Source organism: Fringilla coelebs (assembly GCF_963513975.1).
Source record: "Fringilla coelebs genome assembly, chromosome: 19".
Taxonomy (NCBI): domain Eukaryota; kingdom Metazoa; phylum Chordata; class Aves; order Passeriformes; family Fringillidae; genus Fringilla; species Fringilla coelebs.
Window position 1 is genome coordinate 14,266,535 of NC_140045.1, and position 124,425 is coordinate 14,390,959.

The 124,425-nt window shown below is 41.9% G+C and overlaps 1 protein-coding gene across 2 annotated transcripts; it reads right to left on the minus strand.

Moving 5' to 3' along the window:
• Window positions 1-7,148: 7,148 nt before the first annotated feature.
• COX10 (cytochrome c oxidase assembly factor heme A:farnesyltransferase COX10) lies at window positions 7,149-93,766 on the minus strand. Of its 2 annotated transcripts, XM_084218359.1 has the most exons (8): window positions 93,654-93,766; window positions 92,383-92,507; window positions 90,607-90,931; window positions 86,030-86,154; window positions 36,631-36,701; window positions 22,712-22,944; window positions 22,492-22,612; window positions 9,008-9,436 (listed from the first exon to the last, which is right to left on the minus strand). In XM_084218359.1, the coding sequence occupies exons 1-8, from the start codon at window positions 93,694-93,696 to the stop codon at window positions 9,154-9,156; spliced, it is 1,326 nt and encodes a 441-aa protein (XP_084074485.1). In that variant the 5' UTR covers window positions 93,697-93,766; the 3' UTR covers window positions 9,008-9,153. The 2 variants fall into 2 exon arrangements, with proteins under 2 accessions (XP_084074484.1, XP_084074485.1); XM_084218358.1 differs by lacking the exon at window positions 22,492-22,612 and having other exon boundaries at window positions 7,149-9,436.
• Window positions 93,767-124,425: the final 30,659 nt, after the last annotated feature.

Genomic DNA, 124,425 nt, shown 5'->3' on the forward strand with positions numbered 1-124,425 from the left:
TATTTCCATCACTATATATTTTCATCACTCTGTATTTTCATCATAAAGGAATGATTTTCATCAAGGCACAGAGGGGAAATGCTGCTTTCCCTGGTGACCTCTGGCTCTGGTAGCCCCTGCTTGCCTAATTTGGGCTCTGTGGATAAAACCAGGGCTGCAGATGCAGTGGCCGTGCCCTGCTACCACCCAGTGGCTCTGGCAACCTCTTGCCCACAGAACTTCCTGATGTATTTATGAATGACAACATTTGCTCACTGTCTCAGCAAAGCTCTAGTGCAAGCAACCTCCTACCTCACACAGTTCCCAGATAATTACAGATTAGAACCGGCTAATTTTTATTTTTGTAAAGCTGTCAGAGATCTATGTTTGTTATTATGGTCTCCTGGGTTGCCAGTTGCATAAATACATATGTAAAACCCCCTTTGATCTCTAAGTATAATGACACAGATTTATCAAATGTTTGCCTTTTTCTGTCTCTTTGAAAAGGCTGATTTATGGAGTGGAGTCCCTACCTCCCTTCCTCTCTTGAAATATGAAGTGTTTGTGATCAGCCAAGGTAATATTTAATATCCTGCTAACAATCCTTTGCACTTCCTAACAAATGAACTACAACCTAACCAAATGGTTCACATCTGTTTAGCCTCTTCTTTTTAACTAAACAAATTAGCATTAGAATGCCTGGGAGGAACACAAGGTCCCTTTCTAGATGACAGAACACAGACAATTATTAGCAAGGGGAGTAACTGTACTGAAAGGAGCAGGCATGGACCTAGCAGATGTTTTCACATCTCCTGTAGTGTCCATGAATGACCTGCACCACAGTGGACGCACTGCCACAGCCTTTTGAAGTGGGTGAAGAATCCATTCACAGTCGCCTTCTGAATGAAATTAAAGTCCCAGTGAGTTAAGTGTTCCATTTAAACCACTTCCAGCAAATACAAGTTTTTCTGGAGGGGTGATTTCCCCCATAAATGGCTAAAATAAAGAGCATCACCCCACTCCTCCCCACCCACAGACTCAGGATACTCAGGAGGCAACAGCAACAGTTTTACTTCTGTTTTCATTAGTGCTTTCTCATCTCAAGAGCATCAAACCACCCAGCCTCATCACCCTTCCTCTCTGGGAAATAAAGTGTGATGGGTTACCTGGGGTTTAGGAGAACACAAGACACAAATGAACATCTGCAAAGTACAGCCGGGATTATTACAGCCTCCTACAGTCTGCACATGGGCAATTACAAGTTCACGCTCCTCCACCCAAACCGTGCTCTTCAAGCACCCTTATTCCTACTGGGGTCCCAAACACCTTTTAAACAGAGGTTCAGGAGAGGCTCTGGGGATGAGGCAGGACAGGACGGGGTGAGACAGGCTCTCCACTGAGCACACAGTTAATGGGATTCATTGCTGGAGGAGGTAGCCAAAGGAAACACATGTGCTATTAGGGCTAACACTTAGCTTTTATTGTAAATGTTTTGGAAAAGAAAACACTCTAAAAGCTTCACAGAGATACTGCTATTAATATATCATCCAAATAACAAGCGATTAAAACCAACAACAGCTACTATGAAAATGTGGCTTTGCAGCAGTGGACCGCATGGGATGCAGCCGGGAAAATCATTATGAGCAGACCAGCAGGGTGCAATTATAAATAAAAACGGCTCTGCAAAGGCTACAAAAGCAGCAATAATCAGTCTGGTCTGTGGTTTAGCGAGGGCTACAGACACTACGGAAGGTGCTATTTATTACCAGAGCCAGGGACACTGCTGGATGAAAGGATGCAACTTCGAGAGAAGTCAACAGAGGGAGTGCCTGCCACCTCGAGACTCGGCCGCACATCCCGGCAGTCGCGCGGAGCAATCCCTGTCCCTCTGTCCGTCTGCCCAGCGCGGCCCTCCTGCAGTCCCCACTGTGAGAAAGGCACGCAAGCGGCGGGCGGCTCTCGACCGTCTCCAGAGCTCTGAGCTCTGTACTGCGACAGCGGCTCTGGCATTGTCACGGCTCCAGAGAGAGACGCCACCAAGGCTCAGGTCTGCAGGTACCTCGTTCAGCTCACTTCTCCCTGATGGTTCCTCACCTCGCCACGGGCACCTTCCAGACACCCCACGGAGCGATCCCTGCAGGAAGCCCAGAAATGCTGCTCCCGGCAGGAGCGTGGGACGCAGTGCCGGGTGACTCCAGGGGACCAGACCCGCCGGGCAGCACTTACACCGCAGGGAACAGACTCCCTCCCACCCCAAAACAGAAGCGTTTGTCAGTCGGCAGCCCTGGAGACTCTGCCTGGCCCGGCCAAGGTCCATGGGGTCCCACAGGGTGGGGGCCGACCTACACCCTGTGCAGAGCTCTGAGCAGCATAGGATGGAATGGGAACATCTGCCTGCAGGTGCTTCCACTACACTCTTCCTAATCCTCATTTTTGAAGTGAGGAGGGTTAATCAGCCCCACTCCCAACATATTGACAGCTCCTGCCAGTCCTTGCCCCTGCTGAAAGCCAAGTGCAATGCAACAACCAGGCCAAAGCAATCAGACAAGGGACAAGAGACTTAAATAATATTGTTCTATGTTGCTGGGTGACTGTGTGATCCCAGTCATACCGCTTACCCCTGGCATGCCTGAATTTCCCTTTAGTGCTGCTGGGTGTGGTTCAGTGCAGGGATGGCCTTGGAAACTTTGCAGCAGGAATATCCATCTAAACCTTGGAATTCAGCTGATAAACTCAGGCTGTTCCTTTTCCCAGTCTGGATGCCATCCACCAGCTTCCCTGGAAGCACTGCGGAAATGCCTTAATTACTACCAAAAGATGGATCTCTGGGCCAGACACTTCTTTGCAAATGAGGTTTGAGTGCCGTGCCGATCCTGCACCTGAAGAAGTTTAGTGCTGGAGCCTGTCCTGCCATGCTGGGAGATCCCCTGGCAGCATAGTCTGGTCTCTGTGCACCTTACTCGCAGATACAACTCTTTCCCTCTTCTTCCTACTTGCTTTATGAGCGAGGAAGATAGGCAAGATGTTGCCAGTCATCCCAGTTAGGGACAGTTTGGTCAGTGTGGGAGATCAGATCCCTGCTGTTTCCAATCACCCAGGGCAATTCCCCAAAGTCTGCGTTTCTCTTGAAGAACAGAGTCTGGCTCTGACTATAACTAGTTTTGAGGGGCACAGACAATGTGCATTACAGCACACATTCCATGAAAAAAATGTATGAAAAGGAATCTGTAATTACAATAGAAAGTGTAAAAAAGGGGAGCAGGGGGCAGAAAGGACCATGGGATGCATCTGGGACAGCAAAACCAGGGGAAAAACCTCAGCTGCCAAATAGCCCCAGTCCTGAGGGCTGGGCACCACACTTTGGAGACACTTGGAAACCTCTCTTTGGGTACCCCACTCAGTGGGCAAGGCTGAGTCACGTGTCCTACAAAAATGAGAATACAGGCATGAATTTAGAGTTGTTCCAGCACTAGTGGTGAGGGTCAGGCACCCTCCTTTCTAGCACCTTTTTCTGAGTCCTTGTGCTGTCCCAAAGCACATGCACCATGGCTGCAGCTCCTCATCAGCTCCCCAGTACAGTCCATGCCCACCATATGCAAAGCATCTCTTAGGAAGAGTCAGCAATGCTCAAACAAGCATTTGGGAGCCACAGCCTTTCACGCACTGGGAAAAACACCCAGCACCTTCCCAGAATGGTTTAATGCGCCAACCTAAGCCTGCTGCCAAATCGTCAGTTCTCGCTCCAAGACCTGGGGGTGCCAGAACTGGTTAGGAACGGCAGGAAAACATCTCCACATTGTGGGAAAACAGCTTGTTTTGCCAACTCTGTTCTGTGAAACAGATGAACTGTACTTTTTTGAAATGCTGGAAAGTAGCCCAAAGTGCTGACCCAGGCTGGAAAATCTTCAGCACAAACAGGTAAAGTCTGGAAGCAGAAAAAACAGAGGTGACGGATGATGGTGTCAGACTCTTCAGCAGAGCCTGGTGACAGCACAAGGAGCACTGGCCATAAACTAAAACACAAGAAGTTCCACTTCAATATGGGAAAGAACTTCCACTGAGGGTGGCAGAGCAGTGGAACTCCCAGGGAAGGTGTGGAGTCTCCTTATCTGGAGACATTCCAATCCCACCTGGTCACATTTCTGTGTCACCTGCTCTGAGTGACCCTGCCTTGGCAGGGCATTGGATGAGGTGATCTCCAGAGGTCTCTTCCAAGCTCAGCTATTCTGGGATTCTGTGAACAAAAGGGTTCGGAAGGCAGCTCTGAAGCTCACTAGGCCTCCTGTTGGAGCCACAGAATCCTGTAGTACTTTTATTTCAGAGGGGACTAAAAAACATTGACAGAACCATCCAAAAGGGCACAGTCTGAGGGATCTCAGGGAGGAGGGTCATCACTGATGACACTTCTGAACTCCCAGCACAGTTGTGGCCTTTGACTCCAAACTAACCCCATGTTAACCCTCCCAAGCCTTATTTGGGAGATGATGAACATTAGAAGCAGACTCTGACTTATCTTGGGCTAGACCAAGTACTGGACACGTTCCCCTGGGGGACAAGCCCTGCCCTCCAGCACTGACCTTGCCATGATGGGAAGAAGGAATTGCACCACCAAGAGGCAAATAATTGACTCAAGGACCCATGGACAGCACAAGTGGCATCCTGCATGCCATAAACCCTCACTGGAACTGGCTCTTTGCCTGGTTAAGAAATTCCATGACTCGAAATGCCATTGGGGACAGACTGCAATGGACCATATAGAATTACAACCTCCAGCAGAGCTACTTGGAGGAAAACAGCACTGATATCTCTGTTTTAATAGCAAAGTGTTCTGTAGACACCCTGCATTTCCAAGGAAGAGGGAATATCTAATCAACTTTGGATGCTTTCTATCTGTAATTATAATGATTTCTAACAGTATCACTGTTTCCATTCCTACTCTTCTGGGACTGTCAAAACTGAAAAGGACATGTGTTTTGTGTAAGCCTTGAAATGCCATGGCCTGGCTGAGTGGGAAATGCTGCTGGAGCCAGGAGAGTGTGAATGTGTGACTCTGCTGGGGCAGATTATATCGGAGATTGATACAGGAAGTGAGAAAAAAAAAGCCCAGTGGGGGAAATGAGAAGGAAAAGTGCTGTGAGCACAGGGATTGGGTTTCTTCATTCATGCTGGAACAAAGAGCAGAGCATTTTGTACCAGCAACAGCCTACTGTGCTGGGATGCCTTCCTGGCACAGGTACCAGGATACCTGCTCTGCTGGGGTACCACACACATCTCACACAAGGCCTGGGGCTCCTTGTGAACCTGAGAGCACAGGGCAACTCCCACTCATGTAACTCAGCTCCCCACACCACCCTGCCAGGCCACTGCTGTGCTCCATGATCTGCTAATGTCAGGGCAAAGGAGAGAGGAAGGGACTCAGTCTCCCTGCAACTCCTCAAAGCCTTACCCAGCACTCACCTTGCAGGGCTGTTCAGAACAATGGGTGTGGGCTGACAAACAAGAAGCATCTCCGTCCCTATTTTACAGCTGGAGTGCATTTATTCTACAGAGGTCTGGAGAGAATGAAGATCTCCTGAGCCTGAGGGCTACTGTTTTATCTACAAAACCACACAAAAGATTTAAAGTCCAAATAGACAAAACCCAGCTTCATCCTCTTGAGTCACTGGTTCAGATTCCTCCATGAGCTTCAGTACAGGCTTCTGGTGCACAGTTGCCTCCTGTGACAGCAACAGCAAGATGGGACCCTCTCAGCTACCAGCAGACCAAGGGACAGGAGGGATACAGCACACCACTGCTATTTTTTTCACTACCACATAAAGAACAGGTATTCCATGGCTGGGGGTTGGAACAAGATGGTCTTTAAGGCTCCTTTCAACCCAAACCATCCTGTGATTCTGCAGGACCAGTTCATAGGGAGTCCCTGAGTAACCAGGATAAAGAGTGACAAACAACCGTATTCAAATTATCCAAATGGGATAAGGGAAAAACAACATTGCATTTCCGCTGCTGTTCCAGGTTCAAGGAGTCTTCAAAGCCTGATGTTTGCACAGCCCAGCAGAGAAATGCAGAAAGTCCTGGTTTATCTCCTGTGCAAAGCCATCCCAGCAAGGCACCTCATGCACCTCACCTGCTTCCTTCCCTGCAGAATTTGGGCAGCAATATCAGCAGTGCTGGATGGGGAATGGCTGGCATTACTCCGTCCTGGGAGATCACAGGGACCACAAACACCCTTGAAGTATCTGATGGCAGACACTTCAGACAGTTCAGTGGCACCAGCAACACTGAAAAAGAGACCTGAGAGCACCAACTGCAATATCTGTCTCTTGTTAAAGTCTTCACTTTGGCAAGGTGTCTGTTTGCAAAGCACATGCAACAGCAAAATTTCCTAAAGGCAGTAAAATGGCAGCATATGGACACCTGACAGATGGCCAGTGTGCAACAGGGGTGAGAACACTTTCTAGGTAAAGAAAACATTTCTTTTTAAATAAGAAATTTAAATAAGATATTATCTTACATTTAAATCCCAGATACACTGATTCTGAAGCCATGCTTTCCCTCAAGTCCACACCCACTGGGTGTGGACATCTTGGTGCAACCCAGTGACCTGCATTTTACAGACATTCAGTGATTATTACAAAGCTCCTAAACAGTCATTATTACACAGCCCCAAACCCTGTGAATGTTACACATTTTGGCCCAAGAAATGAAGATGACTCTCTTCAGAACACAACCACAGGCATGTCCTTGAGACCTTTAATCAGAATGGAATTCCTCAGCAGCACCCAGGAATTGCAGGCCAATCTGAAGCCTGGCTCTATAATGACTTAGGAGAAACCCACAACCCTCCTGCCTCAGCACCACTTTCTGCCTCTCGGAGGAAAATGTGTGGTTTTTTGTGAGCCATCTGCTCTTTTTAGGTTCATCTCCCACCTAAAGGTTTTGCACAAACCCCTTCCACTCACATGTGATTTATTTTCAGTGTGCTGCTTGGACAATAAATCAGTATTTCACAAGCTGTCCTTACTCTTGCAGTGGTCAAGAACATTGCTGCTGTGAGAAGTGCCCCAAAACTACCAAATACCTTTGCAATTAACTGAACTCGACCAGAGTTTCAACAAGAAGTGAATAGTTTGTAACAGACTTGGAGCACTCATCTCTTTTTAGACAGTATGCACTTTTATTGCAGAGAAGACCGGATGACTTTTTAAAACAAATCCAGGAGTTGCACAGTTTCCATACAGTTCCACAGTGTCCCCCACAGTAAGAAGAGCACAACGGAGTCTGTCAGACAGTGAGGGAGCTCCATCTTGTCACCTGCAATCACTCAAGTCACCAAATTTTGCAGGCAATTGTTTAAGAGCCATGGAAACAGGTGGCCCTGGTCCTGCAAGCACCTCTGCCAGAAAACAGAGGTTAAACGGTGTCACTCCTGAGTTACACCAGCATAACTGAGACCAAGAGCCAGGCTTGGTCCATGAGAGCAGCCAGGGAAGGTTTTACCACAGTGGTAAAAGGTTTCACCACACCTGTGGTGAAAGATTTGTGATGTTTCCTGAGGGGCTTTATTTGAGAACAAGCTTGGGACAGTGTCTTCCTTTTCAGGCATTGCTGTATCTTTGGATCAGTGCTCATCCTGCTGCCCAGTCCCTCTCCACACGGGAAAGAAATCTTGGCATGAAAACACATCAAGTCATAACAGGCACTACCACAATAAACTATCACCACTGTCTCTGTCTGCCCCAGATGTTGCTGTGTTTGGGAGCACACCAGGAGGTCACAGTCAGCTCCAGGCAAGATGAGGGTGATCCACAGCTGAGCAGCAGGATCAAAAGCATGTTAAACTGTTACCAGAAATGTTCTTCAGTATATCATTTAACAGGGATAATGCACTCTTCTCAGGAGACCATCCACAATAATTACGTTGGAGAGGCACTGGCTGCATCAGCAAGTGAGCATTCTGTTAGATTAAAATCCCCAGCCGTTTTTCTGTAAAATGTGTTTCTTTACCTATTAATCACCCCCAAAGTGAAGCCCTTCCTAGCCACCACCCACACTGTGACATTAAACACAGCTCAAGCTCTTGGTGACAGTTCAGAATCTGTCTAAAGATGCTGAGACTCAATGGGCTGGCATAAGACACATTAACACGGAAAAGCCTTACAACCACCCAGCTCTGGGATATGCTTCTCACCTCCTCCACAACTCACAGCCTCTCTGCCATAAACAGTGATGGTGGTTTTCACCAGCTGAAGATCTGGCACACAGGGCTCAAACAGTAATGACATAAAACCACACGGGAGTCAGAAGTTCCCTGTGATGGAAATACAGTAGAATGGCTCAGTGTGTCCAAGGGATATGCTACAGGACAGCTGTTTAAATGGTTGTGTGTGTTGTGCTGAAAGACAGTTTTCTTCACTCCTTAAGCACTGTGCCAGGTGTATGAGAGCTAAAAATCTACTGAGGTGAATGGGAACCTTGGGAAGAGCAGCTGATTGAAAAAAGCCCCCAAAAGTGAGGGCTTTGGTGTAATACCAGTGCAGGGATGGCACAGATTCAGAGAAGAAGAGTTCACCCTCGCACGTCCTTCAAAGCTTAAATTAAAGAAAAGGGTGCTTGGGGAGAATGGTGAGAAATCATTCATTGGTCACTTCCTGATGGCTTCACCAAGGCTGCCAGTGCTGATGACAGCACATATGCACGTGTGACTTCCTAACTTAACTACCTCAACTACCCATGAGGACAGAGACCATGACTCACAGGGACTCAGGAAAGCCATCCCAAAGTGATGTGCTTCTGGCATAGGCTAAATCATAACCTGTGATGAATTAAGGGGCCTAAGACCCTGAATGCTTTAAGCTCTCCTGACTATTCCCTTTCAAAAAACCCCCAGAAATTATCACATTAAGTGGTCGCTAGGCACAATGATTCTTCTTCAAACAGATTCCCACAGGATTCCTCCTTGCAATCACTAAAATATACTACTTATATGTCACAAGAATGACAGGTATTGACATTTAAGGCAATCTAATTTCCATAGCCATCTCATGACTTCCCCCACGTAGATCACCTTTGTCTTCCTTCTCCAGGACTGATTTCTTGCAGGTGAACATGACAAGCAGTAGCATTGGCAAGTGCCACAAACTGCAGAAGAAGAGCTTCCTGGAGCTGCTGCGGTCAGCATCCCTGTAGAACCGAAAGCCGAGGTAGGAGATGTAGAGGTTGATAGGGAGCGAAATGACGGGGAAAGTCCATGTGGTGATGTTGAGGACAGGAGCCACCGTTGAGAGTCCAATTAAGGCCAAGCAGTGCCGCAGAGCCACGCGCCTGCACATCCCTGGGTGAGTGACAGACATCATACAGTATCCTCCTCGGGAGTAATCTTCCCGCAGACCCCAGCTGAGGGCATTGAAGTGAGGGAACTGCCAGGAATAGAGGATCCCTCCTAACAGCAATGCACCTGCAGTGGGAGAGAGAGTGTTAGATGGTCCCTGCAGAAAGTGCCACACACAGACCTCAGATGTCACACCCTGTTTGCAGGAGGGCAGTGATACTCATCTGTGACACCAGTGACACTGCACATTGGTGGCACTGCTCTGTACAGCGAGAGGGAAGCCCCATGAGATAAGGAACCTCTGGTTTTCATGGCATTCACACAGGGTGGGAGCATGGTGGTTTATCTGGTTTTGGAGCACTTAATTTGAAAAGCATTTCAGTAAGTCACTTCCTTCTAAAGAACTACTGCTAATTGGTTTCTGCACCATCTCTACCTGAGGGAAGATTGGTGGGAATGAAGTGAAATTCGGCAAGGGACTGTATTTCTGGGAGCCTCTGGATTCTACTCTCAGGTTCCTGAATTGGTGTGTCCAGAGAAGAAAAAACTTAGTGGGCAGAGCAGTGGTTGCATCAACCAGACACAGGGAGCCCAGCTCAGTGACAGAGAACAGGGAGGACAAACTGCTGCTCCTGAGACCTGGGGAACACCACACCCTGGTAGGCTGGAGCTAGGCCAAGCCCTCTGTGTGCCCACTGCACGGGGGAGGGAACTGCTCCTGGCACAGCACAAGCTCCATCATGGACCTGGGCAAGGGGCAGAACTGGCAGAAGCTGTTAATGAACCAACAGGAGATGGAGAACTTAATCCTTCAAACCAATTGCAGAAACTTCTAATCAGTTTGATCAAGTAACTCTATTCACACCAATTAACTACTTTCACATTTTAAAAAGGAGCTACGGAAGCACCACATTTCCACAGCTCTTCCTGGGACACAGTACAGGGTTTATTGATGTAGAAGCAGCTCATGTGCTAATTTTAGTCAGCCTCCAGGAGGCCCTCAGACCAAGCTCCTTTCACTAATTTTATCAGAAAACACAAAAAAAAAAAAAAAAAAAAAAATCCCCCAAGGCTGTTGCAATGTTATGGGCATTCCTGGGTTTTCCTTTTGCTTCCCCAGCTCCCAAAGCCTCTGATCTCACATTAAAATGCTTTCTTAGTATCTGCCTGCCTCCATGAACTCATTCTCTATGGAAACTTCTCCAAATGGAGCCATGTATCCAGCATTATCTTAATGACCTGAGAGAAGCAGCAAATTCTTCTCCAGCAATTCTGACAAAGCCCAAGTCACTGTGTCCTCTGAACAGCTTCATGGTTCAGATTTCCTCTCCATCATTTCTTGGAGCTGTGCGTGCCTAGTTCTTGTCTCTAACAGCACAACTCGCACTGGTGCTGTCATACAAATAGTAATAATCTCGGTTTGCAAAATTACCTTTTTTTTCCCCCCACCTTATCACCAGTGAAGGAACTCTCCATTAGACTTCATGCAGGTTACTAGTAGGTAGCTTATAAATGCAGAAGTGGTGCAAAAGACACATCTCACTGCTTTTTTGAACGAGTAACAAACACTCCTTGAAGTGAGTACGTACATCTAGAAATTGATTACAGGAAGCACAGAGATAGACACACATCCCTTGGGTGTGCAGTTTTCACAACAACATTGTCTGCCACAAATTCCAGGTGATTTCATGGGAATCACAGGATGGTTTGGAAGAGAACTTAAAGATCATCTCCTTCCACTCCCTGCCATGAGAAGGGATACCTTCCACTAGACCAGGTGCTTCAAGCCCTTTCCATCCTGGCTTTGGATATTTCCAGGGATGGGGCAGCCACAGCTTCTCTGGGCACCCTGTGCCAGGGCCTGCCCACCCTCACAGGGAAGAATTTCTTCCTCACATCTAATCTAAACCTACTCTCTGTCAGTGTGAAGCCATTTCCCCTTGTGACTCCAGACCCGTGTAAATAGTCTCTTTCCACGTTTCTTTTAGGCCCCGTCTGGTACTGGAAGGCCACAAATAGGTTACTCCATTTCCTGGTCTATGGCCCAAAATGCTTCAAATCCAGCCACACAATCCTTCTAAAGCAGATTTTTTTTTTTTTTTGGATGTGGATGTTAGCACCTTTTCTCAATTTGAACCTTTTAAGACAGCTGAAAATTATGTACCCCAAAATTACCAATAATTTCAGAATATCATAGCCAGAAAAGTCAATTTAGCCCTAAGAGAACAGTATTTGATTCAGTTCTGCTGAAACCTGAGGGAGCAGCTCTGCTGAAATAAACCAAAATTAAACTTACTGAAGGAGCAGTTCTCCCTACATCCAGAGACACAACAGGGAAAATGTTCTTGTCATAAGTCACTCTGTAGCTTTTTCCTATTCTTGTAAAACACATTAATGGAGGCAAGATCCTGAATGTGCTACACCTAAGAGAGCAGTGTTTTTCAAATATCACATCTGAAGCGCTTTAGAAACACTAGCTTGTCATTGTTCAGAACATGGGTAAAGGTAAGCTACAATTATCCATCAGCTAACAACTCTTAGGCAGATGAAGCCAGGGCCTAAGACACGGAGCAGAGGCTGTCCCTGCTTCCCAGGCTCCAGACCTGTGCCTGTGTCCCTGTCTTTTGGCTCTAACGCAGGTTTTGCTTATTCAGTTGTTCAAATGTTGTGTGCAGCCAAGCTCAAAACACACCCTAAACCTCAAACACACAAAGCCCTTTAACAGTTCCCTAACTATGACACCATTAAAAAAAGTCATCTGGAGAAACTTTTAAACACAAACAGACCAACTAAAATACTTGAGGCTGGATTCCCATTTACAAAGCTCTGGTTTTTACATGCAAGCCTTTGGAATTTAATTACTTTGATTACATTACAACCATTGAGATAATTGATATTTTACAGAGAAGCTGAACAGTGAAACAATTTAATACCCCTTTATGAGGACTTTAACTTACCCAGTCTTTTTGTTTGGTTCCCATGTGCTGGGACATCCTGTAATTTCCTTGACCTAGGTGGAGATTGTCGGGTTGTCAGAGATTTTTAAGTGTCATGTAAGACTGATGACTTACAAAGCATGACACATGGTACAGTACAACTCAGCATCAAATGAGCTCACAGTAGGAATGCTGTCAAGCCCAGAGCAGACACTGTAATACTCCTTAATTACTAGATGAATGTTAACTATGTCATAATTAAGTCAGCAGCGTTTTTAAGCAATATTACAGTGAGACAAACTCCGGAGACTAATCTGGTTCTAAACAGAGCTGATCTACTCTATGGCTTCTGTGATGTTCCCAACAGTTTGGGAACTCAGCTTAATCATTGCAAATCTCCCTTTTCTCTACACACTTTATAATTAAATGAACATCAGACAAGGTTGCTCCCAACCGGAACACATGGACCTGGCACAGGGTTCACAAAAGCAAAGCTGGTTGTCGGAGCAGAGTCATTGCTTGGGCAGTGGGAGACAGCCAGCACCCAGGGACACCCAGTGACACCCAGCACCTTGGGGTCTCTTGGTTCCTCCACAGCTTGTGGGAATCTGAGAACAGGCAGACTAACAAGAACTCAGATCTGTGTGCTTTTCTGCAACGGTTCATAAATTTCAAGACCACAAGTACCTGGCTGGCTTGTGTGTATCTCAAACTCTCTAGTCTTTTTGGCCAAATTTTTAATTGCTGCAATTGAGCCCATTTATGACCAATTCTTCTCTCCAAGTGTGAGAACCTGGGACAGATGCAGCAGACACTTAGAAATCCCCATAAGTTGTCAGATCAGTCTTGTTTGATTTTGGGAAAAAAATGGTCACCTAAAGAAAAAAAAGGCCCAGGTCTCTAGAACTCTTTCACTCTTGTGTGCAAAATAGGAATAAAATATCTTATTCCTGAGTTCCTATTCTTTCATCTCTTTTCACTGTCTTAAATCATCTCAAAAGTTCCAGGATCACAGAGAACCAGGTAGGTCCTAAAGCACACAAAGAGCTAAAGATAAATAACAGGTTTTATTATTCCTCATGAATTTTAAGGTTAAGCTATTATTTCTTTTCTTAAATTCTTCTTTGTGATTTATTTAAATAGCAATAGACCTCCTTTATAATAAACAAGAACAAGCTGAGATTTGTATTTTATTTTAATATGTAAGATAAAGGAAAAATGTCAGCTGGCATTGAAGAAGGTAGAAAATGGTTCTTTCTCTCTGTAAATATATTTTCATCTAGTGAAATGCTGAAGTTTTATAAATTGCACTTTTTCTAAAACAAACAGGACACTAAATTCCACAGTCATTCAGCAACCACTTGGATGCTTTACAGTTTGATAAATTTGGGTAAGATTTCGAAATAATTGTGAGATGAGACTTCCAAAAGCAACTAGTCACTTTGGTTTGCAAACTGCAGCAGCTGACAGTTTAATTTTCAGAATTACAAGAGCAAGAAGCAGACACTTCTGAAGTTCTGCTCTTTAAGGTGTTAAGAAGGCCATGTGGCTCTTCATAAATCTTGATTCAAACTTCATGGTTTGTTCCTTCTAGAGCAGTTTATGGTGATCTCATTTGCTGGATGGTTGAAATCTCAGATGAGAGAGAAATGTCAGTGCAGGAGCCAGACTAAGTCCCTGGGCAGCAAGAGCCCCTAAGAGGAGGAGGCTGGAAAATGTTTTTTTGGGTGTAAGTCCCTGCAGGCTATGGGCTCTGACCACTGGTTAACATCTGGAGAGTAGAGTAGAGCATTCAGGCATCAACAGCTCCTTGTCCTGCCCACCCTGGGCTCACACCAACATCAGTGACACAGTGATTAAAATCTCCAGATCAAATGCCAGTTGCCCAACTTCTCATGTCCCATAAAGGATAGTGTTCAAGTCCATACAACATCTACTCAAGAAAGAATAAATACATATAGCTGCTGAGTTATCAGTGATAACATAACTCTGAGCAAATTGAGCAACCTGAGGACTGCAAACCTGCCTTCTTAAAATTCTTTAAGGGCAGAAATAATGTTTGAATTCTGCCTGTCTCATGTTGAGGATGCCACTCTCTTAAGTAATGATTTGAAATATGCCTCCTTCATGCTGGCAATACCTTTCATCACCAAAGAGCTTTATACCTGTCCAGTTGGCACATGGAGCCACACTGATGGTTTCACCCAGAGATGGATTATTTCAGCTTAAATGAGGCACAACACTTTGTGATGGTCCAGCTGAAACTCTCAAAAAATTTCTGAAGACAGGTTTTTCCAGCAAAGAAAAGTCCTTGAACTACAGGAGGGCACAGGCTGGAGCACAGTGTGTGTTGGTGGAAGCTCCAGACTCAGGAGCAGGATCAGCTAGAGTCTGGCCAGCCTGGGAAAGCAGGTGAACATGGGCCTGTCCACACAAGTCAGGACAAACGTCCCAGATTATCTGCAGGGACTGCTGTATCAACACCATGTTCCTGAAAACACACTGCAGAGGAACAACATGTGCTCTCTTCTTGCCCTTCTCACTGTACTGTAAAGAACACACAGTGCTTTCCCACTGCACAGGGTTCTGCAAACCTCTCAGATCATGTTCAGGCTGCAGACAGGACAAACACCTATTCACTTAATCAATAAAACAAAAAAATAAGGAATGGGAGCTACCTGTACCATTAGTTCAAGAACAGACTTGCTCCTTCTGTCTTTGCTCTGGTGCTGCATATGTATAACAGGAAAGTGGCCAACCAGGCATTAAAATAAACATGGAATAGTTAAATATCAGCTCCAAAACAGATGTTGAAATCTTAACTGCATTTCCCAAAGCTGGTGTTTACTGCCTTGGCAACCTAAGAATGCTGTTTTGCTTAAAGCACAATTTTAGTAATTCTTCTGCCTTGAATAATGTGAAGGAATTTTAAAATTATTTCCAGACATTGGTAGCTGTGACTTAAGAGAGGAAAGCACTGGCCTTTTGTCTCTAGGAAACGGGTATGGGTTTGGCTGCTGTAGGGAGGGGAAGGCTTTGGCAGTGTAAGCTCAGCCTCTTAATGGATCATAGTCAGGAAACAACCACACACCGTTTTACTTGATAGCACACAACTGGCTCTCTTCCCTTAAAAGATGTTGAACAAATTACTCCTCTTTAACCCAGACAAGGTAGATTAGAGCTCAGAGATTTGACTTGGTCCAGCTGTATCCACCTGCTTGCGAGCACCCGTGCTGTCTCAGGCGGCCTTTTCCACCTTTTCTACAAGAAATTTTAACATAACCAGTCCCAAACTCTTTACTATGGTCCTATATAAGTTTCACAGGATGTTACATTCACAAGAAATGCAGAGAATACATGTCCAAACCCTTTATTTTCTGTCTTTTATTTTGTGCTCATTCAGAAATTTACCACAGTAGTCTTCCCTGGAGATTTGCAACTGTGAGGAATTCTGGGGGTAAAGAAAGATTTTAAAATCTTGTCAAAGCCTAGTTGCCCACTTCAGGTTCAACGCGAACTTACAGGATTATTTGGGAGTATTGGTACAAAGATGCACAGTGGTTTGGAGAGTCACGCCCAGAACACACTGTGATGTCGTGATCCAGAAGGACTGGTTTGTTCAGTTCTTGATGCATTTTCTGTTTGTGAAGGAGAGCTGGAAGGTACAATCATTACTGCCTGTGCTTCAGCTTGTTTTGGTGATGGAAAATAATGGTTAAATCAACTGACTTCCAGTTACAAGTGTTCAAGATACTGTCCTGATAGCATCCCTTCTGAAGAGAAATGTTACCAGCCACTTAATTCTTCCCACTGTCTTTAGAATTAGGAACAGGATTAGCTTGTCAAAATTTACATCCTAATTTGCAATTATGCAGCCTTCTCAAACATAAAGACATTTGGGAATTACCTAGACACTAACCCTAACCAAACTGATGCAATTTCCCTCTACTTTACCCACATCAGCGCCACAGCAAGACAACAATCAGCACTTTTGCTTCCACTGGAAAACAAAAGTAGATGCTACTGCTTGTGCTGGATGGCACTAGAGTGGAGAAGCAGCCTTGAGAGGAGAAAGAGAAAAGTATCACTTCTAAAGCTGCACAGAAGGTCCCTGGGCTGGGACAATGGTCCCGGCTGTCACTGTGGGATGCATGGCCCAGCCCGCATTGTGCCCCTCCAAGGTTACACCCTCGTGGAAACCAAGGGCGACGAGGAAAACACTGGAAAACTCAAAAGCTTCATGGTCAGGGGTTTCAATAGCTGTTTATTTTGAAGGATGGCACAAAAGGCCTGTGGAGCAGGAGCATCTAGAGGCTGCAATAGACTGCTCTGCAGCAGCACTGAAAGAGAAGGGGGTGTTGGCCATGTGTTTGGCTTGTCTGCAAAACAAAAGGATCCTCAGCATCCACCAGGAATAGGAAATGAAGTTGGCTGTGGGATTTTTCACCTTGAGAGAGTGTTCCTGGCTTCTGCCTTTAACAGAAGGAAGCCAGATGTCCTCAGGTATGCTCGCCACATAGAAAAAAGCTGTGTGTGTATGGATACACACAGGCATGTGCACTTCTTGTGTGACACTCAACAGGTTATTGCAGCCAAAAGCCTCACAGGGAAACATCTTTCATTACACAGGCAAGGCTGAGAAAACAACGCCATATATAACCTGCCCCAGCAATAGATGCCATAAAAGAAGAGCCTGTTGGGTAAGATGAAAACACAGTCTTTTGCAAATATGTTTAGGAAGCATTTACCAAAGGACCAGACTCAGCAGAGGATTGCAAATCTGCAGAGCCATGCAGGGGCTCTTCATCAGCCACCTCTTTCAGGCTCTGGCAGGGCTGCCACTAGCCCAAGGGTGGGAGTCCCTCCTGCAGATCCCCCATCCTGATTTCTCTGAGGGTGTTGTATTTCACACGCAGGGGCTCAGGGCTACCCCGTCAGCCACACACAGGGTAGAGAACCAGGCAAAGGGCACACTGACCGTGAACTTGTGGGGTCGGTCCCCAGGTGCCCCAGCAGTGGACCTGCCATTTCTTTTGTGCCTTATGAAGATGGAAAGGAAGAAAAAAATAGCCCACTGGCTTTTGTCCTAAATTCAGACCAGCTGCTCACTAATATTGTCCCTCTGCCTCATTTTTACAGTTTTTACCCCCACAAAGCATACTCCTGGGCCCCCAGCTCTAAGTCTCATATGTCAGTGACATGAATATCTCTGTTTCCTCTGGAACAGACCACAAATTCTGCTCTTTCATCTGGGAAGTGAAACCCTGAAAAGCTGAGTTTACCAGTGGGAGTTTATAGCCGGAGCCTCCTCTCCTCCGGCAGTGGGATGCTGGAGCTGCCCTGCTCTGGTGGCTGGCTCCCAGACCTGCTCCCACATCAAGAGGCTTTGAAAGCTCCAAGCGCTTAACTGGAAGGGACACAAAGATCTTCAAGCTAATTTTGCATGCAATTAGGCTGTTGTTTTGCTCTCCTTCCTACTGGCAGACAAGTGCTACACTAGGGAAAGTATGAGAGACTCCAGCCTTTGGCAGGTTAGGCACAGGCCCCCCTCTTTCCTATTCTCCTTTTTTTGTTACTGAAACCATCCATCTGCCAAATGTCACTAGCTGATAAGAACTGCCCATTTTTAAATCCCCTTTTGTAAATAGATGCTGGCTGACATAATTAATGTCTACCATACAACACAATTTGAATTACAAAGTAAAGGCAATTTAAAAATCAGCCTCCACATGATTACAATTGATACCGAGTCTATAAATTCCATACCCTGAGGAATTATTTAAATTTCCGAAAATGAATGAAAATCAGTACAAGATGTCTTTCAGGGGAACGAGACCAGGAGTGGAGCATCTGATAAACTAAACAGTCTCTTTAGATAAACATTCTTTGGTGCAGTAATACCTATGGCTCCTGGGCCACTGCGGCTCTGCAATGTCTGCTGCACTGTCAGGGCCCTTATCTGCTCTGCCACCACCTACTCAGAATAAATCTCTTTAGCTGATAAGCACATTAGGTAGAGGAGCCCTGCTTGTCACTTCCATCTCACTGGGTGGTTTGTATGAACTCCCTGGCACCAAACTGCTCTGCTCCGCGACACCGATCCTGCTCGCCGGCGGGGTCCAGCCTGAGCAGAGCACGGTCAGTGGAAGTAGTACAAAAGTTCCTGGGCCCCCAGCGTAACAAGGACATGGGACCATGTCCTTTGGAGCAAGGTCAAAGGAGCCCACAAAGTTGATAAGGAGACTGAAGCATCTTCCCTATGGGGACAGGCTGAGAGGATTGGGGTTGTCCACCCTGGAGAAGAGAAGGCTGTGTGGTGACATCACAGCAGCTTCCAGGATCTGAAGGGGCTACAAGGAAGCCTGAGAACAACTTTGCATCAGGAAATGTAGTGACAGGACAGTGGGAATGGATTCAAACTGAGAGAGGGGAAATTTAGATTTGATATTAGGAAGAAATTCCTGGCTGTGGCATTTGATTCTACTCCAGATTTGGTGTTCTGTTAACTAAAAATAACAAGTTTAAATGGACATTAGTCAAGGGAGAAAGAACAGCAGCGTGAGGATAATTTAAAGCATGTATGCACTCTTACACACCAAAATAAACAGCTCTGTTTCTTTCTTTCTGTGCACAAGCTCAGCAGCATTGCGGCACAGCCAGGAGCTCTTCAGCTTGTGGATCCCATGCAGCAGGGGGATCTGGCACAGAACAGGGGACACTGCCAAGTTTGACTTATCTTCCTGTCTCTCTGCTATCACTGAAAGCTTTAAGTGAATGTCATTATTTTCCTGCTAGTCCTTCCCTTGCAAAATAATTTCAAGGTATCTTGATTTACTAGAAAAACAAATCTCTTCAGAAACAAATAGTCCCAAGAAGGAGCAATGAAATCTGCTTTCAAGGAAGCAGACGTGTTACTGCAGCTCACAGGCTGGCAGTTAAGTTCTGCATAAATACCCCAGATATGTGGCAGTGATATTCTTGTGATAAATTACATTTGTCATGCACTTCTGACCGTCTCACCTGCACTCACTCCCCCAGTGAGGAAATGTTAACATTCCCCATCTTTCATCAGTTTCAAACAGCTGCCAGTAAAAAAACATAGCCCCCCTCAAACCCACAACAAAGAATTCCACATCTTCCCAGAGATAATCTTATCTTTTGCTTTTGAAATGGGAGGTTTTCCCTAAATTACTTTGGCACAAAATCCAGGGATGGGGGCGGGATGTTCAATCAAGCTTAGGAGCATACAGTTGAAGTTACCTGTTGGGGCAGAAATGGAACCAAACATTCCTGGGAATTACCAGGAGATCTGCAAAGATGTATAGTGTAAGAAATTGCTCAGAGGGCAGTGAGGCTCAGGCACAGGCTGCCCAGAGCAGCTGTGGCTACCCCATCACTGTAAGTGTCCAAGGCCAGGTTGGATGAGTCTTGGAGCACCCTGGTCTAGTGGAAGGTGTCTCTGCCCATGGCAGGGGGTTGGAACATGATGGTCCTTAAGGTTCCCTATGGACCAAAGTCCTTCTATGATTCCATGATGATTCTATGAATTATAGCAAGTATTTGCATCACTGGAAATATCAGGGTCCCAGATTTTTATCTGTAAATACACAGTATTTTTTTCTGGTGCAAGAAACTGCTAAGGTATTCATCTTTAAAAGCCATAAACAAAATGAGGACAAATTAAAACAAGGCTGCTCCACCCTGAGATACTTTGTTATTAGCTCTGGAATTGGAAACGAGGAACCATCTTCAGCTCTCTAAGGCACCATCTCCAACTCTCCCAAAGATATCTCACACCATCCATGTCATTGAACTCCTGAAGGAAGCAGATATGGCTGTCCTAACTGTTACAAACAACACTTTAACACTTAGCTTCCCCCACAAATGGTAATGAAAGGGCTACACTTAAATATTGTTTTCCCTATAATCAGCAACATGTACAACAATGTGGCTGCTGTGAGAAGATTACAAGGAGAGAAAATCCACAGGAAAACGTAAACTCAAAAACCCACCACTTTAGTGGTGAGAACTTTCCTTCTCATTAGTTTCCTGCCTCCCTTCCTTCAAATTCCTCTTTGTTATCGAGTAGAATGATTTTTTTAAAATGAGGTGCAAAGGCATTTTCACACCTCTACCTAGAACTAGGTTAAGTCTCCACACTAATTACACATTAATAATGAGTTCAACAACTGAGACCAGGGTGGTTAGGGAAGGGACACAGGTCTGCACATTGTGTATGGATGCATGCCTGTATTCCGCATGGATATGATGCTGCCAGGGGCTGAACTCAGTTATTGCAAAAGTAGAATGTTTAACACTGAAAATCATAATCTACAATGCCATCATTTTCTTCTACTTATTTCTTTTCTCTGTAAAAGTGTTTGTAGGGTTTGTGTTGTGGTTTTTTTTTTTGTTTTCATTTGATACAAGTGCACTAAAATACTACATTCCAGTCCCTGTTTTCAGGACTCTATCCCAGTGTGCTTCATTACAAACACCAGTATCAGCTCAATAACATTTCTTTCTCTATTAAATAAGCTGCCTGGCCTCCCTGACACAGACTGGAAGGTGATTTTAAAAGTTTTAGCTATACATAACACACTATGCACCAGATTATCGTGTTCTGACAAATTCTGCTTGGGTGGCTTAAAGTTAGCATCTTCCACTAGTGGCATCATTGCCTTCACAGCAGAGCTGTCACAGGGACACATAACCACACTTTAGCTGCAAGTTAGAGAGGAAGAGCTTGCTTGGCCACCAGCGGGGTTCCCTGCTGCCCTCTCAGCTGCTGTACAGGGACAGCTTTGCTCTTTGCGAAATAGGTCTCACAGAGCAAGTTGACAAATTAAAGATAATGACAATCAGTGCCAGTTTAACCTGCTGGGCTTTCACTGGCCTCTACAGCAAGGGCTTTTGAAGACATGCAGCTCTGCACTCCAGCTCCTCCAGGCTGAACTGTGCAGGTGAAGCACAGGCACACGCGAGTCATCTTCGGACACCAACTCTGCAATAAAGTGGTAAAACCATCACAGAAATCCCCCAAAAATGTCAAGGTCTAAGTATCTTCAGCCAGAATGATATGAAATTATTTCCTCTCATCATGTTCCTTGTTTCCTGGGGGCAGAGCCTGACCCCCACCTGGATGCCCCCTCCTGTCAGGGAGTTGTGCAGAGCCAGAAGGTCCCTCCTGAGCCTCCTTTTCTCCAGACTGAGTCCCCCCACCTAGCTCCCTCAGCTGCTCCAGCCACTTCCCCATCTCATTCCCCTCCCTGGACATGCTCCAGCCCCTCAACGCCGTTCTTGTCATGTTCCCTCTCCTCTTCTAAAGCACAGAGCTGCTAACAATGTCTGTTATGCAGTCCTTAACACAAGACACTATACATACTCTTACATAAAATTTCTAGGTCTAAGTAACTTTCAGAGAAGCAAATATTTGTATAGAAGCAGCACACAATGAAAAAAAACCAAAACACAACACCTTCCATCCTTGCTGTGGTTTAGATCTGTGTGGGAACATACGGACACAAAGCCAACTCAGACTGACTTTTATTAGAAGTGCATAAAGAACAGATTTTGCACAAATTCTGATAATTTCTGGTTAAAAGCCTTGTTGTTGAAAGCATTATTCAAGCCTTAAATATGCCCCCCTGTGGGATGAGTGTGCGCTAAAACAACTCTTAACAGACCTATTAATTGCACTTCATTAGTTGCTTCAGACTATAAGTTTGTGGAGCCACTTTGATTCTTAAGTTTCTAGCTGGCAGGAAAAACAAGGCCTGATTGTGTCAGAGTTGAGCTGCTGAAGAGATCAGTGTTTTACAAGGGATGTAAAAATGGTTCACAGCTACTAAAATAGAAATCTTAGTTTGCTTTTCAAGGAGGGGGGAAGGAGCATTTGTAACTCAGAGTTTAGCAATGGGTAATTAAGAAATACACCAAAAAATTAATCTTCCCAGGATATTTTCTGGCTAGTGGAAGACAGTAAAACACATCTAGGAATTTTCCAACTGCAAGTCCCTTGCAAGTTGGATCTTACTGGATATGGTTTTAATCATGAACATGGTTTGAAATTATGTAACATTTTCTCCTATGTGAACACCAAATATGCTATTTGCCTTCTGGATTATTTTTTAAGATGGTCAGAACACATATTAAATAGGTCATGCTGCTTTATCAGCTCAGTTTTGCCCTGAAATACCTGTGTAAGGAGAGTGTTACCAAAATTAGCTGCCTTTAAAGCCTTACCACAGGATTACAGAATGGTTTAGGTTGGAAGGGACCTTGAAGATCATCTCTTTCCACCTTCTGCCATGGGCAGGGACAACTTCAACTAAACCAGGCTGCTGCAAGCTGTGTCCAACCTGGCCTGGTCAGGTCAAGAACATAAAGAACAAAGTTTACTGCCTTTTGAGTAGGTTCGTTACCCTCACAACCATTCACCCCAATGAAAGGGTTTTATACTCACCAGCATCCAGACTCCCAGTAGCTGCAGTCCAGCCCATGATGGGGGGAATGGCCCCGACAACAGCTCCCACCCACGTGTTGGCAATGCTCATTCTCTTCAGGGGTGTGTAACAGCACGTGTAGAGGAAGATGTTGAAGGCTCCCAGGGCCCCGGTGAGAGGGTTCACTCCCAGTGTGAGCAGGGCAATTCCTGGGATTCCACAGGAGGCAGCAAAGCAGACAGCGAGCAGGGGGCTGTTGGGAGACATGTGGCACATGCTGAGCAGGAGATGGCCTTAGAGAATGGCTGTTGTTCCCTCCCTTTGGTCTCCCTCCCAAAATTAAGATTGAATTTTTGTTATTGTTTTACTCTGCCATCCTAAATTTTCCTGTTTGAGCCCCCAACCTAACAAAAACCTTTCCAAAATGTGAAGACAATCTTGCTACAGCTCTGCAATGGAGGTAATTCTTAATCTTGTGATTACTGTGTCTACCAAATAAACTCAAGCTCTGCAAGTAATGGAGAACTGTTCTCTCTTATGGAGAACTGCTGTTTTCAGCAGATCTTCCTCCTTCATTTTAATTTTAGTGAATTTAAACCACTGGAAAAAGCACTCGGAGTTTAGAGTAAATTAAAATGGTTGCAGTTTGTCAGATTTTTAACTGATTGCAGTTATGCAACAGATCCTTACGAACTCAACAGGGCTAGACACAAAATTAATAAGCATTTATGAGAAAAGGAGTACATTCAATCATTATGAAATAACATCAATAGGTATAAAGTATTCTTTGACTTTACTGAAAAATCTGAACATTCTACACCCCCATTTATCTGATGCACTGTACTAAGCAGAGGGAGCACAACAAAACAATGCTGACAGAAGAATCAAAAGTGACTATCTCGTAAGCATGACTGAAATTAACTGAAGATATTTTAGGTTTGGTCAAAAGCAGCAAACAACAGTGGAGCAAATTAACTCAGTGCATTTCTACTGTGCATCAGCTGAGAGATCAGAGAAGGCTGGAAACTCATATTAAAACCTGTCAGAAAGTGGCTAGAGCTATGTAAACTTTTGCTAATAAATTCCACAACAAACATTCAAATAGGATGAATAAAGATTTTTTTGTCTGGCTACCAGAACCACACCTGACAGGCAGCACGATGCCACAACCCTAAGGAAGCTTTAGCTGTGGTTCCTTGCACCAGATGAACATTTTTGCTGCTGGTGGGGATCTCCTCTCGAGTGCTTGTTTGGGTGTTTGGTATAATAGGAAGACACAACTAAAAGCCCCTAAGAAATAATGTGGTGTGGGTAACCTCTGGAAAGGAGGCAAATGCCATTACATTAAATGCCATTACATTAGTTGTATTTAATAACCCATGTGGCTAAATACACACTCACAGTCATCCATGTAAAACCAGAAAATATGTGTGCTTGCAACGAAGGTCTCTGCATTGAGTTTAGCTTTACACCTCTTGTCTAACTGAAAACCATGCAGCCTTTGTGTTCTACAATCCACTCTGCCCTCAGGTCAAATCCTTAACCCTAAAATAGGTGTGGCAAGCTCCGACCCTCATAAGAAAAATTTGCTGGTGGGGATGAATTTTATGGGGCCCAAATTCTATCTGCATATAGTGTCAAAACAATTTGTTGTAATATGAAAAGGGACAGCCTGAACCAGGTTCCTCCACAGATGGGCTGAAAATAGCAGGAGCTCAAGAGAAGGTATTTTGGCAGACAAAGAACACAAGTGTGATCCTCATCTGCAACTACATTTCACCATCACAAGCTGAGATACGAGTCCAGTGCTGTTCCAAAACCATAATTAAAATCAGATTTCAGGAGGAAGCATCATAAGTTGCTTATTATTTCTGGAATCTCTAGGTACTAAAAATGTCCCCAGACTACTCGTCAGTACAAAGCTGCCGGAGAAAGCCCCCTCCTCTTTTCCCTAATTTTTTCCAGGTCAGTGATAAGTTCTTAAGGCTTCTGAAGCCACTTACAAATTCAGACAAAAGCATCAGTCTGAAGGTTTCACCCTTTTCCAACAGCAATGAGAGGTTAAGCAAACAGAAGTTCGAGTGCCACCCCTTTGATGGTTTCTGTGGCTGCAGAAGCCCACAGTCATGAAAGGGAAAGGATGTCAATGGAGATTCCTACCTACATCCATGCAGAAAACCATACTTCTCCTTAGCTGCTGATTTAGTTTTGCTCATCTCCTGGCATCTTTTCAATTCCTGCAGCTAGGCAACACTAAGAGTTGCTGAAAACAAGTCCCAGGACAGGAGCCTGTAGTCAGCATAACTGTCCTACAGTATTGGGCTATGGCTTGGTCACCTCCCTCAGTGGGAGGAGCATCAGCCAAAAGTATTTTTTTCAACTTATATTTATTTTCTTTAAGATCACCACCCAAGAACTGCTGAACTCTGCTTGGCAACTTTTAGAGATCCACAAGAAAAGGCCATCAACAACAGGAGTTAGAGCAGGCAACCCCATCCCATCTGGAGAAGACAGAAAAGAGCCGACGGTGTTACAAAGACTGTCAGAACCCTTCCTGGTCCCACAGCTGAGGTAAGGGGCATGCTGGCCCATCTCCTTCAAGCACACATCTGGACTGCATTTGTGTCATTTCCAGTCCTGCCTCCCCTGATGGACAGATGCCTGGAACTGGGTCGTCTGCCGGCGTGAGTGCCGACAACTCAGCTGACTGCAAGAAAGGAGCCAGAAGGATGGAAAAGGACATTTTGCCCCAGATAGCAATGGCAGCATCCCTGAAAATAGTTTTGATGGAAAGTTAAAAAAATCGCCTCACACAGTCTCTATGTTCAAGGTAAGGCCCACAGCATCCAAAAGAAATCAGTAATCATGGCAGAATGCTGAATGATGGCAATCTACCAACTCTGAAATTAAATTTTAACTTTCCACACAAATACTTTCAGGCTGTGTATTCATGTATTTAGTAATAAAATGTATTCATGTATTTAGTAATAAAAAACATATCCATGACCACTGTCAGCTGTAGAAGTTCTATCATAGTAACAACACTACTAACTTACATGGATCAGTAGCTTCATTGCTGATGACTTTACTAAAATGATTATAAATTTTTTTTTACAAAAAAAATTAGATAAAACTCTTAAAGAGCTCTACAGACTGAGGATGTACCTGATAGAAAAAACATCCACATTCAGATGTAAGATTTTGAATCAAAGTGGTTACATGATGACCTGATCTAGTGGGTGGCATCCCTGTCCATGGCAGAGGGGTTGGAAATAGAAAGTCTTTAAGGTCCCTCCCCACAGAAACCTTTCTGGGATTCTGTAATACATCATGACCCCTAATTAGAATAGTTTTGAGGCTGTGGTGTTTTTAAGGACTCAAAGTAAAATATTTTTAGATTCAACTAGAACTTTCAATTACAGATTGGATTAGTCTCTTTCCAATTAAAACAAACAAACAAAAAAAAAAGACTGTAACACTGGCAGAATGGACATACTGCCAGACCTGTATTTCTTTCATGTAGTTCTGATTCAGCACCACTCAAAAGCTTTACTTAACACAGGCAATTCATGCTCTCACTTTTGATATTCTCTTTTACAGGTATGTTGTGGCTGAATATTATGAAAAGCCCAAGAACCTGCTGATTGAAGCTTAAACTAGCAAAGTACCAGAGTTATATTAAACAGAACAATCAGAGTTATATTAAACAGAGCAATATATATCAATTAGCTAAAATGGTACTATTGTAAGGGAGAAAATGTTGAGGAAGATCTTAATAGATATTCATTTATTCTCTTTCGGTCATGCAAGAAAGCTTATGAGTCATGACAAGGGATGAAGGATGATGCAGATTAAAACTAAAGCGTGAGAGTAAACTGCACTTTTAATCGGGAATTCAATTTTCTCCATCAACTGCGAATATCAGAATACAGCTTGCTATCATTTAACACTGAAGACAGACAAACAAATGGGGAGCTTTGTAAAATTCTTTTTTTTTTCTTAGTTAATTATTTAATTTTGTCTTCACAGGTTAAGAAGTAGTATCTGTCAGTGTCTGGTATTTCATCCCCATAAACATGTTGCTGTGGTCAACAAGTGCTATGAGTATTGAATTTTATACCAAATTTATATCAAATCCCCTTTTAACTGGGTGTACCATGATTTTTAAGACTGCCCAAAAAGACTTGTTGCAATTCTGCCCACCTGTGTTTTTGTAAGTGTCTTTTTTGTGATCTGATTTCTGGTAATGACTATGATAAAGATGTTGCTAATCTCAGACTGGACAGTACTTTTCCCCAAAGGGGGAAAAAAAAAGCGAGGAAAATAATGGAAAATTTCTAAACCTAACTTGTAGTATAAAATCTGAGCTAAGGAAGAATTCAGTGTTAAGAGGAAGTATGAGAGTGGCAGATGCTCCCCAAAAACCTAAGGAGCTAGGTTAACCAGTAGCATTTAAGCACACTTAAACACCACAACAATTATGTCTGCACAAAAAGAGTTTACAGATGCAATCCTCAAGTAAACCTCTTTAAAATTCAAATCGCTCTGAAAGGAATCACCCCTAATACCTTTCCTTTGTGCACAGGGCCCAGCTGGGCCCATCAGTATGACAGCTGGACCATCCACAGGGAAACAGGGAAGGATTCCGTGAGTGATGTCTAAGTCTCCCAAGGAATGTCATACAGAGAGAACGTGGCATAAACGGAGTTCAGTGATGGATAAATATGTATTGCTGGCTAAGTCTCATCATGGAGTTGCCTTTTTGAGTTTTGCCTCTCAAAGCTCTGGCTTTGCCATCAAATATACTTACTCAAAAGTGCATGTAGTGTAAATAAACACAGAATAACACACTGCCCATCTGCATCAATTCATTCCTCTCCCAAAGAAGAAACGGATCAAGCATGTAGCCCAGGCCACCCTGCCACAGGTGTGTATCATTGTACAAAAGCATGATCAACACTGTAATTTACAGAAAGTGGGGGCAATTTGTTCCCCTCACTCCTCAAGAATCCATGCTGCAGATGTTCTGTCTCCCCTGCTAGATTGAGGTGCTTTAAAACTATCATAAACATGGCTGATTTAAAAGAATCATTTCATTCTGAAAGGGACACATCTCTCTTTTTTATGCTTGAGTAAATCAAAATTGGCTTGATTGATTTTGCTGAAGGTTTCGCTAAGGTGATGCAAGAATTTTAACACAGCCGAAGAAGGAGATCAAGAATTCCACCCTCAGCATCGAGCTTTCTTCTATACATCTCCTGCTCTCAGTTTAACCAGTTTAACTCTCTGCAAATGATACCAGGATCTGTTTTTTCATGCTTTCATGAGCCTGCCCTGAGGTCTGAGCCCAGGTCTGGGATGAGATAGCTCAGTGCACCACAGGGAGACTTGTAGTTCAGACAAAAGTATGCTTCCCTTTGTTATTAAGCAGACACTCCAATTGGGCCTCATCACTTCACTTGGAAATAAAGAGTTAGAAATGAAAAGGACCTATACTTAGAAAATGTTTATGCTCTTATTACACTTGATACCCACACCAGAATGTTAATCATAACAACCCTGAGCAACCCTGCGGAGCGTCAACACACTTTTGGTATATGGCTTTGTTAGGTAGGAGTGAAAGGGTGACTAATAATATTCACAGCTTCCCCGCAGTCATGAAAATGTAAATATTTTTTTAAGTGCTTACAAGACAAACCTACAGTAAATCTGAAAAATGTCCCCCATAATATTTAAACTAAATCCTCCTCTTTGATCTAACCTTAGAGTGTGGCAGTTAAGTGACATATGTATTCTACTTCAAAATCTCAGTTCTCTCTTTAAGAGCCAGACACCACCTAACAGGATGGATAATTTGGTTTCTCCAGAAATATTTTTCTGATTTAGAATGATTAAATGTAACATGTGCTTCTGCTGAGCCCTCAGCCAAGACTTAGAAAGCAGTGGTAAAGAAGCCTCAGGCCAGATCTCAATCCCATTCAGACGGAGAAAACTGATGTTCTAGGGTATTTATCAACCTGCTCTCCAAAAAACAGAAGAGAGAAGATAGTCCAGTTATCTCAGCAGAGGTTCTAAACACTGCTTCTAAATACATTTCCATAAGCAATGAAAATTAAGGAATTAAGTTATTCCCTACAGCAAAACAGAGCAGGACAAGAAGCAAAGGTCTGCCATAGGAAGAGGATCAGTCTCTAGACACCAGCCAGTGGAAGAGCAATGAAGCAGACTGAGCCTGACAAATTTCAAAATTTCAAGTTCAGCCAGATCCTTTCTGCCCATCTGCAGATTCCCCTGCACCACTGCAACCATGCCTTTGACACCCACAGCATGGGAACACTCTATAGAGAAGTCTTAGCTGCCAAGTCTCATCTGAAAGGTGAAGAGGATAGGATGGCTGTATTTTGGGATTCCTGTATTACTATCTAGGTAGATTATCTACAGTTACCTCCTGGAGTTATGGCATTTTTTACTGGAAAAACAAAATTAAAACCCCTTCATATACTATCAAAGTGCATGAATAGAACATATTTATTGTCACACAGGCAACAATAGGAGTCCCTGTGGCTCCTTTCCAGCATGATGTATAATTTTATATTCCTTGTGATTTTACATCCCTAGCAAAAAAATAACTAAATAAAACATATCAAAGCAGTTGTCCACATATCTCAACCTCAGGAATGCAGCTTTTCTAGTCATAGAGACCAGAGAGCAAGCATCTGTGTTCACACAGCTAATTAAAGTGCAAGAAAAACTTCTTTTATATCTGACTTGTGAAGCTGATAACATGTAAGTTATAACTTGTATGAGACATGATAAACTCTGTCCTTCACAGAGGGAAATGCACTTCCAACATGACTCGCTGTACACAGATCTCAGGGCATAGCAGCTTCTAATCAGAGGCAGCTCCATAATGGACTTGCTGAGCAGTGACATTTCCTATACCACTTGGCACAGGGTGAATGATAATGCTGTTGTGGTTAAATCAGACAAGGTTCAATAGTAATACAAGGAACAAAGTGTTGGGGTTTTGACTACATTAAGCCATAATTTACAAACATGAACCTGAAATGTTTCACAGATATTGGAAGAAAAGCCATCAGGAGAACATTTCCCCCAAGATGGGGAAAGGATCTTGGGCTTCAATCTTAAATATTGTTTGTTTGTAAAAACTCACTTTAACATCACCTTTGGAGAAAATGACACATTGCTAGTCAATTAAAGAAAAGTGGCAATGGCTGCAATCAATGTCCAAGAGGCCCATTCATATCAGACACAGAGATGGCAGGGTTAGTGCACAATGGCTCGGCTCCCTCCAGCTCCTGTGGCTCTAGCCCCCCGGCGAGAAGCTGACATGAGGGGATAAGACAACTCCATTAGGAGCCCGTATCACTTCTCTGCAGTGTCCTCCACAAGCAGATGGAGCAGTTATTTAGCCAAATGCACCGTGACTCCAGCTTTATACATGAGCATGTGGGATGTTTCCTAATGTGGGGCAAGGCACAATGTACTCCGATTTATCAACTGTCCCGCATGCAATTAAAGATTCAGATAAATAATTTGGGGGTAAAGACCCATCAACTGAGCTGAAAAGCAGCAAGGCATGAGGGGTCAACTCTTTCTGCAGGATTTATCTTTACCAAACAGAGCTGCATGCAAAGGAATGTCTGGGTTGAGCTGTGGCAGAATGAGGCCTGGGCAGGAGTTAGCTGGAGAACCAGTGATTGCTTCATTTCAACTGAAACAAATTTAAATGTGGAGTTAATAAAACAACCCTCTTTATTGCCCTAAGAAACAAAATCTATATGCAGTTAGAGCCATATAATTTCCTCCTAATACACATTTTGATCTGAGGAGAATGTGCAGTATCACCATTTTTCTGTGTGTTCTATAAAAGGCCTCTAATACTTTAGAACCATTTAATCAACGTCCCATGCAGGCAGTGAACAGATAATTGAAATATAAGTACTGCCATCCATATCCCCTTTGGGAAAGAGACACAGTAAGCATTATATCATTGCATTAGACCATCCTTTGATGTGGGTTTTATTCTCATTAAACTATGTTTTAGCCCCAAGGTTTCTCCCCCCAAACCTCTCTGTGACATGACCATGACAGAAAAAAAAAATTAAAATACCCCACTGTTCAAAAGGCAAGAAGTACATTTTTACAAGCAATTGTACATGTCAAATATATAAAGCTGCCTTTTTAATTTCTTGTTTACCAAACACAGTCAATGACAGCTCCTGGAAAACACAGGGTGGGAAAAAATGAAGGCAGGAGGGTGGTGGTGGGGAAGGAATGCATTTACTTGTTTTTAAATAATTAAGCCTGAATACAAGCAGGATAAGAAATTCTTGAAAAGGCTGCTGTGATGGTGTCTGCTTTGAATTGTGCCCTGTTTAAACAAGGGGAAAGCCTCCCACTGAAAAAAGAAACATTTTTATCATTCAAAAAGATCTCAGGGCAGTCCCTTTAAAATGAGGTATTTTCTAAACAAAGCATCAGAATGTTCCCCTGCAGGGAATAAGCATCTGATCTCTTAAAAATTATTATTCTTGAAGAACTGTAGATTTATGGAGTTTTTGTTTTATTTGTTTTAACTTAAGTAGAATGAAAACTGTCTGAAATGACCACCCAAGGGAGCAGAGCCACCAGCTAAGCAGGGGCTGAGCTCTAAAGGGGACCCAAAGTTGTACCAAGACCCCTGGGGAGGTTTTAAATCTCTGGCTTAACCACAGCCAGCAAAACCCTTAATGCAGGTCTCAGCGTAAGCCTAGGACATTGATTTACCTTCACTTTACATCCATGCAGCTCCACTAACATCAGTAGGAACATTCTTGATTTACATTAATGTTAAGCAAAGAAACAAGCTAATTACCCTGAGTTATCCACAGTGATTACAGAAGAAATTTTGTTTAAAAATGCACACTTTTTTTCAGTGTGAACTGGTTTTGTTACACTTGTAATAGTAGGTCTGCTACATGCAGCAGAGTGGAAAACTCAGCGTTACATAGAAATAGTCTAGAGTCACAATGTGCTTAAATAAAATTTCACATGTTGCAGTTTTCTACTAGTTCAAGAACATCCAACTTCCATATCTGCAATTGTGACTATGATTCACAAATAAAAGCCACTGGTGAGAAACAGTACTAGCGCAGGAGCCCTTTTTGGTCTGATTCTTCAAGAGTTTGGCTTATAGTTCAAACTGAGCCAAGTCAACACTTCACTCAGAAATATCAATAAGTAGAAGTGTTACTATCTCCATTAACTGCAGTAAACATCAACTGTGAACATGAGAAGTGGAAACCTCACAAACAGAACACAGCTCATTGGGCATTGCTAAGGGAAAATGTTAATGGGATTCTTGGGAAAAATATTCATCAAACAACACAAAGATTTATTTCTATTGAAGCATTCAAGGCATTACCTGTGTTGTGCCACCTTCTGCCATTTTAATAGACTTAAACCTCTTACATGTGTATAGAAAAGTAGCCTGAGTACAAATAATCTGCATAAGAATAGCAATAAATTCCACAGCATGTTAGTTTTATCATAGAATCCCAAAATAGTTTGGATAGGAAGGGACCATAAAGCTCATCTCTTTCCATCCCCCATGGGCAGGGACACCTTCCACTATCCCAGGGTGCTCCAAGCCCTGTCCAATCTGGCCTTGGACATTGCCAGGGTTGGGGTAGCCACAGCCTCTCTAAGCAACCTGGACCTGGGCCTCACCACCCCCACAGGGACGAATTTCTTCCTAAAATCTAATCTAAATCTACTCTTTTGCAGTTTGAAGCCATTATATTGAAGGGTTTTGAGACAAGACCTGCTGGAACCAGGTCTGACCTCAGAGCCAAGACTGTTGTGAGCAAGAGATGGGTCTTCATCTCTCCTGAGGCCTCTTTCAGCCTGGACCACCCTCTAAAGCTACCTGTATAATGCTTCATGATCCAGGTAAGCAAAGGAGAAGCCCCAGGCCCACTTTCAGGCAGGCACTGCTGAGTCCAAAGCCAAAGGACTGGGTACAGCACTCAGCTGTAAGTTGCAAAGTAGCACAGGAGCAGAATTGAACAATGTCTACACAGCCATGAATTGGTTATTTAAAACATACTGTTCAAGGTCTTTTTTTCTTTTAACATGAGAAACTATCCTTGTACAACTATGAAGCCTTTACGAGTGATTAACACAGAGGATCCAGCAGCTCTCTAAGTTCGTATAACTGCCAATATTCAGGAGTGTGTGCAGGTAAAGGGTGATCAAACCTGTCACTTTGCACAACATAACAGAGCAGGACACTTGTCACCCTTGAGGTTGATCTCACTCAGCTACTGCAGCTCATACCAGAGATTTGTTAAAATTAATCTGCAGGAAAATTAAATCCATTACCTTAAAAAGCAAGGGAATAAATCACACCCGACAGGAAATCATGAAAAGCTGCTGCCACTTCAGACAAATCTAAGATTGTCTGAGCGTGCAAAATTTTTCCTCGTCAATGACACAAATTCATAGAAGGAAACAGTATCAGCTGTTATTATAATGCAGAACACAAATATGCTCAATGAGTTTAACACTGCAGTCCAAGTATAAACAACATTTCAAGCTGTTTGCATTTCCAAACAAGACTTGAAGGGTCAGAGGAGGGAGGAAGATGTGGGCTGGCAGGATGATGGATGGCACTCACTGGCACGCTGTGTTTGGGTCTACTCTTGTTGTTTTTGCAATAGGATGTCTCTGATTACTCTCTGAATAGAGAATAAAGATGGTTACATCTCATGGCTCAAAGGGAACATCTTTTTCAGAGTCTAACAAATTAAACAGAACATTGTAAAGCAAGCAGTCAATGAATTATCTCGTATTGTTTGTCACAGATCTCCCAACAGTGTCAGAAGATTCCCTGGGGTACCAGAGGTGGGTTTGGGGGCTGGCAAATAAGGTAAATGTGCTCTTGTCCCTACATTCAGCAGCCCCAGCTCTGCAGAAACCATCTGTGCCATTGCCTTTATGGATTGTCCAGCCCAAACATATAAAATATAAAGCAGGGGCACACTGAGCCCCTAAGCAATTCTCAGCCATCACGACGACGCAATACAGAGACTTCACAAAGGATGGAGGAAAATTACTTTTCCAAGCCTCATCCTTCCAGAGATCTTTGCAAAATTAGCTCCTGGCTCACAGGGAATGATGGACAGGCCAAAGCTGCCCAACTGAGAGACTTCCTGAATGCCACTGGTAAGAGAGCAATACTGTCTCCAGCCAGATGTCCACACCTCAAAGTGCAGCCTGGGCCACAGAGCCTTTCTCTGAAAGCTACTGATGTTCCTCATCGATGCCAAAGGAAACTTCCAGTCCCCAGCAACTCACAGAAAAGGGTGATGCCGGGGTTTAGGAACCACATGAATGTGTATGCAGAGAAATTAACCCCTGGGATGGACTTGTGTTTTCTCAAAGTGAAGGCTTCAGGCACAAAGGAAGGGGAGAAATGTAGATGGAAGCAAGATCACTTAGAATAATCAGCTGGTCTAAACCCTGAACAAACTGGGGGCTGAAGCTGCAAGCGGAGGCCACAAAGCAGAACACATGGGAATAGTTTCTCTACAAAAGCTTAACACTTCCTAACGAGCCACCTCTGTGAACTGTCTTACTTAAAAAGGAGACACCAGCTCATCCAGGGACTGGATGACTCAGTAACTCCGCGAACCTCACTGGGGCTGCCAGTTTGATTCTAGTACATTCAAAGCATGTAAGAATTCTCTTTGTGGTGACACAAACTCTAGAAAAATTCTCACTGCCTCAGTGCAGTCTTCAGTGGGCAGGAGTCACATCAAAGCCACCACTGAAAGCCTTTCCAAGGAGGTGCAGAGCCAACATGATGGAGAGTTAACAGCCTTCTCTCTTAAAAAAGGATCTTAAGCTCAGGGCAAAAACTTCTACCCATTTTGTCCAGTTCTGTAACAACAACTATGCCAAATAAATAAAAATCAAGGAAAGCAAGAAAAAAGGAAAATATATTTACAAAGAGTGCAAATGAAGATGGATTAGAAAATGATGTCTCGTTTGCACTGGATAGCACAGATGTTTTAACACAGCAGAATTTAAAAAGCAGCAAATGTTTCATTAAATGAAGCAGCTAAAGAGAAGAAAATGTCAGCACTCAAATGTCAGACAAATTTTGGGCAAGAACTTCCCAAACTCTCTCAATTGTTTCCCAGAGCCAAGACACCAATCTCTTATGTACTATATGTCCATCCCTCTCTTGTCTGGTTTTGACTGGTTTTAGCGTAACCATTTACAGGTTTTATATTATCAGCCAGGAAGGAAAGAGTTCAAGGAACACCAAGAAATATGTGGCAAAATACAACAAGGTTAGATTACTTGCACTGGTTTATTCTCCACACTACAGAAGAAATAACCCCAGTCAAGGTCTGCATACTCCACAGTCTGCAGGGAGCAAGAACAGCATTATTCAAGGGAAGTGACACTAAAGAACTTTAAATTAGCTGTTGACAGGCAGGTAGATAGATTGATGAGTGATTGCCCAATGTCCCCAGCATTACCATTTTGTGGTGAAAGCAATTATGAAAGGGGGGGAAGTAAAAAAATCCATGAAATACGGTTTTGCCAGTTTGTGGTGCATTCAGATGACAGTGAAGTTTACTTAAGGACACTGGAAACATAAAATAAATTGCTTTCCCTGAATCAGAAGTTGACAGAAAGTTTCCGAGTTATATTTTTGACTCCAGAAGCACTTCAAGCCATGCTAGCAGACTATGATAAAAATAAAATAATAATAATAAAAAGAAAAACCCCCATAATTTTTCTTCCTAATAAGTGTTCCTTCTCCCAGGGCATAAGGACCACATGCAAGGGAGGCAGAAGTGCATGTTCCCTGAACCACACAATTAAGCCTGACTTACTGTATATCCAAAAGATGACCTCACTGCAGTGGTCCCTAAAACATCTTTTTAACTAAAATTAACTTGGAAATCTGCAATTAGCACCACCTTTGAGAACAAATCAGAACAAGTTTATTGAAGCATTCTTAACTATTTACCACAAGAGTGAATTTACCCCCAAGGTTCACTTGAGTATTATGTCTCAATTTTCTTGTAGTTTCATCTATCATGTTTTTATTCAGTCCTCCGAAGGTGATGGATAAAACACAGAAATAAATAGGACCAACTGTTCACAGAAGCCTAAGGGAAAACATAATTTTGTTATAAATACTCTTTGGCACAAATCATGGAAATGCAATACTAAAATTGTTTGTTGAATCATTTATGAATTGGGCCTTCAGTTTCAGTTTGCAAATAAGTTAGAGGATTTTTATTTATGTTCTTTTTCACTTTGCTTTTTTAGTTGCCAAACAGCCTTTGAGAAACTGAACTGATACATTATCCAGAAAAGAGAGGGAATGGAGGACTTTTTTAAAAGAAAATTTCTATGCTAATGAATGACTTTTATTTGGTGGGGGGAGGAATTTACTTGTAGATGATGATAAACTTCATGATAACAAATTTTTAAATCAATTTCCTAAGTTGCCACAATGAGTTCTCAACCAGCCAAAGATGTAGAAGCCACACACATTTTTGTGTTTGTTCTTAGATGGGAAAATTTTAGGATTTATTACTACAAAACAAAAGTTCAGTGAAACATAACTGTATGCTGCCACACCATACACACAGTCATCACACATGAAGAAATATGTAATATGAGGGGAAATTCTACTGTATTGAGAAATGCAGTATTTTACAGCTGTGAGTGCCCAAACTGCTCACACGGAAGTTATAAACATGAAGAAACAGCAAGCAACAGAGAGGTGCATTTCTCTTACATGTTTTGTCTCAAAGTGCTACTTTTTATCATCTGAAGAGGGAGAGAAACTTGGAAATAGATAAAAGGCTTATTCCTCCTTAGCCAGAGCAGGTGTGCATTGCCTTACCTGATCTGTCCTCGCACCAGTGGTCTGTTCTTAGTCCTGTTCATATTTGAGTCAAATGGAACCTCAAAGAACTGTAATTAAAAAAAAGAAAGGAAGAATCAGAATGAAAGGATACTGGAAAACATGCCATGCATGGAATGTCCTGTCTGCATCTGCAGGTGCTTTAGTCTCTCCTTTTGAAGGTTCAAGGATACAACGAAAATGGTAAATGGGTTTTACGGAGCTCTCATTGATGCTTTTGGCATCCCCTTAGAAAGAAAATCACCCAGAGGACAAAAATAGTTTGCACAAGACCCCAAAAGTTCATCATTTGAAGTACAGTTTGATTCCAAGTTCTTTTCTCAACAGGTCTGACACATCTTTTAGACATACACAATTACATTTGCATACACACATGGAAATCATGGAATCGTTATGGTTGGAGAAGATCTTTAGGATCATCCAGTCCAACCACTACCACCACTGTGTTCACCATTAAACCACATTCTCAAATGTCACATCCACAGGTTTCCCGAACACTTCCAGGTATGGTGACTCCAGCACCTTCCCTGGGCAGCCCCTTCCAGTGCCTGACAAGCCTTTCAATTAAGACGTTTTCCCTAATGCCCAACCAAAACCTTTCCCGGCATCAGTTGAGGCTGTTTCCTCTCACCCTGTCCCTTGTTCCCTGAGAGCAGAGCCAAATCCTCACCTGGCTGCACCCTCGTGTCAGGGAGTTGAGCAGAACCAGAACATCCCCCCTAGACTCATTTTCTCCAGAAAATTATATAGATCGCAGCTCTATATTAATACAAATTGTCCTTGTAAGTTCTTCTTTGAAGACCTTCTGGTCTTTAAAACACAAATACTGCGGTTTTTCCAAGATCACCTACCTTGCCAGAACTTATAACCCACCCCAAAATCAATCAACTCTTCTAAAACACTACTGGAACTGCTCTGAGCCTCCAGTTGGAGCAGGAGGGAGTGAACACACCATACAGTGTTATTTAATGTCATAACCCAATTTGACTTTAAACATGGCCTATGGGAAAATTCATGCTTGATTTACAGGTCAGATCTTCTGAACTTCAACACTAACCTGGAAGTGTTGGATGTTTCACCAAGAACCTCTATAGGATACAGACACAAGTTTCTTCAGGAGTAAAGCACCCCATTTGGATCTGAAACCAGTGACAGCTTCTGACAGCCCAGTGTTTTGCTAATGTTTTGTTTCACTGTTGTATTTCAGACGCAATTATACTAAATGGAGGAAAAAAAGACATTTGACATCAGACTGGTAGAGCAATACAAGGGAAAAAAAACTGTATAGGGCTAAAGTCTGTTCTCCAGAAAATATATTGGCTATGATTACTTTTTTTTTTTAAGTCACAGGTTTTATTTCTGCTTGCAAAGGTCTGACTGCCTTGAGTTACTTCCAGTTTAAAATGGTGCAGGTGAAGAGATTTTTGCTTATTTGATACATAAACTTATGCTTATTTGACACATAACTGTGTGCAATAGGAAAAATCAAAGTAATGTACAAGTTTTAAAGCTCAATGTGTCTCAGACACAAAATGGCTGAAATGAAGAACAGTTGAATAGTCAAGACCTGAAAGAATTTAAACTTATGCAGTTGGGTTATCAATATAAGCTGATGATGCCATGCTTAGTGTATCAAATATTTCCATATATTTAATACAGCAATCAACCTCTGAACAGAATAAAAATTTTGAACAAGAATCTCCTCTGCTGACTTAAGTAGTCAAAAAATGTCTGTGTCTATTGTTTACAGACACGGCTGCTCCTGAAATTAAGACTACTGCATGACTTCAGACTGAATTTTTTTTGCTTTTTTAAATCTGACAATTTGAATAATCTGTTACTGTCAAGCGCATGTATACAGCATGGCACTACACTTCCAACAGAACTAAACTTAAAAAAATTCTTTTACTTGCAATGCCCTAGATTCCATGTCAGCAAGATGTCATTTATCAAATTTTCCCCATTTTGCTCCCAGATGTTTAGCAAAATTCTCTCTCCATTTGAAATTATTTTCCCCTGATATTCTTGAAAAAATGAAAAAAGCCATGCATCTCAAATATCATTCCATAAGAATGAAAGAGTGAAGTCAAACATATTATCTCATGCCAGGCCAACAGAGTCCTGCCTGTTTCAGCATACAGTAAATTCAGTAAGATGAAGCCTAGATAAATAAATACTTTAGAAGCACTCAAGAGGCTTTTCCCCAGGAAGTTTGAATGCATCAGTTCAGCTGGACATGACAGAATATTATCTGCCCTCAGTATCTGGGAAACTGGCCACCAAAAGGGTAGACTGGGGGTTAAATCTACACCATCTAAAAAGCCCTGAGTGACAAAACTTGGCAACAGCTCTCAAGAACCTAACCTAAATTTTAATCAGTACACATGAACATTTATTTAAAACATGATAACGGCAAAAAGAAAAATAAAATAAATCAGGCTACCCAGTACTCTGTGGTCTATTTCTCTGTCAGGTTCATCATGCTTTTTGTGCAGATCTCATCTCTTTAATACAGAGTAATTATATCTTGAGCATCTCACAATTCCTAGCATAGCTGTCACATCACTGCTCAGAGCTGTTTACACCTGTGGCCTTTCTGTCCTTCAGCTTCTTCACGCTGGTTTCCACTTTGTTTATATGTGAAATGTTAAAGAATGCTTAATTTCAAGCTACCTCTTGGAACCAGCAGTGCCTGCAAAGGGTGGCTGAGCACACAGACCTTCCAGAGGGCTCACAGACTAATAGTTTTATTAAGACTATGCTAAGATTTCTGTAACAACACCTTGCAGCTGCAGATTACATGATGGTGGCACTTTCAGGACTATTGATAGTGAAAGAGGACAGTGTGTCCAGTTCCTTTGCAGGCAACTTCTGCTCCTTCCATCAGTTCACAGAATCACAGACTGTCCTGAGTGGGAAGGGACCCACAACGAATATCAAGTCCAACTGCTGCCTCTGCACAGACATCCCAAGAACCCTCCTCTGTGCCTGAGATTATTGTCCTAACACTCTCTGAGCTATGGCAGCCTTGGGCTGTCACCACACCCTGGGGAGCCTCCAGGGCTGTTCAGTGCCTCAACACCCTCTGGGTGTTGAACACCAAGACCACCAATTTAGTTTCCCAAGACAGTGGCCTGACAATTTTCAGTTAATTAGGCCAGTGCAGCCTTGAGCACATGCTGCATTAGCCATCCATAGTCCTGCAAGAGAGATCACATCTACTGAATTACAACAGTCCAACACCTTTACTCCCGTTCACATGAAAACACCAACAGAGTGCACTAAGAGGAACAATATGCCATAGAGTTTATCAAACAGATCTGCCACACTTCAGCTAATAAACATCTTTCATAGACTACACTGGATTTCCAGTGTATCAAGGACCAGCCTGGCCGCTGGCCCAGCTCTAATCGGTGACATGTGGTGGAAACGGGGGCAGCTGAAACAGGCAACCAGTGTGCCACGTACTGACATAAGATTTACTCTAATGCTAAACACATTTACAGCAAAACTGATAATCCCAGGAATCTAAAGATGGAATGGAACCCTGACATTAGCAGACAATTTAATTCAAGGTAACTCTGAGGTCCTCCCACTGCAAAAACACCCCTGAATCCAAGGAGGCTTCCATGTGTTCTTCGCCAACAGAATTGCCCTCTGGATCTACATATTTCTCTTCAAAGACTCCCAGAAGGGCAGTTCAGGTAAATTTTCAGCACTTATGAGTGAAGCAGTTCTGCTGGTCTCCAAAATCCCCCCTGATTTGTACCACATGGGGAAGTGGAGATGAGCTACAGGGGATGGCCAAAGCTCCTCCTCAAATAAAAACTCTTGCCATGGACCCAAGCGAACAGTAATACGATATAAATAAAAACCACTACAGCTGGATGCCAACTAGAGCAATTCAATGAATATCTACAGCCAGAGGTGAAGCTCAGCTGTATAGGGCAAATCTTGCAAATATTGATCTTGTTGAATTAGGTGTTTCTGCAGTTCTCCCAATTCCCCTGAGCTACAGAAAGCTCTGATTCTCTATGGTTTTCTTTGGTATTGCCCAAGAGCAAACAGTTAACCAGAAACACCACTGAAACACGCTGGAAACCAAAAAGGTGCATGAACCAAGAAGAAGGAGGTGGACCAAAACTGTGTGAAAAGCACAGCGGCAGAGCAGACTGTGGACAGCTCGGCAATAACCTGCAGTTTCCTGGGAGGGTGACATCCAAAAAGTCATTCCTTGCAGCTGGCCATGCAGCCTCCAAATTCATCAGGTTTCAGCACCAGCCTTTCACATGAAGTCTGCTTTTCCCATGCAGCCAAAAGAAAGTAGCTTCAAGCAACACTGGAAACTCACCAGACCCTGAAGCATCAAGTACTTTCCTCTGAGAATGTTCTCCCTCTCTGTATTACCTAATTATTTCTATTCCTCGTGTTTTCAGTGATTTATCTTACATTGTCATAAAGTAATATATAATTACATAAATGGAGAAGAAAAACATAGCATATAATTCACGGTAAATAAGATCAAAGTCAAGATTATTATAGGTTGCCTTCTGGTTTCTTTTCAATCACTTTTATATGAAAACGACAAAGAATAATTAAAGCATATTACAAAAGCCTTTTTACTCAATTGTACACAGATGTGACTAAAAAAAAAGTGGAGGAGAGGATTTTCAAAAGCACTCGTGCTGATCTAACACGATTCTCACTGAAGTCAATGGCAGTTTGACTTCAATGAGAGAAGAGACAGACCAACACTGAGTGATTCCGAAAATCCCACCCTAATTGTACAAACAAGGGAAGGCTTTGGAGACTGCTGGCTTGGAGATTGTATATTTGAGAATCATAAAGGGCACACAGCACCTGTTTGTCTTCAAGATATGAAAATAAAGCAAGGCAAATATTTTAAGGATTAGAAATAGCTTTTTTTTCTTTTTTTTTTTTTTTAATGCTGTATCTGAAAACCCTCTGGCAGTGAAGTTCCCAGTCTTACTATAGATCTGTTCTGATATTTTCCATCTCAAAGAGGATTCTAATTAAAAACGAGATCAATGCAAGCCTGAACAATCTTACTCACAGAGGAGGGCAGCTAAACCCCAGACTGTCATGTCCCACAAAACTGGAAAGGTCTGTCACATAAAGGATCTGACACAGTTTCTTTTTTCTTTTCCCAAACAAAAGGCACATTCCTATTATTAGCCAGCATTCAAAAGTCCGTTGCTCTGTACAGAGAATACAACAGGAGGAAATTGCTAAGAAAATGTTGGTACTTGTGACTTTAGAGATTTTTCAGCATGGAGACAGCAGATTCACTGCTATATACCTGTCTGACCCGTTGGGACTAATAACCTGTTGTGCCAGCTCTGCTTTGGAGTGCTCAAGAGGTTATTCTCTTGACCACTCACAAGTGTGGCTTTCCAAGGATTCCCAGAGACACTGTACACAGAACCGGGCATTTTAGGCCTTACATGGCATTTAGTATTTCGGTATCCTTAACTGGCAACAGCGGCTGGAGCTGCCGGCATGCCTGGCACAGTGCTCCATGTTTGTCTTCAGCTCATCCAAATCCTTTCAGTGGCTCTGACCAACAAAACAAGTGGTCACTGAGTTCTTGCAGCCTGGACCTCTTCCTCAGCATTTTGGCTAAACAACATCCTTTGCTGAGACCACAAGAGCCATTACAAGGAGCTTGAAAAGCTCATGGCGGTGATAATGTGGAGTGTCACAGCAACATGTTCCTAATGCTGCTGCATCTTTGGGGCTTGTCACAGTCATGAGGGGTCGGGACAGAGGAGAGGATGATAGACACATCCTGAAATACACTGCTGGTAACTAGGGAAGCCCAGCTGATAAACCATGGGCTCTGCAGGCGTGGATGTGCTTGTAGCAGACACTTGAGGAAGAGCAGTGAGGATAGAAGGAAAGACCCCGGGCCTGCTGTGTCCAAGCCTACTGCAAGGAGCTAAAAATTAACAGTAATTACGTTAAATAACGTGGCATTTGTACCAAAATTCTTTATCTGCTTTACTCCACATAAAAAAATTTTCTTGTCTTCATCTTTGGATCAAGTTTTCTAGTACCAATGCATGAAAAACTAGCTCATTTAACCTAATTTTTTCAATGCACCTGATGCCCAAAGCTTGAAATGGGAGAAAAGACATGAATCTCCTGGTTTAGTAAATGAGAAGCAGATCAGGTGACCACCGATGAGCCTGGCTCTTCTCATTAAAATCATATTTTGCTAGGAAGATAGTGTAACAAAAACAAAATATTTAAAATGAAAGCAGGCCCTTATATGCTGTTCCACCTTGAAAACTGCTGACTTTGTGAGCCACCTAACTAGTGTATTCCCAAGGCCTCATGGAGGTCAGCCACAGGTTCAGGGGAAATGAAAGCTGGATACCACAGACAGGCTCCACCTCATGTGATCCACACTGGAGAAATAACCTCCATGGGAAGGAATACTGCTTTCTGGCCAGCTGCTAAAGCCTAATAATATTATACATTTACCACCAGCAAGTCCTTTTTATTTAGCACACAATTAAGGCATCCACAAACAAAGCTCCTTTCTCCAAGCCTTTCTTGAGCCCCTCTTCCAGAAGGACACTTGCCCATCAATGCTTTTTTCCTTCTTGATCAAAGGAGGCAATTTCCAAGTGCAGGACACGCTGTTTGAATATCTTCCCATAATTTCGGATTTTGTTGCTGTCGGGCTCTCCCTTTTCAACTTAAAATTAAAACTGCTAAAAAATGGGTTTTGACATTTATCTGTGTTATGCTGTCCTGGAATAAATATGAAAACTTCACCTCCCCACAAACACTTCCACAACTGAGCTCTGATCACTCCACATCTGTTCCCTACCCCTGCAAGTTTTTAATGAAGAATTATCATCACTAAATAGATGTCAGAAGCATGTGACATCTGTAACATGCTTTCTTCAGGAACTATTTTATTACCATGTACTTTAGGAACCATTATTAGGGTCAAAGAAAAATACCACCTTTATGCCTTACCAAAATATCCCCTGAATCACTTAGCAAAGACATTTTCTTCAAGAGATTCTTTTGCATTAAATCATATTTGTCACAATCTCTGCATGCCATGAATGCAATGTATAACTTAAAAAACACACAAAACTTCAAATAACAATCTCTTTGTTGAAGATAGGTATTGCACAAGGTCAGTATCTGGTTTAAGTTACTATATGTCCTAAAATACACCAGGCCAGGTCCTCTGGACACAGTGCAGCTGCTTTGAGCAACACTGCAGATAAAATCTGATACTGAAGATGGCTTAGACAAATTCCTGTGGTGGAATAAAGTTGTTACTGAGGAACTCTTGGGGAAGTATTTCTGCTGCTCAATGCAGTGCTTAAGTCAAGCAGGAGATCCCAAGTCAACCAGGAGACACAAATCTCCTCCAGAGGAGTGAGAACAGAAGCAGGAGCTGTGAAGACGTTATTTCTGCTAGTAACTACAGCAGGATCCTGAGCTCCTGGATTTAGGCAGGGCAGATGTAGAAGGAGCAGATCACTAAGAGCCCTCCAGACCATTAGTATCAGCTGCTTTCAGTCCCCTGTGACTACTAGAGAGCTATAAAATCAAGCAGCCACACTGTGCTCTGCTCTTGCCCAGGAGATTAGAGCAGGGAAGTAGGAAGGTGAGATTTAAATCACTTCCACACATCTCCTGGCTCCAAACCATGTGTCCCAGATCCAGGTCATTTTAAGCAGCTTTTTTAAAAATTGTCACTCAAATGATAAGAATACTAATCCATCACAACGTGCTTCCTGCCAGGAACCTGAATATTAATCCATAAACTTCTCTCTTATATGACACGGAGATGTGTCAGTCTAAATTGCTCATGGCTGACACATCCTATTAGTAAGGCTTTTCTTCTTACAAGACAGACAAAAGTAGCATTGTACATACTGCAGCAGGCTTGTCTGCTTTTGGGGAGGCAAAGGATATTTCAGCAGATGCAAACATATCAAGTGCTTGTTCAAAATATCTTTTCATTTCAGAAATAAATTAGTTTTTATACTTGAAGTTCCTGGCATCGGTGAAAGAGAATTTGCTTTGACCTGGCCATATTTAGCAAAATGAAAATCTACAGCTCCTTCTGGCCAAAATATTGAAAACCTCAAAGCCCCAAACCCTACAATGGATGAAATGAAGGAATGCTGCTATAGAATCAGTAAAAAAGTTTAAATGTGAACCAGGGTGTGAAGTAGCATAGGCTTTACTGACGTGCCTGAGCAATGCAACATGCCAGCATTGTCCAAATGTCACAGAGCTGACCTGCTCCACTTACCCACAGCTCAAACCTACTAATAAAATAATTCCTCAGTAATTACTACTTTTAAATATTAGGAGATGATATCATGGGCAACTTCAAGTCATATTTTTATATACAGCACACTTAAGGAATCGATCAAGTTTATAGGAGAGAGTTTACAAAAAAATTTAAACCAAACTTTCTCCTGTTGCTCTAAGTCTGATCTGCTCTCTGATCTAGAAAGAGAGCAAAGGAACTCTGAGGGGCATTTCAGGATTTACACTGCACTGGCAGAACAGCCTCATTGCTTCCCTCCACTGTGTGCTCCCAGAGTCAAAAGGAGACCAGTTTCTAATACACTGAAGAGTTTTAATTGTTAGGGGAGAATATCACAGGCACATTGATGAGTGCAATATTGTAACTTCATTTGTATGACAATGGTTTAATTCAGTTTTAAATCTTGGCAATAAAGCAAATTAAAGGAAATCACTCTCTTCTATCTGTATAGAAATTACCAGAAAGCTATCAATATATTAATAATGTATTTTTTCTCTTATAATTTCACAGATATTTGATGTGGCAGACCACATGTGTTGTATTTTCAAGGCATTTTCTCTCCTCCTAAGGCTATCACAACTCTGCAGATCATAAGACATGGGAGAGATCTAAAGATCCTGGCCAAGCCTAGGGATTTTACCTATAATAGGATAGTTTTGGTAAGGGATTTTTCTTCGTTAAAACATGATTTTATGCAGAATGTGTAGAACTGCCAAATAAAGTAACAATGCAATAACAACACAATAACAAATATCCAAGGTGTAGCTAATCAATTAGCACCAGCTTTAAAATCCAGTAACCATCTTCTTTCCCAAAAGCAAAATGCACCAACTGGGACCATGAACTGGGGATGACCATCACTATGCTCTTCTGTTGAAGGCTGAATGACAAACCTGTACACTGAGAAATCAGATTAAAAAAGACATCTCAAATCCATAATTAGGTCTCACCTTTCCTTCCCCCCTCATTAAGAATGAAAGTAACCAAGAGTCTCACAATGATCTACTGGAAAGCACAAACACCCAAACCTGTTGCAGGGTGATCACACCATCCATCTTTCTAAAGCTGTCGAGAAATGTTTGTCATTCCAGTACTGCTTGCAGTACTCTCAAATGCTAAGATAACATACCCATCAATCTGAAAAGAGGAGTTGAAAAATAAATAGTTCTGAGTCATGTTACTAAGAGGGATTCCACACACTATTAATTTTAGCTTGGAAACCAATTAAGAAACCAAAATCAAATTACCTCCACTCTTTTTAAGGTATAATGACCTATTCACTTGCGTAAATTTATTTATTTTGTGCCAGTGATCCTTTAAAAAGCCTTACAAGTTTAAATATCATTAATTTTAATCTGACTTCTGGCAACAGGAAGACTTTTGACTGCCAAAAGGCAGTCAAAGATATGGACAAAATAGGATAACTCGCTCTATCTTAGAAGGGCATTCTTAAAATAGAAGCATATTAAGAAATTATATATAAGCAACACTTGTTCTGAGCACTGCATGAGCATCAATATGTTGGAATAAATTAGTGCTTTCCACATGAACTGGGTGTAGGTTTTGTTCCCTTCAGCCCCACTGCAGCTTCTTGCTCACGAGTGCTGTTACAGCAGCACTTTTCCACATCAAAGCAAGTGTCCAAAACTGCACACAAGAAAAGGGTTATTAAAGCAGGAACTCCCTGCCCAGCCAAAGGGCTCAAGCTCCTGCAACTCATGCCATGGATATTACCAGAGCAGTGAACTCCCAGCAGTTTTTAATATTGACACGGAAATGCCACTCTTGTCAGGTTTGTCTTCCAGGTGCCTCAAATGTCACTTTTGTTTGCTAAGTGTTAACCCAATATGAAGTTTTCTGAGCATCTCTTGGGAAAAAAAAACAACCAACCTTGCACCTCAGTGGCCTGATTTCCCCCGGGTGCCAGTATCCATCCATCCGAGAGCTTCTGGGGGGAGTATTTCCAACGCCTTCCTGTTGGTGCCGCCACAGGGATGTGGAAGCTTGGACTGCACAGGTCTTGCTAAAACTGAATGGTTGGGACTAGTGTTTTGTTCAATCACAAGAAAAAAAGGAAAAAATCTTCTGGATTCAGCAGGACACTTGACTGAAGCACTTTGTGCAATGCATTAAAGCCAGACTGCACCATGGGAGTTTTGGACGTTGTGTTCACTTTCCATGAAACTAAACCTAGAATCATGAAAAATCTTTTTGTGGTAATGGAAGTGCTTTATAGTATCTCATCCTGGATCAAACTTTTTATTTAGGCAAGTAAGGATAAATCCATAAAGAAAGACAAGGACCTCATCCAAGGACATGGAGTGACAGGACAAGGGGAAATAGCTTCCCACTGACAGAGGGCAGGCTCACCCGGGATATTAGGAAAAAATCCTTCTCTGTGAGGATGAGGAGGCCCTGGCATAGGTTGCCCAGAGAAGTTGCAACTGCCCCATCCCTGAAAGTGTCCAAGGCCAGGTTGGATGGGGCTTGGAGCTGGGATAGTGGAAGGTGTCCCCCACCATCGCAGGGGGTAAAACTGGATGAGCTTTATGGTGCATTAAAACCCAAACCATTCTGAGATTCCGCACAAGAAGAAAACAAAGTACTGGAAGTTCAGCATCAAGGTTACACTGATCATTGCTGGCAAGTAGACAATGAAACAAAGAATTTAATTTGCTTATCCCCAAGCTCAGATCCATATGTGGTGCCACCCAACACATATATGCACCTATGAAAAAGGAAAAGTTACAAAAAACAAAATATAAAAAGCTATTAGGACCTCTGAAAAAAGAAGTGCAAAATCAAATTGTTTGCTCCAATGGAAACTCTCAAAATTAAAAAAAACCCACCAACATTACAAACTGATATTCAAATAAATATTGCCATACTTCTACAACCAAAAATACATGGCGAAACATCTACTTTTGACCAGATTTCAAGTTCTTCAGTGAGGAAAGTGTGTGAGAAACACTAGCTTTGCAATTCCAAAACAAGCTTGTAACAAGAAGTTCTTACTCCAAAATAAGAATGCCCATAAAATACATCCCAAGAAAAAACCAGTATGTTTAAAAATTCACATCATATTAAAGTTCAAATTAATTTCCCTACGTAGGCAAGTCCTTAAATGTATCCCCCCATTTAATTACGTTGTAGTTCCTGTGTAGGCAAGTCCCAAGATGCTCTTACATGATAATCATTAAATATGAAGTGGTGAAATGAATTACAACATTCAGTAATGCTCCTTATGAACTAAGATTTATCGAGGAAGCATGAAATAAAATTATCAAAGCACATGGTTACTATATCTGTATGTTATACTGGGGAAAAAATTAAAATAATCATTGAAAATTATAAATATCTGGACACAGATATTTATATTATCAAAACTGCTGCAGAAGGTAATGCTAAGCCCACCTACTTATTTAATTGAAATATGAAAACTAGAAAGACATCCGAGTGTATTTTACAAGTCATTTAAACACTGAACAAATCATGAAAATAACTGACAGAATTGTGTGATTTAGTAAATACAATTTTTTTATTAGCGCTATCCTTAGGCGCTTGTCTAAAAAGTTGGGGTAAACTCACTTTCACTATGTAAAAAAATTCCAGTTTTGAAAAACAATCAGAAATTACAAAATAGCTCCAATTGTGATCCCAGGACCAGCAACTAGAAAAACAAAAACTGCCATGAGGAAAAAGGAACTTTGTACCACGTGTCTTGTCCCAGGGGAACGCTGGGCACCCACTGCTATCACACTTCTTGGCACTGCCTGTCTAAACATATGCTCATACTAATAAAGGTTTAAAATATATTTTCTAAACTAAACCATACCCAAGGCAGGTTTGGAATATTGCTCATAGGCTTTACAAGCACTTCATTTACACACCAGCATATGCATTTAGTATATAAATATTTATAGCTTGGCAGCTTCCTCTCCAAACCTGCACAGGTTTTCTCTCTTGGGTTTCACCAGCGATATTTCTTTTGAATTTCCACATTTCCAGACGCTTTGCTCAGACAGCCCTGACGGAGAACAGTTGTGCCTATTAGCAGACAAGCTGCTGACAACTAAGCCGAGCTTCTAAAAGCTGGCAGGGACATAATCTGGCACTGAGATCTGATAAGAGAGAAGAAGGGGAAAAGAGAGGAGAGAAAGAGGAAAGGGAGAGGCAGGTTGTCCTGCAAATACTGAGATGCCACAGAAAGACCTAGTCAAGCTCTGAGCCCTTGCTCGAGGTGTTTCTCCTCTCATTCCAGAGTACTTCAGTCAAACCTCACCTTAGTCAACCACCCACTTGCGCAACACCACTTGGTTCTTAGCAAACACAGCCTTTGATTAAAGAAAGATAATGTTACTCCAAGAAGTTATAGACTGGAAAATAAACCGTATTTACAGATACAGAATTGTAGACTCATAGTGTGGTTTGGAAAGAACCTTAAAGCCCAGTCTTGTTCCACCCCTACCATGGGCAGGGACACCTATCTCTAGACAAGGTTGCTCCAAGCCTCAACCAACCCAGCCTTGGACACTTCCAGGGCTGGCAAGTCCACAGCCTCTCTGGGAAGCATGTACCAGGGCCTCACCATCTCTATATAAATATATTTTAGAAGGGCTATTTCTCCTGCTTCACTGTTCAAAATAAGGCAAAGACAAAAATACACCATTATTTAATTTTGCTGTATCCTCTTTTCTTTCCTCCCCACAAGTAAGTAGATTGTGATCTGCATTTTACAGAAGATGCCCTTTTGGGAGAGAAAAAAAAGGCAAGTAGGATCAGGAGTGCAGATGTGTATCCGCACCTTCCCTGAAACTCTCTGAACACAGAAAAACAAACACACAACTCTCTGAACACAGAACACTGGTATTTCCACCATCACCAAGCCATGGTACTACAGGAAAGCAGCACAAAATCAAACCAAGTATGAACCAGCAAAGTTGACAATGCAGCTCTGTCTCACCCCTGTGGGGTTCCAACTCTTTCCCCGCCTGGGTTTCCACACTGGGCACAGTCCATGGTGACAGATTTGCAGAAATGCCACAGCCAGGCTTGCTTTCCTATCCAGAGGACAAAAAGTAATTCCACTATGCATTCCCAGCTTGTATTTCCCTAATGTCACACTTATCTATTTCTAGGGTAACATCAGATTACAGGGGACTTGGGTTTTATTCCAATACAAACTGGCTGGGGCAGGTCAGCGCAACTGGCACGGGCACACCGCGAGCTGCTCCTGCCCGGCAAAGGCGAGTTCAGGCACATCATGTTTCACCATCCCTGCACTCACATCATCACCACTTCCCCAAGGAGGAGCCATACCAGCTCTTCCCAGCAACGTGCCAGACCAGACAGTGGTTTTATTCAGACAGCAAGTTTTCTTTCTACAGTACTGGAATTCTTCCAGGCTAGATAAAATCTAATTTTTTTCCATGCAAAGAACTAAAATACTCATCAAAAACATAAGACCTCATTTCTGTTATGATACTCCTCCTCGGGCATTCAGTTTTGGCCCTGTTGAGACAGAATTTCTTTGTTTTGACCCTGAATGACTTTCCCAATGCATCTCACAGGTGAAGGGGGTTCCAGCTGCTGCCCTCCCATCCACTCCTTAATTAAAGATGCAGAGGTGTGACATAAACCATGTTACAGATTAAAACTGGACTGTGATACACAAGAATGTGGATATGTGGATAGGTTTTGGAAAACAGACTGTTGGCAATTATTTTGGTGTTTATTTAAAATCTTTGAATTGGTTAAAAATAGGTAAGTAGAAAAATTGTTGCTACTTAACAGAAAGAGAAGAAAAGAGCAAGGGAACACGTTTGTCACTTCCAAACAATTGTCAGGAACTGTGGATCTCTTTAGGAACGTAACCAATTACAAAAATATTTTCTAAGTAACGTAGAAATGCTGTCTAGTCAGAATTATCTGAGTTCAAAGAGCCATGAGAAGCAGGAGCAGCACCCTTCTCCTGACATCCAGGGTTTGCTGCCCTCGCAGACATCAAGGCACTAACACAGAGCCAAGCTGCCTTCATGGTCAGGTTCATCCAAATAACTTTTCCATGAACTAATCAAACAGGCATTTATCAGCCTGAGGAACACGCAAACCTAAGGGGTTTTATGGAGGAGTTTTTCCCTTCATAAAGAGCACTGAAACATTTCGTCCAGAAGGTCTTAGATTATCAGGCTACTGCCAGACTAGTACAAAGCATCCTTGATGTCTAGACCAAATGAAAGGATTAGCAGGGCTACCCCAGTGCTGATTACAGCAGGCTCATACTATTTCTCCAGCGGATGCTTTCATAATTAAATATCAAGTAACAGGAGGCACTTCAACATTTATGTCACCCTCACCTATGAAAACAACATAAAGTTTCTTTGCATTGAGAGCTATAAAGTATTGAAAAGCATTCTATGGCTGCAACAGCAACTTGTCAAGCTGTAAAGAGAAATCTAGATTTTAGTGAAGGGGATCCCTTGGGAATGCCATGTATCAGCAAAGCAGAGCAGAAATCACATTATGCCTGTAACTAATATGGACAAAGTGGAATGAGTAATAAAAGCCAACAAAAACCAACTTTCATTCTGATTAGCAATCACAGACTAATAAGGCTTCAACTGCAATTTAAAATTAGGTGGCACCATCAATCACTTGGGTCTCTGCAAGCAGCAGCCGTGGCGCCTGTGGAGGAGGCACCAGGGATACCCTGGGGATGGATGAGACGGTAGCTCCGAGCTCTGCAAGGGAGCAGGGCTCCTCATGCACAGCAGTTGTGATGATCTGGTAGGCGTGCAAACCCTAAAGGGGCTCAAGGGAAGCTTCCCCAAGCTCCCAGTTTTTATCTAGTTAATTCTCTTGGTCCAGGCAGGTGCATCAGCTCTCTGGACTGAAGAAGCATGACAGATTTTAGCTGTCTGGAATAGTTATTGCTCTGCATGATGCAAATATATCACATTTTTAATTCAGTCCAGGGCCACTAATGGGAAAAAAAAATCCCCAGAAACTAGATCTCTAAATGGAATGAGTCCTTATTAGAGGAATAAACAGGCACATAATGGACCTATTAAACAACTTTCATACTTTTTTGGTAATTTCATCAAATTCAAGACAATAAGCTACACTTTTATGGGAGTTTGTTTTTTTTTTTTAACAGCTGGGTATGAAGCTTGAGCAGGTTACTCAACCTTGCTGTGGAGGCTGAACAAAGAGAGAGTGAAAAAAGGGCTAAATAAGGGGGATGGGGCCATGCTGCCTCTAGAAGATGGAACTACATGATACAGAAGGGATCACTGGTTCATAAATCGCTGGAGAAGTTTATGATAACTGGAAACCAACATCCCATTTCCAGCTTAAATTTACACACAGCTAATTTCAACCCACTAATTCTTTTGCCAACACTGCTCTCCATCTACAGCAAGGTCCTTTTCCTCCTGGTACTTACTCTGGATATATTTATGGAGCAATCAGATCCACAGCAGCTTTAGTCCTGCCAGGCCACACAAGCCGAGCTCTTTCAGCCGCCTCTTGTAAGTCTGTATCCTTGTTCCCTCCCACATCCCAGCAAGTACTTTTCAGCACCTGTCCCCATTTGAATTAATTTTTCTTGCATATGGGAGACCAGAATAGTGCAGTTTTACAGATGGCTATCTGCTAATGGCATTAATGGTTCCCAGCCTCCATAGAAATGCCTTGCTTGAGTCAAGATTGCATTTGCCTTTTTCGCACTACTGCACAGTCATGCTCTAAGAAAAAGAGATTTTTTTTTTTTTCCTTTTCTGTTCCTTCTGCCTGAGAAACCTTCAGGCTTGATCCAAGAGTAGATAAAACTCTGAACTAAAAAGCAAAAACCTGGCTTTTAACCCAGGCCACATGTTAATACCCACAGAATGATCCTGAAGAAGTAATTTCTTGTTCTTATTTTTTCATTCCCACACTTATCTATTTAAATGCAGAACTCATTGAGGCCAAGCATCACCTCTTAATCTAAATTACCCCAGTGCCTTAAACCAATTCTGCCTGTGGCTGGAAAAAATCCTCATGCCTCCCAAGCTCGAAAGTTTCATGAATCTAGCTCTCAGTTATTTTCCTGGTTTGTCATTGTTTGGAAAGACATATATTTTAATGCACAGCCACACAAATAAATGTAAATAGGGTGGTATTAGTAAATAAAAAGTAAGCTGCTAATGGCTCACTGAATTATGGCAAAAGTCAAAGGCACTTCCAGGACCTTGCAAGTTTTCTGTTATTTTTGAGAATGCTTCCATAAATGTCTATTACTGAGCAACCTTTGGGGGACTGGGGACTGCAGTGGCTGTGAGATTTACTGAAAATCAGAAGGCAAGCTGGATTTGGGGAGATAGAAATCCACTGAGCACTTTGCAATGTCTGCTGTAAAACCAGAAAAGATAGGGACAGTGTTGGTCAGTATTACTCCAGGCTCCCAGCATTCTGTCCCACCATAAAAATGAAATTGTGAAGAGAGGATGATCTTCTTGGATATTCTTCAGAAGTTTTTACAAATTATACAAATTATACAAATTAACAGTCACAACGAAATATGCAAAAAGTCAGAAAAACCCTTGACACTAGAAAAAACCCTCATCCAAATGTATATTGAGGAGAGGAAACCAATCCTTCTGGACTTGCCATAGGGCACAGGAGATCTAAGCATTATTAGTAATTGCAGAATCCCAGAATGGTTTTGGTTAGAAGGAAACTTAAAAATCATCTCATGCCAACCCCTGCCATGGGCAGGGACACCTTCCACTAGACCAGGTTGCCCAGACCTACACCCAGCCTGGCCTTGAACAGTTTATCAGAGACAAATTATGTTCTACCAACTAAAATCCAGATGGGAATTTAATGTCTCCTAGGAGAGTGCAGCACTACCATCATTCATATAAGTTGTAATTTAGCCACAAACACACAAACCCCCAGAATTCAGACAACTGAAACCCAAAATAGGTCTCTACCAAATGCAGCCTCTAATACTGCTAATTAAAAATATAATAGTATGAGATGTATAATTATACTAAATAGAAGCACTTCTGAATAGATAAAGTTTTAAGAGCTAATACTTTGAGGTTTTTAAAGTCATTTAAAACACAAGTTGAGTGGCAATAGACAGCAAGGAGCTGTGGGATTACCCAAGGTTTTGCTGGCACTTGTACCAGCACCTGAAGATGAGCCTTCCAAAGAATCTGAGCTGGAAAAACCTTCCCTACTCACAGAGCTGGGCAGGAGGACTTCCAAATGACACATTTAAAACAGAACACATATTAAAATATTTTTTGATCTTATCACTGGAGCAAAAATGTATCCTGTGTGCTATTCATGCCATGCGGCTTCAGCTGCTAACAGTGGGTTCAATCCCATCCTCAGCCCAGACACACTGGAGATGCTGAGGAATTCCTGGTGGGAGCAGCATGAGGTGCCAGCAGTTCTGCACAGCTCCAGCAGCACAGTACCTGGTACAACTGCAACACATGCTGGGTATCTTTCTAATGGCAAAACAAAAATTCTCAGGATGGCAGGAATGTTGAGAAAGAAGCTTAAGGAGAAATTTCAACACAAGTTTTTAGTGAAGGAAATGGCTGATCCTTCTTATCACTCCTACAAACCTCATATTTCACAGTCACACTGCCCCAGCTTGGTGCCTTTGTGAAAGACCTACTTGATTTTAAAATACACTCTGGACTCCAGTTGTCTGCCTTAACAACACATTGCCCTGAAATATGGCTAAAATAAAGAGCTGTACGCTCCCTACCACTTGTCTCTATGTCTCCTCTCGTCTTCAGTATTCACTCTCATTCACAGTTACTAATTTAAATGCCTGTAGGAAAGAAAAGTCTGGAAAAACTCTAACCCCAAGTGTCTGCTGTGCAAATAACTGCAGAAGGAGCCAGCAGACATCCCAATAGGTATCACCAGTAGCATAACCCCAGTACAGCAAGCAAAAGCTCAGCCAACCTAATCATGGTGAAAGGTTAGGAATTAATTATGCTGGAATGACAGCTCAGTGGTTTGGGCATCAGCTTCCAAATAACTGGACTTATTGGGAAGTCAACAGTTGAGTTCCAGGCAAAGGAAGGCCAGATATTATTAGTGCTTTGAAAAATATATCATTTAATGACAAAACACAACTCATTCTGCCTGTTCTTTAAAGAAATTGAAAAGAAAAGGATTTTTCTAACTGGGTCTTCCTGTCTGATACATGACTGACATATTTGGTAATTGCAGAATTTTATTCCTTTTCTCAAAAGGCATATACCACTCCACTGTGAATATCAGGCATGATTTAAGGAAATAATTTTTATTTCTCATTATATGGAAGATTACTTGAGCAGTTGTCGTTATTCTTCTTCTTATTATTATCATCATCATCATCATTATTATTATTATTATTATTATTATTGGCAGTTAGCAATTAGCACCAGACAGCAATTTATAATTTTCAAACTCAGATACAAACTTTAACAATTTGCCAGGAGAAAGCCACGTGTTATTTCTATTGCACAGGAAACAAATTCTAGAATTCAAGTGATCTGTGCCTTTACAACTGAATTGGGAAGCTTATACAAGAGTTATGCAAATAGGATATTGGGGATAGCTTCAGCAGACCACAAATTATTCTGAGTCTCTGACTCTCAAACAAAATAGTCTGAAGTCTCTTACACACAGATTCTGCTACAAAGGAAGAAAAGATTAAGAAACTGCTCAGAAGAAAACACTAATAAAAACTTTTTAAAAATCATTATTAAGAATTATACTTTGACTCCGGGCGGAGAACTCAGCTGATGTAAGAATGCCATTTAATGCTATTTAATTGCATTATAGAGATGTAAACTGCAAAAGAATCTGCTTCCAAGCCTACTAGGAAAACAATCCCTGCTCACATTCTCTGCAAATGCTGGTGACTATAAATACAGAATAAATATGTAAGGATGAGCCCCAGATACAGGGATTTGGATGGACTATAATGTGCTCATAAGTACAGATATAATGCTTGGAGCAATGAATGTATCTTTGTACCATGGGAAACCAACTTGCCCATGTCAGTCACATTTCTAACCTCCCCATAAGGCCAAGAGAAGAACAGATAGTCTGGGTTTGGGAATGCTTTGGAAATGGAAATAAACACTCATTTCACAAACCTCTGCAAGAATCCAGGCTGGGGCTGATGGTGCATCTGAAACCCCAGCAGCCTTGGCTGAGCAGAGCCATGTGGGCTCATCCTCCTCACGAGGAAGTTTGGGCTCTCCAGCGCAGCCAACAGCAAACCCACAGAGGAGCCGCTCGTGGGCTTGGGATGCAACCCGTGCTCCTGGGCTGATGCAGCACCGCAGCACCCACATCATCTCAGGCCTTCTCCTGGTGCTTCTCCTATGTCACAGAGCAACAGCTTCCCAGGGAGGTGGGAAAAAGGGCTCTTTTAACAATAATTGACCGTGGTATTTCCAGTTAAGTGACAGCTTAAAACAACACTTTTCAGACAGAAGCCAAAACATCTGACATTTTGTCTCCTTGAATAACTAGCAAAAAGCTGAATTTTGGAGTACAGACAAGTCAGAAACTGAACCACTGAAGAATAGTAAGGAAAAAGCCGGCACCAAGGGATTTCTCAGCAAAAGAATGATATACTAGACAAAAATAAAAGGATACACCATATGTTGAGTAATAAAATTGGCAAACCTAGTAAGGTTCAAATACTGCTATTATACACATCTGGGCAAAACCGGGAGGAAAAAAATCATTAAGCAATCTGAGAACCCCCAAACAAAGAAACTGTAAAATTCCGAACTGTAAAGCAAAGGAAACACACTTAATCCCTCAGGAGTTTAAGTATGTATTTCAACTGGGTTATACCATCCCTCAAAAGGACATGGAAGCACACAAAAACCTAGAGACACAATAAAGCCACTGTGCACTGCCGGCACAAAGCCAACTGGCTCCAGTACCCACCAACCCTGGCACCTGTTGGGTTTATCATCAGCACATGCATTACCTCCTTGGGGCACCCAGGGAAGAAAAAGGCTCAACCAAGTGCCCACTTTCCAGCAAAATGCAGGACTTGTACTGACGCTATTTTAAATCAGGATTTCCAGCTGCAAAACAAGCCACCCTCAATGCTGAAGTCGTTGTGACTTTTGTGCATTTCAAAGCAGTAAGCAGAAATACAGAACCAAGAAGTAAATAATATCATCCTGGCCTTGCAGAGCTGTTCCATCTATAACTGCAGATGTAACCTCTTTCTGGCCTCCCCTGAGGCTAATTTATTTATGAATGTTCCTATTAAAAATAGGACTACTTCTGTAGTAGCTTAGTCTGCAGGGAGAGCAGGGGAGGCAGGATAAACACACTTTAATGAATAAATGTTTTGGGACAAGATATTTCTTTCTATGGGTATGTGAGGTCTGGGTTCACTCTGCCAGGCTGTTACGGGGTGCCCCACTAACACTCCCAGCACACCATGTAGGCTGGGTATTTTGGGGACCTTTCCTTAGGTTTCTTTTCCAACTCAAAAGTCCTGTGCCTATATCATAAGCTTTAAAGGAAACTGCACAGTGGGAGCCAGCTACTACTGCCTTGGATTATGACGTAAATAATAATAATATATATTTCTAATGCTACATCCCCACAAACCACTTTTTTTAATTTTTATTTTTTGACAGAGTGGTTTATAAACTAATCCCCCAACTCTTGGCAACATGGAAAGGTTTCTAATTGACAGCATTCTGCTTATTATTAAAAAGGAGGAGGAAGGCTTTGCCCTAACAGGCAAAACAGGGTAAGCCAAAATGGGAGCAGGATATGGGGGAATGTTATAGCTCACTTCAAATTGTAATTTGAGAAAAGGGAGTCTGAGGAGATGAGGGGAGATGGGGGAAAAGAGAAAGAGTGTGGCTGTCCAACAGCACTGGGGAAGCTTTCCAGAACGTAAGAGATGGCATGAAATAAACAACAGAAAAGCAAACTGTGGTAACATGATGTAAAGGGACACACAAAGGTGGCTTTGAACAACGCCAGGGTGTGTGGGGATGGGACGGCTAAGATGCCTTTGAATGCTGAAGGCACTAAAGGGAAAATCTCTGCCATGCTTTTCATCCCTACAAACAACAACTTCTGTTCAGGGCTTGGGGAAAAGCACATAGTGGGTTTGGAAAAGTCTCTAGCCACAGAGAAAGATCATAATGGAAGATCTTCATTTAGGGGAAGAGCTGGCAAGATCCTGACAGCTTTCAGCAGCTGTACTCAGAGTCCCACCGCCTGCCTGTGGCTGCCCTTGCTCCCCTGCCTGTCATTCTCAGCCCATATCAAATGATAGAGAGATGGGGCAACCTTGGCAGCCTGCGTGACAGACGGGCAGGACTGGGACCACAGGAGGAGCTGCTGAAAGGTCTGAAATTGCTGATATGTCCCACAGCATGAAGGACACTTGCCATGCATAATGAATAGGATGCTGAGGATTTTCCCAGTATTTTAGTTGGCCTGTGTACTACTTGATGCCTGCTTCTCAAAAAATTAGGAAAAGAAGAAAAAAAAAATCGCTGTGAAATTCTATGATGTGGTATCAGAACATGTTCTGTGTTTTGAAAGAGTCAAAACATGTTGCCATCTTCCAGAATAATGGGAAAAAAAGAAGGAGGGCAGGGGAAGGTTGTTCCATTTGCAGTGGGACCTGCCCAAGTAAAGGATGCACCAGTCCTGATGCCATTGGCATGGATCAGATCTTGGGGTCACCTGCTGAGCTTTTTAGTGACTCAAAATACGGCATAGCCACTTTTTATTTAATACCATGTATAAGAGTTAAAATACAAACTCAAAACAACCAACAGAATTAGCAGCAGCAACCAGCAGCTTACTGCCTGCAATCTAATACCCAAAACAACTTCAAGAATCTGTGAATTTTCATAGACACTTCAGGATCTGAGCAACACCAATAGAAAAATATAAAGCTTTTCAGATTCTCATAATGGATTGGAACAGAACTTAAATAAAAAACCAAATCAAACAAACAAAACCAAATTCAGCTTTACAAGGGGAGTACTGGCATTTGCCCGTCCCAATCCAACAGTCTCACCCAAGTTGCAGCAGCCCTTTCCTCGCCATTCCCAAATAAAGCAAATCATGTTCTGAAAAAATTTGGGACCAGTTTTCACATTCAAGATTCCAAATATTTGATTCAAACAATTCTGCTGGGACTGGAAAAGCTACTCTCAGCCACGTGCACCTCATGCTCTGGTTACACGCTGCCATGTCTCTGCCCCTATCCTCTGCTACGATGAAGACACTCAAAAGCTCCAGGTTAAAGGTTTACTGGGATTTTAGGAAGTCTCCTTGTGTACCATGATAGTTTGGACAAGGAACAGAAACTGTGAGAAATTGATTATCCTCTGTTTCCACAAGAGAGGAAACCAGGGTTTTTTAAACCAAATTAAGCCCAAATATAATTAAATCCATAAAAGTTATGAGGAAATGGAGTCTGTACCACATACTAACGCTTAAATTTGTAAGTAGTGGAAAAAATACACAGGAAAAAACACATTAAATCCTATATATTAGTGTAACAACTTAAGGAAGGGAAGTGCTTCATAAGTTACGCTTTTTATGTCATTCAGCAACCCACAACAATATTTAGGACTCCAGTTTTTCAAATCCAAATCAAATAAAAAAAACCAACAAGACCGAGGTTGAGGTTGGATCAGTGTCACAATGTGGAAGGAAGAAGAGAACAGATTTTGAGAGTGATAAAATACTAAAAATGAATGAAATGTATGTGCACTACCACTCAAGCTGAAAAGTGAACTAAAAAGAAGAGTAAAACAGCACCAGACAAATATACAAGATTCAGGATGCTAACAACAATTTTTGTTGGTGATGCAGATGGGAAAAGTGATTGAATTCACAATGCCTTTTTGTGAAAGCTCATTCCTTCAAGAAAACATGATAAGTTTATGATATACAAAACAGGATGTTGAATTTTTTTCCTTACTACAGACACATGATTTCCCATATCCTGAAATCAAGTACCACACACTCTTAAATCCACTCCTGTGCATTCAAAACAATCTCAGCTTATGGATAATATATTTTGGTGTTCAAAATGATGATGATTATTACATGATCATTACATGATCATTATCAAAATGAGATGATGATTACAGATATTTTAAAGGACATCTCATTGGTTGTTCAGCCAAAACAAAGATTTCTTTGGCACTTATTTTCCTAAAATGCTTCATCTAAGATGTTCAACTCTGCATAATTTCATTGATCTCATGAAGTTTTCCAAGAGGTGATGCTTCATTCCCAGAGATAATCTCCAAATTGAACATAATACTTTATATTACTTTTCTTCATATTTTCTCCATTTTCTTTTTTCTCATTCTCATTTTGAAAGACTTTAGAAAAATGCAAAGAGCACATGATGTTAAAGAACAGGAATCCTCAGAGGATTGCTAAAATATTTGATGACTGTGTCCAGAAGCTGCTACAAATCTTTTTAGTATACTATTCACAGTTACTGTAGTGAGTGAAAAGCACTGTTATTTGATTCAAGTGCTGAAGATTACGTAATGCAAAGCTGTGTAGGTATTTCATTAAATTAAAGACAATCATAAAACACAATTATTATTGTGCTCATCAGATTCCCAATTTTCAACTGCAGTGAAGAAAGACTCATAAAATTTCCAGTATCACATACAAGATACTAAATGATCTCATATATAAGGACAATTTGCTAGTGACTTTTGTTTTACTCTGTAACATTTTTCAAGGATACTTTGGACAGCTATTTCCTACACATTCATTGCAATAGAAGGTGGCATAGGAAACAAAGATTTTAGGATAAAGAGGGAGCACTGTCTCTAAACCCAATCCCTGCTGGCATTTCCCTCAAACTGGAAGTATGTGAAATCTGGTCAGTCAAGGAAGCAGAGCTGTAGAGTGCCTCGCAAGAGCACAAAAGACCAAACAAACAAATCTGATGGCTTCAGGAAAAAGAAAGTGTAAGAGGAGGAAATACTATGAGTTACCCTGCAAGTACCATTCTCAATCGGAGTAGGAGGAAGTGTGAAACGAAATATTGTCGTTCCAGAGGTCCCCAAAGGATTATAGATCTTCTAGCCCTTGGGAACAGGTAAAAAAAGTATTTCAATCATTAAATAATCAAGAACAGTGCTGAAATCTTCCTGGTGATGGCATTTGCAATCAAGTGTTGGCCACACAGATGGAAAGTGATTTACAGCCAAGGCTTTGGTGAAGAAGGAGATTTCTTTTGCAAATACAAGGAGATGGATGTAATTTAGGAGTATTAAAAATCAACATGTAGATTTCTATAAATTCACTAATCTTGCAATCAATTTTGTCATTTTAAAGTCCTTGGCCAAGTCTTTGTGGTTTCTTAAATAGTTTTATGAGGAGAGGGAAAAGGATGAATGACATTTTTCAGCTGTAGGTACTGCAATAGTTTTAAACCTTGGTTTCAACCTAAAAAGGAATTATGTTCAATATGGCACACCCCAAAGAAAAAAACTGGTCATTGGAAGAAATAATATGGGAGAACCACAGCAGCTTACACATTAAGCAATTCTTCCTTGTAGTCAACTGGAAATAGTTGCAGACTGACAATGAAATTATGTAGAACCAAGAGTTATCAATAATATACGATCTTTTATAAAACAATTCAAAGCTAACAGGAGGCAATTAAAATATCAGTTGAAAGGAAATTAAAAGATCACTCTGGACTCCATCTGGATTGGGATTTATGCCCTACAATACTATTACAAATCCTAGAAACCCAAACCCCCTACTGCACCACATAGCACCTTCACAGTATAATCCCCTGCACATAATCATTACAGTGAAATAAAAAGATACAAATATAATAAATTATTTATAAGACAGCAGAACATGTGAAACATTAAGCGGCAGATGTTAACAGGAACAGTAGATTTTCACATATTTTTGAGAAACGCTGCAAGTTGCTGACAGAGAAGATACAGAACAAGATTCTCCTGTTAGCTAATGGAATTCCCAGAGCTCTTGCTCAACAGAAAGGGTTTGGTTTATTTAAAAAAACCTTAGTTAAAGACTTTTTTCATACAAGCACATACACTAATGAGCTGATAATGAATTATAATTTTGACCAAATTATTTACAATTCTAATTAAATTACACTGCAATACAGGATTTTGGCTATTTATTTAACTCATCTAAAGCTGCATGACAGATCATTCGACTGCAGGCAACAAAAACTCTTGATTTCAAGAGCTTTGTACACTCTAAGAACCCAAGCCTTAAAATAAAACTTCGCTCACATTTTTCAATCACTGCCTAGAAGAGACAGTAGTAGTACTCTTCCCCTCAGTAAAATCATTTAGCTAGTAATCTGCTAATATTTCTGGGTTGAATTTCATTGATTTTTCAAGATTATAAATTTTACAGATATCACTGATGTAGCAAGCCTTTTTATGCCTCACATCCATGCTTTCTTCCTGGAATTTCTTAAGCCATGCCTTGATAGAAAAGAGAGAAGTAGAAAAACAGATGACAGGAAAGGTTCTGCTGAAGTTACACTATTGGCTTTTTTGTTTGCTCTGAGATACAGAACCTACAACTTTCAAGTCTGTATTAGTGAAAACCAATAGAAATAATCTCATATTAGACAGACTGGGAAGGTAGCTTAAGCCATTTTATTCATTATCTAGTTTCCTACACAAACTTTTGGGAATCAAACATGAAAAGATGTATTTGTGTTTTCTAGGTGTTTACAAAACATCAGAATAAACAATGGGTGGTAAAACCTAAAGGAAATCTCACATATTAAAGGATGTGTGAGTAACACGCATATTTAACTTCTAAATAAAACCACCAAAACTTGGTGGGATCTAACAGTGGCTTAAAGACATTGCCTTTGTGGCACTCTATCCTTCAAGCACTCAGGGATGAGCAAAGAGAGCTGTTCTCTGCAGGCAGGGTTGCCCTTGGCCATGACCTGCCTGACAAATCCTCAGCACTGAAAAGATAGTCTTACAACACTATCATACACCAAAAAAAAATTCCCAACATTCTGTATGAATTTGCTGCGTTTCCATAAAACCTCCTGTCAGATTTACTCCCCTCTCAATACAGCTTACTTGCAGAACATTAATGCAGGCTCTCTCTGCAGCAATTAGCACAATTACACAGGGGGGCACCTCTCATCTTTGCAAACCATCATTAAGGGCCAGAAATCGTATTGATTTTTCTGTTAGCTCAATTGCCTGCAGCTGTCTCACCATCCAGAACGGTGCTCCTTACCCTGCTTATTACCCAAGGAACCTCAGCTTCCCCAGGAATACTTGTTTATACAACACAAAGCTGGGGTACCATTGATTCCTTGCAGAAATCCAGAAGTTAAATTTACACTGCTCATTTAGGCGTCTATTGCTAGAAATGGGCACCAGCACTGCCAGTACATACATAGGCAGGTCTAGACAATCTTGCCATGAAAATCAGGACCTGCACTTCTCTCCCCAGTAAAATTACAGCAACATTTTAGAACTGATTTGGAAGCTAAGTGGTCAGTGTAAAAGCTTAGTGTTAAATCAGACAAAAAGCAGGATTAAGTCATACTAATGCAGAGCTCAAAACTCAGCAGGCATTTAATAAACAACACCTTATGCCCCATCCCTAATTGAGTCCAAGCCCTGGATAACCACTAAGAACTTTTTTTTTCCTCCATTTCCAAATGAGAGGAATTCTTTTACAAATCACATAGTGCATTTAACCTAAAATATGGTGCTTTCATCTCTCCACTGGCAATCACAGCTACTGGTGAAAGAAAGACAGAAAGAAAGACAGAAAGAAAGACAGAAAGAAAGACCTTTCATGTCCATCACCTAAGTCCCAAAAATCCAAAGTCAAATCAGTAAAACCAGATAAAGATATTTTAAAAGTAACCACTGCATTTTTGTCTACCAAGGTCACCAGAGCGAACAGCACAACCACCAAAGTTTGTGAACTCTCCTGGGCAATGCGAACAGTTATCAATATTATGTATTTTCTTTACCAATCATATTTTACCTTTCTCAAAGAAAAGTAAGAGGAAACAAAGAAAGCAAGAGAGAAAAATGTGAAAGTTGCGTCAGACACATTAACAAAATTTTTAAGCAGAATGGAACAAACTGATAACAGAAGGAAAGCTCTGATTTCTTTTAAAAGAAAGCTTACATTTTTAAAAGAAAGCTCACATTTCTTTTAAAAAACTAATCCCCATCTACTGAAAACAAAAGAATTTAGAATTTGGTGCATTACAAAATGCTCTTACTGAACCTCCAGTCACAGAAACATATTTCCCCTCTTCTGTCAAGCTTCATTTTTCCTACTGAATCTCAAACCTCACCAAGCCAAATATTTTTCTGAAACTTATCTCTACTTGCCTCCCCAAATGCATGATTCTCTGAAAAGACCCCAATGTTCTTATGAGGGCAAAGATGCTAAATAAACACCAGATTGCTTTTTATTTATATGAGTGTTTAAAATAGCTCTTAAAACATTGTAGGAGAGATGATTTTTATTTATAGCTTAGATTTTTATGTGTCACATTTTTAAACAAAAGGGAGAGGAAGCGAAGCTCTGCTGTTCACATTTGGTGTCAGGCAGGCATCAGAAAGGTGTGTCATATCATTATAGGAAAGACCAAATTATAATGTTGTATTTGCTGTGTTCCTGACTTCTCTCTCTCCTATTACAGCTGAAATTCTGTGTTGTGGTGCAGGATTTTCAGAGCAACATACACATGGTTGAGAAATCCTCCCAAAACCTTCATAGCACCATGGCAGCTCAGAATAAGAAATTAGAAAATGTGACATTTGACTGGCAGCGGATAACAAGGTGCAAAAGCTGCGAAGTTCCAGTAGGTAGAAAGAAAGCAAAGCAATGTAGTGGAAGAAAAAATTCCTGACAGCACTGACACTCAGGACCTACTTTTCTCCTCAATGCACATGTAGTTCTCCTGCGAGTATAATGAGAGTTATGCACATATGGTGAAAAGGAAAAATTACTCCAAACAGCCAACTGCCCAGCCACACTGCTTCAAAAATATTATGGCAAAGAAAGTATAAAGATGGTTTTAGCAGCTTTTTGAGGCAACTAACCTGTCTGGGAAAGCCTCTAGCTCACTTCGGAGTAGAAGTAGGAAGAGGTAAATATTTATAACTTTGCTCTGAATGTCTAATGCCCAAAATCAATCACTTGTCTACCCAAAAGATAACTCCTCTGCTTCCAGTACCCAAAGTAACAGCTACATCAATCCAAAAGAAAGCAAGGATAAGAGGATTGATTGCAAAATTTGAGATTTTGGTGATTGAAAAATATTGTTGAATAGCTGAATTACTCAAATGCCTCCATTTAATGTCATAAATGCATTACTTCAGGAATGGAGATGAAAATTCCTTATTACTCCAGAGCAGTAACAAAAGCTTCCAAGAAGAGTAACAGAAGCACAATAGCATATTAGCTGTGATTAAAATACTTGTACCTCAAACTGCAGAGAAGCTCAGGCATGGCCATGCGTTACTCCAGGTGTGACAAACTCATCTGGGCTGACAAACCAGGGTTGCCACAGCAGCTCTGTGACTGAAACTCTTCTCTTTTACCCAGGTCCCAGCTATAGGGTTAAACTTTTAAATTATAAAATGCTAGTAGCTATGAACATGATTATCTGGATTTTAGACATTTTTTCTTCCTGAATGATAAAAAAGCCACTCTTCTTTCCTCTGCAGAGCAGCGCAGGTCCCTCAGCACTGGGCCACATTTTACGCCTCAGGGATGCAAAATTACTTTAGCCATCAAATTGCCACTGAGAACATACTTTTCCATGCTTAAGCCGCAGGTGATTATATTCAGAGCTGGTTTTCAGAGCTTTAAGCTTGTTGAGTTTTGTGCACCCCTAAAATCTAGAACATTTTCCAGCTGGGATCCAGTTCCCCAGGCCAGACAATCCTTTAGAAGAGTTGATACGAAAGAAAGAGGATGAACAGCATTCTGGTCCTTCAGTAGGCAGGTGAATGCGTGTTCACCTGAAGCCAAAGGGAAACCTCGTCCTGTATCCCACACGTATGGATCTCCAACGACATACACCCAAGTATTTACACAGACACATCCTGCTCCCTCTTAAAATCTCCTTTAAACCATTTTCAGAATTTCTCCTTTCATCCTCTGTGATTAAATGACTGAATTCCTAAATATTTGTAAATTAAAACTCATAAGGAATTAATACACTGAGCTGATATAAGGATATAAACAAGGTGGTCTGTTTTTAATCCTACACCAAGGCTGTTGTAAAGATATCTGGGTGAGTACCCAGCTCTCATCTAAAATTCAGTCCTGTTTCAGCGAGCAGCCAGTGAAGCAAAACCACAGAAGCCTGAATGGTAAATACTTTGGTGCATCTTTTATCCATTAAAATACTATCTCTCACATAAGAAAAGAGACTTTATAAAAGAAGTCAGAGCACAGACAAAAGAACTTTCTCTTCCGAAGTTGATAATTAACATGGTTAATTTGAAGCTGTACACTTCATTCTGTGGGGAGCTACCTATGATTTAAGGGTTTGCTGTCCCTCCCAGCAGCCTCAAAAGCACACACAAATTAACCGTTCAAAATAGTCAGAGTCAGTGCAGAAATCCCAGCTCTTATGAAAGGTACCAACTAAAAGTACATAATCCATAATACCCTGTATAATATAATAGTCAAAACTGCTATATTACTGGAAAATGAGAAAATGTTACCATATGTGAAGATGAGAACTTCTATAAATTAAAATAGAAAAATGAAGTCCTGTAAGCAATATACACCAGTGTGGTCTAAATATAACTTTGCAACTGTCATGCAAGAACCCTGTTAACTTGAATTAAAAGCTGACACCACCCAACAGCAGGATAATTGCCCAGAGCAGCGTGTCTCGCTCACGTTCCCTGGCACTCATTCCCTGTGCCCGGGCCCCCAGCCCTGCCACAACACCGGAGGTGCAGGACACACAGGCATCATCACCCTGTAGGGCAACAGCTTTGGTATTCTAACCCAGGCAGCTCATGATTTTCATCCTCCAGTGCTCACTCAGAGATTTAAATCAGTGAACAGTATCAAAGTGCACATGAGAGAGGCTGGTTTGCACAGTTGTCAGTGTCACCACGAAAGGCGAAGGGGCTGCCAAAGAAAAATACACAAGAATGGATTCAAGATCTCACATTGCTAGAGCAAAATATCCCTGAACCCATCTTGATACTGGTGTCTGCCCTGCGGCAAGCTCAGCAAGAGGTATCTGGGATGGGAGAGGACAAATTCCAAGGATTGGATACTACAGCTTTCCCCTCAGTGTGGGCTCTGTGGGGATCACAGCAGTGCCAGCTTGAGGCACCACAGCAAGAAAAAACAAATTTCATCTGCTAAGTACAGCTCTGTCATAGTTTTAACAAGCCACTATATACATGAAAAAAACTCACTTCTAAAATGAATTTTTTAATAAAAATAACTTTAAGACTTAAAAAAAAAAAAAAAAATCTTCATAAGAGATTTCTAAATGTGTAGTATCCTACATGCCAAGTTCTCCTGATCAGGTAACAACTTCTACTTCTTACTGCTGAAATAATAAAGTCATGCTACCTTTTCCAGCAGAGGCTTTCTAGCAGCACAGAATGAAGTCTAAGCAGTAGATGCACACTTTCCCAGAAGGAGCAAATGTTAATTTCAAAAAAATAATTTTGAAATGTACTTTAAGTTTTAAAATATATTGAAAAACCCCAGACATTAAATACTCAACAGAATGTTTCTGGCAGTGTGTGCAAAATGTGTTTGGGTATTTTAACACAAATAGGGAAAACACTGCTAGAAGCCCTGACTTTTCTCCAAAATCCCTGGATTTTGGATCCAGGGCAGTTTTCTCAGTTTGAAGTAAGCTCTAGCCTGGATCCAGCTTTGTGCAAGCACAACATGCACCCCCCCTTCACCCCCCCCCGCCTTCCCCAGACAGCAACAGGTCTGCTGTGGGCACCTCCACAAACCTCTGCACACTGACAGTGCAGGTAATAGAGGACAACACACCCCAGTGACTTACAGCAGTTATTTAGCCAAGTTTTCCAAACTATTCAGGAAATCCCTTCTTCTTCCACACACTCCACAACCTAGATTGTGATCCTAAGTTATTTTGACAGAATCTCTTTAAAGTTCTCCACTATACAAAAGGAGGGAAGCCAGTCAGCTTTACATCCAGGAATGGCAGGATCTGGGCTGGGAGCTTTTTGTCTTTGTGGTTTGCTGCTGTAATTCCAAAACCACACACAGCGCCAGAGCTTTAGACCACTATTAGAAACGTGACTTAGGAATATATTAAGAACACTCGTGGGAAGGGGGACTGAACTTTTATGTGGCTTCCTGGAGGCTGTTCTGGCACTGGTGAAAAATCAGACGCTACACAGTAGTGGATTGCTAATAAACTAACCCAGAGCGGGACTTCCAGCCACTGTCAGGTACGTGGTGCCGTGGACAGAAAAAACATGTAGGATGAAATCACAGCCCCACATGGCACAAAGCAGATTTTTCAGTGCAAGTAAAAACACTCACATAGAGCTATATTTGTCCATGTTAGTGTGGAGGAAAATTTTAAGAGCTTTAGACCAGGTCTTTGACTTGCATCTTTCTTCCTATTATTATTTATTACACTGAAGATAACTTTTTATTTTACAGGTCCCCATATTCACAAGAATAAACAAATCATTACTCCCATAAGAAATGCAGAGCATAGGCGTAATGCAAATCATAAATCTGTGAGACAAAGCAGAACCATTTAGGTTTTCAAAACCAAGAAGTACTTGGTGTTCACCAGGCATAAAAATACAGGCCCCCCAAAATATTTTTTTATAACTAAAAGCTCTATTTCTAGCAATTAATACAGAGTTTTCAAAAGTTTTCCATCTTTTTGGACAAGCAATGATTTAATTCACATTTTAATTATGCTAGAGAGATTATTATTCTGTAACAGATAAATAGCATGAAGTCAGTTAGAAGTTATTTCAGGCATTACAAAATTACTGAGACTCCCTGCTAACATGTTTCATTTCTTTTCCAACTTTTCTCTGTCCTCTAGTAATGTAAGAAAGGCCTATACAATCAAATGGAAAATACAATACATACTTCTCAACAGGAAACTGAAATTGGCTACACACCAAGCACATCAGTATTCAGAGATCTAAAAAAAAAATTTAAAAAATTAAATTAAGTTGACTGTCTCCTAGCACTTTTGATTACTCCAATTATAAAATCAAAGACATTCCCGTGTTTGCAGTGATGTCAACGGGTGGATGAATTAAATATGCTTTCACTATGAGATGTCTCCTTTTGAGGTTCACTGCCCTCCTGTTTTCAAGCAGCACATAAAAATATTTCTATTTAGCTCTGTAGGATCAATCTTATGCCTGCTAAATGCAGCATAAATCTTCTACTGATTTCTGTCCAAACAGACTTTGACTTAAGCAAATGCAAATACAATGAACTAACACACTACGCTGAGCAAGAGAATAGAGAACTACACAAGGCATAAATAAACTTCAAACATAAAAAAAAAAAAATTCTCAGACCTTTCATATGATACAATCAAATACATAGGTTACTTTTTTATTAAAATTTTATTTTGCTAACTAAAAGTAGTTTCTTTTTTATTCCCCTTCTCCAAATCATTCCAAAGACCATCTGAAAGCTGAGACATATGCTATTCAAATTCTAGTCAATGCTAGAATTTATCTAGTTTCTAAAATATTATCCTATTTGTTGGCAGAAAGCTGCTCCAGGCATGGAGGCAGTTAGTTCTGTTAGCACTCTTCAGAAAGGCTGGAGAATCCCTCAAGACTTCTAGGTAGAAATGGGAACAGTAAGGGCACGTTGTTTAATGTGATCCCACCCCAGCCAAACACAGATGTCCGATTAAAAGGCCAATTAAAGGAACATTGACCTTTAACCAAAAATACAACAGTAGTTTAAATTAGTCAAGAAATCCAGAGCTGAATGTTATTCCAAACTCCTTCTCCTCTGCAGACTTTCTTTAAAGTGTTAACCATTCATTTCTGTTTTATGAGGGCAACACTGCCCATAAAACTAACATTTTTGAGGTTAACACTTGGCTAACTTGGAGAAACAATGCTGTCACAGGAATGATAAAAAAAAAAATCAAAAACATCAGACTGCAACCACGTATCTGCAACATACATTTTACATCTTTTGAAAGTTAAGGTGGGGATAGAAGTCTAAAACAGGATTCACTTTGGAGTAAATTTATCAGCAAAGTACCCACATGTTCACGTATCACAGTCTGCCATGCATTTTTTAACACTCAATCCTGTAATTGATTTCAAAAAACAACCATAAACCCTCAGATACAAGGGTTATACTGCCATTTAATGGTTAAACAGAGGGCATACAACCATTTATTGCATTACCAGACTAAAGGACATACTGCTTAAAGTAAACCTGGAGTAATGTCTACAACAGAGATGAAATAACAAAGTGTACTGATGTTGCTTGAAACTGAAAAAGCAAAGTGGTGAGAGATGCACAAAATACAGGGAGTGGAAATAAACCCACCTAGCCAGGAATTAACAGAAGCACCTCTGATTAAGTGCAGTGCCCCCTGTCACTGGCATTTTTCTAATTGACACCAAATTAGCATTTACTACCCCAGAGCCCGGTGTGGCAAACACTTGAATGGGGGCTCCTTGACGGCTTGGCTCCTGCTCGAGGTGTAACCAACAAGATTTAGGGAGCTCCAGGCTGGGCTGGCGCTGGCAGGGAGCTGCACACTCTGCCCTGCGTCCCAGCCTCGCACCCTAAAACAATGCATTAATTCTGCATTCGCCCAGTCTTCGGAGACGGTGCTTAATGTGATTAGTGCTGCTGTCTACCCAACTTAAGTGCTGAGTGTGCTTTAAAAGCTGAAAGTAGTGCAGATGTCTTCTGCTACCCAGAACATTAGAGCTGAAGTCTTCTCAGAGGGCAGAGAATAAAGATGAAATCTTTTCACAAGAGGCATAAAAGAAATGCCAATATCCTTGCACACACACCCTGTAGTATAGCTCTGCCTTGTTTTCTGCTGGGTTGGCTTGTTTTTTCTTTACTATAACCAGCAACAAAAGCTATTTTCCTGTAATTGTTTAATTAAAGTTATTTTATGATTTTGTGTCTCTCTGATCCTGCCTAAGTATGCCATCTAATATATTTTCTCAAGCTTCCCAAGTTAGTTTTCCGAAAAATAGTTTAATAACGGTAACCAACATTTGCTTTTTAGACTGCATTAACAGAAAAAAAGAGGAAGCAATTAATGACTTGAAAATACTTACTGTAAGTAAAAGGATTAAAAAATAGTATAAAAATGGCCTTTAAAAGTTTTTTGACAGTATTTTTGTGTTTAATGCTGTTCTTACTACCATGGCTATTTTAAAAAGGAATATTTTATTTGTGTACATTTGCTTGCACCCAGTTGCTGAGGGGACTCTAAAGATGAAGCTAAATGTTAATTAAGGTTAGTTTTCCAGAAAACAAATTCTACAAACATCTCAGGAGTAAATTTATCATCTGATTTTTTTGAATCTGTCATCCACAGAAATAAAGGCCAGTAGCACAGCCGATGAAATTCAACTTCAAAGGGAAAACTTGATGTTCCCAATTGTTTTAATAAAATGAAAGAAAAAGGCCACTTCCAAAGTTAGTTTTATTAACTATATACAGGATCCTTGAACAGCTCCTTGGCCACATGCTCTGGCTGGTGCTATCTTACATGACAAATCTGTGGCGCTGAGCCCCATGCTGCCAAGACCCGCCGTGCATACGTTGATTACAGCTTTGGAAGGACCACCCAGAAACACAACTCCATTTAACACCTCTCCTCCAGTAGCACCAGCTAACGGGGAATACACACACCAAATACACTGCCTGAAAAATTAAATCCTTGCAAATAATTTCAAGCAGAAATGCACCTATTGCAAAAACGACAAACTAGACCCACTTACTTCTCAGTGCTGTCGGGTGGTCACACTACCCCAGTCCACCAGCAAACCTGTTTCTGTCCCAGTTGAAATGGTCTTTGGCTAAAATAATATTCCACAGTGAGAAAGCAACTTGCCTTTTACATGCATAAAAAGATATCCATGTCTTGGATAAGCATTGAAGCTCTTTTCTGGTTGCTATGCTGTTCCACTGCAGGAAAAGCCTGTTTGGTGAGTGGTCCCATCTTCCATGATATTTATGCTTTGTTTTCACTGCATCTGTTTTAAAATACTCCAGAAACTTGGTGTTGAAAGCGACGGACCATACGAACATCCTGTTCTCTCCACATTCAAGTCTCAACTACTTTTCTCACACAGACTGATGCTGAAACATCTTTAACAGCTCCCCAGTCTCAGGAACACGCTGGTCTTTGTGCTCCTCAGGGCATCACTCACAACCCTGCAGTTTCCCAAAACAGTGCCTACATGAAAGCAAAGAAGTTGAAACAGATCACTGTGTACTTCTAGAACCTACAGCTGTTACTTTGGAGCACGAAGATTAAAATTTCAGCAACCAGGTCCTTCCTCCCATCCCACTGCTAGATGATGCAGGACGCTGAGCCACAAAAGCACTGACGGGAGAACATGAGAAAAATTGCCTGGACACATATGGTTTGACTTAACATTAACTGATTAAAGGTATTTTGACTAGTTCCACAGCTAAATTACATGCACCTGTTGCACGCATTAGTAGCACCTACATCCTACTCCAAACACAAGGATGTATGTGGGCCTGGGGATGTAAGACTCAAGAAGATTACATTTCACATGTTTAGCACTGGAACAGAGTAGATTTATTTATTAATTTCACAGTTTCCTTGAAACAAACCATTTACATTAAAAAAAAATCAACCTACTATGCCATAAAAATAACATTTGAACACTCTAATTTATACCTTTTTATATAAATTTACTGTTAATTTTTTGATCTGTGCAAAAATAATTTATCAGCATCCAGTTTGTAGCATGGATTTTCAGGGCCAAACCAAATGAATCATGAGAGAAAAATGTCCCTGCCTTTCTAATACCTTTAATTTCAGTAATTAACCATAACAAATAGAGACAGTCTATCTAACATGTCTAAGCTTTTTTGATGTTTACACTTTTTTGCTCTGTCAACAAGGTTACCAATGGATATGCTATTTCCCCCTCCTGCATCATCCTGTATCTGAGCCTCCACCTTCTGATAATGCATGTTGGGTCCACCTTTTCCAAAGAGAAGCTCACAAATCAAGCAAAGAGGAAGACAAGCACAGGTACAGAAGAGCTCCATATAGGAGAACCAAGAGAGAGCAGCTTTCCTCAGCCTGGAAAAGGACAAGAGAGGAAGAATACAAGAGACATCCACAAAATCATAAAAGGCATGGAGAACCAACTGGGACGTGAGTGGCCATTGCCCCTCTCAGTGCTAAAAAGGGGAATTGGACAAATCCATGGAGGGAAGTTGCACACCGGTGTCTCTGACGACCTGCTGGAAAGTCTTCTGGAGACTTATCCCCTCATGTCTGTACACATCTTAAGTATCAAGTACCATACAATTTTGTTATGGAACTTCACCTTCTAAAGAAAAATAATACCCTTTTCCATCTCCACTCCAAACAAGTGTTGCAGGGTAAGCTCAAGGGACAATGAAAAAGAGGAGGAACCTCAACAGTGCAGAAGCAGGGAAGACCTGGAGGCACCAACCAGACTTTCCCAGGCTCTCACTCCCCAAGAATTCCCACTATCCCTGCAGGCACCCAGGGAGTGGGTGGGAGCTGCCCAGTTATGCTTCATGGAGAACAAGAAGAAATTCTCAGCTTCTAAGAACTCCCATGTCCAGCATTCTCCTTCCAGCGTTGCCAATAGCCAACAGGGCCAGGAAGAGATTAATGAGAAGACCCAATGGGTCTGAGACAGAGGGTCATCCATGAATCCTGCTGAATAGAGAATCCTTGCACCAGACAGCCTTTGACTTGACCATCCCTGGGATGGTCTTTCTTATGTGAGAAACTAAGAAAACAAAGCTTGCTTATAGTTTAAAACAAGTGGGGAAGGCTTTTTGCAGTTACCTATAGAAGGGATGTTTATGCTTAGTGCTGAACAAGTACCAAACAGTTGAGCTTTCCCAAATTTTTCTTAGGGAACATCAGCCCTACCACTCCCCATGTCCCAGCTGTGACAATTATAGATGCCCAGCTTCAGAGATGCTCTGTGGACTCTGGAGTTTATACTAGTGGTACCTGAAGCCATGAAAAGAAACTTACAGACAGCCACTGGAGCACTCTGCATCCTGCCATTCAGAACAACTCAGCAGCTGCCCTCAAATGTAAAAACCTGCTCATAAATAAGTCAGAACCCATCACAATTAAGCTACTTTCATTATTGAAGATGATAATCAAAATCAAAAAGATTATTTATTTACTCTGAAGATTTCAAGTGACATCTGCTGAAATAAAATATAGTTTGGAAAAAGATTGTAAGAAGATGACTATGTTGTTACCAATAACTTTTACATCTGTCATTAATTTTCACTTGGTTTTATCTCCTCTCCTAGTCTGCATCCAATTTCACATTGACTTGTGTTTTATTACAATCCCAACGCGGATCCCATCAACTGAAAAGACTAATAATTGCCTATGAAATGCAGCAAATAGTGCGGATATTGTTTCCCTTTTCCTTAGCAAAGCACAGCATCTTGAGGCGACTGGCACAAAAGAAGGATCGACAGCCTTGAAACGGTCTGTTTCCAGAATGGAAAGCAGCTACAAATACATATGTGTGGACCAGAATGTTTCCTCCCAAACCCAGAAAGAGTTAATCAAGTTACACTGCTTGAATACGTTAGTGAATGATGTTGAAATGGCACAGGAACATTCTCTAGCCCGGCATATCCCAGACAAACTTTCCCCAGGGACCATAATTTAAGGCAACATTTTAAAACAGCTCTTTAAATCTCAGTGCTATGGAAAACTGCTGAGGCTCGTAACACAACCTCTCTTGCCTTCCTCCCCTGACAACACAGCAAGCTCAAAAGTATATATTTAACACCCAAGGGTCCTACCTGTCTTTAAGGAATTTTTATAAAGTAGATGGCTACCTTGGGCTATTTAAGTACTTTGTAGTAAGACATCAACGGCATGTATAGAGATATTCCTTTGATCATTACACCACTGGACATAAATAAGAAAACAACCCCTAAATCTTCACCATAAAAATTTATGCTTGGAACTCACCGACGTAAGAATCATCATACCACAAAACCACAAACAGTATTCAATTCAGTCTCTGTGTTCTCACTTATGTGATAGCCTTTGATATTCCCCATGATGAAAAATGAATACATTTTACTACAAAGATGATTTGTGAACAAAGCCCTTTTTATTTTGGTTTCCTACTGAAGAACAAGAAAACTAAAGTTAAAGGAGGAAATCAATAGCTGGGCTAATTATTAGCCAAAACCAACAATAAATGAATGAAGCAGAGATTTTCTCTATTGTAATTTCTAGCAGCACATTTCAAAACTTTCTTTTTATTGTTCCATTTCTCAGTTCAGAATTCAAATTATCATAATACAGGGTAGAATTTAAACTGTTTTCATTTTCATTGTCTACACTGAAGATACAGAACTGTCCTCCTTTTGTTGTATAACTAAGCGTCTCCAAATGAAATGTTACACAAGTTTTATTGTAAGGGCTGCTCTTGAAGAAAGAGAGGATGTGAACATCTGTGAAGAACAAGTGCAGAGAGAAGACTAAGATATGTAGATAAATCATTAGTTATATTAAGATATGAAACAGGCACCCAAAGAATGGCATAAAATGTAAATGAACTTTGGGATCTGGTCTCTTAATTTGACAGCTGTTTGACAACTGCAAAATGGAAAACTGACCTCAGACAACTGTGTATAAATGAGACTATTAAGCAGAAGAATTTCATATGGAATGATACAATATACAGTGCAGTAACCCCTCACATGGGAATAGATAAATGTAGACTGGAATTTTTATTGTCTTTGAAGGTGGTGATGTTAAAAAGATTTGAATTTCACAAAGAGGAGCTCTATGCTACATTATCACAATTAATGCCACTTTCTGAAATACAATGACTGATGCCTGCAGAAAGAATGCTCACATAGAACTCACAGGCATTTAAAAAAATATATCCAAGGATATGTGTCCAGTATATCTCCAGTGTCTGGAGACATAGAAAAAAAAAGTCTTCTGCACTTGAGCTGCAAATTCAAAGTCAGCAAAATTATACAATGAATAGGTCATAGGATAACTTATTTGAGGGGTTTCTTTGAAAGTGTTGCAGGCAGTCACAACTACACATGGAATCTGTATCACCAAAGTAGCACCAGAAGAGACTGATCCATGGAGACAGTGGCTTAAGGAAAGACTCTGCAATTTTGGCCTCTATGGACTGATCTTCTTGGAAAGAGCAGCAAAACAGTAAGGGGGAAGCTTTTACCATGACTGCCTGAAGCACGGTTAAAATTTTATATTCTCAGCAGTAACAGAGAATTAAATGTGAAACAGAGACAAAGTCAACTTTTAGATGTAACCAATAATTTCTACTCATCCTTCTGCTCTAGATCCCACTGAATAGGGCAGATCTTCCAAAAGCATCCCCAACCACCACTTCCTCACATTCTCCAGCATCGTAAAGAGCCATTTGTGATAAGTATGTTTCATTTCAAAGCAGTTAAGCACTTGGCTCTTTGTTCTATTTCTCTCTATGGGACAAATACTTAAAATCAGCCTTTCCTACCTCTCTTTTTAACTGCACAAAAACCAACAAAAGTTGCACAACTTGTAATAGAAGAGATAAAAAAAGCCACCCAAACACTAGCAGCAAAATCCAAGCTAACCCAACAAAAGGTTAGCAGTGACAGCAGCAGAAGTAAAGATTTTGAGAGTCAAGTGACTGCAGCGGCTGGACTTTTGGATAGAAAAGCTATTTGCTGTTCATTACCTTTAATTTTCAGTAGCACTTTGTTAGCTGTGGGATTTGTTGGGGGTTTCAGTTTCTGTTGGGGGTTGTTAGGGATTTTTTTCCTAGATCTTGTGTTCAGTTTTTCTGTCTCAATGTAATTCAAGTGGTCAGTAAGAAACTGAAACTGAAAAATAAACAAAGCAAATCCCAAAGATACCAAATGAGACATAAGCACCATCACCAAAACCTTGAACATCCAAACCTCTTGGAGCGAGGACTTGCACTGTAACTGCGCTGTCTGAAGAATCACAGTCACAAAATATCCTGAGTTGGAAGGGGGACACAAGAATCATGGAGCCCTGGCCCTGCACAAACACCCCAACAATCCCACTCCATGCCTGAGATGTTGTCCTAACACTCCTGGAGCTTTGGCAGCCTTGGGGCCATGACCATTCCCTGGGAAGACCGTTCAGTGCCCAACTACACTCTTTTGTTCATTTCTAACTTGCCTTTTCCTAAGTTTTCCCTTTCTTGTTTTCAAGAGACACTAAATAACCATCTCCTAAACATCTTCTCCCAGCCAGTTGTGTTTTTACAGCGCTTCGTGACATTCTGCCTCACTGTCACCTACTTAATGCTGCTCAGAAACTAATTATGACACTGTAGTAATATTACTGATTTATTCTTGAACAGTCCTGGCACAAAACCAACTCTACTTCAATTCTAGTCCAAGTTAATCCCAGATATGACCAGAGCTATGGAATCACATCTGCATGACGACTTGAACAAAGTTTGTGCTTTACAGGTTATTCATTTTCTCTAACTCTAGCAGTAACTCTAATAAAATGCTTGAAATCTCCCTACAAAATTTGCACTGCTTATAAGCCTCTGCATCACCTCTTGGCCCCACTTCAAAAGAAACTTTAGAAACATCCAGATCAGTAGGGAGTTCAAGCCAACCATCATTTTACAGGGGAGACACAAATGATTTCCACAAGGAGTGGTCCTTGCCCTGAAGACTTTAATCAGGGATGAAGAACGTGAACTCAACACACAGATCACAGTTCAACATCTCCCCATTACAGGTGGAACTCTGCCAGGTGATATTCTCCATTTGCCCCTTCCAGACAAAGCTCTGCTACTTACCCTCACACCAACAGGAACCTTCCTCATTGAGGAAAACCCAGCTGAGAAGGAGCCTGCCTGAAGCAGGGCTGGCTCTACTGCACACTCCCACTGCCAGGAAGAGGCCAAGAATTATAGTAAAAAAACTTTGGCAATCAGGCTGCAACCAGCACAAGCAGCAAGAGAAACACAGCAGAGACTTCCCTTCATTGTAACTTTATTTTCTATTCCCAATTCTGCTCCCTTGCTGCCTAAGGCCATTTCAGATAAACACTTTTATAATGGATGCCTTTCAAAGATAATATTTTGCTTTTAATGCCCTTTAATAAACACAAGGCATTCCAAGCCTTTAAGCAGCTTGTAAAAGGTTATTATTTTTAAAAGTATCTAACTTCAGAACATAAAAATGAGTTTGAGGCCGAACTATTCAGCCTGTTCTCAAATGCCAGCAGCTTTATAGTATTCTCTGAAGTTACAACAGATTGTCATGTCTCTGTGGGGAGCACCAACATAAATCTCCACTGTAATAAGAAGTCTTAAAAGGAGAATTATAGGGACAGATTTTCATCTTCTAGAAGTCTGGTTTACTTCAAAATTTTACATAATCTATACAGATCCAGGCAGAGTTAGCCTTTAGTGACCTAAGAATACCAAACCTCCGAGATTTGCAGACCCATCTGGTTTAAAGTCAAAGCTTATAATATAAAGTCAAAGCTGCTATAACTCTTACATCTCCATCCACGTGTCCCATTTTATTTCTTGTCCTAGTTTAATGATACTTCCAACATGTCCTGAGCTTTTCAATCTTGATGATGTACCTAATGATTTTGGTATTGAAAACTAACCTCCTCCTTCAGTTTCCATACAGATCTCATAAAAACCAGAGGAAATGGATTACTGCCCAGAGATGTGGTACACTTGTTAAATAAAGAGCTTATGCTTAGAATCCTCTTAAAAAGCCACTTAGTGGCAAATGCCTATTCAACACTACAATAAAAATAATAATTAAAAAAAATTACTTCAGCTTTCCATTCATACCAGTGTTATAATCCCTCTTCCCTACAACACGGTGTGCCAAGATCCTCCCTGTCCCTCTTCTCATATCCTAGAGATACCTCTTTTAACTTCTCTCTATTACAAGCTACAGCAGAGAAAGGGATGATTGGGACACCTGCCTGTCCCAAGCTGTGGCTGATCAGGTCAGAAAAGCCAATATTGCACTACACCTTCCTGCAAAGCCTTGCAGATTTGGAAAAAATAAGTCAAAAGCCACACAATATAACTAAACTTCTTGCAGCCCCTACTTAGTGAGATTTATCTGGCCTTTTGATCCATAGGGGCATTGCCTTTATAAGCTTAGAAAATAACTATTCTTTTTTTGCTAGTCTATAAGTACATGTTTTGACATTTCCAATCAAGCTTCAGTTGTAGGTCAAATGATTCATGCTTTGCAAAGATAATCTTTGCATTTAGAATTTATCAGTCCTTCAGAGGTTGGTTCTCCTTAGTGCTCACTACTCATCATTCTCACTACTCATGAAATACATCCTCACAAGCTGAGCTAGTCCTACTCCATATCAACGATTCCACCATGTTAACTTGATCCAACTGCTGCAATTATGAATCATCTGTTGGAGCTGTAAGTTATGATCTTCAATGACCACTAATGAAGACTGCCTAGCAGTTAAAATATCAAAGCAGCATATATCAACACACTTTAGACTTCCAGTGTTGGACTTTTCTTATATTTATTATCCACTGTAAATTACATCCCAGGCTGCCTCTGCCACTGACAGCCCTGAAGTGTGGAGTTCAACACCAGGTTTTAATAACCCTTCCTGCCAGTTGTTTGATCACTGGTGGGAATGGGGAGGGGGGGCAGATGAAAGGCCAGGCAACTCCTGCAGGCTATCAGTTCAGTCAAAACAAAGGGACTTCAGAGAGAGACAGAGATCCATCAGGTGTGAATCCCAAATGAGCAACTGGGAGTGTGGGAGTGTGGCCTGACTGAGCTGACTGAATGACTGTGTGTCATTCCCAGGAAAAAAGTAAGCACCTCCTAGTGGAATCATTCCCGAGGCAGGAGGGGAAACATGCTAAAGCAAAAACCTTGGAAAGTAATTCTGGACTATTTCTAAATCACTTCTACCATTCAACTGTATCATTTTTATATACATTGTAAGGAGCAAATCTTGTTGGCATTTAAAATGAGTTTTCTCATTCCATCATGACAGTGCAGATAAGTGTGAGGGGAAGGAGCAAAAAAAAAAAAATTTTTCAGAGATTTCAAAAGTGGGCAAGAAAGAACTTTGAGGAGTTAACCTAGCAAAAACCTCCTGCACTGAATGAGGTGGGTTGCATGATCTGACAGAGGTCAGCTCCTCCATCTTGGAGCAGAGCATACTAATAGCATTAGCATCAGAATAAAAAGTTCTCGCTCCGTGGATATTCAATAAAATACTTCTTTGTTAAGAGAAGTTTGGTATGGAGATAATACCAAAACCACAGCTAGTTTTGGGGAACAGAACTATTTCTGGTCTCTTTTGTGTTGAATTTCTTTATTGGGATTAAAGAGAAAGGGAACAGAGGGACCAGAATCACGCTATTTTTCATTTTCCACTTCATCAATAACCCAGGCATCTAGCCATCACTTTCTATGTATTACTTTAACCCTTGGGGTAGTGGGCTTTTTCCTGTAACAGAGTTCTTAATTTTTATTTTTTTTTTTTTTAAATTGGGCAGCAGGTCAAGGCAGGGATTCTGCCCTTCTGCTCTACTCAGGTGAGACACCACCTGCCAAGCTGTCTCCAGCTCTGGGGTCCCAGCACAGGAAGGATGTGGAGTTGCTGCTGGAGAGAGTCCAGAGGAGGCCATGCAGATGCTCCAAGGTTTGGAGCACCTCTGTTCTGGAGACAGGCTAGGAAAGGTGAGGGTGTTCACCTGGAGAAGAGAAGGCTCACTGCAGCCTTTCAATACTTAAAGATGTGTAAGACGAGGACAGAATTTTTAGCAAGGCCTATTGTGAGAGAACAAGAGGTGATGGTTTCAAAATTCAATAGATTTAGACTAGATAAAAGAAAACCAGACTTTTATTCTTTTTTTTTTCAATGAGGATAATCCAGTGAGAGGACTGATAACTGGAGGAAAGGCTGGTCTACTTTTACTTTATTCAGCCTTGTGCAACATACCTTCTTAGTTTGTCTTATGCCAAAGATCACATACAGGTTCCCTGGGCTGGTAACTGAACTCAAACTCCAAATTTCATTCCACTATTTTAACAATAACCCATCCTTCCTGCTCCTTACAGCTACACTTCTAAGGAATCACCACTGTCAGGGGAAGATGAGACTTTAAGAGCAAAACACAGCCATCAGGTCAGATCCTGAAGGGACAGGGATGTTAACTTACATTTGTTCTCTCATGCTGGATAACATATTTACAGTATTCCTCATTTTCAGCTCTTTAACTTCAGCTAAGACATTCAGCCCAGTGTACTTCCTGGTCAAGGTACCATCAGTCAAACCCAAGAACATCATTTTATCTCTTGGTTACTAAATTCAAGCCACTTTAAACATCCTGCTTTCATCTTTATAGTTCTCTCCCACTTTTTAACCATGCTGCAGTTACAGAAGAATGTACTTGACATATAAAACGTGCATGTGATTTCTTTAACATTTTAATGCCATGTATTGTGTTGTAAACATCTCTTCATGTTTTATCTCCTTCACCATAAATCAGAGGTGACTATCTTAGAAGTCTCAAAAATGACATGTTTTCTCTCTAATATAAATGAAAGCCTCTGCTCCTTGAAGCTTGAGTGAGCTTCCAAAAATCATCAAAAAAACCAGAGCTATGAAAAAGCAAAATATTATTAACTAACTTAATATAAACTTCTCCCACTTCATTTCTATGACAGCCTGGAGTACAGCAAAAAAGAAGTTACAAAATTAGTCTTAACTAATCAGAAAACCAAGGGTATACTTAATCTATTTGTAACTTATAAGCAGCAACACTAAAGCATTTATTTGTTTGACTCAAGATTAATATGCAGTGTTTACAAGACAAAACCCCAGAATATATTTCTATTTCCTCAACAAAACTGCAACTAATAAGACTGATTCCTTCTTATGAGATTTTCTGGAGGTTTTGGCTAGCTCAGTAATGCTACAGATACAATGTATCTCAATCCATTACTTGGAAAATACATTAAGTGATTTTTTTTAAAATCAAAACCCACTGTAAAATAACGGTTATTTTTAAAAGATAGAACACCAATAAAGAACACCTGTCTGAAATAATTTTAAGTCACTTCAGTGATGGAAAAAAGAAAGAATGCTGTTAGAAAGAGAGGGGAAAAAGACGAAAACCGTTTTAGCAGGTGGGACTGAGAAGTGGTGACATGTTATAGTACAATTCCGAAGGGCCGGAGGACATAACGTGGTGTTGGATGATGTGGAAGAGAACCAGGGAGCACTGGCTCTGGGAGCCATTGCAATGCTGGATTAGGTGTGAGGTACAACTCTGAAGTATTGTGATAGGAAGGAGTGAGGCAGAGGCAGAAACACTGGTGGAGGACAAGAGAAATAAAACACTATCTGTTTTCTGGCACCTTCCCACAGGAGAGTCCTCCCTCACAGCCCACAGACCCAACACACTCCACGGGAAAACCCAAGGACCCTCTGATATTCCAGATTCCCAGAATTCATAACATTTCTCTACTGTTTCTCTTCTGTCTCTCATAAATTATACCAAGATATTTTTCTTGACATTTTCTAAACAAACGTCTCTAGAATGACCTTGCTGTACTGCAGGCACCTCATCTCCTTTTTATTTTTTGTCTGTATTTTCCAATACAACTTTTTCACTCTCAAGTCACAATAAATCACAAGCTCCTTAAAAATCATTGTCCAATTTCACAGAATCACCATCAAAATGCCTTTTTTCTATTTGCCTTGAAAAGCAATGCTAGAATTTAGAATTTGTGAATTGTGAAACTTATTTCTAAACACACAGCTGGATAAATATTCAGACTGTACTTCTATAAACAATGAAAAAATACAAAGTTGTCGATCTGCACCATTGATCTGTTTTTTCTTGTTAAAAAAAGTGAAAGTGGGGCAAGGATCTCCACTTAAGCACATTTTTCTAACTTTCTGGCTCTTGCAGGTAGGAAAAATAAGTTTAACATATGGCATACAGCCATCTGAAAACCAGGAGGAAGTGATAACTAGAAGATTATTTCAGACCAACTTTGTAAAGAAATAAAACACAATGTTTTGGTGTCTGTGTATGACTTAGCCCAGACCTGGCTCCAACCCCAGGATTTAAGTCAACTTAGTTAATTCAGCTTAATTCACTTAATTCACTGCTTCAGCTCCTAAGAGATTGTTAAAATCAAGTAGTTCAGAGAAGGGGAAAAAAAAAAAAAAAAAGAAAAACTCCTTCAAACCTCAGAACCTGACCACTTACAAGTTTCTATCAATACTTTTATGAATTTTACAGAATCTTCATTACATTGTCACGGGACCAGGCCCTCATATCCTGTCCTAAATAACAGGGAAGAATCTTACACAATTCACACTTCACCTTCCCACAATATATGGGGGGACTGTAAATTGTGCACATAGATTTATCAGAGAAACGAGGAGCGGGAAAGATGAGTTGCCCTTAAAGATGTACAGATTTATAGCAATTTGGGAAGCGGAAAGACAGTTATCATATAAAAAGGTCCTTAAGGGATAGAGAGGAGCAACAGGGGAAACATGAGTCATGAGCTGCCAGAGAAGTGGATGTGTATGGGGAGCAATGGACAGAGCAAAGTAGTAATAAAGGAAGTTCCAAGTCAAATGTGCTCCTTCCCAACGGTCAAGATGGATTACCCACGCTTTAAGTATTTACAGAAAATTAAATTCCCAGCCAATTCAGACACAGTAACACCAGGAAAAAGACACTCAACGACTGAAAGGATCCATTGATAAACAACAGATCACCAAGCACAGCTCTTTCCTTTTGCTTCCTTACCAATTCTGCTCCTTTTTTTTTTTTTAGTAGGAGTAATCTGCTTTCAAGGTCTCTCTACACAGGAAAGTGGGTCAACATGAGCGAGTGTGAAAACTTAAAGTGTTCAGCTGAAATTGTGAAAGGCAGTTTGACACACCGTGAGGCTGGAGTAACTTGCAGTGAGTAAAGAGTGAATTACAAGACCCAGCACAAAGCTACTGCACTCCTCTTAACTCCTCTTAACATCCTCTTAACTCCCCTTTACTATCCCAAGTGTCCAATTCCAAACCACAGCACAGAATTCCTGTACTTCTGAGTACTTCAAGAGTTTAAGAAATGGCTTCCAAGAGTTTAAAAAGTGCCTACTTTTGGGACAATATACAATGAGCAAGACATGGAAGCTGAAGACAAAGAAAATCAGTTACTTGTGTGGGAATGTCACCTCTCAGAAGATCCAGCAAAATCTCAAGACAAGTTGCACAGCAGTCTCTAGATAAGCCATCATTAATTCTCTTCATCCAGTAGTATCCACATCAAAAGTGAAGGTACATAAGACAGCAAATATTTCAAAGGATAACCCATAAATTTATTTTTTAATATTAAAAAGGCAGTAAAGGAAAAAAACGAGGAAAAAAGGGTACATATAAAATTGCATCAAAACCCAGCAAAACTTCACCTTAGTTATGACATCCTTTCTTCCCAGGCTTTGTGTGAAAAATATGTACATGATAAGTAAATGTATTCTTCAGAAAATACCGTGACTTATTTAAAATTATTTAAGCACTTCCAAGTTAGGCAAGCTACCTAAACATTTCCAAGGAATTAAAAATCATGTATCATCCTTCCCATTTTGCAGAGAAAACAGTTAGCTGCCTGCCCCAGCTTTAAACTTCAGTGAAAGAAACACTAAAACCTGTAAAAACAGTAAACAGGACTTACTTCAGGCTGAGGCAAAACGCGTGCTGATGGATGCAATCCTGAAAAACCCATTATGTGCCTACAACTGAGGTGTGACAAGGTGTAAACATCAGAGCCCAACTCAACCAAGCAGTTGAGAGAAGAAAAAAAAAAAATTACTCCAGGGCATGGATCCCAGGAAACCTCTACTACAGGAGTCCCAGGAGTCACAAGTGGTTACTGAAACCATGAAGTGCTCTCAATAGCGGCACTGCTGCTGCTCCTTCTTTTTCCAGGCCACATTTACAACTGAAAGTGACCATAGCTACTACACTTTAAAACACCACAAATGTTACAACCTATTCACTAGTTAGGCTTTCCTTTGTCAGGTAGGGAGAGCCTAAGAGCCACTGTGCTTCTCAATGGAATGCAGGAGAGCCAAGATCAGCATCAAGCTCCACAGGCATGTTGACACACACAGGGAAGCTCAAGTTCAGGCACCTGGAACATCTCTGGCATGTGACAACTTCCACAAAATGCAGGTTCTCAGTTCATCCTGCAGATGTGCAGGAGATACCATGATCCCAGCCTAGAAAAAATCCCACTGAAGTCCCACTACAGATGTTTTAAGTGGATCTGAGCCACCCTTAAGACAGATCCAACAAGGTCATACAGTAACACAGCCAAAGAATCTAGCCCATAAGGCTGGAGCCCCACTGGCTGTTCTTACACTCCAATTACCCAGTTCTTCCTGTCATTTCCAGGGACCCAGGCTTGGGTATTACCAAGATAAACATTATTACTGGGAGGCTTAAAACCTCATCAACTCCATTTTATATAAACAAACTGTGCCTAGCAACTCCACTTGAATTCTCAGGCATATATTACTTTTGTGGTGTCAGTTTTAGCAGCTCAGAGCTCAGACAGCAGCTGAAGGCACAGCACTCCCAGCCATCCAGTCACACTCCTGGCAGCGTTTCAGAAGCCAGGACAACACCAGTTTGCTGTACAGATGAAGAGAGGGACTGACCTGATTGATGGAGTTGGCAGCACAGGATGCCAGGCCAGTTCCAAGGGAGGCAAGCAGGAAACAGGTGAGCTCAAAAGGGACTGGTGCCATGGCAAAGCCAGCGGACGAGGTGCTGACAACCAGCGCTGCAACACAAGTGAGAGCACAGTTCAAAGTATCAACAAGAAACCATCTTTGTACATAACACTAGAGTTATGGCTTTCAAACCCTGAAAGAACTCAAGTGCAGATTAACTTTTTGCTATCTTTATGGTTCACGCTAGCTCCAGGAACTGGATACAATTAATACAAACACTGTACATAAAAAAATCAAAAATGAGAAGGAGAACTGCCAGAAATTAAATAAGAAACCCAAAAGCAGCAGCACATTAGCAGAAGATGTGAGGATACAACTTGTGTCTCTGTATTCCCTATTTTATGGATTTGCTACAGGACCAAACTGTCCTACACAACATGCACAGTTCAGATATTTGTTCCAGTAACTCACACATCACTGCAAAGGCTAACCCAGAAGGAAAAACAGTAAGAAAAAAATCCCACACTGAGATACATGCTTTATATCAAATTATAGCAGGAACTTAGGTAGCGCAGAGTCAAAAAGAGATTTGGGGCATGTAGCTACAGTAATTTCACTGCACAAAAAATGCACTGAAAATGACAGTGAACAGTAGTATTTGCATTTCCAAGAGTGATTACATTCATTTTTTTTGCATAATAAATCACGCGCTCGCTTCTAGACAAGAATTTAATTAAAACTTATCTTAGAGAGCACTTTACACCAATTTATTAGGGGAAAACACCAACTCATTTACTGGAGAAGAAAGGTGGAATGGATTGGCAAACAGTCAGTGTAACATTACCACTACCCTGACCCCAAAGAAATTCTAACACTGTACAGTTACAGCACTAATTAAAGTCCCCATTGATTTCTCCAGATTAATTTTAGCCAGTCATTTGAGCTTGACTTATCAGGATCTCATTTTAAAAGGCTCCAGTACATCCTCTCCCATATCCCATTAAAGCAGGTACTTTTTCTTGTTTGGGCAGGGTTTGTGCACCAGGCATTCCCTGCTGTCCTCATCGCCCAGATATTCCAATACAACACATTAGCAGTAAATAGGAAAATGCTCCTGTTGGATTGGGAAGTTTATTTTCTTTAACTGCAGAAGTAATCATTTACTCTTCAACTTCCCAGATGCAGGAAAAGTGTATTTAATTGAGATCACATCAAGGGAATGAGGTCATTGACTCTGTTTGTTTTTTAATCCCTCTTAGTTTAGTGCATTAGAGGCCAAATTAATTTCACCTTATTGTATAATAGATGAAATTGATCCTTTCAAGACTTCTTGATAGGAGCTGGCATTATACACGCTCTTCAAAAAGAAGCCAATATTTAACTTATGATCTCAGCCTAAGCCTTATTTTCAGTCTTTTAAACATTTTTAGCTTTAACAAAAATTAATACGGGACATTTGTCTCCCACATCAATGTAGATGAAAAAGAAAATGCTAATGGATTGGTGACAAAGAGTGAATTGTAATGTTTCCGGCATAAAAACACAGTCCAAAAGTTTAGTGTATTCTTTACATTCCTTTTCCACTTCATCACAATGTGCTCTGCCTTCATAAATCCTTTGTATTTATAGCATGTGAATCATTATGCCATATTTTGTTTACTTACTATTAAAAAGTAGCCAAGCCAAAATAAAAGCACAGAAAGCCAAAGCAAATCAATCCTGCTCTAGAATTCCCTTCTACTCCTGTACTGGTGAGATATCAAGACATAAAGAAGGAAAAAAGCAAATGCATTTTTACTTTTTTTTTTTCAACAAACAATTTCACTGCTTTACTGCAAAAATTTCTATAGCCCTTATAAGAAAGCTGCTTCCCAAAGCTGAAGAAATATTCTTTCCCGAGTTTTCACACTGGTTTCTGGAAAGCCAACTGTAGCAGCAGTATTTAGTGCTCCCTGCCTAACCAACACGTCCTTTGTAAACCCAGGTTTGTTTGGGCACATCAAAGTTTTGATACAGATTATCACCTGCACTTGTTTCTCTCCTATTTTCAGTTACACAGCAACTTTAGGATCAAGTTGAAAACAATGCATTTATAACTCTGAAAATCTATCAGACAGATGCATTAGCTTTCCAAGTGCATGGGTGGTGGGATACAGCTGTTCAGAGCTGCCAACATAAAACACCGCAGAGATGGAATGGATGGAAATTGAACCCAGAAAGGTAGATTATGTGACATTTAATGAAGAGTTCCCTGATTGTTTTCTGTGGCAATAGAATATAAACAAAAATCTATTCCTGTTTTTAAGGCAGAGCTTCTAATGGCAGAGTCACAAAAGCTGCAGTTTACATGAAGCATGGAAATAGCAAAACTAATTTCCTTTCCAAGGTGAAGTACAGTTCATACTACAAAAAAAAAAAAAATCTCTTTCCAGCAGCAGCAGGAAAAGAACAGAGCATAAGGAAGTCCCATTTTGGCATCATGCAGAGTTTGGTTTTTTGTTATTTCATACTCTAAAAAGTATAAATAAAGTGTCTGCCAAAAAAACCACACAGGATATGAGACCTATCACAACTTCACGGGTGAAAGGAACTGAGTTGTATGACATTTGCAACTTAAAAACTGACCTCAGAGAATTTATTCTTTAAAAAAAAAAATCAAAGAACTACAACACTACAGTCTTTACAGACTATATAACTTGTCTAAATAATTACACAAGTTGTAAAAAATTTTCCTTGCTCTACATATTATACACAGTCTTAGTCCTGCTTATGTCCTATCCTATCCCATGACTGATAAAGACCAACAATAGAACTCCCCTTCTACAAAGTCTTCTTCATCTACTTACTCTTTTACACTTTCCGCTTACAAAAAATCTGCACACCAAACACACAAAGATCACAATGAAAAGAGAGGGTAAGATTTTTTTTCTGTCTCTCTCTACACCTTCTCAATAGGTAAAGTTTACCACATTTACCTAGGATCAAGAACTCCTCCAAGCACAGGAGAAGACAAACTAAAATCACAGTCCTTTTCCCAACAGGCAAGCTCAATTTAAAATTGTACAGCTGTTCAGAAATTAGCAGTCAAGCTTACACTTCAAGAGAAACTGTCATAGAAAACAACAGTCCTGAAGGGAATGAAATTCCTTAACCTTTGCCTTCTATACCCTATTTTAAATCCAGAGTGGTGCTTCCCTAGTTAAATGAGGCTACCAGAAACTGCTGAAGAGTTTTGCAGCAACTCTGAGGCCACATAAAAAAGTATCTCATGAAATTGTTTTGTCTTGAAAATGACACTCTCCCATCTTGCTGAAGTTGTTCAAACTCCCATTTCAAGAAGCACCAGTAATACTGATATGTGGTACAAGCACTGAGCTTACCCGTCAGCAAACTTAAAAAAACCATCTTAAGTGCTTTCAACAATAGTCAATTTTCTCTCTCTGGTCCCTCAATCAGCACAAAATAAATGCCCCCAGGCTTTCTAAAAACAATGAGGAAGAAAATTTGGATGCGCAAAAAAGATCAGTTGTGCCAAATCCAAAACACGAGATGTATCAGGAACACAGATGAAAATGTAAATTACCATTACACACTCTATGTGGTCAGCAAGATTTTTCCACAGAAAAACAAACAATGAAAACTCACATATTGCAAGACAAAAAAGTTTTTGTAAGTAAACTGAATTCAGAACATTCATTTTAACAAATTTTTAGGGCAAGGAACAGTCTTGTTATGAGGAATTCACTTGACTGACTGGAGAGCACCCAGGCAAGGACTTAGGAAATTATATTTCTGTTCTTGGACTTTATATCATAGACAAGATGAAAGGCTTTGGTCAGATAATTAGAGCCTTCTTAGAAATATAAGTACACATAGCACTACCTATTGGCCAAGGAGTAATTTATAATTGTTCCTATTGGCAAAGGAGTTACTTTAAGTCGTTAAGTATTATTACTTGAACAAGAGAAAATGTAGTTAAGGCTGCAAAGCAATTGCTTAACAAATTGCCAGTTTGAAAAAACAATACTATCACTGAAAAGACAACACTGTCACTGACTGAAAAGTAAATCAAATCTTTTACAAAATTCAATCGGTCAGACTCAAACATTTTCCTTTCTAATTTAGGAAACCGCTTGGATTACCTTACGTTGGGACTTCTAGTGCTAATTTCACAACCAGCAGTACTACAGTGAAAGGTATGTAAATAAGACAAAACACTAGAAAACTTAAGCAAGACAACTTCAAATACTGAACATATTAGTAGTAAATTCACTTCCTCACCCAGTTTCACTGTAGTCTGTCTACTAATGCTTGCTTATTTCCCAGAAATTAGCTGACAACAGGATGCAAGCTCTTCTCATTGTTTTTAAACAAAACTAACAGGAAAACTATTAAATGCTTCCATAAAACAATTTTCCTAGCACATACTTGATCAAATTGATCCAACTTAGCATCAGTAAAGTGGGAATTATCACAGGCATACCTAAACCACACCAGTAAGTTCCCAAAGAATTCTGCTTCAAGCAGAATGCAGAGAAATGAGAAAAAATTACCAGTAATACCTGTAAGCTTGATTTTGGACAAGCGTGCCAAAATTCCTGGCAAATCATCCAGCCGTAGCTTCATTTCTTTCCATTGTCTGTCTTCCTTGGATTCAGATTGCACTGGTAGGACTGAGTCTTCAGTTTCTGCAGCTGATTTCATTTCTCTCAACTCATTTCTGCTTGACATCTCAGACCATGACTGATGAACAGGTGAAACTGAGCTAATTTTGTGTACAACCTTTTTTTCCCGGTCCAATTGCTGAAGCTCATGAAAAGGAGACGCAATTGAATCAGACTTGGGTTTGGCTCGTTGACTGAGGTCTTTGTTGCACTGTGTGACATACTAAATACAATGAGAAATGTTAAAACAAATAGATAAAGATACTTCTGTCCATTTCCCTTTATTAACACCAAAAATATTATTACTATTTTATTCTTTTTAGGAGAATTACTTCTATGACACAACTGAGTTAGTCTGAATTTCAGACACATTTCATACACAGAAAGACTTCTGAAGTTGGCTTAGATATTACAAAAGCAGCTTTACAACTCACAGCTGAATCAATGTTTATGTAAGCTTGGAGAATTGCATTTGAATGTTTACTTCCTCCTCAATAGCTACAACAGCAAACTCTTTGTTCATATTCAAAACCACCAGGTAATACAGCCTGACTTACAACTAATCAATTCCACAGAATAATAAAGGTTGGAATGCCATCCAAAGATCATTCAGCCCAACTTTTGACCAAACAAAATTCACCTTTAAACAGAGAAATACACAAATGCCCACACAACTTCAGTTTCCAAACATAAGTACTAAACTTATACATATTTAATAAATGAAAAAATTTAAAATATGCCAAAAAATACAATCTACCACCTATGATATAAAATCATCTCACATATTGGTCTATTACTATTTATGCCAAACTTTTTGTTAATTAATTAGACAACAAATTTCAAAGGAACATATATTGAACAATAAATTAGGATAGAGTTGTTTGCTCTCTTTTAGAGCTCACAGAATAAGAAAAAGAGCATTTAGATTCTCTTCTCATATTTTCTTCCCCCAAATATTCCATCTATTTCAAGCACCAGAAGCATAGAAAGAGAGAACTTTCAATCAATCCTGATTTCAAGTACACAGTAATAATTACAATGAGGAAGAGTGGTCTGAATGAGCAATATGAATACTGTTCAAACCAGCAGCACAATTAAAAAAAACTGCTACCATCCACCAATATATGATACAACTGGTCAAAGAAGATGTCATTTCAAGGGCTTTAATGATAATTGCAGCTCTTAATATCTAAAACTAACAGCACACTGTAAATGTAACTCATTAACTTAATGAGCTCAGGAATTTTGACTCAAATAAACCAATTAACTGAGAATGCACTGCCTCCACAAGTGAGTTCCGTCTACTACTTGTATGACTGCTAGCCAAGATGTGACTTTATTATAAAAAGTGACTTTTTTATAAATAATGATTTAAAAATAATGTTATGTCAAGTTCCTCAACAGAAGATGAGTGCCCTATTTCAAGGGTACAGAAGCCTCCTGTCAAGCAGAGGAGACTTTGCAGCACAAGGCACTGTCCTTGCTACAAAACGTTTCCTCCTGAGATGTTTTAGGATACCAAGTAATTTAACTCTGATTTAGAGAAAAATGGAGACGCTTAAATTTGCTGAGTTTGGCTGATAAGAAAAATATTACTCTCATCAACTAATCTCTATTTTGACTTATCACATGGGATGAATGAGAAATAGGGGATAGATACACTCCTTGACTTACCATTCGTTTGAGAAAGTTGAAGTACTGAAAGGTAATCAACCTGTTGCTGGTCACATGGTAAAGGTGCACAAACCGGCATGGTATCTGCCGTGCAGCAGTGTTCCTCAGACGCCAAACAAATAATCCTGTTTAACAGAAAACAATAAAAAAAGGTAACAGAAGATTCCAGTTTCTTCTCTGCCATTGAGTTTGCTCCTAATTAAGACTACAGTGCCTATTGTCAGCTGTGACACAGGACACCCCAACAAATGGGAACCAGGGTCAGGTAATGGAAAATGTTTGTTCCTCCAGGTAAAGGACGTGACACTGCAAAATCATGGAATCATTAAAGATGGAAAATACCTTTAAGATCAAGTCTCAATATTAGCCCAGCATGGCCAAGTCCACTACTGAACCATGTCCCTAAGTATTACATCCACACAGGTTTTTTAACCCTTACAGGAATGGTGACTCTATCACTGCCCTGAGCAGCTTGTGCCAGCACCTGACCCCGATTCAGAGAAGAAATTTTGCCTAATATCCAACACAAAACTCCCTTAGCCCAGCTTGTGGCCGCTTCCTCTTATCCTGTCCCTTGCTCCCTGGGAGCAGAGCCAAATCCCCACCTGGCTGCACCCTCCTGTTAGGGAATTGTGTAGAATGGGAAGTTCCCCTGAGCTTCCTTTTCTTCAGGCTGAGGCCCTCCACCTCCCTCAGCTGCTTCTGGTGTTCCAGATCCTTCTTGAGTTCCATTCCCTTCCCTGGATACATTCCAACCCCTCCTTTTCTCTCTCATCCCAAGGGGCCCAGAACTGAACTGTAGGCAAGTCCCAATAATTTTGGGCGTTTCTTCCAAATTCCTGAGCACCAGTAAGACATTTTCACAGAATATCCTGAGCTGGAAGAGACCCACAAGAGTCATCGAATTCAATTCCTGGCCCTTCACAGGACACCCCAACAATCCCACCGTGACCTTGAAAGGGCTTGTCCAAACGCTGCTTGAGCTCAGGCAGCCTTGGTGATGGAGCGTCGTAAAATATAGAACTGTCCCACTACTATATACACTATCGACAAGATTATCTTGGCAAACAACCACTGAGAGGAAGCAGCTGCCATAGGAGAGCACTAAAGGCAAACACGTGTGGAGGACACACAGCGCAGTGGGACGCCCCGCACACGGCGACACGCACACGGATAGCCTTGCAGACTCCGGGGACCGCTTCACAGAGCGGCCCCGGGCCGCTCCGGCCCTGCACGCACACCGGCCCTCTCACCCCACGGCTCTGCGGTACCTGCGAGCGCCCGGGGCGGGCGGCAGCTGCGGGCGGCGCTCATGGCCGCGGCTGCTGCGCCGCTCTCCTCTCACCGCCTGGGCGCCGCCATCTTTCCGGCGCGACCTCCAAACGCTTTCCGGGTCGGCGCTGCCGCGGAGGCGGAGCGGCCATTCCGGGGCTGTCCCGACGAGGGGGGCGGTCGTGTCCGCGCCGTCGTGGCGGCGTGGTTGGGCTGCGCGGCCGTGAAGGGTGGCCGTGCCCCGAGGTAGTTAGAGGGTTTTTTTATACCGAAGTTTGACACTCCCCAGGCCAATATATAAAAGCGGCGTGGAAGGAGTCAAAAGGTTTTTGCCTACCAGTACAAAATAAACGAGCTAAAATAACAGACTCCCAGAATCGTTTGGGTTGGAAGGGAACTCTGGAGATCACCTGGCCCAATGCCCCCTGCCCAGGCAGGGTCACCCAGAGCAGGTGACACAGAAACACATCCAGGTGGGACTGGAATGTCTCCAGAGAGGGAGACTCCACTCCCTCCCTGGACAGCTGTGCCAGGGCTCTGCCACCCTCCATGGAAAGGAGTTCTTCATGCTGAGGTGGAATTTCATGTGTTCTGGTTCATGGCCACTGCTCCTTGTCCTGTCACTGGGCACCACGGAGAAGAGTCTGGCAACATCCTCTTGGCATCCTTGGAGCTATTTATATGCATTAATGAGATTCCCCCCTCAGTCTTCCCCAAACTAAACAGGCTCAGCTCCATTAGTCTCTCCTCATATAGAGATGCTCCAGACCCCTCATCAGCTCTGTGGCCTCCACTCGACCCTCTCCAGCAGTTTGTCTTTTTTGTTCTGAGGAGTGCAGAACTGGACACAACACTCCAGATAATGAGGAAGAAAATGTAGATGTACAAACAAGGTCAGTTGTGCAAGTCCAAAGCATGAGATGTATCATCAACACTGAGAAGAAAATGTAAATGCCCATTATACATTTTATGTGGTCAGCACACCTTTTCCATGGAGAAACAAGCAATGAAACAAAAAGTTTCAAAACTGAATTAAAAAAAGTTGTTATGGCAAAGAACAACAGTTCTTGGAGGGAAATGTGGGAGATATTGCTCCTGCAGAACAAGTGCCAGCCAGTTTCTCACCCAGCGAACTAGCCAGTGAGCCTGAGTGAAGAACCACGATGTCATTTTTGGGGTACAGCAACAAGGAACAGCTTTCCATGGAAACTAGGGCCAGATGGGAGATCTCGGTCACCTTTCCCATGAGGAAGTGCCCAGAGCCCTGCCTGGAGCCTCCTCACGGCCTCTGCCAGGCACGGGGGCTGTTCCCTCTGCTGCATCCCCACACTCATCCCCAGGAAAAAGTTTTGGCCAGGATGTGGTGTCTGGCACAGCAAGAGGGTGACCAGGAGTGCACTGGGACATTGCAAAATCTTTGTAAAACAGCCAAGGGAGGGCTAATAAAAAATGATTCACTTCTGTAATTCTATGGATTCTCATTCCCAAAAGAACCTAAGCTTTAAAGAGCCAAATGCTTGATTAAAAAAAATAAAAAAGTATTTAGTTTCTAAAGTAATTTTTTAAATGGAAGGTTTGGTTTCTATACTCCTTGGGTAAAAATATGCATTTCAGGGGGTCATATTGAAGAGCTGTTGCAGCTGTCCTGTTGCATCCTGCCCTCATACATGTTCTGGGAGTGGCTGGATCCTTTGCTAAACTGATTCAACTTGCTAAACTGAAAGGGAGAAATTACTAATTTTGCTGGTTATACTGTTTGAACTGGTCCTGCACAGGTATCATTGTAAAGGTTGAAAAGCTAAAGCAGAGCAAAGAGAAAGGGCCTTGGACCAAAGTCTGAACAAAATGGGAAGGGAATGGTTAGGACTGCTCCAGCTGTAAGGCATAATTGCACCCCCAGGCATCTTTAAAATGTTTTCTCCTAAGAGTTTTAAGTTCAGAAGAAGTAGGCTATAAGTCACTTAAATGCTTTTGAAAGTCATTCTCAATATTTTTTCATGGAAATATTCCTCAGAACCATCTTCCTCCCAGGCTTTCATTTCTTTATAGTGCTTAAATTCACGCAAAAGTCATCTTAAATCATTATGAGGAAGATAAAATGGAAACACTCACTCTAATTCACTGAGAATATCCTTCTTCAAAGCGTTTATTTCCTTCTATTTGGGGACCTAGGGAGAAATTAGGACTTCACATTTCTTACAGTTAAGATCCGGTTTTACTTCAAGTTCTCATCACTGAGCATATATCACTTTGCAGTTCCTATTTGCATCTCTACTTTTTGTCCTTTTTTCTGCCCTTAAATTTACACCTGCAAAAATAAACAAGCATCATGCCGCAAACACATATGACAGTTGCCTAGAGGGCTGGAATGGTTGTTTGGTTTTAGGGCAGTTTGGGTCAGAGAGCAAAAGGTTGAGGTAATCGAGTGTTCAGTGTCTGGGCTGAGATTTAAGGTTTAATGATTTTCATTGTCTTTCACTTGGGCAGTAAATTGCACCCCTGGAGAGAAGGGATATAACACTACTTTTCTAATTAAAGAGAATGTTATCCATGGACATCATGACAGAGCAATACCTCCTTGTGGAACAATAATGAGGATTTAGGTCACACAAAATGTCACATACCCATTTGGGTTGAACCACTAAAGCTACTCCTAGAGAGAAAATAATCTTAGGAATTTTATGGACACAAGTATCCAAATGTCAGAGTTGTATTTGAGCCCAAAAGGGCTCCACAGGCTTTGGCTGAAGGTTTGGCTCTGCACAGTGCTGATTCCACAAGAGCTGCCACCACAAAACACTCTAGAAAGCACCAGGAACTATGGAGTACAGAAGGGGAGCTCCTGGCACACTCCCCACTCAGTGCCCACCATCTAGCTCATAAAAGCCCAGTACCTCTGTCACAGGACCAGGAGGAGGGTTGTCAGACTCTTATTTCTTGTCACAGGACTCGAGGGTCACCATCGTGGGTCAGAACAATTGCTGAAGCATCTCTAACATCTTGCTAGTTGCCAAGATGGACAGTTGCTCGGCATCTGCAGTGCTTCCCTTGATGACAAACTTTGCAGCTACAGGTTTCTTCTCAGGGTGATGCAAGGGGCATTTAACCACACAACTACCATTAATGTTAATTATAGAGCACATATTAACAGTTTTATATGATCGTTTTTCCTATTAGCACTATCATAAATCTGATTGGTGGAGTTTAATTAGAACTCAGCAGCAGAATGCAATAGTTTGATACACAAAAAGACAAATTTGTGGAGATAGCAAATTATTATTATACTTTAATGTCAAAATCTCACACATAACACCAACAAGGCTTCTTGTAAGATTCATTTGTTGTCAGAAAATGATTTAAAGACCTACTGTAACAATATTCTCTTTTTCTTACTTCACAGAATGTGGCATTGATGTTAGAGCTCCACAGAGACTTGATGTACTTTCAGATAGCGAAGTGCAAAATAAATAAGATGGCGTCCTGCTGTTATTGTGGTTACCTCTGCAGATCATTTTAAAACTGTAGTGTTTAGTTTAGTGTTTAGTAATTTAGACTGATGTTTAGTCTAGTAATCCACCACAGGGGAAGCTGGAGCTTAGAGCAATTACTTGGTGAAGCTCAACTGTGTTTGATTTTGGGGGCCCAAGATGTAGAGTAAGAAATGTTGTCCAAAGTGAAGGGCACTCTGAAAATATCAGAGACACAGCAATAACAGATAGAAAGAGCTAAGGAAGTATTAAAGGCCAGGCCAAACTCTAATGATAGAAGGTTGATTGACGGCTTAAGGGGTCTTGATTGAGCCTCAGTTACACCCTTCCTGAGATCTTGAGTCAAGGCTTGTCACAGCATCTGTTGCTGAGAGACTCCCAGTGATTCTGATAATAAGTTAAGTAGTTCTTTGAGTTACTTGTACTGCCATTGATTTGGGTTTTTTGCGGATTTTCTACAATTCAGCATTGTGATGCACTGATGCTTTTACATGAATCCAGTATTGAAGCATAGGAAGTATCAAAGGCCAGGTTGGATGGGGCTTGGAATAATCTGGTCTAGTGGAAGGTATCTCTGCCCATGGCTGGGGGTGAAATGAGATGAGCTTTAAAGTCCCTTCCAACCCAAACCATTGTGTGGTTCTGTGTATTGTATAAAGTTTGGTCTTCAATAAAGAAACCTCACAACCAGGAGCAAAGTCTACTGATACCAACTAAGAGATGACACTCCCCTGTTATTAAATACTTGCCCTCAGCAAATAACTCTGCATGGAAACGAACAAGTGAAAAAAAAAATAAACATCAAAAACATCAAAACCCCAAACCTTCCCACCATCCTGATTCCAGTGTTTTGGAGTAATTAAAGCTTCCAAGAACAAGTGAAGTAGTACTTCTGGTAGATCAGGGCTCAGTTGCTGTTCTGAAGTAGTATGCCAGACTGATTTCTTTTCCAAAGTAGAATTCAAATATACCATAGGAAATCAGCAGAAGCTAAAAACTGCTGCCTCTTTTGAGCTGTCCAAGGTGGCCGTGTGCTGACCCTGGGGGATGTAATTTTTTGGCAAGTCCTGTGTTTCTTTTTTGCCACCTGCAATGGCCTATGAGATATAATTACTCACTTCAAGTGAAAAACTTCCACCCTTTCCTTAGGTAAAGCTTTGCTGAGTAAATTCAGCTGCAATCAGATTTGGAGTTGATGTCAAATCTGGTACAAACCCACTGGCAATGTGGAGTAAACAGCAAGGTGGCTGGGGATGAACCCTACTGAAGACAGCATGAGGGGAATGGCTCCTAATAAATGGCAAAACCTTCCTTATGGCGGCAGCAACCATCCACACAAATGTAGCAAGAAGCTATTTGACCCACTACAATGCCCCAACATATTAACCAGCCCCTTTTAACTCACCCTTACATTGCTGCTTCTGACGAAAAAAGATGCCTTTTATCCCTGAAGTTCTCAGACAGAGTCAACAATAAGTACATGCAGAAACCTTTTGCCATTAAAATTACTTTCTGATGAAAAGGACCTGTGTTCTCTTCAGCTGAGAACTTCTGGCTGCTGCAGTGGATCTGTGTCCCTCAAAAATATGTGGCGATACTACATATCCAACTGGACCCCCTGGGGTACATCATCCTGAGAGACCAACCAGGTCCAGCACACCTTCCTCAGCTTAAACAAAGGAAGCTGAGGATTTCCTCATCATAGAAAAGCAGAATACACATTCTCCTTATTTATGGAAGTTTAGGGCAGAGTTGTTATAAATCATTTGGCCAAGCAGTAATTTTTTGAAGTACTCACATTCCAGCCCAACTAACCATGCTCATATTAGCCTCAGCAGTTGACAACCATAGCAAAAATTTTGAAGAAAGGATAACATTTATGAACATATCAAAATTATTCATAATGGGCTATCAAAAATAGCAAGAGATGAAAGAGACAACCTACAGAGAAGCCATTTTGAGATCCTCAGTAATTCAGAACAGTTTTTAAAAGTCAAGTTTTAGCTATCTTAGATCTCTCCCTGCTGTTCTGCAGATAACAGTGTAGGCTGTTCTATTCAGGGTGTGAGCTCTTTTCCACCTAGGGCTCTTTATTTCATTCTGGCAGCTATCACATAGACATTGAGACAAGCTCAATGTAACTCACACCCACCCTCATCTCCTGAACACTCCCCCAAAGACACAAGCCTTAGCACACATAAAATTCAGCTTTATTTTCCCTGGGCTGGCTCCGCTCACCGCTGCCATATTCCAAGGGTTAATTTTGGCAAAAGATAGTTGGTCAAGTACAGCATGTGCATCCCCTGGGAAGTTTTTCATAGTCTGTCAGGCATTTGTTAACACACTACCTCATTTAGGTTGTGATGAATTTGTGGCATGTTGGAGAGGAGCCAGAGGCTGAGCTGGGAAAAATATTTATTTATATCTATGCACAATATTTCATGTCTGCTCAAATCATGCACTTTTCCTAATCCACAGCATTTCAAAACATTTGCAGTTCTCTCAATTGATTAGCATCAGCTTTGCTTGGCCTGAGCCAGCGGAAAGAAACGTAAGACAGTAAATGCAGCTGAATGCTTTAATTCAATGATCAAGGTTGACATTTCTTCCCTTCCTGGTCCACCAGCCCATAATTTAAAGATTCTTATAAGGTGTAAAATGCTGTGTTTTGTGCCATGACAAGCAATATGGAATGTCCAGGCCTTGTTCTGTTAAAGGGGTCTCACCAAATCCCCATTTGAACAAGTGGATGGTAGTTTTGTGGGCCAGTAAAACAAAGCAAGAGGCTGCAAAATTGCTTCTTGAGAGCTGTTTTCTCAAAGTGACTCGCTATCCACATTCTGGAAGGAGGGATCTGATGGGCCCTACCTCAGTGTGAGGAATCACAAAGTTTTCATCATATTGGTTTCCAGCCTGTGTGCTGAGCAGCATGAAGCTTAAAACACAATGTTGGTGCTGAAAAGTGCACAGAGGTATAGGAAGCTACTGAAGATATCAAAAGTATCCTCAGTTCCTTCAAAGTGTAAGAGGGAGGAAAAAGAAGATGGAAAAGAAAAAAAAATGTATTCAGAGGCTTGTTGGTCATTTGGAGAAAAATGGAGCCTGGATGCAACCAGGTTTAGTGTCCATTAAAATTAGAAAGAGATAAGCCTGCTGAAAACAGCTGAATTTGTGTGTGAGCACAAAATGATGTGGTACCTGTTGATGTGAGATATTGGTGATTGTGCAACAGATAAACTGACATAGCACATTTGTCTCAGAGTTCTGAGTTCAGTGGGATCAACGCAGTCACACAGAGAGGGAAATTAAGATCAGACTCACTCAAAACACCATGAAGAACCCTCAGATGGAATGTGCAGAGTTTTCAATCACAGCAGCTTTATCCTCATCCCTAACCAGGGAAAACAGTACTCAGATACTCAGGCAAGGCCTCCAGGCTCTCCTGTGGACCGTTTTGGGTACTGACTCAGGCTGAGAGTGGTCACCAAGCACTGTCTGGAGGTAGCCAGTCTCTCTTCAAAGATGTCTGTGCTCAGAGTGGCTGTGTCCTGGTACAAGGTGACACTTGGCAGAAATGGGGCTCAGTGGGATCACTGATGCCACGAGTACAGGAGAACCAGACTGCTTGTTTCAGCTCTTAAATGGAGATTTAAGATTCCCACAGGCAGCTTGTTTTCAAACTCTTGGTGTGTCGCACTGTCAACCATGCACTTTTTATGGCCAGCCATTTCAAAAAGTCACCTGGGTAGAAAAGAATTATATATATATATATGTAAACATGATATAAAGAGTGAGCACATTACAAATGGGAGCTGGGTCAAAAAAACCCTACTACACTGCTTAGAGACCATTCTAAATAGATTCACTCAAAGCTTTGCTATTTCATAAAACATTAAAGGAATAAAATGACTTTAAATACATCTGTAGAAATAGAGACCCTATTTTATTAAAGATGTCAGGTCTGTCTAATCTCTCCTGTGTAAGATATTCATTTTTCAGTCGCAAAGGCAACCAGATCATTAAGTCCATCTCCAGTGCTAGCAGACACCAGATACCAGACTCTTCCCTCATTAATATTTTAACATTTGAGGTAATGCTGAGAAACCGTCCTTTGTCACAGACACTAGAGAGATTAGTAGTAAATCTTTTCAAAGAGAAGTACTGCATCTGTACTTCTCTTTGAAAGGATTAGAATTTAAAATTGAACTAGAGCCAGTGTGAATTGCAGACCAAAAATAGCAGTGCAGTGGGACAGAGACACTGAATGTGTTCTTATTGCTGGCGAGACTGGGGGGATGAGAGTTGATGGCCCATAAATGTTGATTTTGGGGTTTCTTGCAACTCCAAAGCCTTCAGTGACAGACAGGATGCTAGGGCTAGACAGATTCCAGTCTGATCCAACACAGTAACAATTGCACTTCTGGAAAACAGCAAAGATGAGCGACTGCCAGGCTCATCACTTGATGAGCCTATTCTAACCCTTACTCATTGATTTCTCCCAACCTACTTCGCTCCCACTGAGCTTCCCCAAACTTCAAAATCATCCATTATTGAGGGTTTTCCCCCTCCCCCTTCTGCCATGTCTCCTCAAACCCCAACAGATGTTTGCAAAAGAAAAGAAAATGAAAAGAAAATGGAAAATCTCTTGAGAATGGGCGATATCTGCCTTTTCCTTCAGAATTGGAATGACACAACCAGAGCTTAGACTTCTTCCTTCCCTTCCAACTGAGTTACTGCCTCCTGTTCCAGTGTAGAGGGGAAGATGTGGTGGTGCTGTGGCATTTCCCAGATCCCAGGGACAATGCAGAGGAGAAAACCACACTAAGAGTAGCCAAAATCAGGATTGTGCTCCTCCAGCACTAGGGGCTTTTTCAAGGGCTTGGAGAAAGCTCAGGGTGTCTCTCACTGCTCTGATCAGAGCAGGTGTTGTCTCTTCAGACAGGGACAATGAAATCTCTGAGGAAACTAGCAGCAGTCCCTAGTTGAGGATCTAATTTAATAAGCAGCCACCTCAGACTCAAATGGGTCTGGACTCTGCTATCCATACTTGGCAAAGTGAGTCATCTGGGTCTGGATCTAATACAAGTGCCTTCAGCACATTTTATTTTGAGTTCTGTTTCTGGAAGAGACCAGTGGGCGTGAAAAGCCAGTTTGCCCTGTATTTAAGAGCAGTTCTACTATTTCTTTCCAGTGTGAACATTCAACTAAGTCCCTTCATCTCTGTGTAGTCCCAGTCCTATCACATCACAGGGCTGTGCATCAGCTGCATTCATCCCTAAAATCACATGTGGGATTTTTTAAAATTTTAAGAGTTTAGAGCAGAATAACAAAGGACAGATCAATAAAGCAAAAGTAACAATGCTGGGTGTGTGGCAGCAGCCACAGGCACATCCCACGCCCCCTTCTTTAGCGATCAATTCTTTATACTGTTGCAGTAGCATTATTTCCCCGAATGACTTAGTACATTTTCAGAGCTGGTTTACCACAACTCTGCCTCAGGTTTCCACAGCACTGTGTAAGTTCACAGTTGCAGTGTCCAAGGATCCGTCAGGGGGGCATTCCAGGGTGGTCTTCTGATGATCCTCTGATGCCACTTTAGACTTGGTATTTTCCTTTTATGGTATTTTGTTCCCCTAACAGCACTTTGCCAAAGCAGTCCTATGTTGTAATACATCTTTTGCAAACCCATTTACATCCTGTGATGGTCTTGCTTCATGCATACCTTTAGTTACACTACCGACAAAAGTGATTACAAATTAGGTTCTAAATATCAATATATTCTATCTATCTAAAACCAGCTACGATGAATAATAATCATCTACAAGCAATTACAATTTATTATATCTTGCAAAAGCAAATACATTATAGTGAAAGCCAGCTATTACATAGCTGATTATAACAGGTCCCAACAGCCAGCTATTACATAGCTGATTATATTGCAGGTCCCAAAAACCCAAGACCCTGGGCACCCATCCCTCTGCCAGTATCTACTGTTCTTCCCTGGCTCCCCAGCACCTTCAACACCCCATTTCACTGCCAGCCTTCCTCTCACAGCACTGACACAGAGTTAATCCCGGAAGAGCCCAAGGGTGACCAGGATACCCAACCCAAAGCATGGGTTTGTGGAGGAGGCCTTTGTGACTCATTCTAATTGGCCAAGTGGGCTGAACAGCAGATCCCAGTTGCCTGTGCTTACAAGGTTTACTTTTCTAATTGAAATTTCATAGAAAAGCTGCACTTTTCTGATCAGTTGCCCCAGCATAAACATTTTGTCTATACACAAACATCTGCCCTCAGGGCTAACCTTTCTAGAAGCTGTTTCAACAAAGTAATGCTAATAAAAATATCCATCTGTGCTTAAAGAGAAACAAAGCATTAATACACCAAACTGCAGCTTATATTATATTAGAATCAGCTTTAGTGATCTTACACATCTGTTAGGATGTATTTCCCACCCAAGACATCTCGCTCTTGCTTTTAAAATATCTTTGTACAGAAAAATGTGAGAGCATTTCCCTGGGAGCCTTTTGTGTGCGTCACACTTGCAACCAGCCCTGCTCTGAAAGCCCTTTTCCTTGAGAAACCCTGCTGGGACAGGGCTCAGGAATTAGGGTCTGTAACTAAACATTATTGTACTTTAAAGTAAATGCTCCCCCTCTCACTCTACTTGGGTTTCAGAGCCTCTTCAAAGGGCTGTTCTCTTCCTTGGCAGCAGGGGAAAAATATTTCAAACCCCAGAAACCAGACACTGCTGAGCTCCTGCAGAACCATTTGCATGCTTGGATGGACCCAGGAAAAACACGGTGCCCAGATCTCTTCTGGCACTGCCAGGGCTGTAAGGCTTCCTAGTCTTTCCAGGCTGGAGACACTAACTCTGGGTTTTTTTCTCCTATGACTAACTATCCCAATGCATAGTAAGTGAGAAATAGGGGAAGGGGACATGCTTCAATTTTGACCTCATTTTTTGTAATAGCCCCTGCTGAAAAGAAGGAAAGCTGATTTAACATGTTTGGAACCTTATCTTAAGAAAACTGATAAATCTGTTTCTCCCAGCAGTTCTTCTAAAAGGGTGGTCTTATCCTGTTATCCATGCCTGGCAAAGCTGTCTGGAAGTTGAAGCCTGGAATTCGTGGGATTGGGATCTAATTCTGCCTTTACCTTTTCCAGTGCATCCTGTCTGCACACGTTTAAAATGGGAAGAGAAGCCACTGCCTGTCCTCCAACCTAAAGGGAAGCTTAGCTGATGAACAATGAATATTTTTACCCTTGGCAAGCTTTAGATTTGGCGCCAAAAAACCAGTCCAGTAGTATCTCTGTCCTCATTCCTGGCCCTTTGGACAAAACGCACTGAAACCTGAAACCTGAGTGCTAATTACACACAAATGTCAGATACAGTCAGACAAGGGATGAGGATACCTGAACTGTAAGAGGTTGCTCTGTGCCTGTCTGAACAGAGGACATGTGTCTTCAGCAGGGACACAATCTTTGCCTCAGTAGGGTGTCCCAGCACCACCAAAGGCTCTAGGGCATTTGTTTGCTCCCAAGTAACAAGCAATGGGACAAGAGGAAAGGGTCTCAAGTTGTGCCAGGGGCAGTTTAGATTTTATATTATGAAGAACACCTTCACCAAAAGGGTTGTCAGGCATTGGAACAGGCTGCCCAGGGAAGAGGTGGTGTCACAATGCCTGAAGGGATTTAAAAGAGGTGTAGATACCTTGAAACAACTAGGAATTGCAGCAGATCCAGTACTGTGGACATATGCCAGGATCTCACATGTTTGCCTGGTTTACTGGCCAGCAAAGTAGTGGTTGCATGAGCTCATTTTGTGGTGTGGAGATTTTAGTGTTATCTGTCACGACTCTGTATTAGACAAAGTGCAGCTGTCCAGGGAGCTGAGGAGCTCAATAAGTGCATAGAAAGATGCCTGAAAGTATCTATGAGATTTCCAGGAGGCAAGAGGAAGTAGGTAGCAAAATCTTTAGTTTCTGCATCATTCCTCTTAACACAATATCTGATGTTACTTTCCCATCTGGAGAGACACCACTCATGTATTTAATTTTTAGTGTGACAGAGGGTGTGTCACACAGCTCAAAGGCTGCCTTTCAGAGGAATGCTCCAGAGGGGAGAAGGCATCTCAAAGGAAGCAGCAAATTGGAAAAACAGAGCATCTTAGCTAAAAAAACCTGAAACCGGTACACCAGTGTCCATGACAGAAAATTGTGTTAGTCTTGTTGAGCATTATTATTAGAGGAAATTGAGAGCCCTTTACAACATGTGACTCACTGAAGTATTTCAAAGAATATTTACAAAGTCACCAACAGTGATTTCTGACCAGCTGCCAAAGGGAGAGGGTGGCAGAGACATGAGAAGTCTGGTGGGACTGTGATGGGGAGGTGGTGGGGTGGGAGGAAGCCATCAAAATGCCTCACCCCACCTCAGCTAAGCTCTACTGCCTAAGCCCTGTGGGTGCTGTAGCAGGAAAGGAGTTAAGATAGAGTTGAAAGGAAAAACACAGCCTGTAAGTGGGTCCTGCATTGTGGTTTGTAAGGTTCAGCTAGAAAACCCTGACACAGGAGGACAGCTATACGTGTCACCTGTAGGTCCTTTTCCTGCACAGGAACCGGTGGCTAGCTCCACAGCTCAGTCTCCTGATAGATTGTTTAATGAGGGAGATTTTTAAAAGCTACTTTTCTTCAAAGGATTAATTTGTCTTTTGATGTGGGGAACATTGACAAATGCCGCTTTCCCTATCACATTCAAACACACACCATTTTAAAAGTTAATAAACCCATTTGCTGCCAAATAACTGAGGTTCTTTTTCTTTTCAATTTCATTCCATCAGGACGATAAGAGGTTTAATGTCTTCATGGCTTCTCCTTCTTCTCTCAGTAGCTAAATCAGGTGTAACTATCAATGCAGTGAGCAGCATTTTTTCCCTGTTAATGCAGCCATTATTCCCATGTCTTAATGTCATCTCCTCCCAAGCTCACACTGACAACAGCAACCACGTTGCTGTGACTATGTGTGATCTGAAGGGTGATATTTCCACCTGCCATGGCCTCTGGTGAGCTGGAAGGACAGTCCAAACCATGAGAGCTCATCATCTCAGAGGATGCAGTGTCCTCACCAAGCAAGGACAATGTGGTATGGTGAGCGCCCTCCTGCTCCCTGAAATGTCATAGAGCTTTGGAGGAATGTTTTGGCTCCAGAAACCTGCTGTCCTCACCTAGCACCAAAAATAGTAGCAAGTCAGTATTCATGCCCTGTGGAACATTTGCTCTTACACATACAGCAGGAGAGGTTCTGTGAACATCTTGGATGCTTCTGCATCACTGGCAATGGTAGAGGACCAGCACCTGGAGGAATTCAGCCTCCAGGAAAGAGCCCTGGAATCATTTAGGTTGGAAAAGATGTCTAAGATCACTGAATCCAACCCTTGACCCAGCACTGCCAAGTTCACCACTGAACCATGTCCCCAAGTGTTGTATTGCATACCCAAGTGCCACATTTAAATGTTTCTTGATCACTTTTAGGAATGGTGATTCCACCACTGACCTGGGCAGCCTGTGCCACTATCTGACCACTCTTTCAGTAAAAAAAAGTCCCTAATGTCCAATGTAAACCTCCCCTAGCACAACTCAAGGCTGTGTCTTCTTGTTCTGTCCCTAGGTTTGTGGGAGCAGACCCCCAACCCCGCCTGGCTGCACCCTCCTGTCAGGGAGTTGCAGAGTGTGAGAAGGTTCCCCTGAGCCTCCTTTTCTTCAGGCTGAGGCCCCCAGCTGTCCTTCAGTTGCTGCTCGTGAGACTTCTGCTCCAGCCCCTTCACCAGCTGTGCTGTCCATGCTTAGGTATTCCTGGCACCTGGAGGAGTCTAAGGAAATCACAAAGGCTGGTAGAAAGAAGCTATAGAATTGTTGTGCGTGCTGTGTGCCTGTGCCACTGCTCTAAACTCTGTTTTATGAAAAGACTTGGCTCTGCAAAGCAGAATATGAACCCTCTGGTTTGGAGTCAGAGAATTTTTTTCTTTTCAGGCTTCAAAGTAAAGAGACAAAGAACAAAATTAAGATTCATATATTTTTTTAGGGAAGGAATTTCTTTCACAATTGTGCTAGCAAAATATGCAAGCATCATCTGAGTCAAAGACTAAAAGCTTCTTGGAGTCTAAACCACAGATCAGCTAAGTTAACAGAAAATTTTCCATTGATTTTCCTGGGCTTTGCATCAGGCCCTAAGAGTGAAAAACTGTGATTAATAAGACAAGTCCATGGAAAAAAAGATATGGAGGTTGGAGGTAGGAAAGGATTATAGCCAAAGGCTGTAAAACTTGAGAGCCTTCTCACCACAACTGCTCAGTAACTATAAACCATAACCTGGCATCTGGATACAGCATCTTCCCAGGAATGAAAATCTCAGCTTCCCACATGTATGATTCCAAGTTTCCCCTTGTCAGTTTTGTTCCAGCAGGCACAACCTTCTCGGTTTTCATGTAATGCACATGATGATTCCAGAAGCAGTAAGCTCTTTTTGTATGGTCTGCGTTGTTTGGGGTTTTTGTTTCCCAAACTCTGAGTTCTGAAGCCATTTTAGTTGTCTGCAGCAATATCACAGCCTGGCACTCAGTGCAGCAAGGTGGAGTGGCATCATAATTAAGATCTGTTCTCTTAATTTGAATGCATCAATGCTTAAACCAGGAGATTTTGACTGTAAAATATACACTCTTTTTTATCCTTGAACTAATTTTAATCTTTCTTTTTCACTTGTCACTTTGCTGTTAACAAAGCTTTCCTTTTTTTTGCTGAGAGCTTCAACAGAATGCATTAAAGTGAAGAGAGATAACAAGACCTAATAACCCTCTTTATCACAAAATAAATAAGTAAAAGAACAACTCTTCCATTTAGGTGTTGCAGATATAATTGATTGTTCCTTTGAAAACTCTTTGATCAATGTAACTTGTTAAACTTTTAGCTTTTGTTTCAAATGTAGCTTCTGTTCTTTTCATGTCGGATGAAATGCTTAGTTTCTCAATTCAGCTTTATCTCAAAATGATTGCTGGGGGTTTTTTGGGGATGGTTTCTTTGTGCCTTGTGGGACTTCATAACATAAGGGAAACCCTTACCTGCCTGAGAGAGGAAGGCTGGTACTGAAAACATGTGAGAAGTGGCATATTGGCTGCCTTGCTGGTGTTATCATTGCCACTTCCACCACAGTAGTAGAATATAATCTGCATTTATTACACAAACTCTATTACACATGCAAAAAGACATAAAAGCACACTTGCCTCCAGGTTTGGCAGGTTTACCAGGAACGAAATATTTATCCTGGCAACTACAAAGTCTGACAATAAAAAGAATTTCTGTAATATAAAATGAATACTTTGTTATCTGGAGGTCAAGGCATTACCAGGACAGGACAAACCATGGGTTCATCATGCTCCCTGCCCCTGGCCATAGTGACATTCTCCAAAGGAAAGGGGAAGAAACTTGGAGCAGATAACTTACTCAATGATCTGTTTAATCAGTTTGTTAAATAAAGAGCACGTCAAGTCAGCTTAAGATATTTCAAGATTGACTTTTAATTCTTCATTATTCAAAAGCTCTCCAGAGACTCAAAAACTCAAAACCAGAGAAACACCTCAAATAATTACTGAAGAGAACAAATCTCCCAGCATTCAGGGTCTCAAGCCCAGCCCTACCACCATACACTAAAGAAAACTGGCCTCTTTCAGCAAGTGCCACTGGAGCCCCTAGGTGCTACTGTATGCATTTTGGAAATAACCCCCCCCGGCCGAAGTTTGTGCAATGCCTCTTTAAACTTATGCTCAATAAAAATCTCCAAAATTAGTTACTTGGAGTTTGGAATAAATGGCTTTCACATCTAAGTAGAAAACTAACACCTTTCAAGAGTTCCATGGATAAATACCAGCATGGAGAGAAAAAATAACTTGCTTAAGTTTACATTCAAGGCCCGATGATCCCGTAACTTACTGTAGACACCTTTACCCTGGAGCTATTCCTATGCTTGCAAAGGACTTTTCAGCTTGCCCCAAGCAGGATGCAAAGGTGGCTTTCTATAAGTCACTGAGGAACAGCCAGGATTCTTCTGCCTTGGTTTTCTCCTGCCTTCGCATCCTCCACAATAAGAGGTGTTCAGAGCCATCCCTGAGGAGATGGGTGCCTTTGAAGGGGAGTGACAAGCAAGTCCCCACACAGGACGTGACCATGATTGGCATTTCCAAAGGTGGAGGAGTGTGCTGTGATTTCTCTCAGTGGCATCTGGCAGAGCTGGTGACAAGCTGCTTGTCATGTCCCTCAGGGATGAGAGGCTGAGATGTCAAAAGGGACCCTCTGAACACCAACTCCACAACACAAAAGCAGCAGTTCAAAGTCCCTCAACTTCCCTCCTAGGGAGACAGCCAGGCTGGTTATGACACTAATTTATTGTCAGATATATTTCTCTTTCTTTTGAAATTACTGTCAAAGGGATTTATGTTTCTATGACTTTGGCTGGATTGATATAGGCATTACATCTTACCTGGGCAGTAATGAGGGATTTAAAAAAAAAAAAAAAAAAAAAAAGCACCTTGTAACATAAAGTGTGGCTCTTATGACTTATTTACTCACCTGGCAACATGCCTGATTAATTCAGGGTGTAATTTCCTGGGCTTCTGAATTTCATCAAGCACAGGTTGACTGTACAAAACACCAGACAGGTATCAGTGAAGGTGTGATCCTTGGTCAGCCCTAACCTTCAACACCTTGCAATGCTCTTCCCAGCACGCTCCTCTATCTCAGCCCTGTCTGCAAAGGGATTTTTTGTTGTCTTTGATGTTTTGCTCAGAATGATGGCTCTGCAGGAACTTTGACGTGCATGCATTTACCTACTGGAGCAGGATGAAAGACCAGTAAGGAATTACAGTGGTGATCTTCAGGGGTCCCCCTGAAATGGGACTTGCCATGGGGGTTGGTGACCTCAATTTACTTTTCTACTGAACCACTACTTACATTGGACTTTTGGCAGCATCTATGGGGATCTCAGAGGAAAGTCAAGTAGCATCTAAACTGCTGGTCTCAGATGCATTTCCAAAGTTAGACATGCAACAATCAGGCAAAAAATACATTGCTGGGATGAAAAATTCCTACTGCATTTGACAAGCAGCTGGCCCACCCCAGGCTTTGGTGATTCCTCTGCTGCCAATCCAAAGAAGACAAATGGTTGTTTGACTATACTGTCTCTATCTGTAATTTCTAAAGAGTAAATGGAGCTTCTTGGCTAAAAATTCAGTGTGATGTTACTGTTTATCCATTCTAGGGGTTTGTGTTTACACATAGTAAGGATCCTAGTAATATGTTTCCAGCTGCTCACTGCCCTCCATAGCCAGTTATTAAAAAATCAGCTTTGTATAAACTTGGCATTTCTTTTGCACAGCTCATCCATTTTCCCCTCATGCTCATGTTAAGAGGTCACCAAGCACTGTTTGTCACCTTCTCATCCATTCCTATGTGAATGACTCACCTACCATCAGCAGTTATGTCCTGAGGCTGTGGCCAGGTGATAAAAGAGGGTGACAGCACAGAAAGTGGTAGACTCAAAAGAATTCTTTGTGTGTGTATATTTCTTCTGAATTGCCTAGAAAGAAGTTTTCTCCCCCGTACTTATCATTGATCATCAGTTTGGTGATGGGTTTCAACAGCTGAGCTGCTGCCTCCTAAACTTTGCTGTAAGTCCACTGGGTGAGAGCAGAATGGGGAAAGGTTAATTAAAGTGATCTGAATGGTTAGTCTTTCCACTGGAAATGATTGTTTATGGAGCAGTGTAGCAACATGTCATTCATCTGGAAAAGTCAGTTATGAAGAAATGGATTTCAGAAATTTGGTTTGATTACATCAGTGTAAAGTGTGACATTAAAATTCTAGCTGTTTGTATCTCTGATCTGAGATCAATGGAAAACGTGAGCTTGGATTTGCTTCTCATATTCTGTTTCTTCAAAGAAAGAGACGAAGAAGAAAGTATTTCCAATGGAATTAACTACCCAGAGTAAATTGTTACTTGACTTTGTTAGACAGTTGGCTTCTATTAGAAGGGTACTGTCAAAAAGCTTAAGTCCAACATTTATAATCAAGCTGAAGGAATTTCTTGATGACTGTATGGAAAATGTTTTGCACCAAGATCATCCCCTGATGTCCAACAGTGTCAGCTGGCCTGTGACCACCAGGACAAAGCTGCCTATAACACCTCTGGGACCGGAATAGTTTAGAGAGGTGGGTAGGGTTTCTAGCATATCACCTATAAATATTTTAGGGAAGCATTCACAGACATTTCTCATTCTTTATATCCAGCATCAGTGTTATGATTGCTTCAAAGATAAGTCCATTTCTCAACAAAGGCCCAGTTAAGAAGTATTATTCATTAACTCTTCAACTGTAATCTTCTGCTGGGAAATGAGCTGGACTCATCACAACCCTCTCTCCTTTTCCAAACCGGATGCAAAACCTACTTCAGCTCATACAAAGAGGGATATGCATTTCCAAACCTCCTCTGAGAAGGGTTCCTGTCCCTGGCACCATCCCAGTGGACTGAGCTGGCCCCACCATACTGGTACCTAAAGCACAGCAAACAGGAAGAAAGCCCTGACCAGTGTTGGAGATTTCCACGCACAAAACACAACCACTCAGCACTGCTTGTTGGGCACCAGGAGGCACTCAAAGCCCACTCCTTTCTCCACTCTTCATTTTGGCTGGGGTGGACTTGGGCTGCAAGAGACAGCTTCTAGCTTGCCTGCTGTCTCCTCATGTACCAAACACGTATGTTTTCCATGGCACATGGTTTCACAACATCAGGAGCATGAGGGTTGCACAGACTAAGAAATCCCTTTGTGCAGGTTTGTTTTTAGTTCAGCTATTGCTGACACTTGAATTTCACCTGCAAAGTCCACAGCAAGGCCTGAATCAGGAAGGCCAACGTACTGACACCACCTCATGCACCTCTCATTTCATTCCGTGAAACCACGGAGAGACAGTTTTACTGTGCTGCAACAATATCCCGCAGAGAAAGATCAGCTCTGGAGACGGTTTGCAGAGAAACAGTTATGAAGTGGGCCAAGGTGAAGGACAAGTTATGACAGAACAAGTGGTAAGGGCTTTAAAATAAAAGGGAGTTGATTTAGATTAGATAAAAGAAAGAGTATTTTTACAACAAAGGTGGTAGGACAGTGGCACAGATTGCCCAGAGAAGCTGTGGCTGCCCCATTCCTGGTAGTGTTCAAGGCCAGGTTGCATGGGGCTTGGTCTAGTGAATGGTGGCCCTGCCCATGGCAGGTGGATGGATCAAGGTGATTTTTTTCTTCCAACCTACACTGTTCTGTGATTCTGAGAAAGTCAAGATAGAACCAGGTTGGTTGGGAGGGGGGGGATGGGACAACACGTGACTAGGGATGAGAGCTGCACTCCTTGGAAAGCTGGGGATGGAAACCTGAGGAGACAATCTGGAGGTGATATCCCCAAGTTTCTGCTGAGAATTTAATCGTGGTTGTTGCACAGAGTGAATGCATTTTCTTACTGTTTATTATTCTGCTTCACTAAAAACTAAATGAAACAAGTGCCATTAAAAAGCCATCAAACAGGATTTTATAGTTCTCCCTTTTGCTGCAAGGACCTAACAACCTATAAAAATTTATTTTGTGCTGTGCTCAGTTCCATTAAAAGGCTACTGGGGTTTATTTTTAGGTTTTATCTCAGCACTGAGTTACCTAGCATGTAACAGTCAAGGCTTTGTTTTGTCACGTCAAGGCCTAATCATACTGGGATTTGCTGACATTAGGAGTCAGCAAATATATCTACAGGCATCAGCTATGTAGAAATGCTTGCAACTGACATGGGGCACACAAAGGGAAAGTGGATTGCATGCTCTTTTCTGGTGCAAGTGCTGGGAAAGGAGTACTTATCTCATATCAACATCCTAATTTCCAGGACTTTGATCAGAACACTTTGAATTGTAAATATTGCAAAAATGTGTCATCTATCAATTTTAATGAAAGGATCTTTGCCCACCGAATGCCATGTGCTAAACCAGAGAGGTCTGAAGTCATCTCCTGGCTGGCCCCGAGAGGCTTTGAATGCTCCTTCAAAGCGGAGGCTGTTGTCAACGGCAGCCGAGATCACAGGGGTGAGGCACAGGGGCTGCCACTGCTGCTGGATTGTGTGGCTGCAGCCCCAGCCCAGCTTCTCCCAGCAAAGCACACATTCAGCCTTCAAAGATCCACAAAACAAAGTGGAGGTGTCTGCAGCATGAGCAGCCAGAGCCAGGCTGACTTCAGAGCAGCTGGAGGAGAACAGTAAAGCAGGGCACAAAATGAGGGTGTGCATCTCCAGACCCCAAAGGCCTTGTACACAACGGAGTTAAGGGGTAAAATGGAAGGCAAATAATCAAATCCCTAGTGCTTTTCAGCATTAATATGTATTTTATACAATACATATTTTATACAAGTCCTTATTTCTGTAGGGAAAGAACCAATACACAGATCCAGGGCTACTTGCCCTCCCCAGGGCAGCTGCCAGGGCACATTGCTGCAAAAACCTGCATAGTGATGACTGAAGAGTGGAGAACAGTAGCTAAGCACCAAGTTTATAGACTGGCTGGGTCAGCTTGAAAATGTACTGCTCATGAAATGTACTGCTCATGAAATGTACGCATGTGATTCAAGGACTCATCACTGACCTCAGGATGTCACAACAGGCAGATAAGAGGTGGCCCTAGTAAGTGCAGTTGCAGAGAAATGGCTTGGGTAGATGCAAGGACAGCCTTGGATTTGGCAGAAAAGTCTTGTGGGAGAGTGTTTCTGAAGCAGCGACACACACATGCCCTCTCCCTTCTATTTTTCCTTGACATCTACCACCAATCACTGCAGGAGGTGATCCAGTCTCACCCAGGATGGCAGAACCATCTCTCAAGGGTCACAGCCACAGCTAGCAGTGGTGCTCTTAGACACAAAACATCATCCACATCAAGAGCAGAACTCTGTCTTCAGTCTTGTTTGTCATAACCTGGTACTTTGCAAGTTTTTGTGTGTTTTTCTAAATGCACACATGGCCAGGATGATATACAGCCCTAATACCATAGGAACCTTACTCAGATGTTTACTTGATGTATGAATTATGCAAACAGAAAGGTCTGAAGTCATCCTCTCCTGCATATTCATCTGTCAACAAGGCATCTGCGCGCCCCCATGACCACAGCCTAACATGAGGCTCTGCAGTGATGCTCTATTTGCTGTGAATGAGGAACATCACAATGCAGCAGTGGGAGCAACTCGCCCTCCCCAGGCAAAAGGGCTTACGTATTGTGCTTTGCCTGTTGGATTTTGTTTTGTGGGATTTTTTTCTATGAAGTTGTGTTAATTAAAAAGATTAAAGCCACATGTTAAAATATCAGCTGACAGGTATAGCTCCCATCCCCCCTGCTACTTTGACACAATCACGAAATGTTAACAGCAGACATCAGTCCTAGAAGACTGTAAAAATTATCATCTCAGAGCTATTAATAGAGCACAGTGGTTGGGAGGGCTCTTTAAAGAGCATATAGCATTAAACTTCTCGCTAGATATTAAGGGGATTTCTTAACCTCTAAAACTATAGTTATGTGCAAAAGAGGGGAGAAAGGAGGGGGCTTCATTAAAAATCCATACTTAGCTGGCACAACAGTGTACTAAGGGCTCTAGAAGAAGCCATTTAAACAGGTAAAATACTGCCATAAATGCAGAGATACCTCTTCGATAAAGAGGCCCTTTGTATCATTGATGTCCTGTAAGTGCCATTCTCTTTAATTTTCTCTTTCCTAACAGCCATAAATGATCTTTTAAATCCATGAGGGATACTCTGGCACAGGGTTCCAGAGCAGGGAAACACTCCTTGAATGGACCTTGACAAAGGCTATGGCCATGCAGAAATTCAAAGAGCCTGTAGAGAACCTGGGAGCTCTCTACAGGCTCCTTGGAATGAATTTCTAAAGGGCTTTTGGAGACCACCAGTGAGACCACAGGCAAGGATCCTCTTTTCCTACAGGCTGTGCAAAAGGATGGTCTGTGTAAAAAAGCAACTCCCATCTCAATTATCTTGTGATGTGAAGGTATATATAGTGTAGAGAAGCCCATCCCGTAACAGCTGTGGCTCTTCTGGGGCACTTGCAGAGTCTGCTGGCAGCAAAGCAACATCAGATGGGGAAAAATGCTCAGTTTGGGCTGGTTTAGAAGTTAACTTTTCTCAAGTGCAGTCCCAAGCTGTAACAACACACTCCTTCTCCCTGCCTCAGCAAAACAGGCAAAAGCAACAAACCTACCAAAGCCGGATTTAAGTGTTTAATAAAAGGTTTGAGCAAATGCAATTTTCCTGTTATTGAAGCAGACAAGGCGTACACTAATCAGAGTTCCCAACACAGAGCTGAGCTAGATTCCCTCCTCTGCACCAGGAGCCTTGCCAGCACAGCACTCTTAGGTAAGACTGGTGTTTCATGCTCTTTGCTGACATAACAGCACCAGCAATCTAGTCTAGGCTTATTTATAAGGTTTAGTGGTAGCTGAACATACTCAGACACAAGAAAACACTGCAACACTACTACCTACCCAATTTGCAGTTTCATATGACAGCATAAGCCGTAAAGTCAAATATAGCTTCTCAGCCAAACTTGAATACTACAGTTTATACCAGGAGAAGGTTTCATGACTCCTACTCTGCTAGAGGTGCTAGTGTATGTATGAGCCAGCTTACAAAGGAATTCCACTGATTCATTTGTTCTTTGGAAGTGGGTATAGCCAGCCCATGAATTATGCATAGCTTCTAAAAGAGTTTGGTCTCAACCAAGAGGGAACATATTCAAATTGAAGCTGATGACTTCACTAGCTTCAAAAATGGGACTAATTACAGGAAACAATAAACAACAGAATTCACGCGAGACTGCCCAGGCCAGTGCAGGATGGGAACCCCCAAGTCCAGAAATGATCACCCAGATGAAGGCTGGCTTCCTCCTACTCAGTTATTGGGTAAAGCTGATAAACTTTCAAGTTAAGATTTCTTCTAGTCCAAAGAAAACCAGGCCAAGGCCTCATTTGCATGGAGATTATTCATGTAGACAGAAGTCTTCATTAATGTTGTATGTCTGCACAACCTTGGGCCCCAGAAGGTGGACAACAGCTGTACCAAGGAAGAGGCTGGCATCTAGTTTGACCTGTACCATCACAACATCAAGAGGTCTTTAGTAGTCCTGAAAAGAAGACATAGGTACAACTGGCACTAAGAGAGCATCATGTACTCACACCAGTTTCCAAATGCACATCAGTGCCAGAAAGAGGAGGGTCAGGGTGGGCTCTCCACCACCCTCTGCCACCAGTCATTTATGTGGGTGCGGATCTTTTGATCAAACCTGATCAAAAGACACCCAGTGTGAGTGTGTTTTGAAGGCTTTCTGCTGATAACATTGAACACAGTTCCATCAACAGAGAAAGAGTTCATGGGAAGTGCCTGATTTTAGAAGCAAAAGTTAAGAGCAGGAATTAGGCTTCTGGGGCACAGGGGGAGTCATGAAACCTGGATCTCATTTCTGCCCTTTTTGTAACCTTTCAGAAGGATCTTGAGCAGATGCTTTAACCTCTGTGTCCTACAAACTGGGATCCTGATGATGAGGTCATAGCCTGGAGGTGCTCAGAGACTGCGAGGGCGAAAGGCTTGAGAGCTAGCAAGAGATTTTTCTCATTACCTCCACCTTAACAACATATCATAAAGCAGTCATTTACACTCATTCTTCAGAGACTACTCTGGCATCACTTGCAAGTCATTGCCCTTGCCCTTCCCGCACAGATCCCACCCAGGGCTACCAGCAGGCACCTTTGAAAGGTGCTCTTACACCATGCTGAAGCTGAGAGATTTGCACTGCACAGCCTGGCCACAGAAATAATATGAGGACCAGCAGGGGAAATGCCACCAGACAAAATAATGCATATGTCAAGGTATTGGAAATCCCAGTGGAAAAACAGTCCTCATGGTTTAATAGAGAAGGTCAGACAGAAATTATGTTTGTGTTTTTCAGCATGATTAGATTATAAATATAGTCGTCAGAGGCTCACAACACGGGGAGCATTGGGCTGTGTCACTTTTGACATGAGCAGGTGATGTCTTCATAAACCTGGCCCCATTCTCACCAGCTGTGGCAGGAGGGCAAGAGGAGCAAGTGGAGGATAAAAGAGCTTGCAGAGAAGCCAACGGGGAGAAAGCAATTGCAAAGCTATATATCCTTGGCTCTATTGTGTCTTTTACTCCAGTAGTTCAACAAACTTAGAATCTATCATTAAGCTGCATCCATGCCAGAAAAGGGGGAAGAGCTGCCTGCTCAAGCAGTTTTGTGATGTCATGACACAGCAATACATATCTGATGTGCACAGGATACATCTGCTCCCTGCAGCCCACAAACCTGTTTTGTTTGTTCTGGAAAAGATTTTCAGAAGTATTTAGAGGATTTATTGCCACAAGCTCCTTCAAAATGAGCCTGCAGAGGTGGGGGAGGTTGTTGTTTCCTGCTGAAGGTGTTAGCACATGTGTAGTTTCTGCTGATCAGTCAACAGGATTTATGCTCCTAAAGCTCTTGGGTGCAAATAAATCTCCTGCGGGGTAAGCCCTGATCTTCTAGTGAGATCCATGCTGAGGAATCAGAGTCTAAGACGGTAGAATTTCCATCATATGGATGGCCTTCCATTAGCTCAAAATTAGTGTTGAGAAGCAGATTCATTTAATAAGAACCATAAACACCCTGAATTGCTATCAAGCTTGTAATGTCAGGAGATAAAGTTTATGGGACTTCTTAGGAATATCTGACTTATTAATAGCAAATGTACTAATAGCCATATCATGAGTGATCTATTTTCTGCTTTCAGTTTACCACTCATCAGTACTCACCCTTTTCCTAGGAAGAATGCTGCAGTTCTAACAGAAGGATGATTTACCCAAAGAGGTGGAGAGATTAGATGGAGGGATCGGCATTGGATGTATAGAGATGAAACAGGTTATTAATTTAACAGGTCACTTCTGGAAGACAGAGGTGGCTAGATACTCCCCCCCCCCCCCCCCCCCCCCCAACCTCTCCCACATCCAGTATGTGCAGGCTGGTTGGCTGGTTGCCAACACTGAACCTCTGAGACAATCAGTATTTCCAGTAACAGACTCATTTCTCTGGTCAAACCCACTGCAGGCTCTCAACCGCTTCTTTCCAAGCCACTGTTCAAACATTTCTTCTCTGGAGAACACACTGCAAGCACCTCAATATCACAGTTTGGCTTTTATTTGTACATGCACTTCCCCCAAATATACATTAACATGGAGCAGGGATGCTGTGGTGGTGAAGGTTTATGTCTGTGCTCTTTCTACAGTGTGTTTATCCAATGCTTTTCAGCAGATGCTCTCAGAGCACTTTGGAACCTGCTCTGTTGTGGCAGTCACAGGAAGGTTAATTGTGGGTGAGAGAGGGAAAATCACTGCCCCAGGCATGCTGAGGACAGCCATAGTCAGCCTGGATATACCAACATTTTGCATATGGCAGTGCCAGTTCCTCCAAAAGCCTGTGCATTTGCAGCTCTCTGACTGCTCAGACACACTGTGCTCAGAAATATGAGGCGGAATTTGTTATCTTATGTCCTCCAGGATAGTGTTCCACTGTTTGCAGAAGGACTTTGGTGGCATTTTAAATGGTTGGTTTCTTTTTTTAATATAGCCATTACAGGTATTTCTAAAACTCACTCTAATACCTGGACTTGGGAAAACAGTCCCTTTCTAACTGGTCACACGTCAGCCTGCTCCCTTCACTCCTGGGAAGGGATCGGGGACAAACAGTGACAGGACAGCCCAGGAAACACAAATATACAGAACCATAAAGGCTAGAGAAGTCCCCCAAGACCGAGTCCAACTTGTCACCGACTCTCACTCTGTTAACCAGACCACAGCACTGACTGCCACCTCCAGTCATTCCTTGGACACTTCCAGGAACCCCAGGGATGGGGACTCCACCACCTCCCCAGGCAGTCCAGTGCAATGCTTAACAACCCTTTCAGTGAAGAAATTCTTCCCAATGTGCAATCTGAACCTCCCCTGGCACAGCTTGTGACTGTGTCCTCTTCTGTCATGAAATTGTCCCTATGTCTTCCATTTGGATACCACTGGGACAATTAAAAAGGTCACTTTTTTCCTGACATACTAAATTTAAATTCGGTTTAGCAACTGCTTGAGAATCTGTTCTAGTGCGGTAGTGACTGATCTACCTACCAGTAAAGCCTCTCATCAAGGAGATCAGCACAGCCTGAATAAGCCCAGCTAAAAATAGCCAGCATACTAATGGCATGGCACAAAATCCCTTTCTCTTTTTCCAGCTGAGACTGCTTCTCATTTAGGTGAGTAGCAAAATTTACAGTTTGAAAGTGCACTTTATAAGGTTACTCACCTTGGCCCAGCATTTGTTTCACTCAGAACATAGGACACTCATCATAGGGAAGCATCTTGGCAGAGGAAGAGGCGCTAGTAGATGTGTGTTTGGATAGGATTCATCTCTGGATGAATGACCTGATAAGCCCAACCCATAACTTGGCATGAGAGACAGACTTAACACTCCCAAATGAAATGTTAATGCAGAAACAATCCCCTATAACATCCGCATGGTAAATAATTTACTTTTTTTCCAAGCACTGAGGAAGATTAATAGACAGTTTTTTTGGGGAAAAAAAAAATCAAGCTAAAACATTTGCAAGCTCCAGTGTCATTGCAGTAACAGGCAGCAAGTGTAAACAGTGCAAGGATTGTATCCATTTACCAGAGACTGGGAGACCACACTGCAGGAGAGGCAGTGATGAACAGAGCTGCCCTTGCTATTAAGGGGCCACTTCGAGTTTCCATTTGGGGCTGGGAGAGGCGGGGGATTCACTGGCCGGGTTCAAGGCACCCATTATTTGTTATTATGAACTTTCCAAAATGAAGAGATTAAAATAAATCCAAAGTGTTTCCCTGACAAATGTTAGAACATCACCCACAAGATTTATAGCACTTCTGTTCCCCTCCAAAAGCTTTTAGTTCAGTGGCAGAGGTTACCGAGGGCTTGTCCACTGGCTGCTGGCTTTATAGTTTTAGCACTGGCCAGAGAGCAATCCAAAGTTTCAATAATGAGTAATAGCACTTTCAGCTCACCATCATCATTTGTCCTACATCCATTATTGTCCTAAGAGACCAATCTTGATGATGTAAATGGTGCTGGCAGCTGGTGTGTCAGCGTTTCACACCTCTGCAGCTGCCAGGCTGCAGGATTACAAATATATGAAAAATAAAAAAGCTAAACTCCTAACACATCAGTAAGGTTCAAAATAACATCCAACAGCCCATGCTGCAAAAACACATCAGGCTGTACACACCAGCAGTGCTCCAGCGGCCTGCAGTGAGTGCACCTGTCAAAGGGACATCGGGGAAAAAAAGTCAGGGTTATGGTGGGTACAGAAGGTATACTTCAGGGTGCAACTGGAGATGGCAGACTTCCCTAGGCATGGTTGATCTCTGCAGTTATCCCACTAGGTGGAATTTCATGCATCCCTTAGTCAACATATACTCATGTTCACATCATGGACTGCATGGGCTATCTGCACGTTTGTATCCATAATGATGCTTTGAGCATTCTCATATCCCCTTTTTTCCTTTCCCTGCACTCCCTGAGATCAGGTTGATGTGTTCACCATAGCAATCAAATAGGAATAACAATCCATTACCACCACCAAACTGATTGTGCTGATCTACAGGCACAAATAACCTCAGCTGATGGACGAGCTTTCCAAAAATCTTAAGAAAAATGAGCCGCCATTACAGCAATCACCAACCTCCCAGCTACTGCAGGGCTTTCTGGACACGATCAGGTTGGCTCTGTTTCCAATTTGAAGAACTTAATTACCACACTGTTACTCTGTGTAATTACAACAGTTAGGAATCTTTCTCTTTACCAAGCTATTTCAAAACCAGACCCTGGATTTGACTCACTCACCTCATCAGCACACAGCCCCACCAGACACCGTGGGAGGTAATTTTTTGGACCGAGCAATAAATTAGGTGTTTGCCTCAAGCACAACTCAAAAGCTTGACTCTCCTAAGGTTGATCATCATCCAAACAGAACATCAGAGCATCCCTTTTAGCTGTCCTCTCCAACTAAGCAGGGCATGAATGCTGGTACTTTGCCACAGAAAACAAAAGTCCCCATCCCAGACTCCTGATAGTTTGCATGAGGCGCTTGGCACTGCCAGGGCAGCCTGAGCTGGAAATGGTGGCAGCTTGGGTCTGGGAGACATCCTGTGCTGTTTGGAATTTTAGGACACGGCAGCCCACTCAGGCCAACAGAACCTGGGCAGGGCACAGGCCCTTTTCCTTGTAAAACCAAACTGACCTCACCAGCATGTTGATGTCAGTTCACAGGAGGCATTCAGCAGTCCAAGGGTAGCAAGTGTTCTTGGTGTTGGTAGCTGTGGTCTGTGAGAAATTGTTTGCTACCCCGCAATTTTGGAGGCAGAATCCCATTTTTGGCTACGGGCACGCAGAGAAAAAGGACGGCTTGTTTTCTTGGAAAGGAAAGTCTGGCACCGCATTGTTTAAGGGGCAGACGAAGGGCTGTGTAGGCGAGGGAACTGCCCACAGGACTTTTCTTCCCCTCACCCCCCACTCCAACGTGTAGCAGCCCCCCATGTGAGCAGCTGCTTTCAGAGGTTTACCCAGGCACACCCGCATAGGGAGCTGCCAGAGGGGCTAACAGGGGTATCCCAAGTGTCCCTCCAGGAGCTATGGTTGGAGCATCCTGCAGGGACTAGGGAGCAGCCAGACCAACCTGGGCACAGAGCATTTCTTTGAGAAAATGCCAAGGGAAGAACCCTCTTGCCAAGGGGCAGCTCCTGAGCAGGCTGGGCAGCATGTGGGGCTCCAGGGGAGAGAGTTCAACTTTCCCCTTTTACTGTGTCAGTCCCTCCCCAGAGCCCCCAGCCCCTCCACAGCAGACCCAGAAAAGAGGGGTTATTAGGAGAAAAGAGGTTTAAATTGAGGGGAAAAGTTTCATTTTTCCATTATTTTTTGTGTTCAAATTGTGAGGGAATCCACTTTCCCTACAATTTTAATGGTCTCAATTTAAAGAATTCCTGCCTTTTTTATGCTGTTAGGGGTGTTAATTGACAGGGAATCCCAAATTTCCATTATTTTCCAGTTTAAAGAGAAGGGGAAAACTTTGACAATGTTTTTTATGTGTTTGAATTAAGGGAAACTGTCCCTTTTTTGTTGCCCTAAGGCTTAAATTGAGGGGGAAGCCCAGCTTTCCCTCCTTTTTAAGGGTTAGGATTAAGGGAAAAATTCCTCTTTTTTTCATCACTGGAGAGATTTAAAGTGAGGAAAACCCTTATTTTCCCAATATTTTAGGGAATTAAATTAAAGGGCAGAAGCCATTTATTTGCCATTGTATCAGTTTCAGTGGAGGTAACTGTCCCATTACCACATTTTAAGGGGTTCACTTGAAGGAAGCTCTGCCTTTTTCAGCACTTTAAAGGTTTTAAACTACATTTCACGGTACTTCTATCTGTGCCCTGGGACTAAGTATCTCAGAGAAGGGTGAGCATAGCATGTGCTTAACCCTAAAGCTGCCTAAAAGTCTATTATTTTTCTTATTTTTAGTTATAATGTAGACAGCCCTAATTAGAGGTCCCAAGGAGACTTAGACTATTCATATCATTAGTATTCTTCTTCACTCTACTTAGTCACATGAGAAGTACTACTTAGTAGTCAGTAAGGAATACTTATGTAAGTTAACAGCAAATTACCCAACCTACCTAGCTATGCTACCTAAACACAAAATTTTATTTCTTACCAGTTTTCTCTCACTTTGCCACAAGTAGCTCTAGCAAAAAAGAAAACCCAGCTCTCCCTACCCGGTGCCCATCAGCTGCCACCACCAGCGCCCCCTGCTGTCCCACAGACCACATTGCATGCACAGTGCCCCGTGAACTGAACTCACAGCGCCCCCTGCTGTCCTGCATGCCGCATTGCACTCACAGAGCCACTCAATGGCGTCAGAATAGCGACGAGCCCCAGGAAAGACCCCCAACACGCAGGCGTCCAGTCAGCTGCCATACTGAAACACAGACACAAAAACTGCACCCTAAAAACAAGATCCCGCGCCACCGTTGGGTGCGGTCAAAATGGAATAGCACCACGTCCACCCGGAAGGCACGGGAAGCAAGAAAAAACCGCCAGAAACAGAGAAAAAAAAACCGGTCCCGGGCGCCGCCATTTTAAACCGGAAGCACGTGTTTTTTTGCAGGTGCCGCCATTTTAAACCGAAAGCACGTGTATTTTGGCGGGCGCCGCCATTTTAAAGCGGAAGCACGTGTATTTTGGCGGGCGCCGCCATTTTAAACCGGAAGCACGTGTATTTTGCCGGCGCCGCCATTTTAAACCGGAAGCACGTGTTTTTTTTGCGGGCGCCGCCATTTTAAACCGGAAGCACGTGTATTTTGGCGGGCGCCGCCATTTTAAACCGGAAGCACGTGTATTTTGGCGGGCGCCGCCATTTTAAACCGGAAGCACGTGTATTTTTGGCGGGCGCCGCCATTTTAAACCGGAAGCACGTGTATTTTGGCGGGCGCCGCCATTTTAAACCGGAAGCACGTGTATTTTGGCGGGCGCCGCCATTTTAAACCGGAAGCACGTGTATTTTGGCGGACGCCGCCATTTTAAACCGGAAGCACGTGTATTTTGGCGGGCGCCGCCATTTTAAACCGGAAGCACGTGTATTTTGGCGGGCGCCGCCATTTTAAACCGGAAGCACGTGTATTTTGGCGGGCGCCGCCATTTTAAACCGGAAGCACGTGTATTTTGGCGGGCGCCGCCATTTTAAACCGGAAGCACGTGTATTTTGGCGGGCGCCGCCATTTTAAACCGGAAGTACGTGTATTTTGGCGGGCGCCGCCATTTTAAAGCGGAAGCACGTGTATTTTGGCGGGCGCCGCCATTTTAAAGCGGAAGCACGTGTAATTTGGCGGGCGCCGCCATTTTAAACCGGAAGCACGTGTATTTTGGCGGGCGCCGCCATTTTAAAGCGGAAGCACGTGTATTTTGGCGGGCGCCGCCATTTTAAAGCGGAAGCACGTGTATTTTGGCGGGCGCCGCCATTTTAAACCGGAAGCACGTGTATTTTTGCGGGCGCCGCCATTTTAAACCGGAAGCACGTGTTTTTTTACAGGCGCCGCCA

Excerpts from the sequence above, each read along its gene's own strand:
- COX10 (XM_084218358.1), bottom strand. The coding sequence starts at position 93,696 with ATGAGCGCCGCCCGCAGCTGCCGCCCGCCCCGGGCGCTCGCAG. Across the intron at positions 92,508-93,653 it reads CCCGCCCCGGGCGCTCGCAG|GATTATTTGTTTGGCGTCTG; the intron begins GTACCGCAGAGC and ends TCTGTTAAACAG. Across the intron at positions 86,155-90,606 it reads GTCCAAAATCAAGCTTACAG|CGCTGGTTGTCAGCACCTCG; the intron begins GTATTACTGGTA and ends CTTGTGTTGCAG.